The sequence below is a fragment of the Urocitellus parryii genome, chromosome 2, assembly GCF_045843805.1.
Source record: "Urocitellus parryii isolate mUroPar1 chromosome 2, mUroPar1.hap1, whole genome shotgun sequence".
NCBI classification, from domain to species: Eukaryota; Metazoa; Chordata; class Mammalia; order Rodentia; family Sciuridae; genus Urocitellus; species Urocitellus parryii.
The window spans coordinates 186,255,182-186,399,360 of record NC_135532.1 but is presented as its reverse complement, the minus strand read 5'-3'; the positions used below and the strand labels follow the sequence as shown (position 1 = coordinate 186,399,360).

At 41.2% G+C, this 144,179-nt stretch overlaps 1 protein-coding gene and 1 pseudogene across 2 annotated transcripts; one reads left to right on the top strand and one right to left on the bottom strand.

Annotated features, from left to right (window-relative positions):
• Window positions 1-47,981: 47,981 nt before the first annotated feature.
• LOC144253285 (heat shock factor-binding protein 1 pseudogene) lies at window positions 47,982-48,205 on the top strand (annotated as a pseudogene).
• Window positions 48,206-82,655: 34,450 nt separating this feature from the next.
• On the bottom strand, window positions 82,656-142,549 carry Klhl6 (kelch like family member 6). Of its 2 annotated transcripts, none has more exons than XM_026389385.2 (7): window positions 142,257-142,549; window positions 112,382-112,547; window positions 98,891-99,340; window positions 92,459-92,696; window positions 87,549-87,751; window positions 85,996-86,209; window positions 82,656-84,681 (listed from the first exon to the last, which is right to left on the bottom strand). In XM_026389385.2, exons 1-7 carry the CDS (start codon window positions 142,547-142,549, stop codon window positions 84,380-84,382), a joined length of 1,866 nt encoding a protein of 621 aa, XP_026245170.1. In that variant the 3' UTR covers window positions 82,656-84,379. The 2 variants fall into 2 exon arrangements, with proteins under 2 accessions (XP_026245170.1, XP_077651157.1); XM_077795031.1 differs by having other exon boundaries at window positions 87,549-87,672; window positions 92,461-92,696; window positions 142,257-142,543.
• Window positions 142,550-144,179: the final 1,630 nt, after the last annotated feature.

The following is a 144,179-nucleotide window of genomic DNA, read 5'->3' as shown; positions in this document are numbered from 1 at the left end:
GCACTACTGTTTGAGCCACATCCCCAGCCCCTTGATTTGATGTTTTTAAATAGATTTCATGCATAAGGTTTTGTCTCTTTCAAACTAAAATTTTGTCCAAGGAAAGGCCTACTTAGTTACAGAGAGAGTAAATCAAGTACAGTTTTTCCTCAATATTCGTAAATGTATTCTCTGTCATGTGAGTTTTTTCTTGGTAAGATTTATTTCCTTCCCTTTGCCAAGCATTCTAAATTCTAAAGAAAGGTTGCACCTAATTGACCACTATGTTCATTGCTAAGTAGACTTTCTTTAGATTGACAGAACTTGGAGGCCTTACTTTTCCCTTAGACCAGCCTGATTGGTGCCCGCCTTGGGAGCTACTCAGCCTGCTCTCACCATGCTCAGCCCTCTGGGTCAGTTGCTAGGCTTTGGTAATTGGGGACTTTGACTTTGCCAGGAAAAAGAAAGATTTTGTTATGTCGGAAGCCTGAGTTTGAGGACAGCCAGTGGGAGTGGAAATCTCACTAGCTTCATTGACTCACCGACATTGCTGCTACCTTCTCAGAGCTGGCATAGATTTACCTGCTGCACCACTGATAGAGCCAGATGAGATGCCTTTGACTTAGGCAAAGCCATAAGCTGAGTTTGGCTTTTGCAGGGTCCAGTGATGCCAGCAACTGGAATCAGGGTTTATTAGCACCGCACCCAAAAGGAAAGGAGCCTTCTTTTGTCCTTACCACTGCTATTAGTTGCAGCATGGAGAGAAGGGTTCTCTCCACCCTGGGCTGTCCCTTTCTCCATCTATCCTAGGAGTGTTAGTGCAGCCTTTCCCAATCGCCTTTCCTGGCGTTCCCATTCCCTCTCCGACCAGCAGGGCGACCCCTACAGTTTTCCAGTCATAGCACATATTTGTACCAAATCTGGGTGGCAGTAAGGCTCTTTTCTTTGCATGGCCAGATTCTAGGTAACAGCACCATGGTTGGCGCCAAAGTGGAAGTTTGTCGCTGGCAGCAAGGCAAGTTGACATCCTTTGGGGAATCTCAGAGCACAATTCACTCCCTCCCACTTTCTCCTGGTATGGGCTCAGCTAGTTGTGCTGTGCGCGCGTTTTTCGGTGCCACCCCCGACTACACAGGTCTGATGGGTTCTAACTGCAGTTTCTGCTGTTGCCCGGAACAGAGTTCCTTAGTGGCAGCCCGGCTGGCAGGGCCATGGTGCCTATGCCACTGAGCCCTTCAGCTATCTTCCAGGCGCCCTCCTGTCCTTCACCACCAAAGAACCAAGTTTTGTTTTGGTGGTAACCGCGCCTCTGTCTCAGGATCCCTGGCCTCCTGGAGCCTTGCATTTATTGGATTAGCAAGCTTCAATTTAGAGGCGCCTGTGATTTCCCATTCCTTGTCCGCCAAGTACCAGGAGTGTCCTGATTGGAGGCAAAGCTAGAAGCCTAATCGCATCCTGGGGTCCCGCCCTGGGTTTCCTGGTCCTTGGAATCCCCGTTTGTCCATGGCCAGTTAGGACTTAACACCAGAGGCGGATCTCTTCGTCTGAGCAAGTCCGGGATTGGCCATTTCTTAGCGTTTTTTCCAGCCTCAGGTGTTTAGTCCTAAGAACTTGGGTTTAGCAGCAGCGCCTGCCATTTAAGTGGAAGCAAGTTCTGAATTCCTGAGAGCAAACTCCATTTCAGCTTTGTGGGTGATGATTAAGTCGGGTACAAACGTGGGTACAGGCGAATGCCATTTTTCTAAAAGGCCACTTCAACAATTGCCACTCTATCCGCAGTTTCTTTTTCCTAACAAGTTTGGTTTTGCAATGGAGAGTTCCGCTTTGACTATGCATGCAGCCACCTGTGATTTTTTACTCACATAGAACTCAGGGAACACCAGCTATTGGAACTTGTAGGTGTCCCCAATACCGGTGTCTTTTTAATCTTAGGAAATATAGGTTTAGGCAGAAAAGATTTCAGTTACATCCCACAGGGATATCACAGTCCAAGATCATACCGTGCAACAAACCATGGTTTGCAGTTTCCTTGTAGGGCTCTCTCTGTTTTGTTCATTTTGAAGAAAATTTTCTTTTGGTAATTTTGCTGTGCATTTTGTAGTGTTTTTGTGTTGGCTTTTAATAATTTTATTACTTGTTTGTACTTACATAAATATTATGCTTTTCCTAGGGATTCCCTCAGTGTGCCCCAGAGCTTTCTAGTCCTGACTTGTTCCTCCAGGAGCCGGTGTTATGGTTTAGGTGTGGTGTGCCCCAAAAGCTCAGGTGTGAGACAATGCAAGGTTTGGAGGAGAAAGAATTGAGCTTAATTAGCCTGGATTTAATGGGTGAATGGATCCCTGAAAGGATTGCCTGGGTGGTAACTGGAGGCCAGTGGGATGTGGCCTAAGGAAGCCATTCCCTGGGGGCGTGGCTGTGGGTTACACATCCCTATCTGGAGGGTGGAGTTCCCCCCACACACACCAGACAACAAGGTGAGCTGCTTCTGTCTGCTACTGGGAAGTTCTGCCTTCCACTGGACCAAGACCTCTGAAACTGATCAATGAGGCCAGCCTTCCATCGACCAAGACCTCTGAAACTGTGAGGCCTTAAATAAACTCTTCCTTCTCTATAATTTTGCTGGTTGACTTTTTTTAGTAACAGTAGCAAAACAGCAGGGAAATAGAGCTGGGTCTCCACGCACAGCAGGTGCCCACACTACTCCTAGCCCTATAGGGAGAGGTGTTTCTCACCAGCCTTTGGGGCAGAAGCACCCATTGGATTTCCAGGTTGGGGCTTCGCTCTGCTCTAAGCGCCCCCCAAACCATGTCTCCCTCTTGAGACCTGGTGGTTCCCTGTGCAGGTGATTTCTTGTTCCTAGCACTGCTATTTTCCCAGGGCTACTTTTCTTCCAGGAGGTGTTCACTGAGAGGGCTGGGCCTCGGTTTTTCTGTCACAAGTTGTGTTTTCACCGCCTGTGAGTTTTCAAGGCAGAAGGGTAACTGAACCCCAAGAGATGGCCGCAATGGGATTTTAAAAACAATAGCCTCAAATTATCCCCAACAGATTTGGCTACCAAATGAGCTTCACAGTCAAATGTATACCCCAAACATTAGGTTTAAATGTTTTTGGATTATTGTATTGCTAATGAACAATCATTGAACTGTACTCCAAATTCTTTCTTGCAAAAGAGCCTATGGGAGCTGGGCGCCATGGTGCATGCCTGTAATCCCAGTGGCTTAGGAGCTGAGGCAGGAGGATCAAGGGTTTAAAGCCAGCCTCAGCAACTTAGCCAGGCACTAAACAACTCAGTGAGGCCCTGTCTCTAAATAAAATATAAAAAAAATGGTGGAGGGGGGGTGTTGCTGGGGATGTGGCTAAGTGCCCCTGAGTTCAATCCCCTGTACTAAACAAAAAGAGAGTGCCTGTCATTCTCTTGGTGAAAGCAAAGAATATTACATAAGTTCTTCACCTTCCAGTGAGAGGTCTTATTGATCTCAAAACAAAAATAGTTGAGGAGGAAAGGGAGAAATAATTTTGAGGAAATAATTCCTTCCATTGCTTACTGATAGTCTTTCCTATCTGTACCTTCTGAGAAATGAGGTGCAAAAAAGTAAATTAAGGTCTTTAAATAATGGCATTTCAGTGTCCCCAACATATGTCTATTTCATCACTGTGGTCTTTGCACAAATTGCCTCCTGCCTATTTATGAGGTATCGCACCAAGGTTTGCACACGGCTGCTGTGCCTGCTCTGACTCTCTTAGTACCACAAGAGTGCCCAGTTACTGGCACCAGTTTCCTATGGAGCCATGGAATTTCTCCTAGCTGGGTCTATGGATGGAGCTGCTGCACCCTCTCCCCAAGCTCCTTGCTTCTCTGTGACCGCCGACTAAATGACTAAACTAAGCTCAAAGAGGCATTCTTTTGACAACAGCAATGTTCTTCTAAAGCCCTAGAGTCTCCTGCGCTCCTGCGACCTTGTTCCCAGGCCAATAGGTGCAGGGTCTTGGGGCTCAGTGTTTCAAGGGACAGCAAGGCTCATTGCCAGGAGACCTAGGGGCCAGGCAGCGATCACAGCCCTTTGTAGGTTCAGTTCCCCTTCAGCTCCCTTTATTTCGTTTTGTTATTCAACTACGATTTCCTGTTGCCTTTAATCCTTTCTGTTTTATGTAGGAGACTCCACCTGCCAGATAGCGATGTATATCCCACAGCCACGCCCCAGAGAATCCTTCCTCAGGCCACAACCCACCAGCCTCCAGTTACCACTCAGTCAATCCCATCAGGGATCCATTCACCCATTAAATCAAGGCTAATTAAGCCCAATCATTTCTCCGCCAAACTTTGCATGGTCTCACAGGTGAGCTTTTGGGGCACACCAAGTCAAAACCATAACATGTGCTCCTGGAGGAACAAGTCAGGACACAGAAAGCTTTCCAGACTGCAGATGTCCATTGTGGACTATCCAGCTTTTGGTCAAGTAAGCCAATCAAATCAATCGCTTTTTTATAATCATACTTCTTGTTGATTCTGTTCCTCTGGAAAACCCTAATACACCTTCCTGGTCGCTGTTTCTGCTTCATCTCCCAAATTTTGGTACAGTGTGTTTTTCATTGTTATTCACATCTATGTATTTTTCTACTTAGCCTTGTGCTTTTTTTCCTTGATCAGAAAATTGTTTGAAATGCTTTTTGATTTCTACAAATTTCTGAATTTTTACTTCCCCTTTTTATTATTAATTTCTAGCTTCATCCCATTAGGTGTTTAGAAGACACTGATGACTATATTTACAATGTTTTGTTTTTTTTAATCTTCATTATGGACCATGAATACCTTTCATGAGGGAGTATAATCAAACCTACTCCAAAGAGCCCCAAGACCTCCTCATATATTGGTGACTCATTTTTCAAGATATGAGCTGGACAGAATTGGGGTATGAGGTGATAGATCAACCAGATTACAGCACCAGATCTGAAACCCAAAATTCATTTCCCATTTTTAAATTACTGTTTGGAAGTATTCCTACTCACAAGTATTGTAGCATGCAGGCAGAGTTCAGGACGGAAAAGGGTTGCAACCAAACCATGTTGTGTAAATCTAGGAATTGTGCTGACAACCTTGCTAAAGCCAGAAGAAAAATGTCTATTTTTCAGTGACTTGTATGGAGCAAGACTGCCTCCCAATTCCACAAACTAACAGATGCTAGATTTTTGTTGTTGTTGTTAATCTCATTAACTGAGCTTTGTGATGGGATTTTCTTTTAGGATTAAAGTGAGCACCACCCAGGTTCTCAGTTTGTGGTTTAGAACTCCCAAGAGGCCATGGATTATTAGAATGCAAAAGATGCTCCCTGCTAAGTCCCACATACTTGGTGGTACCTGGTGTGAGGCCCAAAGTGCCATGGAGCAGCACTTTCCCTGTTATGTGCCACTGGTCTGGAATTCTGCAGATCAGATGCCTGGGCCCTGACTGCTGCCCTTCTCTACCCACCAGGAGGATAGCTCCTATGACAGCCAAGACTTTGAATGCAACTTGTTTTCCACACTGCAAGGGCATCTTCCCTGGAAACAGTCTGAACAAAGTGACTTTCCAAGCGCACAGGGTACCTTGTTCCAGGACACAGAGCCTCCTGTCCTGGACAGGGCATTCACAACCCAGACCAAGCCCCAGGTGTCCCACCATTGACCACCCACTGGGGTTCTCTTATCTTGTTCAGATGCACCTGTGATGAAAGTCTGGAGCCCAAGACCTCTGGTGGTGGTGATCCTTGTAAGAGTCCTCTTCCTTCTGCCCCTGCAAGCCACCATGGGACTAGCCAAGGCTGCTGGGAGTGGATCCAGGCCCTTCTGCACAGGACTCCTTGAGGCTGCTTGAGGCTGCAACCTATGGGGCCCAGCAGCATTGAGATTTCCTTTGTTTGGAGGAGCATTTTGGAACAGATCCTCTAACAGTAATGCTTGCCATGGAGGCTTCAGAGTTATCATGCATGTTTCTTTTTTTTTTTAATATTTATTTTTTTGTTTTCGGCGGGCACAACATCTTTGTTTGTATGTGGTGCTGAGGATCGAACCCGGGCTGCACGCATGCCAGGCGAGCGTGCTACCGCTTGAGCCACATTCCCAGCCCCTCATGCATGTTTCTTTTCTTTTCTTTTCTTTTTCTCAATAAAATTGTGGTAAAATGTGAAATTCTTGGGTGTTGTGTTCTCCTGCTGGGGATTGGGGAAAGAGGAGGCTCAGAACCCTGGGTAGTGAGAGACCATGTTCAGATCTAAGAGGGCCCATCCTCATTGCTGTTGCATTGCTTATTGGCATGGTGGGTTGGTGGCATCTTCTGGGTACAGGTTGGGCAGGCAGGGCACTTATGTATTGGGTGTTCTACAAGCATTATATCTCCAAGCTGATACAGAGCAGCTTTGAGAACCCATGTGAGAAATGATCTTATGTGCCACCCTGTCATCTGTTTCCCCAAGGCTATTTCAGGGGTGCCTCCAGATCTGGGTCACAGCTGCCACTATACATTTGACTGCACTCGCTATGAGGCCTCTCTACAGACCCCAGCAGCTAGACTTCCAAACTCTGGGCCTAGGTATTCACCCATTGGCATAGATCTTCCAGAAGACTTCACCCAGAATATTTTGCTGCCAGGGCCCTTCCAAGGAACTCTGCTAAAGCTGGTATTCTTGGAACCTTCTTTTCCTTGGGTTTTTAAAAGTTTCAACTTGAAATTATACTCTGGATTTGATAACCTTATCAGATACATCCTCAATACTTTTAGATAACAAGATACATCCCCAATAGTTTTTTATTCTTATTTTGACACATGATGTAGTGCAGTTGCTGAAGCTTGTCTTGAATGTGTAGCCCTTTTGCCTCAGCCTCCTAGGTCACTGAGATTATAAGCCTGTACTACCCTGACACATATTGCAAGATTTATCTTTACAATTAATTTAATATTCAGGGAGCTGGAGTACTGTTTCTCAGTGATATTTTACAAAATATCAAAATGGAGCTAAATTTTTGCTCCAGTGAAATAACTGAAAAAGAACAATCATGTAAAGTAATTTTAATGAATATATGGCAAATGATTCTGCTATGCTAAATGTGCCAAGGCCTTTAGTATCTAACTCTGGTAAGAAAGTGGATTCAATAAGTTATATAATTATAGCATCTATTTGATAAGACTCAAAGCAAGTGATGACTTCAATTTGCATCAGAAACATTATACCCTGTAGTGTATAAGAGAATAAAGTATCTTGGTTTTAAATCAACACATGAGATGGGATTTCATAGGTTTTTAAGTCCAGATATAAAAGTCTAATCCCTTGGATTGACATTTATGTTTGTATTTGCACTTGGTATTGGTCTCCTGGGTTGAATTTTCACCCTGAGCTCTTTTCATATAGTCACAGTTTGGCATTTTTATTTCATCTCAAAGGACTCCCTCTCTCCCTCTTTTTCTCCCTTCCTTCATTCCTCCTTCCTTCTTTCCTTCTATCTTTCTTTCTTTCTTTCTTTCTTTCTTTCTTTCTTTCTTTCTTTCTTTCTTTCTTCTTTTCAGAAACTGCACACAACTTTGATAGAACCCAAGCTCCAGGATTATAATAGTGACTTCTATTGCCAATGCAGTTCCAGACACTGACTTCTTCCTGGACTCAAGGTAGTTTCTTCTTCCTGAATCTTTTCCTCTGCTACATTGTCTTCTGGTACTCTAGAGCTCTATTCAGTGATGTTCTCCCCCCACCAAGGTTTCACCCAATTCTGACTGCTGATATGTTTTTGCTAAAACTACATGAGTGTTTCTCCTAGAGCAGCAAAGTAATGATGTTTGGGGGCAGTGTGAACCTGGAATCTGGAAAGGAGAGTTCAGATTCCACTGGGTATCCAGAGTTCTTGACTGTTATGGTGCTAAGTGAAACCATAAAGAGGTGTTAGTAGGTCAAAGATTTGAAATCATAATTGAAGATTCAGCAAAACAACAGATTGGGATGAGTAATAGTGAAGAAAAAATGTATGTTAATGAGGCAAAGACAAAACAAAGTACATAAGATTGGACACTTAATGCTTTTGAACATACTAATTATTGATAATTAGATAGAATCAATGACATTCACCCAAAATTAATTAGAAAAATGCTGAAAATTACAGAACTCTTTTCAAATTTCCTCAGACAAATATATAATACTACTAAGCTTCTTTAGTAGGAAAGATAAGGCTAGACTCACTAATGTTAGACACAAGAAAAGTAAAAGAAACACACATTTAAATGGCATATTAGAAAGTGTTAAGAATTTTTATTACAGGGTCCAGGGATGTAGGTCAGTGGTGGAGCACTTGTCTAGCTTGTATGAGTCCCTGGATTTGATTCCTAATTTATAAAATAGAAGAAGGAATTGTTATTATAACCCATGTCATTAAAAGGTGGCAAAAATAAATTTCTCAATACAGGTTGTTTGAATGAGTTTGGTAGGATATTTGAATCTGCAACATAGCCATGTATACTATCAATTTTAAATATACTGTTTGACACAGGAATTCCACTTTAAAAATTTTTTTCCATAGATTCATTCCCAGAAAACAAGAAACTCTATGAACAGCAACAACAAAAATAGTGTTCTTTCATTGTACAAGATAAAAAAGATCCACTTAGTTAGAAACAAGGCAATCTTTAGAAATCAAAACAGAATTGATTGTATAGAGGTTCTAGGACATATTAAATGTCCTTATAAATCCAAGAGGTAGAGAGTATTAGGGATTTCTACATCTGTGTACATGTTTATAGTAATGAAAACATGGCTTCCCATTGACATGAAATCATGCAGATTTTAAATCCCTATACAAAAATAATGATGTTACACAATTTTACAGATTTTGTGTAGGACCTTTAATCTTTCACTTTCATTTCTTTCTGTGTCTTCCTGGAAATTATTCTAGTGAAATGAAATTTAAGTAATGGCTTTTTTAGCAAAATATTTGTAGAATCACAAAAACTGCAAAAATATTGAGATTTTAGTCTGCAAAATGGATGCGAATGATATCAAAAGTAATTCAATTAAGAAGCTTATTAAATTATGAAATAGATGCAAAAGATACTGAATATTATTAAAAGACAAACTTTTAAACCATACAAAGATTAGTTAAGGTTAATTAAAGATTAGTTAAGTAAAAGTGTCATAGTACAATTAAATGGAGTTCTAGTCAGGACATACCTTCTTTTCTTCCTGGTACATTCCCTAACTCAGACTAAAGCACTTGGCCTCTCCCTGTGCTACTTGTCAAAAGCTAAGCCTTCCTCAGGCTGAGGAATTGGAACAGAACCTGTAGCCCTCTGCCCCTTGCAGGGACCCACACTGAATCTTGGCCCCAGGCACACTTGAAACTTCAGGGATTCATTCCTGCATTGAAAAGGCTATCAATACATTAAATTAAAAATCCTTTTACTATGATTTTAAGACAAGATGTTAAGATTATATATCAGATGATATATTAGGTCTGTGAGTTAATTGTTTTCTTTTAGTTTTACAAGAAATGAAAACAATTTTGTAGGCCCCTAAAGTATTATAAGGCCTTAGGCACTTTGCCTAGGGGTGGGTGAGTCCTGCCTGGTATCCTAGGGATTTGTGTTAGCAGCAGCTGGGGCTCTATCTCTAGAGAGGCCAATTATAAACCCACTTTAAAGCAGAATTCACTTGGTCCTGCATGGTTAAGATGAAACTTTGTGAAGGAGTCTATGCTTCTGTGTGTGTTCTTAGACTCCCAAGGATAAAAACTCCTCCTCCTTGGATTTTTGTGACAAAAATTGTGACAGTAAAATCCACACTGGCTTCTTTCTCTCAAACATAGAGATTTCTTCATGTATCATATTTCTTCATGTATCATTTTCAATTCAAGATCATGAGACTCTTGCTTGTATTTCAGAAAAACAATACCATAGACAAAATAAATGTGAACATTATCTCCAAGGAGATTCTTGCCCTAAAATTAAAAAAAGGGGGGCGGCTGGGGTTGTGATTCAGTGATAGAGCACTCACCTAGCACATGTAAGGCTCTGGGTTAGATCCTCATCAGCACATAAAAATAAATAAATAAAAATAAAGGTATTGGGGCTGGGGATGTGGCTCAAGTGGTAACACGCTTGTCTGGCATGCGCAAGGTGCTGGGTTCGATCCTCAGCACCACATAAAATAAAGATGTTGTGTCCACTGAAAACTGAAAAGTAAATATTAAAAAAATTCTCTCTCTCCCCTCCCCTCTCTCCTCTCTCTCTTTAAACAAATGAAAATAAAAAATTAAATTAAATTAAAAATCATTTCACTATGATTTTAAGACAAGATGTTAATATTATATATTAGATGTTATATTAGGTATGAGAGTTATTTTTTTTTAGTTTTACAAGAAATGAAAACAATTTTGTATGCCCCTAAAGAATTATAAGGCCTTAGGCACTTTGCCCAGTGGGTGGGTATGTCCAACTACAACTAAAAAATAAATTTTAATTTTTTAAAAAAGCATAATTCCTTTCAATGTAAGATTTTGAAATAGAGTTAGTGATTGTGAAAGTTAGCCAGCTTTGTGTACTACCTCTATGCAATTGACCATTATCAATCCCTAAAATATCTATAATTCCAGCTACTCATTAGGTTGAGACAAGAGAATCACAAGTTCCAGTCTAGCCTCAGTAATTTAATGAGGCCACAAGCAACTTAGTGAGAGTCCCTTAAAAGATAAAAAACAGCAGAGGATGTAACTCAGTGTTAAGGTGCCCCAGGTTCATACCCAAGTACCAAGAAAAAAACTCAGTTTAATGACATTTTTTCTTTTTTTTTCTATTATTTTATTTTGCCAGCATTATTTTTTATCATGTCCTATGCTATGTGTTTCTTTTCATGATTTTCAATACTGAAAGCATAATTTGTATAAAGACTTCTAGATAGTTCTAATTTTGTTTTATGCCAATTTAACCAAAAGAAAGTACATTATGACAATGCTAATTATTTGGCTAGGCAGTGTGTGAGTGTGTGTGTGTGTGTGTGTGTGTGTGTGTAAAACAATGAAAACTTTCTCAAAAATGAAAAGATGTCCTTTTGTACAACTACTTTTGTAACATATAAAATTTCCCAATGTCTGGAAATGTTGGGAAGTGGCATATGTGGTCATGTCTCATCCTCTTTTTTTTTTTTTCTTCCCCGTGGTGGTGCTAGTGATTGAATCAAGGGCTTCACATATGGTCAACAAGGCTTCTTTCCCTCAGCTCCATCTCTAATTTTTTTTTTTTTTTTTTGAGACAGGGACTTCCTTATTTACTGTGGCTGGCCTTGAACTTGTTTCCCTCCTCCCTCAAACTCTAAGTCCTTGGGACTATAGGACTGGACCACTTCACCTAGCCTCCTGCCTTTATTTATTGTGGAGCCTAATACTCTCATTGTCCCCAAGTTTCAAAAAAAAAATCAACAAGGAGAGGGAGAGGAAGAAAAGCTGATTTAGACTTTAAGTCTTTAGAAGTAAGGGTGATCACATGGAATGTTCTCTTTATATCTAACCACAAAAACACTCCAACTCCTCTTTGACCTCTACTCCCATTCCCTGTCATGGACAATTAACACTCAATTAAGCTGATGAGAAAAAAGACAAACAGGTCTGATCCCACTGTTCAGGAAGACTTAGCACCTAAGCCCCTCTAAATCCAAATCCCTTCATCTAAAACCTACTGGATTTCAGGAAACAGGAAAATTTAAAAGTCCATGTCCATGTAATGAAGGCATTTACATCCCTTGAAGCTCAGCCTAGTGTATAGTAATTTATCTTTTTATTTTTTGAGACAGGATATTGCTCTGTTGCTCAAGGTGGCTTCAAGCAGTGCTCCTGTCTGAGCCTCCTGTGTAGCTTGGACTACTGGTACTCATCATGGCACCCTGCTGGTGATAGCTGGCTAAAGCAACCTGAGCAAACTGATGTTTGCCATGGGACTCCACTGTCATGATGGGCAAAAGGTGCAACTTATGCAGTCCAGGGGGAAAAATAAATAATGTCCATGTGCTTCTGTCATTTTCAATGCTTTATTCACTCAAATCATTCAATACAATTTTACTCTATAGGTTCTTAATCAAGGAACTGACAATCCTAAATGTTAGCACTTCAATAAACATAATCAACTCACAGAAAACAACTCTAGATTATTCCTAAGCACTAAAATCACACTTAATCATGACACGCTCATGATAGAAATTTCCTCTGCATGCTAAGCTTAAGTTTCAGATCAAAAGTCTCAAGCCTTGGGCTCTAAGTCCAGCAGACGAACATTTACTTTGACCATTGATGATCAGGTCAGAAACTAAGGCAGGCTTCTCCTAGGGTGGAGCTGATGGCTGGCTGAGGAGTTGGTCATAGGAAAAAGTCCTTTTTTTCACTAGAGTGAAGAGGCTGCTGTAGAATTTGAAAGAGATGAGAACAAGTCAGAGGATCAGGCAGATGAGAAGAGTTGGGATGTCATTCTAGGTCCTCATCAGTCTCTCAGGCTTGTGTGCATCAGTGTCAGCTGGCTGAATGTCTGTTCATTTGCTCCATCATTTAAACTAAATTTGGGGGCTTCTGAACACCTTTCAAGTCCTATCAGCTGCCACCAGATTTCTCAGTGACATCATTTGCTCTGGGGTTAAAGCATCTGGTCTGTTTTTCTCTACCCTGATTTTTTGCTTCTTGCTCTCATCAGAGTGAGTGCAACATAGGAGAGACTCAACTCTGAACTTGACAGGGTAGGGAGAAGTGACTAGTTTGTGTCTGAGGGCCATACTAGAGGGCTCTGTAGGTAGACATGCCTGGTGATAGTGCAGTTTTCAAGCTGGAGTTTTAAAATGGAGTTGCTTAGGCTAAGGCCTTAGGCCATCCTTACACCCACCACTGGACAGAGCCTACGAGGGCAGGATTCTGTAACTGCCTGGACATGCCAAGCTGATGTCTTGGATTCCTTGGTTGTCAACTCAGAAGGCCCAAGACTAGAGAATTCATTTGGTCTTCTTTCCTAAGTAATGTAACTGGAGACCATTTAAAGGACACTTGTTGATACTGGTTCTCTCCAGAGTTCAAGAAGGTCACATTCAGTTTTGAAGAAACACCAGCAAGTGGCCACCCAACTACACACTCTGTTAAAACTCTACCCTCATATCTTCAGAGATGCCCTTGGGTTCAGCCCACAGCTCTGACCTGGGTAATTGTCTCCTTCTTGCCCCAGACCCACCTATACAACTCCCCATCCTGACTCACTCCCTGAAAATCAATAGTCAATGAGTGAATAAAGGAATGGGTTTAATTATCATGAAAAATTCAATCAGATTAGAAACTATTAGAATTCTCAGTCCATCTAAAAGAAGAGTTCCTTATCAAATTAATTACACAAAGATTTTTTTTTCTTATTGAAGAACCTTTAATTCATTCAGGAGAGAAAGAACAAAATAAGAATGATCAGCACAGCCAAAGCTCCTAGGCATACAGGGCACAGTCCCAGTGCATGAGTCCACAAGGACAATATGAGGGTCCCCAATGGAGTCCTTCAGGCTCCTTCCAGGGCATTGGCTGATGGGTATTGTACTGCAAGGCGTCCTCCAAGCTGGGATTCCTTTCTATTCTGGGTTCCTCTGGGATGGAAGCCTCGGTTTTCACAGCTTCGAGGGATGAGCTGGGCTCCAAGAGGCAGCCTGAGTGTGTGTCTCTCCAATAGCCCAGGCACTGGCACCTCCTGGGAGGTTCAGGGTCCACTGGGCTGCACTGATGGTAGGGCTTGCCTCTTCTTGAGGTGATTGGAGCTCCTGAGTGGATTCAGCCATTGGCTCCTGGATGCTCAGGTCTAGACCTCATTTTTTGGCCCCTCTCAACTGTCTGCTCCTGTGTAACAACATATTCCATTAGTACACTACTCTCAGATCCCCAAAGACAGCTCCCTGTTCTGTGTAGGCCCAGTGAGATAGCTTACCAAAAAATTCACATCTCCACAGCTCTGGAGGCACTGGCAGGAGTGGTGGCTCAGAGCAGGAAAATTATCCATTGCCCAGGCCCACTCCTGTTCTGGGTTCAGGCCTGGTGGCATGTTGGTCTCTGGACATGCCCTCCTGGGAGTCAGGGATCCTGAGGTTGACAGAGGGACCCTAATAGTTTCAGCTTCCCTACCAGGCCAAAGTGTGTTTCTGGACTAGGAAAAGGAGCAAATGATTCAGTCTGGTATGGACTGCACCTTTTTATAGTGGTCTGTCTTGTAGCTGACCTCAGAAGACATATCCAATCATTTTCCTGGGACATTCATTTGCATCACAAATTGATTGAATAACCTGATAGGATTAAGGTGCAAATGGACTAATCCTGAAGGCATTGTTGAAATTGCTTGGTTTTGATTGAATTGGATAGTGAAAAGGTGGGTGGGTGTGGGTGGCAAGGCAGGTTCCAGTCCTTGGCAGTTTCAAATCAGTATAAAAATTCTCTCCCTATTTCAGATAAACATAGACAAATGAGCTGGGCATAGGGATGCACTGTTGTAATCCCAGTGTCTTGGGACACTGAGGGAGGAGGACCTTGAGTTCAAAGTCAGCCTCAGTAAGGGTGAAAGTGGTAAGGAACTCAGTGAGACCCTGTCTCTAATAAAATACCAACAAAAAAAAAAAAAAAAAAAAAGAAAGAAAGAAAGAAAGAATAGGGCTGGTGATGTGGACACATTCTCAAGTGCCCCTGAGTTCAATTCCTGGTATCCAAAACAAAAACAAACCAACCACATAAAGTAATGACTGTGTCCAATCCTGCATCCCATTTTATTTTTTCCACTCATGCTGGTGATTGAATGTCAGGCTTTAAACCACTGAGCTTCTTCTTAGCCCTTTTTATTTTCTGTTTTGAGACAAGATCTGGCCATGTTGCCTAGTATGGCCTCAAACATGTGTTTTTCTTCCCTCAGTCTTTTCATTTGCTGGGATTTCCTGAATGGGTTATTGAACCCAGCTAATTCTCCCCATATGTGCAGGGATTGCCTGGTTTTAGAGACCAGACTCAGTGGTGCTGGATCATAGTCTTAAGACCATAAGCTCATTCATCCTGGAACTGGATGGAAAAGCTAAGTTTTAAAGCATTCATGGCTAAGTAGGGAAATGAGTAAGGGGAGCAGGTTGTTTTGAGAAAAGGAGAGTCCTATGGCTATTTTGAATTGTAATTTTTCTTTTTTTAAAAAAAATTATAGATGGACACATTTTCTTTATTTCTTTATTTTTATGTAGTGGTGAGGATCAAACCCAGTGCCTCACACATGCTAGTGAGTGCTCTACCACTGAGACCCAACCCCAGCCCCTAGAATTGTAAATTTTCTATTCTATGCCTAGATTTTCTGCATTAAAGTGCATCTAAATTTCCTATGATTTTCTTGTCTAAAGGACAAATCAATAGAGTTAATCTCACATTATCCATAGTTTGCACCCCCCCCCCAGAATCCTCACCTTTTCTAATGTAAATAGGAGGATTTTATCCTAAATTGTTCCTCTTTATCTACTTTCCTTTTTTTTATAGCAATTCATCCCATTTCTATTTTATTTAAATGTATATTTAGCCAGCTCTGCTGCACATAATTGTAATCTGAGTGACTCTGGAGCCTGCAGCAGGAGGATTTAAAGTTCAAGGCCAGTCTCAGCAATTTAGAAACATCTTCCTTTTTCTTTTTCTTTTTGTTGTTTGTTTGTGTTTCTTTTTTGTGCATGTGTTTGTTTTCATGCGTGTGTGTGCATTTTCTTCTTCTGGTTTAGGAAACAATTCTTTTTCAGTAAGGATCATCTCAATGGGGCAGGGGAATTCATGTATGGGTTAATCTGGCCATGAGCTCTATGAATGTGGCAGTATATCTAGGTTCTTTACTCATTGGATACATTAAATGGCAAAAAAACTCATATCTAAATCCTCAAGTTTAGCATTACTCTTCCACATTTAAAGATGTCTGCCAAAATTTAGTGCTTTTTTTGGTCTATGGACCCTATGTCAGCTCTACTCTTTAGAGACACCAACCAGCTCTACCATTTTAACAGTGGAAAGGCACACATTTTTATTTACTTTTGGGTTTTTGGTTACTGATGACTGAACCCAGGGGTACTTAATTCTTAGTTAATCCCCTAGTCTTTTTAAATTTTCTGTTTTAAGATAGGGTCTCAGTAAGTAGCATAACCCTCACAAGGTTGCTGAGGGTGGCCTTGAACTCTGGAATCTCCTGTCTCAGTCTCTATTGCTCCTGGGAATATAGAATGAACCACTATGCCAACCCATATAGTATCTTTAAAGTGACATCTTTCAGACACTTTGTGGCCCTTTGGATATGCATACCCTTGATGACTTGGCAGTTACCTTGTGTTTTAATAGTGAACACAAAGATTTAAACATCATTATTTTTAAGATTTTGTGGGATTTTATGTATCAAGACAATATTGAACCATTTTCTCAGATCACCTTGGACAAGTTATAGGAAGAGGAATGATTCATTCTATAGGTGATTATATTTTCATTTGATGTAAAAAGTTTCAGAAGACATATCTAATTTTATTAAGAATGAATTTTTAACATTTTGTTTTTATTTATGTATTTATTTATTTATTTATTTATTGTGGTAGCATTGGTAAGTGTACCCAGGGCCTCTTGCATGCCAGGCAAGAACTCTACAACTAATCTGCAATCAAAGCCCTTCTTTGTGAGTTACTAAGATCTTTTTATGTACATTTCACCTGCAGCTTTGAACTCTGACACAGTAGCCTCTGATGTGCCTTAGCACACTCTACCTCTCCATTTTCCTGCAGTGGACATTTGTATTTCTGCTGTCCCCTATCACCACACATAATTGTCCCTATGCACCTGTGGGAGAATTTACCTAAGGCAGGTGCCCATAAACATAACTCTTTCCTCAAAAGGGTATTACCTGAACTTTTCTGAGCATTACCAGATTGTTTTTTAGGGTGAATGCAGCATTTACTTTCCAACAATAGTGTTGTGCAGTACTGCATGCACACATTTCCCACAAACCCTTGAAGTGACCCAGTATTCTGACATTTGCGGGGCCTTTGTGGCTCTGAAGAGGTTTGCTTTGGGCTTGATGCCTCCTGATCCAGTTTTTTCTAATTTCTTTCTTTTTTTAAAATTTATTTATTTATTTATTTTTCTTAGTTCTCGGCAGACACAACATCTTCGTTTGTATGTGGTGCTGAGGATCGAACCCGGGCAGCACACACGCTAGACAAGCGCGCTACCGCTTGAGCCACATCCCCAGCCCCTTCTAATTTCTTAAAGTCTCTTTTTGTGTGTCTGTTGCTGTGTGTTTTTGAAACATTCTTTGATGTTCAGTCTTAAATCTATCTTTGCTTTTTGATCAGATTATGAGTTATTCTCATCCCTTGTGCTTAAACTAAGTGTGTTCAGTTTCTGTTCCTAAAGGCAAAAGGAACACAACTGTGCCTTAGCATTCCTCTTCCTGCCTTTTAGCCTGTTACAATCCATTTTATTTTTAACAACCACAAAAGAATGGACTTAGGTTTCATTCATAAAATATACATTTTCTCCATAAAAAAGTATTAAAATATTTGTTTTCAGGATGTTCTTATCAAGTTAGTTTAACATTTTTATTTCAGCAAAAATAATGCCTTTCAAAATTTTATGGATTTTTACAGTTTTCCTTTCATATAAGCTTTTCAATCAAGAAATAAAGTGTCTAAACAGACATTTTTATATTTTCTCTATATATTAACTGCATTAACACAGAGATCCAGAAACCAGAAGCAGAAGTTTTGCCCTCTAAAACCTCCTCTCCATGGTGGGTATTAAACCATATCTGAGTGACATTAATCTGAATGGGGCTAGGGTCTGGGAGAGGCTGTGCTGGCCAGGGGCAGCTGTGTGAAGGCATTAGAAACTGGAAACTTCTAGGCTCTTCCTTAAGTAGATGCAGAACAAAAGTACTATCCAAGGAGACACACTTCCCACTTAAGGAACTCCTGCCACACATTCTTTTGTATACTTGGATAGATTTGTTTGAGGCCAACAGCTGCGGCTCTTTTGCACTGTTCACCTGGATACCTTCCATACCTCTGCCCACCAAAGCAAGTTAGGATCTCTTCCCTAGGGCTCTGATATCAAGTCCATAGCACAGCTCAGAATCAGAGCTTTGTCCCCAACCCCATGCAGAACTCCTCCATCTCTGTTCTCTCTGTTCTCTCTTCATTCTGTCTACTGTTGAACAAGAGAATCAAATATTTATGAGGGTCTATAAAAATAATATCTCTTGCCTTTTAGTAAGTAAACAAAGAGACATGTGTAAGAGAGAAATCTTACATTTGTCTGAAAGGGAGAATAAATAGAATCCCTCAGAGTGAATACTCAGTACTTGTAGGACTCAGTGATCATGGCCCAGGGTTAAGATCAGCATGTTTCTGGGGAGCCTCTTTCCAGGACTACATGGATATGACCAAGAGAAGCTGCCAGGACAGGTGACTTCATGGTTGCTTTGCAGCATGGCACTCTTCTGAGGCTGAATTTGAGTTCTTCTGTGCCATGGGTGTAAAGGTAAAATTTCTAAGCTGATTCTAAGCTGCAAGAGTCTGAGTTAAAGTGTAAAAGATTGGGCATTGTAAAGTTTCTAAATTGAAAGGCTTGGGCTAAAAATAATAATAATAGGCCAGGTATTGTTAAAATTCCTCTGCTACCCCCGGAACCTGTAACCTCTGTAGCTGTTAGAACAATACCTGAACTGCCCAGTAAATATTTCCATTGATTCCCTGGTTGTTTATTAGCTAAGGGCTCCAAATAGCTCAGACGTAGGCATTGCAGGACCTAAACCAATCAGTTTGAATGTGTACCCCACTTAGGAGCACCAATCACCCCTGTCCAATCTGTTCCCGCCAATGTATGCACTAATCATGGCTCAGGGTTGTTGTTCAATTTTCCCGCGCCTAAAGATGATTTGTTCTGATGTATGCAAAGCCCCCCACCCTCTCCAAAAAGTGTACTTAAGCTCTGCTTGACCTCTGCTCTGGGCTCTGGGCTGCTCTCCCTTCCTGAGTGAGCCTTGAGCCCCAGCATGCTGGTTCAATAAAACTTCCCCCCCTGCAATTGCATGAGGCTGGTCTCTTGTGTGGTCTCTCGCTCCGACGCTCCGCCGGACCCTTACATTGGCATCTGGTTCCAGGCAAGCAGGTAGGAGGAACTAGGCCTGTTTCTTAGTATCTGTGCTGTAGGCAACTGACTGTGTCAAGGACAAGCCCAATATAGCAGCCCCCCATGGCCTAGAGAGCAGTTCCCAGTAGAAATGTAGGGGAGTAGCCATGGCCTAGAATCTTCTGAGCTCAGTATCAAAAGCAACTGGGATCTCAGTGTCATCTCTGCAGAATTCAGAACCTGCTTCACACAGGAGTAAATGGTCCATGATTTTGGCATCTAGATCAGGAGAAACAGTGTTAGGTTTCAGAGAAGTGGCAGAAGAGTGGCTGTTAAGCATTCAGATGCTTATATATGGCTCTCTTGCAGAATCTTTTTTTTTTTAATCTTTTTTGTGTTGTTGGACACAATACATATTTTTTATTAATTTATTTTTACGTGGTGCTGAGGATTGAACCCAGGGCCTCACATGTGCTAGGGGAGCACTCTACCGCTGAGCCACAACCCCAGCCCTTCTTGCCCAATCCTAATGTAGAGTTCATTATGTTGGGTGATGATGGTACTCTTGGAGGCAAATTGCTTCAGAAGGCTGGGTCTGATGAACTTCAGTGGAAAAACAATCATCTTCACTTGACTCTTCTGTATATCTAAGAAGAACAAATCAAAAAAGCAAAACAAAAAGAAAGGAAAGCAATCATCTTGAATGAAATTATAATAAATCAAATGGCATCAGTTATTAATTAGATTTAAGGTTAAAATATTTTACAAAGGGTTACTTATTGTGAAATGCCAGTCTCTCTGTTTCCTTTACATATGTGATGTCCTATGTCACATAGCATTTCTTCAGGGCATGTACCTTCTTCTTCTACAAAGGCTTAATTCACTATTCCAAATCGAACCACAGGCTATGCTCTAGCTGAGAATGAAATTTAGGACCTCTTGGGAAGACTGTTTGAGAGAAGATGGAGATCACTTCTTCAGTCTTCCCTGGAATTATCAACTGCCTGTTTTGTTTCTGTACAGATGAATTTCTACATTAAAAGGACTAAGGGGAAGAGAGAGGTTATGGGAGGGAAGGAAAGGAAGGGAGGGCAAGCTATAGACTTAAATATCAAATAACTAAATACCGCTCAGATTCAAATTCTTGTCTCAACTTATAATAGATTTAAGTGACATTTAAATTTTCTAAGCCACAGGTGGTGGTGATTGATTAACCTGTGAGTGGGAACAAAATTGTTAATTTCAAAAAGTATATTTCAGATATTAAGAAATCATATAGGTCATTCAGGCACAGTTTTCTCATACACCTGTAATCCTAGCTACTAGAGTAGCTGAGGCAGAAAGAGTAAAATTTGAGGCCTGGCTGAGTAACTGAAAGAGATCCTGTCTCAGAATGATAAAAAAAAAAGGCTGGGGATGTATCTCTGTTCTAAAGTGATCCAGCTTCAATTCTCAGTACTGAAGAAGGTAAAAGGAAATGTAAAGAAAGTGACAGTTCCTGAGACATAATACAACTAACAACCCTTTTAAAGTTATATTTATTCTTATGTGTTGGTACTATTATGCTAAAAACATAAGCTCTTTAAACATCTCCCTAATGTAAGGGGATTTTTCACATTCTTATACCAGATCCACTTGATATTTATTTTCTTTTTGAGATAGAGTCTTATTAAATTTCCCAGGTTGTCCTAGAACTTGAAATCCTTCCACCTCAATCTTTTGAGTAGATGGGATTACATGCATGACTCACCGTTGCCTGGCTATCGGATTCACTTTAAAATTGTCAGAAGTACATATATTTAGCATCTTACAGGAACACAGTCTAGTGTGTTTAATGATCCTTTTACCTTCAATGTCATAAACTCTGCATTAGTACTAACTTAAGCATATACAGAGTGCTTACCTTTTGCCACATGTTATGAAAATAGCTATAAGTATGGCATGTTCCCTCTCAAATGTGGAATCTTAAAAAATTTTACTTTAATGTAGAATAGGGATTGTTAGGGTGGGAAGGTGTGAAGAGAAGGTGGAAGAAGAGTGAATGGATGTGAACAATACACTCCATATGTATATATGGAAAGATGACCAAAATTCCTCCTCAATATGTACAGTTTAATATGTGCCCATAAATAAATCAATTTTAAAAGCACTACATAGGCAAAGATGAAAAAATCCATATTTTTTCTGTCCTGTAGGAGCAGGCACAGAATTCTGCAACTCTAGAGTTCCACCTGGAAAGAGAACAGGGTTGGGGGGAAATTCCCCAGCTTGGAAAGCCTTGAGGAGACCAGAACCCAATCTAGTTTACTAGGGCTACTGAGCAGAATTCTTAAAGGCACAGAAATGACTTCCACATAGATAGGTTTGGAGATGTCTGTCTAAGCACCTGTCTGGTCTTGGCAGCCCCACGCTGCTGCAGATGAAGTCCTTGTCCCAGTAGATTAGTAGATGCAAAAGAACAGAAAGAAAGAAGAACCTGTTGGAGCCATATGTGTCCCCAGAGGCATTCCCACAGCATGCTCCTTTTTCTTTGGTCTCTGAAACTCATTTCTGTTTCTGATCCACTGTCCCATACTGTCATCTCTGCACAGGAGCCTGCAGATTCACACCTTCCTCAGTTGGGTTGAAAAGGCACAGGGTGGAGTGGTGCCCAGATCTTGAGCCTGAAATATGCCTTGACACAGGAACACTTTCCTTTCGGTGTCTTTCCTTTTCTAGACATTTAAGAAGTTTTGCGAATTAAATCAACCTTATTTGGTCTATAATAACATAATGATATTTGTCTTAATTGGCTTTATGGATTGTGAGGGAATATTTCTTGATGACATTTTATCCTCACTTCAAATAAAGAAAATAATAAGTAGTCATTTCATGAGTTTATTCAGTTAGTTGTTAAATAGGAGAGCAAAACACTCAGCGAATGGGAAAACATAAGACCCTTTTTTGTCCATTGGCCTTTAGGTTAAGCCTTGACTTTTGCCTTCCCATTCTGAACTTATCTGTTACCAGCACTAGCTTCTGCCTTGGGCCCTGGCTTCAGTCCTATCCCTATCTTTCAGAATCCCTTAAGTGAGTTCATGCCACACCTGTCATTGAAAGTACATAATTTGTTATGGAAAATTGAGATTTCCAATTTATCTTGTTTTATTTAGAGTGAGAAAACTAGAGGGCCATTATGAAAGGCAGAGGGTGGAACATGACAAAGAGCCCCTCTCAAGAATGAAGGAACTTACTTCCATGCAAGGCTACAAGCTGGCTGCATCTCTGCTCTTATGTATGCATGGTACAGTCCCCTGCCATTTGCCACAGTGGGGCTCTGGACTGTTCTGATGCTGAATGTTCTTAACTGTCCACGCCCCACCAAATAGAGAACAAGGACTTTGGGTTACTTCCCCCTTTCAGCAGAAAGTAACTTGGAGATGTCATTGCCCACTTTCCATAGAAATGGAGGCTAGAAATTGACAGTGGGAAAATGTAACAGAGGTTCATTTGATGCTTTGACTATATCCCTTGGGGCTTTGAAATTTACATGTTTTTTTTTCTTTTTCCCAACCTTCTTCTCCCTGATTTTCTCCCTAATCTTTTCCCTTACCTTCTTTTCCCTGATCTTCTCCTTGCTGATCTCTCCTCCCTAATCTCATTTTCTCTGAATCACCTCTTTAAAAGCTCCCTGTTCCTGCTGATGGGCAGGATTACAGCCTTTGGGACAGGAGTCCCCTGTGTTTCTCCTTTGCTAGCACAGCAATAAACCTTCTTTTCCTTTTTTCTCAAAAAAAAAAAAAAAGGGAGGGGAGACAATTTTGATCCTCAATTGAATCATTTGGATAAATGGACTCTACTCTTTTCCTGCCATTAGATGTGAAAAGATAAAGACTTTTGATCTCCCATTGCTAATTACTGTTCTAGATTTATGAAAATGTGTTTTAGAAAATAGAGAAAAAATATCTAAAGCCATAGATAAAGTAGGAGATAGTGATAAATCATAAAGGGTATCTTTTAATCACTAAAGGCCACTGAAATTAAAATGATGTTACTGAGAGATTAAGTTTTCACTGCCTAAAATAATACTTTATTTCCCAAGTATATCTAAGCATTTGAAAGGGCAGATGTTGGAGCACCAGGGTACTGACAACAAGCATTTCTGACTGATCCAAAGCAGAAATCAAGAGTGCAGAGTTTCCTTCATACTTCCCTGCCTAATGGCACAAGAAATCACAGCTCTTCATACCTCACCAAGCAAAGATCTTCTCTTCCCTTTTCTATAGTGGTGGTTGGTGCACTGCAGCTGCCAACAGCAGGGTCTGGTTTGTGAAAAGAAAATAGAAAAAGCTTTGCCCTGTAGGCCCTGGTCATGTTGGCTGTGGTTTTTAGTCTGCCAGTACTCTGTGCTGTGGTCCCTTTCTGTGGGCTTCACCCGAGGGCTGGTTAGAACTGCACTCTCAGGTTCCACCTACTGATTCAGAATCTCTTTGTAAAGAATGGTCTGGTGATTCCTTTTTGCATTAGAGTTTGAGGAGCACTCTGCAAATCGGGTCCTGGGAGTTTGGAAACTATTTTCCCAGGGTGCGAGGTGAGGGGAACCTTGCTCAGTACCTCTGAAACAGAGGGCATCCTCACTGCTCTGCCCAGAAGGATTCCGGGAGCCAGAGTGCAGCTCCCTGCTCAGTAGCTGCCCAACTGCCCTGAAGACTGGGGCCAATTGAAGCCAGTGTCGCTTCCTGGAGACACAGTAATCTCAGGAGACTGTGTGAAAAAGTACAAAGAGGCGACCATGTTCGCAGTTTCTGAGGCTGCTGAAGACCAAGACCACATCTAAGATCCAGGAAAGCTGTGTTCCTCCTGTCCCAGTCCAGTGGCAGTCAGGGAAATCTGTGGTCCCAGATCAACCACCACAACTATGTGGCTTGGGCAGAGCCCTAGGACCACCTCCTGCCACTGCGCTGCCCAGTGCCTGCCTGTGACCTGAGGGCAGGCTTCCTCCAGCCTCTAGGGTGCAGCTAACTGGAGGCAGATAGATCCTTGTGTGAAAATTAAAAAAAAATTAATATGAATGAATGTCAGGTTATTGTTTGTTTGTTTATTTTTTTGTGATACTTGTCCTAATGGGGAATGTGGTGCCCTACCACTGAGCTACACATCTTGCCCCCTCTCCCTTTTAATATTGAGGCAAGGCCTATGTTTCCCAGGCTGACCTAGAACTGGCCATCCTCCTGCTTCACTCCTAGCAGCTGGGATTACAGGCCTGTGTGCCTCTGTGCCCATCTATATGAATTTCTTTTATATAATTCACATCTGTTATTTTCACTTCAGACCAAGGAATTTCTCTAACTCACATCTTTATTTATATCTTAAATTTTGTGGCACAAACAAACCAAAGCCAAAGTGCTCAGCATGGATTGTCTACCATGTGCTTTTCAAATAGCTGAGGGGCAGAGATTAGACACTTGGCTCTCTTATCAGGATTGCCTGTATTCCGCCATTCATACACACTAACAAATCATTTAACAGCACTGTGATAATTACTAAGAAAAAGTGGAACACTCCACACATAGAGTTCTGCCCTCAGGCTGCTTACTCTCTCACCTATCACCATCCCTTGAAATTTTTATTTCCTATAAGGGATAAGGATTCCCTTTCCAAGTCCTTTTTTTCTGGTGGCTGCATTGGCATCAGAGGATGATGTTATATCCACAGGCTCTTGTTATATATTACCCTACCTGGCTCCCCATTCATTATCTCATTTCTATCACAAAAATCAAGGTATGGGAGGAAGCTGGGAATGAAGTGAGGCCCTGGAGTTAAATGAGATCATTAGGGCTGGGTCCTAGTTATGGAACTCAGCTGCAGCAGCTTTTTATTCTTTATTAAAGAGCAGAGAGGGGAGTGAGCTGAGATGCAAGAGCAATTTGGGAGCTGAGATCAGCACCATTCTCCCAGTCCTTGCCATTCTAACAGTGTGTGTGTATTGGAGTGGGGGAAACTTAATTAAGCCTATTGAGGGTGTGTGGGGCTGGGATGGGGGAGGCAGTCAGGGACTGCTGTTGTATTGGCTCCAGGCTTGTCTCCAACCTTGATGGTTTGAGAACATAGGAAGAGAATCTAACCTTGTAGGAGAGTTGTAGGAGCTTCTAGGAAAAGGAACACAGAAGACAATGGTAGAAAAATAGAAAGTTGGGAAAATGATGGGAGTAAAGAGACTCAGAACTCACTACATTTTCCTGGAGCAGTGTTCGCAGCCCTTCCTAACATCAGAATCATTTGGGGAGCTGAAGAAGAACAACAAACAACTCCAAAGCCCCAGAAAGTTTAAAACTTAAGTCATTGGTTGGGGTGAGAGTTGTAATGTTTTGGGTAAATTTTAATTAACTACTGTGAGCACATTTTTCTCATTTGATACACTAGGATTACAGATTTCTTCCCAGTGAGGGTTAAATGACAGCATATGCAAGGAAGTTCCCACATTCAGTTATGATTCAGTGAAAAACTGAATGCTAGCACAGCAGCCTGAATCCAACACTTACTACAGGGTTGTGTTATCATATAGATTTACCACTGGCTCATATACCAGCGACTCGAGCTCTGCCTTATGCCTGCATATGCTGGAGAGAAGCACCCTGGTATCTGCTTCTTGCCCCCAATGGTGATGATGCTGTCACCTTGTTTTTCAGGCAATATCTTCTGTCTGCTTGTTTCCAATAGGTGAATCCAAAGGCTTCCACAGATTCCATGCATTCTAGGTGGGTTCAGCTGAAAGACTGCGATTGGTATCTGGGAACCTGGTGGAGTTCACTCCCTCTGGCCTGCTTACTATGACCAGGTGGGAGAGGCTCCTCCTGGACACGTGGCTGGCAGTACAGGTGGTGTTGGATAATAGGTGGACGGCCCTAGTAAAGGAGTAGAAGGCCTCTGGTGAGTGGGGAGCCAGACCACAGCGACAGGTGTACCATCCCAGAGAAGATGAAACCCGCCTTTCACCTTTTGGATACGGGGCCCCAGGAGAAGAAGGGACTGTTCTCAGGGTGGGCTCCTGTGCTGACAGCTCAGGGCCCTGGGTCTTAGGTGTAAGCCTAGGCAGCAGCACAGGCTTTGCTCCTGCACCTGCCTCCTTCCTAACAGCAGCACTTTAAGCTGTGTTCTCCAGTTTCCTTTGCCTTGGTTTAACTGTCGACCACTCTGATGCCTGGTGCAATGGGTTTTTCTTTCCACAGGGGCCCAAGGAGACTTCAGCAGCGCCCTTCAGTAGCTAAAGGAAAAGAGAAAGGACACTTTTAGGTGAGCTTAGTGCTTTCCCTCCAAAAGCAGTCCGGGATGTGCGACCTTCTGATGCCACCTAGTGGACAGCTAACGTCAAAGCACCGGGAGGCCAGAGGCTGTGTGAAGCAGGTGAAAAGCCCACCGGGAAGGTGGGTTTTGTAAGTGGGGTTATTGTTGCTCAGCCTGATGACAGTTTCCAACTGAAACAAAGTTTTGAGGGACCTTAAAGTAGTTGTCTTCTTCCTCTCCATCATTTCCTTTATCCCCTCAATGCAAGCATGAAGGGCTCTGACCCTGGATGGGAAGTGAACATTCAGGTAGTTCAACAGTTAGAGAATGCAATAGGAGGAAAGTTTCCTATAAAACTAATCAGTCTAATAGTTAGTTAGTTCTCTTATCAGGATTCTGAGAAAGCCCCTAGCCATGTGTTCTTCTAACTTGCATACTTAATGTTTTTAAGTCTTCCTTAAATAGACTTCTCTAACCTCCCCCAATTATATGAGCATCTTCCTCCACAAAATCTGGATATATCCCTATCTGGACTGGTATCACAAGTGTACATGGGAATTTCAAAGGATATGGCTGTTAAAGAGGTGCTAGGTAGAGACGAAAGATAAATAAGGAACTAGAAAGACCTGATGGGGAAGGAGGAGGACTGTGTTGGCTTTGGGCTAAAACTCAGAGCTTAGTAAGACCTGAGAAATTGCCCTGTGCCTCAGGCTGTCCTTTCTCTCTCTTCCTGCTTCTGGATTTGCCACTTGATCTCCTTGTGCCTACCCAGGGCCACTACAATGGCGCCCTCATGGGTAATGTTAAGTTGCAAGAGATTTGGCTGGTGGCCCAGAGTAAGAAATCTGGTGTCTAGGTTATTGTTTTCATTTCTTACTTATTTATTTATTTATTTTTGATACTAGGGATTGAACTCAGGGGCATTCTACCATTGAGCCACATCCTAGTGATATTTTGCAATTTATTTAAACACAAGATTGTCACTGAATTGCTTAGCACCTCATTTTTTGAGGCTGGCTTTGAGCTCATGGCCTCCTGCCTCAGCCTCCTGAGCTGCTGGGATTATAGTCATGCACCACTTTGCCTGGCTCATTTCCTCTTTTTTGACTTAAAATGTTTGTTATAAACATTTAGTGACCTTTAATAAATTAAGCTCAACAAAGTCAAAATCTTTTTTCTTAAATCTGCAAACTTTAGAACTTTAAAAATATATGTATGCTTTATTATATATCCTATATTTGTCTTTTGTTACTATGTTTTCTCCAAGAGTAATGCCAGTTTTAAATTATCTCTTGTATTTGATCAACAGATGTAGACAGTTCAATAAGGTTAAATGCATCATTTCTTCCAATGACATCTTCTTTATAATATCTAATCTCCAAAATTTGTTTAAGAAATTTTATCTGGCTGGGCATGATGGTGCATGCCTGTAATCCCAGCAGCTCAGGAGGCTGAGACATGAAGATAGAGAGTTCAAAGCTAGCCTCAGCAATTTAGCAAGGCCCTATTCAACTTAGTGAGACCCTGTCTCTAAATAAAATACAAAAAATGGCTGGGGATATGGCTCAGTGGTTGAGTGTCCCTGAGTTCACTCCCCAGTATAAAAAAAGAAAGAAAGAAAGAAGAAATTCTGTGTGATTGTAATGTCATAGACATTCTGTGTTTTCTTGTGGTGAAATTTAAATTTTCATATTTAGGTCCTTATTTATGGCTTATATTACTTTTGGGTATGAGGTAGAGATGTTCACAATTTCATCTCTATATGAAAATTACATATCCCAATATTATTTCACTTACTGATATGAAATGTCTCCATTTTACACAAAACTGATATTTATATTTGTATCTGCTTAAGTCCATATAATATTCCTAATTAATTATCTTTCCAAAAAGGATAGAAATACTAATTAAAGTGGATGGATTCCAGGTGGCCATATTTGCCACTCACTCTCTTGGAGTGGGCACATCATAGGTCAGGTGTCATTTCTGATGTCATAGTTTGTCTCCACACCTGCCTCCCTGATCTGACTAAAGGGCAGTGATATCCTTCACCTCCAGATTGCCAGCATCTGGCAAAATGCCTGGACCTTCAGCACTGGGCACAGTTTGCTGAAGAGCAGAGCAGTTGGCACGGTGACAATGGAGATGAATCCTAAGCTGATGTCTACCAATGGAGCTGGACACTGACTACCACTGTGCTCTCCTCCATTGCCTCTCCACTTTGTGATTTTTTAAGTCTGAATCTAAGACCTTCCTTGAGTCAGCTCCAAGTGTAGAGACAAACCCAGCTTAGAAGTCCTGGGGTCTTGACTGTAGCTTTAAGATCTTAGTTCCTGTTTCAGCCCTTCTTTGATGAATTGGCTCAGTATCATTTTCTCAATATCAGTGTCCTGTTTTTTGTAAACAAAATTGGATTTGGCCATTTTCTCTGCATTGACTGCTGTGAGGATTTGTGGGTAACTCTATAACTAATATCTTGAGCCAGGGAAACAAGCATATTGGAAGAGCACTTACATGGGTGAGGACCTGAGTTCAACCCCATCACTGCAAGAAAGAAAAAAAGAGAATGCATTCTCTGATTGGTTTATGGAAGATTGAAAGATTCAGTTTCTGTAAAGTAAAATGGATTCTGGAAGCATGAAAGATTAGGCCAAGTGAAGCCAGAATTAGACAGGCGGTCAGTATAGATAGGTAAATCGAGTTTGGTCAAACCATGGAGACTAATTTTGAGTGAGTCTGGGAAGTTGGACACTGTCCCCTGAGGGACTGAAATGTTAATTCCTTCAGAGCCCTTCCTCCACACTTATCAAGAATCTACCCCTGCTCCATCCTGTTGCCAAGGTAACCTGTCCCAGGAATTGCTCCTCTCTACAGGGAGCTATAAGGTTGTTAATGTGTCCTTAGCTACTCCATCCTGCCCTTCCCCCTTCAGCCCACCTGTTTCCCACTTTTGGGCCATCCCACCAAACATTCCTAGGCCTAGTGCTGAGCCTAGTCACATAGGCAGGAAGGAGAAAGAAAAGGGGGGAAAGGCAGGAGAATAGGGCTGGGGTTGTGGCTAGCATGTGCAGGGGTCTGGGATTGATCCTCAGCACCACATAAAAATAAAGAAAGAAAGTAAAGGTATTGTGTCCAGCTACAACTCAAAAATATATTTAAAAAGGCAGGAGAACAAAGGAAACCTAGGACATACAAAAATGGCAGAACACTTCACTTCTTTGGATACCAGGATCCCAGCTATGGCCCCCTTCTCCCTTGAGGGAGAAATCTGTGTTGCCTCTTTTTAAATAAACCCTTCTTTATATGCTTGTCTTGATGTGAAAGGCAAGTGACTCACCAAAGACAGAGATTAAACCATGAGATTTTATTGGGAGGCTGCCCACAGGGGAAGAAAAGGAGAGGCAGAGAGCAGAAAGAGGAAAGGAGGAGGGCAGAGAGAAAGAGAGCAGAGAACAGAGGAATATAGTGAGAAACTCATGTGACTCTGAAGTAGCACTCGCTTTCTCCACTGAAACATCTTAACTGGGCCTCTCCAGAAATCTTCACGCAGACTAGCATTAGGACTGTCAGCAAAAGAGTCTCTGCAAAAGAGTTCAATGGAGATAAACTTCCTATATTCATGTTGCCCTGTTTTACTTGGCCACTGGCTGAGAAGATACCAGCACTCCAGGTGCTGGACACTCCCTTACTAGTTTTTCACAAACATATCCAGTATAGTACTTTGAAGAAATGTGCAAACAAGGCCTCTGGCCTTGATCTGGGCTTCACAGAGATGTCTACATTTTTAAGACAAGTTACAAATGGGCTCCATGGTAACAGCTGGCAGGGGGAGAGAAGAAAGGGGAGAAGAAGCTCTCCCCTTCTCAGGTGTTGTCCTTGAAGAGTTAACTTGCTCAAAACAGTGAAAGGAAAAGCTGCTTTTATGTGAACTTCTGCAGACTGTGAATTTCTGAGACCCTCCCATTACATGCTGGGTATAAAACTCTGAAACTCCCTGAACTCGGGGTTCAGGAGATTAGTTGATTACAGCAAAAGCTGTGCCCTCTGAACCTGGCTACAGCCAAATAAAACTTGTTACCTGTTATCTTCAGTGCCTTGCCTCCTTTGTCCCTATAACAACTCCATTTTTTAAAAATTTTTTAATTTTTTAAAAATTTTTATTGTTGGTTGTTCAAAACATTACATAGTTCTTGACATATCATATTTCACACATTTGATTCAAGTGTGTTATGAACTCCCATTTTTACCCTGTATACAGATTGCAGAATCAAATCGGTTACACATCCACTGTTTTACATATTGCCATACTAGTGTCTATTGTATTCTGCTGCCTTTCCTACCCTCTACTATCCCCCCTCCCGTCCCTTCCCCTCCCATCTTCTCTCTCTACCCCATCTACTGTAATTCATTTCTCCCCCTTGTTTTTTCCCTTTCCCCTCACTTCCTCTTGTATATAATTTTGTATAACAATGAGGGTCTCCTTCCATTTCCATGCAATTACCCTTCTCTCTCCCTTTCCCTGCCACCTCTCTTCCCTGTCTAGTGTTAATCTTCTTCTCATGCTCTTCCTCCCTGCTCTGTTCTTAGTTGCTCTCCTTATATCAAAGAAGACATTTGGCATTTGTTTTTTAGGGACTGGCTAGCTTCACTTAGCATAATCTGCTCTAATGCCATCCATTTCCCTGCAGATTCCATGATTTTGTCATTTTTTAATGCAGAGTAATACTCCATTGTGTATAAATGCCACATTTTTTTATCCATTCATCTATTGAAGGGCATCTAGGTTGGTTCCACAGTCTAGCTATTGTGAATTGTGCTGCTATGAACATTGATGTAGCAGTGTCCCTGTAGTATGCTCTTTTTAGGTCTTTAGGGAATAGACTGAAAAGGGGAATAGCTGGGTCAAATGGTGGTTCCATTCCCAGCTTTCCAAGAAATCTCCATACTGCTTTCCAAATTGGCCGCACCAATTTGCAGTCCCACCAGCAAAGTACAAGTGTACCCTTTTCCTCACATCCTCGCCAGCACTTGTTGTTTGACTTCATAATGGCTGCCAATCTTACTGAAGTGAGATGGTATCTTAGGGTGGTTTTGATTTGCATTTCTATGACTGCTAAAGATGGTGAGCATTTTTTCATGTACTTGTTGATTGATTGTATGTCCTCCTCTGAGAAGTGTCTGTTCAGGTCCTTGGCCCATTTGTTGATTGGGTTATTTGTTTTCTTATTGTTTAATTTTTTTGAGTTCTTTGTATACTCTGGATATTAGGGCTCTATCTGAAGTATGAGGAGTAAAAATTTGTTCCCAGGATGTAGGCTCCCTATTTACCTTTCTTATTGTTTCTCTTGCTGAGAAAAAACTTTTCAGTTTGAGTGAATCTCATTTGTTGATTCTTGTTTTTTAACTCTTGTGCTATGGGTGTCCTACTAAGGAATTTGGAGCCGACCCCACAGTATGTAGATTGGAGCCAACTTTGTTTTCTATCAGACGCAGAGTCTCTGTTTTGATATCAAGCTCCTTGATCCATTTTGAGTTAACTTTTGTGCATGGTGAGAGAAAGGGATTCAGATTCATTTTGTTGCATATGGATTTCCAGTTTTCCCAGCACCATTTGTTGAAGATGCTATCTTTCCTCCATTGCATGCTTTTAGCCCCTTTGTCAAAAATAAGATAGTTGTAATTTTGTGGATTGGTCTCTGTGTCCTCTATTCTGTATCATTGGTCCACCTGCCTGTTTTGGTACCAGTACCATGCTGTTTTTGTTACTATTTGCTCTGTAGTATAGTTTGAAGTCTGGTAATGCTATACCGCCTGATTCACTCTTCCTGCTTAGAATTGCTTTTGCTATTTTGGGTCTTTTATTTTTCCATATGAATTTCTTGATTGCTTTATCTATTTCTACAAGAAATGCCTTTGGGATTTTTATTGGCATTGCATTAAACCTATAGAGTACTTTTGGTAATATTGCCATTTTAATGATGTTAGTCCTGCCTATCCATGAACAGGGCATATCTTTCCATCTTCTAAGGTCTTCTTCTATTTCTCTCTTTAGGGTTCTGTAGTTTTCATTGTATAGGTCTTCCACCTCTTTTGTTAGGTTGATTCCCAAGTATTTTATTTATTTATTTATTTATTTATTGAGGATAGTGTGAATGGCATGATTGTCCTCATTTCCATTTCAGAGGATTTGTCACAGATATACAGGAATGCCTTTGATTTATTTATGTTGATTTTATATCCTGCCACTTTGCTGAATTCATTTACTAGTTCTAGAAGTTTCTTGGTAGAACCTTTTGGGTATGCTAGGTATAGAATCACGTCAGTAGCAAATACTGCTAATTTAAGTTCTTCTTTTCCTATCTTTATGCCTTTAATTGCTTTCATCTGTCTAATTGCTCTGGCCAGTGTTTCGAGAACTATGTTGAATAGAAGTGGTGAGAGAGGGATCCCTGTCTTGTTCCACACGTTAGAGGGAAGGCCTTCATATTTTTTTTTCCATTTAGAATGATGCTAGCCTGAGGCTTAGCATAGATTTCTTTTACAATGTTGTGGTAAGTTCCTGTTATCCCTAGTTTTTCTAGTGTTTTGAACATAAAGGGATGTTGTACTTTGGTGAATGGTTTTTCTGCATCTATCAAGATGATCATATGGTTCTTATCATTAAGTATATTGATGTGGTGAATAATATTTATTGATTTCCATATACTGAACGAGCCTTGCACCCCAGGGATGAATCCTACTTCATCATGGTGCACAATCTTTTTGATATGTATTTGTATCCAATTTGCTAGAATTTTATTGAGCATTTTTTGCATCTAAGTTCATTAGAGATATTGTTCTATAGTTTTCTTTCTTTGAAGTGTCTTTGTCTGGTTTCAGAATCAGGGTGATGTTGGCCTCGTAGAATGAATTTGGAAGTATTCCCTCTTTTTCTATTTCCTGAAATAACTTAAAACGTATTGGCATTAGTTCTTCTTTAAAGGTTTTGTAAAACTCTGCTGTATACCCATCCAGTCCTGGGCTTTTCTTGGTTGGTAGTTATTTGATGGCTTCTTCTATTTCCTCTATTGATATTGGATCTGGTATGTTTAAGTTGTGTGTATCCTCCTGACTCAATCTGGGCAAATCATATGACTTAAGAAATTTATCAATGTCTTCACTATCTTCTATTTTATTGGAATATAAGTTTTCAAAATAATTTCTAATTATCTTCTGTATTTTTGTAGTGTCTGTTGTGATATTGCCTTTTTCTTTCCATATGCTAGTAATTTGAGTTCTCTCTCTTCTTCTCTTTGTTAGCATGGCTAAGAGTCTGTCAATCTTATTTATTTTTTCAAAGAACCAACTTTTAGTTTTGTCAATTTTTTCAATTGTTTCTTTTGTTTCAATTTCATTTATTTCTGCTCTGATTTTAATTATTTCTTGCCTTCTACATTTGCTGTTGTTTTGCTCTTATTTTTCTACGGTTTTGAGATGGAGTGTGAGATCATTTGTTGGCTTTTTCTTTCTTTGAGGAATGAACTCCAAGCAATGAATTTTCCTCTTAGAACTGCTTTCATTGTGTCCCATAGATTCCAATATGTTGTGTCTGTGTTTTCATTTATCTCTAAGTATTTTTTTATTTCCTCCTGTATGTCTTCTGCAACCCATTGATCATTCAGTAACATATTGTACATTTTCCAAGTGATGTAGGATTTTTCCTTCCTTCTTTTATTGTTGATTTCCGGTTTCATTCCATTATGATCAGATAAGATGCATGGTATTATCTCCACTCCTTTGTAATTTCTAAGAGTTGCCCTATGGCATAATATATGGTCTATTTTTTAGAAGAATCCATGTGCTGCTAAGAAAAAAGTATATCCGCTTAATGATGGTTGATATATTCTATATAAGTTGGTTAAGTCTAGGTTATTAATTGTGTCATTGTATTCTATAGTTTCTTTATTCACCTTTGTTTGGAAGATCTGTCCAATGGTGAGAGAGGTGTGTTGAAGTCACCCATAATTATTGTGTTGTGGTATATTTGACTCTTGAAATTGAGGAGAGTTTGTTTTATGAACGTAGCAGCACCATTGTTAGGTACATAATTTGATAATTGTTATGTCTTGTTGGGGAATGGTTCCCTTTAACAGTACATAGTGTCCTTTTTTATCCCTTTTGATTGACTTAGGCTTGAAGTTGGTTTTATTCCATATGAGAATGGCCACCCCTGCTTGCTTCCGAGGACCATGTGAGTGGTATGATTTTTCTCAACCTTTCAACTGTGTATATCTTTTCCTATCAGATGAGTCTCCTGAAGGCAGCATATTGTTGGATCTGTTTTTTTAATCCAGGTTGCCAGCCCATGTCACTTTTTTATTGAGTTTAAGCCATTAACATTTACCATTACTATTGATATATGGTTTTTACTTCCGATCATGTTTGTTTATTTATTTATTTTTAATTTGCTTTGTTTTTCTCTCTTTGATTAGTTCCCCCCCCCCCGGCTTTACTGATGTATTTCCCACTGTTTTTTTTTTTTTTTTGGTTGTTGTTTTTCATTTCCTCTTCGTGTATTATTTTGCCCAAAATGCTTTGCAGTGCTGTTTTCTGGCTGTGAATTCTTTTACTTTTGTTTATTGTGAACGATATTTATTTCATTGTCAAACTAAACCTTAATTTTGCTGGATACAATATTCCTGGTTGGCACGCATTACATTTTAGTGTTTGAAATACATTGATCCATGATCTTATCGCTTTCAGCGTCTGTGATGAAAAATCACCCATTAACCTAATTGGTTTATCACTAAATGTAATCTGCCTCCTTTCTCTTGTAGCTTTTAATATTCTCTACTTGTTCTGTATGTTGGATATCTTCATAATAATGTATCTGGGATTTGGTCTATTGTAGTTTGTATGCTCCGTGTCCTGTAGGCTTCTAGGATTTGGACATCCATTTCATTGTTCATGTCTGGAAAGTTTTCTAAAATTATTTCATTCAACAGATTGCTCATTCCTTTGGTTTGGACTTCTATACCTTCCTCTATCCCAAGGACTCTTTTTTTTTTTTTAAGTTTGTTTTTCTTCACCATACCACATATCTCTTGGATGTTTTGCTCGTGGTTTCTTGCCAGCCTTTCTGAGTTGACTAGGCTGTGTTCGAGTTGATATATTTTGTCTTCCTTGTCTGATGTTCTGACTTCTACTTTATCTACTCCACTAGTAATACTGTCATTTGAGTTTTTAATTTGGTTTATAGTTTCCTTCATTTCTAGGATTATTGTTTGATTTTTTTTATAACCTCTATCTCCCGGTAGAGTTGTTCTTTTGCTTCTTGAATTTATGTAATTTGTTGTTGAAGTGTACTTTCATTGTTTGCATTTGCTGTCTAATGACCTCTTTAAGATTCCATTCCATCTGAGTCAGGTATGCCTTGAGTTCTATGTCTGACCATTTTTCTGATGCCTCTAGGTTCTCCTGTAGATTTAGGCTGTCCTGCATTATTTGTAATCCTTTTCCCTGTTTTTTCATGATGCTCAAATTACTTTCCACCTCTGTTTGACTGATGTGTTATTTACTTCTATAAATTTGTTTTGCTTTTGTATATCTCCAGGATCTCTTCTTTGTGATGGGAGACTATGTCTAAAGATGTTGGGGTTTATTGTACTTTAAATACTTTAAATTTATTCGTTTCATAAAAGGCATACAGTTTCTGAAGGTGTATAGTGATCTATGGTTTGGTCTTAGGACTTTATGTTTAGATCAGGTTATGTGATGGTATGGGGGTTGGTATATCTTAGCAACCTTGGAAGATTGCTCTACTGATGGGAGATGTTAACAGGAGAATGCACTGGAGTATTTGAAGGTAGCTAGGGACTTGAGAGCAGTATAGACTGCCTCAGAACATTCACAAATAGGCATTTATTAAATTACACATATTAGATGTCATAATGCTTGGGAGAAAAGCTAGTGGAGGGGAAGGAAGAAGTCACAAAAGAGGAAGAGAGAAAGATAGGAAGAATAAAAGAAAAGGGGAAAAAATTGAAAAAAAAAAGATAAATGCAGTCTTAGAGTTTGATCATCTTCTCTTCCAGTAAGTGGAGCTGTGCCCTCTGGGCCAAGCTACTGCCTTCAATATGCAGGAAACAATTCCTATGAGGTGGCCCCTCTTCCCCATTGAGCAACTCTCCAATCCTGGTTGCCCAGTGCCTTTCCTGCTCTCAAGCCCCCCCTCCCCCGCACCCCCCCACACATCTCCTGCCAGTCAGGCCCCCCTCATCAGTGTTGTTCTCCACAGAACTAGCTACTCTCCCAGCCTGCAGCCCCCTGGGTGCCCTGTTCTTTTGAATGACTGGGCACTCTGTTTGCCATTCACCCAGACACCAAGGTTGTCAGCCTATTTTGCCTGATTCCCTCCTGTAGCCACATCCCCGGGAGCTGGCTAAAAAGGCATTCTCAGCTGTCAGTGCTGGTGGGAGAAAGAGTTGGAGATCAGATGCCCCTCCTGTATCCCTTGGCTCCTATAATCATGCTCATGGAGAGCTGGGGAGACATTTTTGAGATTTCCCAGCTACATAGGGAGGGATGGCTGAGGGTCACACACCTGTGGTCACCAATTTCACTGCAGAGGGATCCCATCTGCCAAACTCTGATGTTAGTTCTCTGCCATGGTGGATGCCGGTCTCCTTGCCGGGGTGTCCAATGGTAGGGTGGGTCTGGTCTGCCTCTCTTAAATCCTACCTCAACTCTCAGTCTGCTGGCCCATGGAGGCCTGGTTGGCACCACTTCAAAAGATCCTCAAAAGATACAAAGTTTTTTTTCTCTACTCCACTCGAGGTTCTCCTGTAGTGCTGAGTCGTGGCGGGTCGCCAATCAACCAGCCAGTACCTCCGTGCGGGGTGGCCTGGATTCACCTGTGCCCAAGCACACTGTGGCCTCTGAGAAACTGAAACTGCTCACTTAGGCACCACCTCAGCCTAACTTTGCTGGACGTTCCTGAGCAGGCATCATCCAGTCATTCTGAAGTCTGTCTTTGCCAGCATAGCTGAGGAGGTCACAGGATTGCTCTCTTCCCACCCACTGCCATGTTCTTCCTCCCCAGGATCTCTTTTTTAAATACAGATCAAAATTATGGTATTTGCCAGTAAATGGATGGTAATCAGAATATCATGCCAAGTGAAAAAATCCATGTTAGAGTCTGTAAACAAGTCAGGATGGCGCCTGGCATTTTGCCAGAGGGAGTGGTTAATGTTAGAGTCTGTAAACAAGTCTGGATGGTGCCTGGCAAAATGCCAGAGGGAGTGGTTTGAAAAGTAACAAAAGCGAGCCATTAAGTGTGGAGATTCCTTATTGGTTGACTGCTGTATCGAGTTTATGTTAGATAAGCTGTGTGGAATGTATAAATACCACTTCTGTCCTATAATAAATGCTCCTACTCCTGCTGTATCAATCTACACAAGTTGTTCATCACCCCCCGGGTTATTTTGCCTAGCCAGCCGGGCTGTGGCAGATCCAGACTTAGAAATTCAAAGGTCAAATGATTTCTGTCAAATGCAGAAGATGGAGTGAAATAAAGAAAAAGGGGGAGGAATGGATAGGATAACATAAAGAACCAATCAAATATAAATGAATACATGTTAATGTTTTCAGTGTGTTTATTGCAAACATGTTGTCAGTTTTGTTTACCTTTTAATTTTGTGTAAAATTTTGAATGCAAAATGTTTTTTTATGTAATCAAATCTATTAATCATTTTCTTGACATCATCTAAGTTTACTTGCATTTCCCTCACCTTCAAGCTGATAAATATTAGGTATATTGTTTCTTTTTTCTTTCAGTTCTTTAATCTATCTGAAGTTAATGTTGGGTAAGATGAGATAACAGTGTAATCCATGTGTGTTCTCCATGGTTACAATCAATGTTTCCAGCATCACTGATCAAGTAGATTTCATTTCAGAATTCATGACCAACACTTAAACAGACATGGACTTCTCCATATACACTAAGATCTGTGGAGTAGACACTGGAAGGTGCCTCCCAGATTCCCCTCCAGTATGAAGAACTTACCCACCCAGCAGCTAGAGTGTGGTGGGGAGACAGCCGCAAATCTGGGTCCTGCCTCCCCTCCTTCCAGGGACAGATTGTATCCAAGGAGTGGTTACTACAGGCATACAGGCCCAGCCACTGTACCCCAAAGAAGGACAATTTTGAAGTGTCACATGATTTTTGGGTTTCCTGAGATTTGTTATGCCCCTACCTCAGGTGACTCCCCTCTGCTCAGTCTTGCATCTTCCCATCCCATTCCCTTCCTTCCATGGGTGTTTATCCCCAAATCATTCTTTCTAAACATCCTGCATATTGATCTCTAGTGTCTGTATGTGGATATTTTGTTTCATTAATCTATTGATCTTAGCACCATGTATTTTGAATTTTTTTTGTATTTTTCAAATACAAAAAGCTTTTTGAATTCGTGGTTGTTATCATCTGAATCCATAGAGTTATGATGTTATATAGTAAACAAAACCCCATACAAGGACTGGTGTCATACATAAGTGGTAAAGCACTTGCCTAGCACAAGTGAGGTAGAACCTGGGTTGGGTCTCCAGTACCACATTAACCCCCACCACACACACACACACACACACATGTACAAATCATAACACAAAAATATTCACTTGTGAACACAAACATCTTCTTTCATTTAAAACTTGCATCTTGAGCCAAGCATGGTGGCATAGGCCTGTGATCCCCTCTACTCAGTGGCTCAGACAGGAAGACCACAAATTGGAGGCTAGCCAGAACAGTATAGTAAAACTCTATCTCAAAAATGAAAGCAAGGGGCTGGAGCTGGAGCTCAGTGGCAGAGCACTGCCTAGTGCGTGTAAGGCACTGGGTTTGATCATCAGCACCTCATTTAAAAAATAAATAAAATAAAGGTATTGTGTCCATCTACAATTTCAAAATATATAAAAAATATTTTTGAAAGCAAATGTAAAATAAGCCAATCCCAGAAAACCAAAGGCTGAATGTTCCCTCTGATATACAGATGCTAACACACAATAAGAGGGGTAAGGGAGGGAAGGGAGGGAGAATGGGAATAGGAAATACTGTGAAATGAATTGGACATGACTTTCCAATGTTCATATATAAACACACCACCAGTGAAACTACACATCATGTACAACTACCAGAATAGGGAGTTATACTCCATGTATGTATAATATGTCAAAATATACTGTAGTGTAAATCTAAAAAAAAATACAAAGTATTAATAACAAAGAAACAAGGCAAAATAATAACACACTAGCATCTTCCTTTCCCACCAATCTCAGCTGCAACATAAAACATTTTTGCAATGAACTTATTACAAAGTGAAATTCTTGCAAGAGGAAGTATTTCATAAGGTCAATAGAACTGATACTAGAATTGCACTTAAATTCTTAAAAACCAATAATGAAAAAGAATCTAGTCTAAAACAGCTAAAAGTAGTAAAGGGGAAAATAAACAAGATAGACAAGCTAGTAGGCTCTTCTAAAGAAAAGTATGGATTCACTAGTAAATTCTACCAAAACTTTAAATAGACACAACTCCTTCTCAAACTCTACCAAGAAGTAGAAGAGAAAGGAACAATTCCTAACCTACTTTACAGGACCAATATTACCTTGATACCAAAGCCAAACAAAGACATCACAGGGGAAAACAAAGATTAATACCCTTTATGAGTATTAAATACAAAATTCTTTTTTAAAAATCCTAACAACTGGGGCTGGGACTGTGGCTCAGCTGTAGAGTGCTTGCCTGGCATGTGTGAGGCCCTGGGTTCAATGCTCAGCACCACATAAAAATAAATTAATGAAATAAAGGTAATTGTCCAACTACAACTATAGAATAAATATTTTTAAAAAATTAACAACCTAAATTCAGCAGCATATTAAATATATTTGTATCATTGACTCTGGGATTAATCCCAGAAATGCAAAAATGATTCAACATTCATAAGTATAGAGTATAGCTGGACATGGTGGCACAAGTCGATAATTCCATCAACTCTGGAGGCTGATGCCGCAGTCTTGGCTGGGCACAAGATCACAAGCCACCACACACCTGGTAGATTCAAACAGCAATTCTTTATTCCCGAACTCACACCAGCCCTGTACAAACACGTTCTAGGGAAATCCAAGTTCTGCCCGCCGCAATTCACGTCCCAAATACTTTCTGAATTCCACGAGAACTCAATGGGAACTCAGGCAGCAGGAACGCCCTATACCCAGCAGCAATAACCCTAAACCTGGAACTTCCCTAAACCCAAATTGTCTTAAACCGGGAACACCTGAAACCCAAACTATCTTAAACCCGGATACTTCCTAAAACCTGCAGGATACACCTTAAACCTGGATCCACCCTTATCCTTAAGCAGGGTCACCTTTCTCAAAGACACATGCAATGTCACAGCAAATTTCCATTTAACATGGGGTACGCTGGCAAGGAAATTTCGATGCGTCATTCCTTCTTGGCAATGGCCCTCAGCATCTCCCCCCCTTCTGATTAATTAAACAACAAGCAATATGGCTTAAGGACCGTGCCTGGTAGGTTGTCCAATTCAACATATGGTTCTTACCCGTCATGGGAAAACTGACCTTTAGGCGTCAGCCTCCTGTCTTAGGTTGATACCACTGCAATCAGATCAACCCGTCACTAACTACCGGTCCAGCATTCATCCATACTTGTGGATAGGCCTATGCACCAGTGGGGGGGTGAGGTTCTTGCCTCACCTCTGTTGGCCCCCAAATTTAGCCTTGGTGCCAGTGGGGGGGTGAGGTTCTTTGCCTCACCTCTGTTGGCCCCCAAATTTTAGACCATCACTAGTAGAAGGGAGGAGGATACAGAAATGCCACAACACCAAGCCAATTGACGGCTCCCTTGGAAAAATTGCATCACTGGTGACACCATCAGCAAAGATATGCCAGCACTACCACAATTAACATGGGATGAACTGGCAAGGAAATTGCATCACTGGTGACACCATCAGCAAAGATATGCCAGCACTACCACAATTAACATGGGATGCACTGGCAAGGAAATTGCATCACTGGTGACACCATCAGCAAAGATATGCCAGCACTACCACAATTAACATGGGATGCACTGGCAAGGAAATTGCATCACTGGTGACACCATCAGCAAAGATATGCCAGCACTACCACAATTCGCTGCAACAAACGATTGTTCACAATGCATACAACTGATATATAGTCCAGGCAAGTTCTGCAGGCAGTTTAAAGCAGAAGAGTCTATTAATATGTCCATTTCTTCCCAAAGTAAATCGAGTCCTTGATTGAGCATTACTTGTTGAGTTATATTCATTGATGCATCAGTTTATACAGTTTACTGTGATAGCTATCATAGAAGCTGTAGTTTGGTTTTATCTTAGTCTTCACCAGCACTGGGATGGAGATGGGAATTCTGGCAATGATGCTAAAGAGACATTATCCTGAACAGAATTATTAAATATAATGAAAAGGGAAGGTGAAAGTAAACAAACAGATCTGTTAACCACCTTTAAAAACAATCCTTAACAGCTGTTGACCTAATTAAATTAAACCATTTAAATCACGTGAATAAAAAAAAAATTCGGATCCATTTTTTCATGAGAGCTCCTCATATATGAAATAGGGACATACACACATACAGACATACAACACAAAACAGAAGTGTGCACACATAACATACAACATATAAGACAATAGTAAGTAAAGGCCTTGTAGATACCTAGGTGAAATCTCCATTGCAATGTTTAAAAACTCCACAGTCAAAAAATAAAATTGATCAGAAAAACATTAATCTAGGTTTGTATGAGCTCAAAAAATAAAATAGAACTTTATGATGTGGGAAAAATGCAATAATAAAATAGATATTGAAAAAAGCACCCTGGTTAATCACTGTCGCAGATGTAAGAATAGCCAAGCTGGAACTCTGGATATCAGCTGTTATGGATTTGAGTCAAATTATCTTCTCTTTCTGTAGAAATTGCTTTAGTTAATCTCTCTGGAATCCAAATCAGCTGCTGTTCTCCCTGTGGAAAAACACAAACGGAGCCCCGACTCCACACAATCACTGGGTCGGGACCTTTCCATTGTCCTGTTAGAATATATTTCCAAAGTACCTTAGGCTTATGTGTATTTTTCGGATACATATGTCTTTCCGCAGCACTAAGTCCTGATGAATCCAAATTTAGAAAGTTTAGAGTAAAAAGGGTTATTTTAAGTTTATCTTTGGGGGATATATACCCCTTTCCAATTCCCTCTTTTTGCTTTAATAAGTACATTTTAATAGTTTGATGAGCTCTTTCAACTATACCTTGTCCCTGTGGATTGTATGGGATTCCTGTTATATGAGTAATACCAAATGATGAGCAAAATTGTTTAAAAGAGGTAGAAGTATAACCAGGACCATTATCTGTTTGTAACTGTTTAGGAACGCCCACAGTGGCAAAATTTTGTAAGCAATGAGCTATAATATCTTTAGTTTTTTCTCCAGCATGAAGGGAGCCCATCAAAAATCCGGAAGAAGTATCAACTGTAACATGTAAATATTTTAATTTTCCAAATTCTGGCAAGTGTGTGATGTCCATCTGCCAAGTATGATTAGGTATCAGTCCTCTAGGATTGACTCCAAGAATAACTTGTGGTAAAAAGGTCACACAATTTTGACATTGTTTTATTATATGCCTGGCTTGTTCCTTAGTTATTTTAAAATGCTTTTGTAAAGTATTAGCATTAACATGAAACCTTTTATGAAAATTTGTAGCCTCTTCTAGTGTAGAGAAAATATGTGTGTCATGTGTAGTTTTATCTGCTAAATCATTGCCCAAACTAAGGGCTCCAGGCAATCCTGTATGTGCCCTAATATGTCCTATAAAGAATGGATCTTTTCTGTCCCAGATTAAACTTTGTATAGTGGAAAACAAAGAGAAAACGGTAGAGGAAGGGGAAATCCTACCAGCATCTTCAAGGGATATAATAGCATTAACTATATATTGACTATCAGAAAATAAATTAAATACAGAATCTTTGAACATCACAAAAGCTTATAAAACTGCATTAAGCTCTATCTTTTGAGCTGATTGTTTGGGTACTAAAAATGTAAAAGTTTGATCAGGGGTAACTACTGCTGCTGTACCATTATTAGACCCATCAGTGAATATATTTGGAGCATTCATGATAGGCGTTTTTCTTGTCATTTTAGGAAAAACTACAGGATGCTTAGACCAAAAAGACAACAAAGGATTAGATGGTAAATGATTATCAAATGAAACATTAGATGTACACATGATTATTGCCCAAGTATTTAACTCATTAGCTAATTCATCAATTTGATCCATAGTATATGGAGTAATAATTTTATTGGGAGAAATTCCAAACACTCCCTTTGCTGCTCTTATTCCTTTGAGTATTAATTGTCCTGCAGCCTCAGGATACCTAGTAAGAATAGTGTTAAGAGAATAAGATAAATGTATCCACAATAATGGACCTTCTTGCCAAAATACTCCTGTAGGAATATTTTTTGTTGGTAGTACAATAAATAATAAAGGCAAACTTATATCAATTCTATCTAGATGCATATTTTCCATATATGTTTCAATGATTTTTAATGCCTTTCTAGCTTTAGGAGTTAACATTCGAGGTGAATTTGGATCTGATGGACCTTTTAGAATATCAAATAAAGGTCCCAACTCTCCTGTTGGTATGCCTAGATAAGGCCTTATCCAACTTATATCTCCCAATAACTTTTGAAAGTCATTAAGTGATTTGAGTTGATCTACTCGAATTTGAATTTTAGGTGGATGGACCATGGTTGAGGATAATAGAACTCCTAAATAATTAATTGGAAAATTTAATTGTACTTTACCTATTCCTATCTCTAGATTATAATTTTTTAATAAGTTTGTAAGTGTGGCATAACATTCCAGCAATGTGTTTTTATCTTTATGTGCTAATAATACATCATCCATATAGTGAAATATTTTTAGTTCAGGATTTTGATTTCTAAGTGGCTGGATTGCTTTATTAACATAGATTTGACACATAGTTGGACTGTTAGCCATCCCATGAGGGAATACTTTCCATTCATATCTCTGATCAGGACCTTCATGATTTAATGCAAGGATAGTAAATGCAAAACGTGGACTATCCTCGGGATGAATTGGAATAGAAAAAAAAAACAACCTTTAATATCTATAGCTAAAACATGCCAGGTTTTTGGTAAAGCAGACAATTTAGGAATCCCTGATTGAGCAGGTCCCATAATAACCATCTCATTATTAATAGCTCTTAAATCTTGCAATAATCTCCAATTACCAGATTTCTTTTTGATGACAAAAATGGGAGTATTATGGGGAGGTACGGAAGGTTGTATATGTCCTTCCACTAATTGTTGTTTGACCAGATCATGGGCTACTTGTATCTTTTCTTTGGTCAGGGGCCACTGAGGAACCCATACTGGTCTTTCTGATTTCCAAGTAATTTTGATTGTCTCAGTGGCCCTTTCTGAAAATCCAACCCATGTCTGTCTGTTCCTTGATCTATTTGAATTGGTGCTGCTACACCTTGTTCTTGTTTTCCTAATCTTTTTTCTTTCCTACAACCTTGTCTAGCCCTAGTAGTGGGCGCATTAGGATTGATGTTATTTGTTAACGTCAAACCTAGTTGATCTAGGACATCTCGTCCCCATAAATTTATACAAAGGTGATCCAATACATATGGCTGTATAGTTCCTTCACATCCTTTAGGATCCTTCCAATCTAATATCATTGCACTTCAATGGGGATTAGTCACCACTGCTAGGCCTCGAAGTGTTTGAGTGGCTTGTTGTAATGGCCAATGTTTTGGCCATTCTTGAAGAGATATGATCCTAAGGTCAGCACCTGTGTCCAGTAGCGCATTAAATTCATGACCTTGAATATTTAGTTTTAGCATTGGGTGAGAATCTAAATTTAAAGACAGCATAGCCCAATCTACACCTGTGGAGCCTAATCCCCTGGAACCTCTTTCTACACTATGACTAGAGAATTTATTATGTAGGCTGGGTATTATTAACAACTGTGCTATTCTATCTCCAGGTGAAATTACTGATATACCTCTTGGAGAACTAGCTATAATTTTTATCAATTACCCCAGGACTTATCATAAGTCCTTTTAATGTAGATGAACTATGTCTCAATAATAAGCCTACTGTTCCTTGGGGAAGAGGTCCTTTTACTTCTGTAGGAATGATTTGAACTCCCATCTCTGGAGTTAGTACTGCTCTGGCAGAGGCACAGAAGTCCAACCCTGCGCTCCCTCGGGTTTGTCTGATGAGGGATTTAATGGACAATGTGTCCTGGGCACCACCCTTATGGTGTTGCTGGGTTTCTCCACTGCCCTGTATATTTGTGTTTGTGGGCCCCTGAGAATTGGGCCCCCCAGTCCGTTTTTTGGCAATGAAGCCTGATGCCTTTCTCCATGATATCGTGGGTAAATACCTGATCCTTGTCCGTTTTTTGACCTTCTATGGTGGTTTGAGAATGGCATTCATTAGCCCAATGTCTCCCTCTACGGCATTGTGGACAAATACCCGGTATTCTATTCCTTTGATTTCTAGTTTTGTTAAACCCTCCTCTTATGGGGCAACTCCTTTTTAAATGTCCTGTTTGTTCACAATTATAGCATGTTTCTGGCCTGGCATCTAAAGCCTGTTGTACTGCAGCTGCCAAGACTTGCCCTTGTTCATTAATATCTCTACATAATTTAATATATGTGTTTAAATCTTCATGTCTCCATGGTCTAATAACCTCTCTGCAGCAACAATTTGCTTGGTCATAAGCCAGTTGTTTTATTAATGGCATTGCTTGTTCTGTATCCCCAAAAATTTTTGCAGCTGTTTGAATAAGCCTATCTACAAAGTCAGCTTAAGGTTCATTAGTTCTCTGTATTACCTTAGATAGCTGACCTTGTAAATCTCCATGTCCTTGTAAAGTCTTCCATGCTCTAACTGCGTCTGCAGCAATTTGTGCATATATAGCAGGATCATATTCAATTTGTTGCCGTTGACCCTCATAAGGTCCTTTTCCTAACAACATATCTAGATTTCTTTGAGGGTAACCGGCTGCTGCATTTCGCCTAGCTGTCTCCGTGCAAAATTCCTCATTGGCAACCTTCCATAACAAATATTGTGCTCCATTTAGCACAGATTTACACATGCTAGCCCAATCTGCTGGCGTCATGTCCAAGTTAGTAATGGACTCGACCATGCTTACTGTGAAGGGAGCTTGGGGACCATAGGTTGTTACGGCCTCCTTTAACTGCTTCACTGTTTTAAAATCTAAAGCACGGTGAATTCGCTGCCCTCCTTCCTGTTCAAGTACAGGGCATGCTAATCTTTGAGGTCCTGTCTCAGGATCCCACTTATCAACTACGGGGTTTGAGGGCCACTCAGCTGTCTCCATTGGTGGGGCTGTTGGTTGAATTACGCCCTCTGGTAATAAAACGGAGTTATTAACAGCCTCTTGTTGTGGTCTTTTTCCTAATAACCCTTTTTCCTTTAAATTTTCTTCCTCTGTCTGACTAGCTCGAGAGACCTTCTCTTTTGCTTGATCTAAAATGTCTTTCTCCATGGTCTGAACCTCTAACAATTTACTTAACACCTTTTTGGTTTGTTTTTTACTAATTTCTAATCTACTATAAAGATAACACAACCCAATAAGATAACACAAAACAAAACTGCAACTGTATGAAACAAAAACTGAATAAAAAATCGTTGTATCAAATTTCTCTTCCTCAGGGCGGACAAACTTCAAACCTTGAGCCAACCATTTTTCCCAGTTTGCCTGAGAAATTTCTAGGAACAGGCAACTTGAAATAAAAACAAAATAAATCAAAACAAGAACACATTGTTTTTTGAAATGGTCACCCATTCTCTCACCTTCCCTCAGGGATGAGCAATTTCACTTACCTCCAAGTTTCAGACGTTCTGCGTAGGACCACCAAATGCTGCAGTCTTGGCTGGGCACAAGATCACGAGCCACCACACACCTGGTAGATTCAAACAGCAATTCTTTATTCCGGAACTCACACCGGCCCTGTACAAACACGTTCTGGGGAAATCCAAGTTCTGCCCGCCGCAATTCACGTCCCAAATACTTTCTGAATTCCACGAGAACTCAATGGGAACTCAGGCAGCAGGAACGCCCTATACCCAGCAGCAATAACCCTAAACCTGGAACTTCCCTAAACCCAAATTGTCTTAAACTGGGATACTTCCTAAAACCTGCAAGATACACCTTAAACCTGGATCCACCCTGGTCCTTGAGCAGGGTCACCTTTCTCAAAGACACATGCAATGTCACAGCAAATTTCCATTTAACATGGGGTACACTGGCAAGGAAATTTCGATGCGTCATTCCTACTTGGCAATGGCCCTCAGCAGGCTGAGACAGGAAGATCATAATTTTGAGGCCAGCAACTTAGTCAGGGTCTCATAGGACTGGGGACAAATCTCAGGATAAATCATCCCCTGGTTAAATCCCTAGTACATCCCAACCAAAAATGTCATATAGGAGATAGTCTGAGACATCATCACCAAACTGGGAACTGGGAAGATGGCCAAGACTGACTGCAACATCATGCAGGATCACCTTGGTGGTGCTCTTGCAATGAATGCAAGATACATGTCAGACCTTATCTCATCAGATCATTGTAAGAATTGACAATATTAGTAATCACACTTGTGATTGGGGAAAAAAGCACTCCAGACCTTATAACTCAGGCATGGGTGGAAGAGTTTGAAAGCAGAAATAAGATAGTTGCCACACAAAGGAATTGAAGTTTGCTAGCAGTTTACACTGAAATTTGCAATACAATTTTCCTAAGCTAAAAATGGTTTCTGCAGTTAACTACTATGTGTTGAAAGGTTTTATATTATAATGCCCATTCTTATCATATACTATGTACTTACTTTAAAGAGTAATTTCCCCCCAGTTTCTTTTTTTTAATTTTTTTTAGAGAGAGAGAGTGAGAGAGAAGAGAGAGAGAGAAAATTTTTAATATTTATTCTTTAGTTCTCGGCGGACACAACATCTTCGTTGGTATGTGGTGCTGAGGATCGAACCCGGGCCACACGCATGCCAGGCTTGCGCGCTACCACTTGAGCCACATCCCCAGCCCTTCCCCCCAGTTTCTTAAAGATAGTATCTTTGTTTCTGGGACCTGGTCAGTCAAGCTATTAATTATTAAACAGTAAAACTTGGAGAAAATGTCAATTTGTAGTACACCACATTAATAGTGGAGGAAAAGTATCATACATGATCATTTGGTTCAGAAAAAGCATTTGACAAAATCTAATACCTTTTCAGAATTAAAAAAGATACACCACACACACACACACACACACACACACACACACAGATAAAAGGTAACTTCCTCAACCTTATGAAGGATATTTATGAAAAATCTAATATTTATTAAAAACTATAGCCACAGAAATTAAGCAAAAAAAATTTAATATTCATGGGAGAAAAAAAGAAGGAAAATCTATCTATTTGCAGGTGGCAAGATCTTGCATATAGAAAACCCTAAGATAGTCATGGCAGTTAACTTCTGTAACTTGGGAGGCTATCAGGGAGGCTGAGAAAGGGGACCACAAGTTGGAGTCCAGCCTGGCCAATTTAGTGAGAGCATGTCTGAAAATAAAAATGGGCTGGGGATGTAACTCAGTGGAGAAGCTTTTGCCTACCATGCATAAAGTCCTGGGTTTGATTTGAACCCCAGAACCACACAAAATCAATCTCTCTCTCTCTCTCTCTCTCTCTCTCTCTCTCTCTCTCTCTCTCTCTCTCACACACACACACACACACACACACACACATACTCCTAAATAATACACACATGTGCACACACAATTAGAACTACTAATAAATAAGTTCCATTTCTATATTGTGGAGTAGTTTGAGGTAACATTGGGTATTTTCCAGGTTGATCAATTTTCTCTCCTCTCATCTCCAGCCCTTGCCAGGAAGCCAGACAGGTCAGTCACTGTGATTATTACTGTTGCCATATTTTAAGGATGAGAGAAATTCTAAGTGTCTTCCCATGGTCAAAAAGCCAAACAGTGTTGGTTCCTGAGCTTGGGTCTACAGAGAGAAAGGATCTTCCTTTCCAGGAGGGCTCTGACAAGACACTCATAACCTCCCATAACCCACAGGAAACTTGCTTCTCCCAACATAGAACAAATACAGAGAAGTGATAAAAACCAACAAAAAATATATTTTATAAGGATTAGATAACTGTGGGGGTCATGGCAGCCCCAACAGGGGATTCAGTGAGGGCTCAGGCCTGAGAGACCTTGATGTAGGGCTCACATCCTGGCATCACTGGGTGGGATGTTGCATCCACCCAGTGACATGGGCTCTCCCTAACCTCCACCCCACTGCTCACAGTCAAGTCCCTCATCTTCTGAAGGCAGGAAAAAGGAGAGGGCTGTCACCATAAGTCATTGCAAGGGCCCTTGGGGGGCACTGGGTGTTACCCACCCCACTGCACTCCTAATACTCCACTCCATCTGATCCATGTGGGACTGAGTAAAAATTTCCAATTTAAAAAATTTACTTTAAAACATTAGAAACTACTGGACTAATCTCAGACCTCATTAGTGGCTGAGGAGGGTAAGGGACTGTCCCAGGACAACCAGCTAGTTAGCAGTGCAGTCTTTTCTCTTTGTCTATCCAGGGACAACTGGGTGTGCTCTGAAGCCCTGTGACCTGGACCCTATATCCTCCAGGTCCATAATCCCACTCCTTAGGCTCCAAGGGCTTCAACTTTAGGGCCAGCCTGACATCGGGGGCTTCCCCCAACACATGTGCAACCACAAACTCCCATGTTTCAAAGCTCAACCGATACTCCTTACCTTCTGTAAGGGTGCAGACTTGCCACACCTTGGGAGGGCCTGAGTTGCAGACCCAGACCCAAGGAGGTCTTTAAGATGTTACGTTGGCCCCCAGGTGGTGCCCTGCTCCACCTGAAGGCACACAGCCTCTGACATGTACCTGGGAAGCAACAGGCCAAATGCAAGGCCACCTTGGCCTGATCTCCCTGACCACTCTCACCCCTCGGCTGGGAAAGCACAGAGCCCAGGGCTCTCATCCAGGAGCCTTATCCAGGCTGCCATTCCCCTCTACCATATTTCTTGGGGCAAGAACCTAAAACACCAAGGAAGAGTGAAATTCCCAGAAACTCCCAGAGTGCCCTGGAGAAAACCCCAAAGCAAAGGAACAGGAAGTGTTAAGGCCTGGGAGCTAGAGACAAAAACCAGGGAAATAGATCCAGCTTCATCCCAAACAACCAGCCCCAGGGTTCACCACTTGAGCCCTTGGTTTACCAACTCACTTGGGTCCCAAGGGTGCGCAGAGAATGATGAACCAGTTTCTTCTGCAGCCCTCATCATATGGGTTATCATGCTGGAGGGAGATGAGGAACGGAAGAGGAGCTCAGAATCAGCAGGACTGGGCAAGGCCATCTCCCAGTGACCCTCGCTAAGTTGGTCTGTTAAGCCAGGGCTCAATCTGGGCTCATGGCAAGGCTCCAAGAGTGACCAGGGCCTCCTGCCTTCCCAGGCTCCAAGGAAGAGTGACCTCCCTCAACCCACTTGCGAGCAGCTCTCCCCAGACACTGCTGACCCTGACACCTCTCGTGCCTACTCAGGGCTCCTCATCCCCTTGTGCTTCCCTTTGCAGGATCCTTGCTCTGTCTCCATTGGCCACACCTGTCCCCTCACCTCATCCTTCCAGGTAACTTTTAAGATCTTTCTAGTGCTGTTTTGCTCAACTGATCCATAGATGGTGTCACCACCCTGCTCCCACTTTACTCTTTTATCTCTCAATTTTTTCTAAAAATCTACTTCATTGAATTTAACTATCTGGGAGACTAGTAGCAGCAGGGGATGCCCAGACATATTTCCCTAGTCAAAAATCATATTTTCCAGAAAAATCTGAGCTGAAGACCTTCAGTACACAAAGCAGGAAAGGTCAAGCTCAAAGGTCATGTCCTTCCCTGGACACTGACTGTCTTCTCCTCTCACTTATTCTACTTTCTCTTTTCCCTGAGTTCATCCATCACCCTCAACCCCTCCCTCCTTCCAGACCAGGTGGAGTTTCAACCCAACTTCCTGAGCTTTGGGGGTAGCAAATGCTCTGTTATCCAACTCTATCCAGCACCTCTATCCAACACTCTTCTCCACTGAAGAAAAGACGATTCCACATCAGAACAGCTCTGGAATATGTACAAAAAGAAATATGAATCATTGTCCTCTATGAGGTTCTGCTTCATTTATGGTGTTCATAGCATTTAAGAAATGAATATACCACTAGGTACAGTGATGCACACAGAATCACAGGGACTTGGGATTCTGAGGCTGAAGGATCACAAGTTCAAGGCCAACCTCAACAACTTAGCAAGGCCCTCAACAATTTAGTGACACCCTATCTTAAAACAAAATATAGCAAGCATTAGGGATGCAGCTTTGGTGGTAAAGCACCCCTCGGTTCAATCCCTAGTACCAGAAGAAATAAATTAATGTCAGAGTACTAAAAAGTTGCAGAATTTTTAAATTTAGAGAAAGAATGTTTGATTAGATATATATCATGCATAGGAAATATTGATTGTACATAAGGTATACAAAATGCTTAAGGAATGATAATTTATAAATTTCTAAGAACTGAGCAGTAAATTTGAATACCTTCCTCTCCCCACATGGAACCCTATCACACACAACTAGAATCCAACAGCTCTGAGGCACCCAGACCAGCCTCTCCCACTGGCTCCACTCCTGGGGCTCCTGCTCCAATTGTGTGTCTCAAACACCCTCACACTCCACAGGACCAAAATCCAGTGGCATATTTTTCTTGCCCCATCTTCTGACCAACTTCCTGCTTCCTCTCTTTCTTCCCCTTATCCTGGGGGATCAGGGCACCAGACCTCTCTCTGTTCCTTTCTCTCTTTCCTTCTATCCCCAAATGTTGATTCTTCTCTTTGTGGCTTCACTCATTGATTCAGATGTCTTCTCTTTGTGTGCTGGGGATTGAAGAATTCAGGGCCTTGCACATGCTAAGCACACACTCTACCACTGAGATGCACCCCATCAGAAATATTTCAGGGCCTCAAAAATGCTTCTGTACAACCAGGCATGGTGGCACACACCTGTAATACCAGTGACTTGGGACACTGAGGCAGGTTTGAGACCAGCCTCAGCAAATTAGCGAGACCCTGATTTACACTAAAAAGTAGCAGGGACTGGAGATGTAGCTCAGTGGTAAAGTGCCCCAGGGTTCATTACCAAGTAGCAAAAAAATAAAACCTAGACACTGCACTGGGGATAGAAAGCACCCTGCAAACAGCATGGCCAGCCTACTTTCAGTGGTGAGGGCAGCTGCAACACAAGGCCCTGAACACCATGGGGATTGCCCAGGGTAGAGCAGAGACAGGGCATCATGGGAACCATGTTGGCAACCCAGCTCACAGAACCCAGGTACATAAAGAGGAGAAGCTCAGAGAGTTAAGTGCTGAGACAGCTACTTCTGGTTTCAGAGGCTGTGTCCAGTCCAGAAAGAGTAGTCTAAAGATGTCTGCTGGCTTTGGCAATTAATGAGAGTATCATCCTGACAGCAAGGGCTGGGAGGACCTGGGCAAGGAAGTGAAGGGTTAAATAGTGAACAAGGTCAACTCTTTCAGGAAATAAGGCCCAGAAGGTACAACAGGTCGAGTGGAGGCCTGGGATGTTAAGGGTTGGATTTGTATGGCTTTTGAGAAGAGGCACAAACATGTGGAGATGACCACGGGAAGGAATGGTAATAATAGTAACAGCAGTACCTAGGGCATTCCTTGGTTCCAGCCACTGTTCTATGTGGTTTACATGAATTAACCCACAATTCCCTGTTTTACAGATTGGAAAATTGAGTGACCAGGGGCTAAGTAGCATACCCAAGGTCTCCCTGCTAGTGAGTTCTAGATCTGGGATTTGAAATTATGTGGTCTTTGCCAGAGTCTTTGCCACCAAACAAGTGACTCCAGGGAGAGTTGCAGTCAGGGAATGGAGTATGGTGGGAGTAAAAGTTGGAGCATGGGATCAGTGCCTGAAATGGGTGCTGCAGGTATTGGAAAGGAGCCCTGTCTGAAGAATCCCAGAGTGCAGACCGCATTTAGGTTCCTTGAGACTTGGGGACCCTTGACTTGGAGGGCCTCACTCTGAGCAGATGAGGAAGGCCAATGCCGTATGGCCTGACCTGGGGCTAGAAGAACCACAGGATGGGGGAAGGGTAAAATCTGTCAGGAAAACTCAATGGTGATACTAGAAGATGGAGAGAGGAGAAGACAGGCAGACCACAGGGCTGAGGAATAAGGGCCAAGCACAGGAGTCACAGGTGGGAGAGGGAACCACATATGGCAGTGGTGGGCTGGTGACTAAAAGGATGGGAGGTGATGAGCAGACAGGCTCCTCTGTCTGTTCAGCTGTCTCAGGGTCTGAAACTTCCCCTCCCCCACTGATGCTGCCCACCAGACTTCCTGAAAGAGCCTTTAGTCAAGTGATTGCCATACTAAGGGAATCCCATGGCAGAGATGCCCACTCTTATCATTCCTAATCAAAGCACAAAGAATAAATCAATAAAGACACACAGATGGGGAAGAAAGCAGTGAAACTGTTCCTCACACAGGACATGAGGTTCCATTAAGACTGAACAACAATGAATGCTGGGGAAGAAGCACAGTGGTCCAGCACCTTGTCTCAATCCCCAGTGCTGGAAAAATAGCAACACTAAGGACTCCTGCTCTTTGGAAGATGCTATGAAGAAAACGAAATGACAAGTCATGAATTGCAAGAAAAGATTTGCGAAACATAGATCTGAATCCAGTATACAGAACTCCTGAAACCCAATAAGAAAACAACACTTTTTTTAAAAAATGGGCAAAAGATTGGAGCAGAGAGTTCACCAACAATATACCCATGGTTGAGAAGACATGAAAATATGCTGAACATTACTAGTCATTAGGAAAATACAGACTGGAGCCCTAGTGAGGTACCATTACTAATTTATTAGACAGGCTACTATTTGAAAACAAGAAAGAATAGTAACAAATGACAGTGTCAAAAGCTAGTGAGGTTGTGGAGCAACTGGAATTCTCATTCTTTGCTTGTAGAAAGTAGAAATGGTACAGTTGTTTCCTAAAAAGTCCCACATATGTTTACCTTATGACTCAGCAATGCCACCCTTAACAATTTATCCAAAAGAAATGAAAACTTATGTCCACATGTCTGTGCACCAATGGTTATTGTAGCAGCTTTATTTGCAACTGCCCAAAACTGGCTGGGCACAGTGGCCCGTGCCTGTAGTCTCAGTGGCTTGGGAGGCAAAGGCAAAGGCAAAGGCAAAGGGTGGCAAGTTCAAAGCCTCAGAAACTTAGTAACTTAGTAACTTAGCAAGGCCTTAAGCAACATAGTAAGACCCTTTCTCAAAATTTTAAAGATTTTTTTAAAAAAGAAAACATAAGGGTGCGGGACGTGGGGGTGGGTGAGGCTGGGATTGTTGCTCACTGGTTAAGCACATCTGGGTTCAATCGTTGGTACAAAAACAAAACAAAACAGACCAACAAAAACACTGCCAAAAACTAGATGCAAAGTAAAAATCCTTCAATTGGTGAATGTATAAATAATCTGTAGGGAAATACAATACTACACAGAAACAAAAGACAATAAACTACTGATATGAGCAACTACATAGATGAATCTCAAATGTGTTGTGCTCAGTTAATGAAGCCAGACCAGAAAGCCCAAAACACAATTTATGCATGAATCTGGAAAGAGAAACACCACAAGGACTCAGGGAGAGAACGTGACAACAAGAATGAAAGGATTTTCTGGGGTAATGAAACTGGTTAACCTTGATCTTGGTGGAGAGTACACGATGTCATTTGTCAAAATCCCTAACTATAGATTAAAAAGGGTGAATTTTATTGTTTGTAATTACCCTCAATAATTGACATTTTTACAAAATTTTACCATGGCTCCCAGGTTTCCACTACTTGAAAACTACATTCCACACTTGACGTTCTGGGTCTTTCTAATCTTGACACCCTTGGGGCCAACGTCATGCCACCTTGTGCTTGAACTAGATCAGTTTCTTCATCATTCTGTTAACACCCTACTTTCAGGTTTCTGGGCCTTTCTGCAAAATTGTACCTCTCACAGTCAATGCCCTCCTGTCTCCTCTCCAAAAACACACAGGACACAGAGAGTGACATGTTCTACTCTACAGCGTGGGCTTCACCAAACTCCCAGTCTCTTCCAGTCTCTTTCACCACTCAGGATGGACCACTCTTTTCACAGTGTTCCTGGGTGTCTCCCCGTGTTATTCTGATTGCAGGTTGCTGATCAACACAAATGCATGACATACTTACTCATCTCTACACCCATCCCTCAAATAACTGCCACCTAGCACACAGTAGGCTTTCAATGCAATGCACCCAGGAGGGAGAATGGCCACCAATCTCCAGGGTATAGAGATATCTCAGTTGCATCTTCAGAGGTGGGTCTGGAAGGACTCATGAAGCAACATCAGGGCCAAGGGCAGTGGAGAAAGCACACAAAGTGCCTAATTGCAGAGGTGCAAGACGCCTCCACACAGTCAAGGACACACACACTCAGACCACTTACCTGGTCTCTTAGTGTCGCCTCGCGGCACCCACAGCCACTCCCTTGATGAACAACTGCAGGATGAGGGGTAGCAGGAGGGCCCCAGCAGGTACAGCCACTAGGATGCTTTGCACAGGCTAAGAAGTGAAGCCATGGAGTAGCTCTTCCCTGGCCCCGCTTTTCTACCCAACTCCTCCCTCACTTCCTCCCAGCCCAGCTAGCACTGCCTACCCACTCTCCCTTCCTGGACTGGACAGTTAGTCCAGTACACCCAAGTGAAACCTCACTTCACCACACTGTCCGCCCACATATCCCTTTTCAACGTTTATTACCCTATTCTGTGCCCCCCTAGATTCTTAACTCCACAGGCATCCTACCTGGCCCATGTCACTGACCCCACTGGACTTCCACATCTCCTTCACAAGTCCTCCCCAAGTGACTTCTCCCTCTAGCCCTGACCTGGGTCCCCTCTGTCCCTACTTGGCTGTTTGCCCCTCTCTCCCCACCACAAGCAGCTCTTCTCAGGGTGGGCCCTTGGGACTGTGTGGATACGTCATGGTATAGTCCAGGAATGCCATGTGCCTCCTCTGCATGATGAAAACCACGCACGAGGTCAGCACGGCACCCAGGTAGAGGCAAAGGCACAGGAGGAGTAGCAGGTAGAGCTGGATGTTTCGGTGCCCCACGCAGTTATTCACCCACCTGCAATGGTGGTCGAACTCCTAGGGGAGAGGAGGCAGGACTGAGGATCTGTCTGGATTGGCCTCCATCACCCCCTAATCCTGAGGCATCCCCCAATTCAGCCCTCTAGGCCGCCTGCTCTTGACCATACACACAGGTTCCAATCTCAGGGAGAACCTGGCATTTCCATGGTTAGAGCACAGTTAGCCCCATAGCTCATCAGTTCACCTGTCCCGAGTGAAGTCTTTAGAGACAAGACCTGCCTGGTATCACTTGGAGCAGGATAGAACATCTCTGGGTCTCCGTTTTCTCAGACACTGGATGAGGATGAAAAAACACCCTTGCCCAACCAGCCATCTGCACTTGTGAACCCAAGCTGGGTGTGCACATCAGAGAAAGGCACTCAGAATCCAGGAAACCCTCCAACTGGGACCCCCAGACCAACACCAGCAAAGATCCCCAGGACATGCAGCAGTCAGCCTAAAGGGCTTGGGATCTACTATCATCAAGCCAGGGGAGGGGACAGTCACTGCTTTTCCTCCTCCTTACTCCTCAAGGCTCAGTACAGTTGTGATGGCCTTTGCATATCAACACCTGTGCAAACAAGGCCAGTCTCCCTGGACAGGAGCAGACACAGAGGTGATGACATGTATAAGTGACCAACAGTGGCCTAGAGCCACTTGAAGCACTCTGGGAACATGGTCTGATACCCCCACCTGGCCCACTCATGATGTGAGGTTCCTGGTCCTGGCCAGGTGCCCGGAGGTAGGTTGGTGAGTGGACAGGGAGGAGGAGAACTCACCTCCACACAGATGTCACAGCTTTTGCAGTGGAAGGTTCGGGGCAGTTGGTGAAAATAACAGGTGGGACACCACGGCATTTGGTATAACCTGCCATTCACTCATGCCATGTAGGGAGCCTCAGGGTCCTGCTCGAAGGCACCTGGCAGGGAAAGAGGTTTGGGCAGTGGAGGAGGCCCTTGTATCATTCTGCTGCTCAGGGCAACCCATAGTATGACTGGGCAACAGGAAGGTGAGGAGGAGCTGTTCAGGGGAATCCCAGTCCCTTGAGCAAACTGACCACTCAGATGAACGGGCTTTCATCTCAGAGAGAAGGACTTTCCAGCCACAAGAGATCTACATGGAATCCCCCTTTGGAATAGTGATCAGTGCTTGGAGTCATGTGTGAAATGGGAGGGAGGAAGAATGAAGTGCGTGGTTTTTGAAGAGCCTGTTGGCCTTTTATGCCAGTCTGCCCAGGCCTCTCTTCTAAAGCAACTGGGAAACCTCCAGGATTCTGTTTTTTCACAATTCAGTGGCTTGGGAAATGAAGTCCCAGGGCCCAAGTCATTACTTGACTTGGGTAAGAAGGGATCCTGAGGCCACATGGGGGCTCAGCCCTTTAGAAATGACCCCTTTAGGCACCAGCCTTTGGGGTGCCACCTCCCTCTCCCACGGGTCTGAGGCCTTACCTCTGTGTAAGATGCCTGGCTCTGAAGCATTCATAGAAATGAGGCTGTACATAGTGAGGAGGCAGAGAACCCCGTGGCCACGGGAAAGCCCCACTCTCCATCTTGGGCCAGTGCTCGGCATCTGAAATCAGGGTCAGACTCAGTTCTAGTCTGGGGCAATCCAGAGCCCCCATGCAGCCCGGCTCACCTGAGATCAGACTCACACACCTTAAGGGCAGATCTGAATATCCAGGCTTGAGACAGACACCATACCCTCCACCAAATGTCACCAGGATTACCAGCCTCCCATAGTTCCCCAATAGGCTCCCCACATCTCTGTGCTTCTCACTAAATATCCTCCTTCCCTCCTGGCCTCCCTCCACTTCCCTGCCTCTGCACTCTCACTGTCTATTTCCCATCTGTCTCTTGGTGAGAAACCTGACAGCTGGCATGAAGACTCACAGAAACATGAAGAATACTAGGCTTAGAGAGACCAGTGCTGCCATAGTCAAACAAGCCCAAAGGCTAGAGAAAAGCCAGGATCTGGCTGGGGGTGCAGGTGGGGACCAGAAACCATTTGAGATAGTCATGCTTCGCTGCCTGCTCTCAAACAAATGAGAGCCAACCCCTCCTTCTCCTGGCTTGGCACCCAGAGTACCATGACTACAAGTGTGACATCAGAGAGGTTCTGGAATGGGGGCTCTGGCTGCTTCCAGTGCCCTCTGAGAGCAATCCTCCCCTGCCCTCACATACACACCTGTAGATTGGGACATCCTGCTCTTACAATGGTGGCTTTGTTGGAGCTGGTGAGGATGGGATGTGGTTTGTCCCTCAAAGGTTCATAGGCTGGAGGCTTGGTCCTGGGTGTGGCAGTGTTGAGCTGGTAGCATCTGCAAGAGGTGGGGCCTAGAGGGAAGTAATTGTGCCACTGGGGCTGAGGCCCTTGGAAGGGAGTAATGAAATTCTCATGGGCCCCCATTAGTTCCTGTGAGAGAGGCTTGTTATAAAAAGAACAAGACTCATGTTCCCCAGTTTCTGGCCATGAAGTCTCGACCCCTTGCATCTCCTCTCACCATGATGCCATTCACCATGTTGTGAGCACTCTCACCAAAGGTTAGTCATAGGGGCTGCCAAATGTTGGACTCTGAGCTAAATAAACCTCATCTCTTAATAAAGTACCCATTAGCCAGAGAAAGCAGGCTAATACAGAGACCATATAATATGGTTCCTGGGGAGATGGCATGGGGAGAAGTTTGGTGATGGTTATCCACTCTCAGGCCCAGTGCTAATTGAACCAGGCAGTGCTGGTTGCTCATCCTATCTCTATTTGTTTCTCTTTCTGTTAACAGAGTTCCAGTTTGGGGAAAGAGGTAACAATCTACACAACTAAATAAACTCCAAGTTTCCCTCACTAACGGGGCGGTCTTTATGACACAATTCTCTCTCAAAATAAAAAATAAAATATTTTGGGGACGTGACTTAGTGATTAAACAACCCTGGGATCAATCCCTGATGATGATGACGATGATGATGATGATGATAACTTGTACATGATTATGGCATACAACATATCTTGAAACATATTCACTGAAGAATGGCTGAGTCAAGCTATTGAACATATACACTTTCATTACTTATTTGTGATGATAACCCTTAAAATTGACTCTCTGAGTCATTTTCAAGTGTATATAACATTACCAACTGTAGTCATTCTGTTGTATGTTGTTAACTGTAGTCATTATACTGGATAGAAAACCCTTTAAATTCAATCCTCTCATCTAAGTGTAATTTGGTCTCCTGTGACCAGCACCTTACCAGTCCACAGCCCAACTACCCCTGGGCCCCTGGCAGTCATTATTCTGCTATTTCTTTTTTCTGATTTTTTAAATAAATTACTGTAGAATACATTACAATTATATTTCACATATAGAGCACAATTTTATAACTTTGGTTGTATAGAATGTATGTTCACACCAATTCTTGTCTTCATACCTGTACTTTGGATAATGATGTCCATCACATTCCACCATCATTGCTAACCCCCTGCCTCCTCTCTTCCCATCCCACTACTCTGCCTTATCTAGAGTTGGTCTATTCCTTTCATGCTCCCCCACCCCCATCCCACTATAAATCAGTCACCTTATCTCAGAGAAAACATTTGGCATTTGTTTTTTGGGAATTGGCTTACTTCACCTAGTATTATCTTCTCCAACTCCATTCATTTACTTCAAATGCCAAGATTTTATTCTCTTTTATTGCTGAGTAATATTCAATTGTGTATAAGCCACATTTTTTTCCATTCATTTACTGAAGTTCATCTAGGTTGGTTCCACAGTTTAGCTATTGTGAATTGTGCTGCTAACCTTGATCCCAGTGGAGAGTGCAGGACAGTATCCATGTGTCAAAATCCTTAACCATAGATAAAAAAGGGTGAATTTTACTGTGTGTAAATTATTCCTCAAGAAACAACTTTAAAAAAAAACACAGGGAAGCAGGGTGGAAAGGGAGGACCCTTTGCCCATCTGGGAACATTTTCTAGAGGAAACTGGATCCCCAGGGAAAGCCTTAGAGGATATAAACAGAGTAGTAGGTTTTATGGTTCAGAACAAAGTGTTTCTGTTGGAGGAAAAGTGCACAAAGATTTTGAAATAGATTGGAAATAAACACAGAGCTCAGTGATGATGGAATTTGACTGAAATAAAAATAGCAGTCTCGACAGCAGCTGCTTAAAAGGAAGGAAAATAGGGATTTCATTTACAGAGCAAAAGATAACTCTGGAAACTGGTAGGACAAGAAAACTGTAATATTGAGATGGGCTAGACAATGAGAGTAGCTGCGGTTTGCATGTTAGTATGATTAGGGATAGTGAACAGGGAGAACAGGAGAGAAGTGGACTTTTGGGGAACACACAGTGAGGAGGGTAAGTGTTATTAATCATGGAAAGAGATGACCAAACCCTGAAAGCAAGAGAGCACAGGCATATTCATGAAGCAGGTTTGACAACAGATTTGTTTAATGGCTAACACAAGTGAAACATGTCACCATGGTAGCAGGGTCCACTAGTACAATTTAATTTGCTGCCTGGATACCTGTCAGCTCAGGCCCTGCACAGTACTTGTCCTATGGATTCAGATCACAGGCCTTGGTGTTCTTCAAGGCCAGGCCCATTAGAGACATGCTGGCAGGATCCTGACTTAGCTTCCTACATGGAATCTCAGCAAGTTCCCCAACTTCCGTGTGCTCCAGTCCTGCAGGGCGAGTAAGGGCTGTGTACAATCCCAATGATGTGTGTGGAGTGCTATGCACAGTGACTGGGGCTGTCCTAATGGGCAGGATGCACAGTCAACATCCTCATGCCACCACAGGCTGCAGAAAGTGCCTCTCACCTGGAGAGAAGGAAGAGGAGGCTTCGTTGTTCCAGTAGGTCTTTCAGCATTTCTTCTCTTCTTCCCACTGGCAGACCATACATTTCATACTTCCAGGGGCATGCAGAGTCCTGTGCTAATCCCTGGAGGTTCCCTCTAGGTCACTTCCATCCTACTCAGGAGGGCACGTCCAGCTTGAGTGAACAGTGATTTTTTTTATATACTAGGTATTGAACCCAGGATCACTTTACCACTCAGCTACATCCCCAGTCCTTTTTATTTTTTTTATTTTGAGACAAGATCTCACTAAATAGTTTAGTCTGGTCTCAAACTTGCAATCCTGCTGCCTCAGCCTTAGCCAGTCTCTGGAATTATGATGATAAGTGTGAGCCATCATACCCAGCATAAGTGAGATTGTTTTAGGGTCAATTATGAGTGCTGTTTGATTAACACTAATATTTTTAAAGACAGTTGGCACCCATCCTTGCCATAGCTATCTAAACTGAGCAAAATGATTTGAGTCTTGTGATGAGGTGGAACAAAGGAAAAAAACACAGCCCATGGAGATATTAAGAAAATAGTTATTGATTATGGTATGGGGGCTATGTGGTGGCCCAAAGGCAACCATTTGTACTAGGAATTCTGCATTTAACTTTGCTTGTGCTGATATTTAAAGTGCAACTAAAATATAATTTCCTTTCCATTTCCTTAATAGATAATTATTATAAGTGTTCATTGCCCACTTTATGGATCATCTGGGGTTCTGTTTCCACCCAAACCATTTCCAAAATTATAATTCCAAAGTTATAAAATTGCCCTGAAGGGGAAGGGAAGAATAGAAGTTCAGTAGATTAGACAAAGGGGAATGAAAGGAAGGAAGTGGGGATAAGAAAAGGAAAGCCAGTAGAATGAATATGACAATTTTCCTATGTACATATATGAAAACACCCTAGTGAATCCCACCATCATATACATGCACAAAAATGGGATCATAATTAGAATAAGATATAGTCTATGCTTGTATGACTATATCAAAATGGATTCTACTGCCATGTATAACTAAAAAGAATGAATAAAATAAAATAAAAGTGCCCTGAATATTTTTTAAAGTAAGAGAGGTATAGGTGAAATCTTAGAAATATGTTTGCACATTGAGATATCTCTTATTCTAATATTTGGAAAAGATAACTACCAAAGTTCTTGACAAACACAAGCAACCAGAAACAATACAATTTCTGTAAATCCATCTTGGTTTATCTAATAGTCTAAAGTACAACATCAACACCTTATGGCCCTGCAGATTTAAAACACAGGAATGTTAGAAACTGTGGACAGTATCGTCTTAAGATACAATTTTATTTAATAAATTTATCTTAGAAGTAAAGGGATTAGTAGAATAGCAATATATCTGCTAAATAGGTAAAGATGGACCAAAGATGGCAGAGAAACATGGCAGCAGAGCAAGTTTACATGACTGAACAATTCACATCACTCTTTCTTCCATATATTTCTAGAATGATATATCACTGTATAGCTCTAGGAATTTTTTTGAGAGAGAATTTTAAATTTTTTAATGAACTCTATTTACTTATATATGGTGCTGAGAATCAAACCCAGTGCTTTACACATGCTAGGCAAGTGCTCTACCACTGTGCTATGACTCTAGCGCCTTAATAGAGGATTTTTAAAAACTCAATGTATGTGGTAGTGATATTTGATGAAAGTATGGAATATTTTTTGTGATAATGATAATTAGTCATAAGCAATTTTACTCCTTTTTACATAAAATATGTTGAATTCATTTTTCCTTCCAGGTCTAAGTGTTGCCTTAAAAGAATTTCTAACAATAATTCCATTTGCTATAGGCATTAGCAGAATTGAGTTTTTCCAACTAAAATTATTAAAATGCCAACTGAAGACTGAAATAATTCAAGAAGTTTTGCTTATTTAACATTCCTATGTCTGCTGGTTTGTGTATCAATGTGGTCTATCTGGAAACTACATTTCTAAGACTCCTCTTCCTTATATGTTACCAGGAGCTGGTCCAAAGAGAAACTGCACAGAATGCAGGGGTTGGAAGTGAAGCCACAGCTGTTGCCCAAAGCAGGTGGTTGTATGCTTTGGTGATAGGCATGGAGGTGCCAGCTGGACAATGATCCTTGATCTCCTCTGCTTCACATCTACCTTGTCCTCCCAACTGGTGGCCCCACTGAGCAACAGTGGCCCAACATTGTCACTTGTCTGCAGGCCCTCCAAGTCAGGAACAGCAGCTCCCTGTGGACCTCTCCATCAGCTTCCCTTACAGTCCACGGATGGAAATGCCTTTCCCAGCAAGTTCTGACTGTTCCGTTCACCCCAGGTCCCTAAGAGGATGGAAAGTAACCTTTCTCTCTGCTTCTACACCTTCCTGTAGCCCATCCATTCCCAGATGTTTCCATGCTTGCCAAAGCTCTAATTCCCAACAAGATCCTTAATTCCCATAACATTCAAGGTGACTCTGCTTTCATAGCACAAGTCTGACTGTGCTCTATGTCAATATTCCAAAAACTGTGGGGCAGCCGTGGTTCTTACTACATAAGCAGTGATTGTTTAAAAAATGAAATCAATGAAAATAACTTATGAAATATATATTTTTTTCTTGTTCTCATACTTTGGGTTTTTATGTTTTTATTAGTTATACATGACAGTAGAATATATTTTGACATATTGTATATTTATGGAGTGTAACTTCTCATTCTTCTAGTTGTACATGATGTAGAATTACATTGGTCATATAATCATATATGCATATAGGAAAGTATGTCCAGTTCATTCTACTATCTTTCCTATTCCCATTCTCCCTCCCAAAATTGATATTATTTTAAAAATAAATACAAATGAAAGCCTCTTCTAAACCTTTTTGACTTTTGAATACTGAATGGTCACATTTTTTCCCCTTGAGAATTTTCACGAGACGTGCTTTTGTTTCTATATAATCCAGTGTGTAATCCAGATGAAAAGATATTGATGATTTCAGAATGTTTTTCTTTACTAATATTTATTTAGCTTTTGTTTTGGGTTTTTGTTTGTTTGTTTGTTTTGTTTTGTTTTCTATTTCTGCTGGAATCATTTACCAGCATAATTCTTTCCCATATATTGAAGCAATTATTTATTTATTTGTCTGTTTATTTATTTATTTATTTAGGTACTGGAGATTGAACCAAGAGGCATTTAACTAACCACTGAGCCACATCTCCAGTCCTTTTTATTTTGAGAAAAGATCTCGCTCAGTTACTGAGGATTGCCTTGAACTTGCAATCCTCCTGTCTCAGCCTCCCAAGTTGCTGGGATTACAGGCATAGGCCACCGTGCCCACCTTAATAATTTCTTTCCTATTTCAGGAATCTCTGTGGTGGACCAGAATCTCTCAGGTAGTATCCGGCTGTGTCTGGATTATGGATGTGCTGTCCATGGTGACTCTGAGACTCAAGCCATGTTTCCTGAATCCAAAGTGTAAACCCCTGAGACCTGGATGCAATCTCCTTTCTCCAGCATACTACCCTGTGTCTCTCTACCTACAAGCCCTGTCATATATAAAACTGTGCTGCAGACTCAAAAATTGGCTACTCTTTCATCCTTGACTCATCCAATGCCCGAATAATCTCTGACCACGAACCAGGAGACCTGCACTTGACCTCTTAGCCAGCAGTTCAACCTCAGCCACTTCTCATAACTAGTCTGAATCCTAATTTCGTTGGTATGTTGACAGATGTTTAAAAACTAGCTCTCAGAGGGTGCTGATTTGCAGTGTTTGCCGATTCCTATGGTGCAAATACTCCCACGGTGGCCAATTTCAAATTGCCAAGATGAAGTCCCTTAAAGGGCATGAAGCTAAAAGAAAGATGGGCTCCTGGCTCCCTGAGCAGGTCCTTGTGACTCCAGCACAACACCTTTCTTCCTCATTGAAATGCAAATAATAACTAGCACATATTTTGTTCACAGACTGTTGTTTCTTACTTAAGTTGATCAATCATTCTTTTAACCAATCACTGAGACTCTAACTAGTTTGAAGGTGCTATGCTAGGTGCTGAAAATGAAAGAGTAGTCAGAGGTTTTGTGGCACAAATAAAATAAGACACATTAACAGAATAAAATCCTCTTTAATCTTTAAAACATAATAGAAATGTTATAAGATTGAGTGTAGAAAGGACTTCAAGTCCCCTGTTTAAAAAGAATGTATGTAGGAAGAACTATTCGTCCTTATGTAGCATAGCATGATATTGAAGAACATATATATGGAGAAACTTACTTGAATCACACCCACTTCCAAAAAGCATATCAGATACCTTATTATGTAAAAATGAGAATATATGTTAAGACTAAGTCAAATGACCCCAAACATTAAACTGAGATACAAAAGAAGGGAGGAAAATACATAGGGCATCTGAACAACCGAGCAGAACTCTCCTCCCAGGAGCTAGGGAAGCATTCATATTCATCAGAGCTTTTATTAATGCATTTGATTAAAATAGCATTAGTTTCAGCATGAGCATTGTATGGGTCTACCATGCTTCATGTTGTTGCCATTTTCAGATTTGGGAATTTATTATGAAATTTGAGAACACCAAATCAGAAGGAAAATGTAAAACTAAGAGTGTGTTTCCCTAAGTCTGAGCCCTGAGGACCTTATTCTACATTTAATGAACGGATTCCTGGACACTTATCTGCCCTGCTTGCTGTGGCACAATCAATAGCCTGTACTTTCCCTGGGCCTCCTGGGCTGAGGTCACCCTGTTCCCTGGATGATGAACTTCTCCTCAGTGGGCTCCCCTGTTCCCCATGCTCCTCATCCAAACCCTGCTTCAGCAGCCTGGTTCCCTCACGTGGCATGGACTCCAGTGCCTGTGGTGTCTCTTTCCTGGAAGCCTCTCCCAACTTCCCTGCCAAGCCCAGCACCTCTCACATGAAGCAGTCAGATTTCACCTTCTCCAAGACCTCTGCAGCCCACCTCCCTTCCCCTTCTCCCTGTGGTCCCTATTTACCACCCCCGGTTACACAGTAACTGTTTATTAGTTAATCAAGTTTGTAAATGAATAGAAAGCCTCATGACCTTTGCTTCATTTCTTGGGAGAAAAGAGAAGCAAGAGTCACTAGACCAAATATTACCTAACACATTTCAATAGAAATGATAATATATTTTAAAAATGATTTATGAGAGCCAAGAAGGGTTGTCAAAATTATTTAATCTAGTCTATTGAAGAAACTGAGCCCCTGAGAATCAAAGTGCTTTATTCTGTATGTTTGAAGAAGGAATAGAATTGGAAGCCCAGTTTCCTGAATCCCAGTTTTTTTTGTTGTTGTTGTTTTGTTTGTTTTTGAGTTTTTTTGGTACTGAGGTTGAACTCAAGGCTTTGCACACAAGCACTTTAGCACTGAGTTACACCCCCAGATCTTTTTATTTTATTTTGAGGCAGGGTCTTGCTAAATTACCAAGGCTATCCTCAAATTTGTGATCCTACTGCCTCAGCCTCCCCAGTTGCAGGAATTACAGGTAAGTGCCACTGCACCTGGTTGAAACCCAGCATTCTTGTAATATCATGTTGACTTCACTTTGTGTTTTATTTAATAGCCTGCAAATAGGACTTTAGATATTCACCAAAATACAGGCTCAAAACATCCTAGTGGGAAAAAGAGTATTAAAGTTGATGACAGTTAAGAGATCTCAACTTCCATTCTAGCTTTCCAAAGCCCAGAATTTAGCAAATCATTCCATAGCGCTAAGCCTCTGTGGCTTTTTTATCTATAAAAGGAGGTAATGAACCAAATGGCCTGTAAGGCTATACAGTATCTGTTCTACCCATTTATGACCTCGTCATCCCCACCAAATAACTTAGAAGCAGGTGGTACAGCATACACCTCCTACCTCTGGTCTCTCCTCCCACTTCCCCCTTTAGTCTGAACTACAATTCCATTCCTCTTCCCCAAACTCTGTTCAAGCTTAATTCACTAAATATTGCCAGTGTCTTCCCCCTACCCCTGGCTAAGTTAGATATCACTCCAGTGTATGAAAAAATCTTTCGTAAGTACTACTACCTTATCATTCTGCATTAAAATAATTTTCATAAATAGAATGCAAAATCACAAAAGACTAGGATTACAACCAGTTTATTTTCTATCCTAAGTACCAATTATTATGCATGGGCTTATTGCAGAAAGGCAATAAGCATTCAGTGAATTGATTTAATAATAATTCTAGGCTGGGAAATAAATCAAGGCTATGGTATTGATTTTGGCTGAATCTGTTAAAGATATAACATTTGGAAGAGGATGATTGGAACTGAATTTTCAAGGGTGGGTAGAATTGGAGAGATGTGAAAGACAGTGATATCATACTGACCTTACTCAGGGATCAGAAAATTTTTCTGTAAAGGGCCAGGTCATAAATACATTCTTGTGTGTGTGTGTGTGTGTGTGTGTGTGTGTGTGTGTGTCCAGCAATTAAACTCAGTGGCACTTAACTCCTAAGCCACATCCCCAGCCCTTTTTTTTATCTAGACACAGGGTCTCACAGAGTTGTTCAATACCTTATTAAGTTGCTGAGGCTGGCTCTGAACTGGCAATCCTTCTGCCTCAGTCTCCCAAGCTTCTGGGATTACAGGTGTGCGCCACCTTGCCGACATGGCTCATAAATACTTCAGGCTTATGGATCACATGGTCTCATCACAATTACTCAACTGTGACCTGATAGCACACAATCAGTCATAGACAACAGCGAAACAGTGTCCATGGCTGTTCCCATAAAACTTTGTTTATGATTACTGAAATTTAAATTTCACTTACTTTTCATGTGTCACAAAATAGTATTCATGTTCTGAATTTTTCAACCACTTAAAATGCAAATACCATTTTCTGCTGTGGACCATACAAAACCAGCATTTGATCTGAAAGTTATATTTGTTGAGACATGATGTGAAAAAACAGAAAGAAAGAGGGAGTGATGTGGGCTCCTGCAAAGGGCAGAAAAAATGCTTGGAAAAAGAAAAAGGAAAAGGAAGAAATCAGATGACACTAGAGAGATAAATAATGAGAAATGGGACTATATAAGATTCTATAGGGGGGCTGGGGACGTGGCTCAAGTGGTAGTGTGCTCACCTGGCATGCCTGCGGCCCAGGTTCCATCCTCAGCACCACATACAAACAAAGATGTTGTGTCCGCAGAAAACTAAAAAATAAATATTAAAAAATTCCCTCTCTCTCTCTCTCTCTCTCTCTCTCTCTCTCTCTCTCTCTCTCTCTCTCTTAAAAAAAACATTCTATAGGCTTTTTTTTTCTTGAGAACTTGGCTTTAGCAAAATAGTGAATCATTAAAAAGTTTTGGGTTTGAACAGAGAAATGCCCTGATTTGATTTAAAGTCTGTAGAGGATCATGAAGTACAGGTTTAGCCTGGTTTTGGAATAGGAAGCAGTTAAACTTGAATGGGTGAATTTATGAGTGAAAAACCTAAGGGAGATTCTCTTCTGATACAGAAATCAATTTTCTCCCCATTGTGTGTTCTCAATTGATTCATGATTTGGCTAAATCACAGGGTGGGGATCTGGGGGTCGGGGGCACAGTAAGGAGGTGGCACTTTCAGAGACTGTCCTTATAGCTCTCAACCAGAATGAATTTAATTCCCTCCACATGTGGAAATACTTTTCTCTATTGAATTCAATGCATAACAGGAAGGAATTTGGATCCCATTTAATCCTGACTGATCAGGAATCGGCTCCAAAGTCTGAATACTTATGCTGAACAAACTAGTTTTCTTTTCTGGAACCAGTTTGTGTAAATTCAGCAATGGAAGTTCTTTTTCATCACAAACTCTATAGAGACAAAGCACTAAGGTTTATATTTCTGTGTTAGTCTCCACTTCCCTTAGCAGAACGTTGGTGCAGAGATAAGGCCTGAATAAATAACCTCAGTGACTCAGTGCAATTACCTTGTGCACCCTGCATCAAAGCATGGCTGTCAGGAGTCAGTGAGGATTACATCCAGGTGAGGAACCTGGCACATGCTGATTCAGTGGCCCTCCTGCTACTGTGTTACTTGGAAGCCAGATCACCAAACTGGAAGGAAGGAGATCTTGGCCTCTGGCTATTATGATCACTGGCTCCCACAGCTCTGACTCTTTGTTTCTGGATCAGGCTGTGTGTTAAGTCAGTTATCTGGATGTTATCTGCTTCTTTGCTCAAGAAGTATAGAACTCTTTCACATTAGTCCTCACTGCCAGGAATGAAAAGTTGAGCACCTCCAAAGAAGTCTCTTTCTAGTGTCACTAGATTTACTCTCCCAGGCTGATCCTTCATTTGAGCCTGGTAGTCACATTTGAAATACATATACCTAGAGAATGTCCAGGCAACAAAATGATGGCACTTTTTAATCAAAACAGAAGTGACACTTTAGAGTCTCCATGTGCAGATAAATAAATGAAATTCACACAACAGCACCTGGCTTAGGGTCAATTTTCTCTCATACTGTTCCTTTCTCCAAGATAAGAAACGCCTCAGGTTCAGACCTTCAGACAGGGAAATGGAAAACCTCTGTGTTCTAGAGAGGGTCCTTGGAAAACCGTGCATAATTTTTGACATTTCTTTTCTGGAAGGAAAAGAAAAATCCGAATGGAACCCAATTTCCTCATTTTAAACCTGTGTGAGCAGAGCTGACACTGAACTGGGGGACCTGCTGTGGTCCCATTCCGCCATCTAGCGAACATAAAGAGAAATGCCGAATTTAGAGCAAAATTGGCAATCATGTCATAATTTTTTTTTCAAAATCCATAATTCACCAAATATGTGTTTTCTGACACGGATAATTGAAATCCTATGTTATGTTCGCTCATGAAGTTATTTCACTTGTGAACCTAAATAACAATCAGAGATTCTTTAAAGATTAATAAAGTTTATTGAAGAAAAGCAGACCTATTCCAGGGGAAACTATGGGTATATTCAAGGAGATTGAGGCAAGAGGAAGGTTTTTTTTTTTTTGTTGTTTTTGTTTTTAGTTTTTTAAGGAGTATTACATAAGATGTTTTGAAACAATAATACTTGGCTACAAGGATCAATGAAAGGGTGGTATCAGTCCAAGGTAAACAGAGTTGCTGGGCAGGCATCCTTGCACAAGTATTTTCTGTGTAAGGTTGTGGTGGCCTTTGTGTGAGGTTTGGGTTCTGGCAAAGTCTTTTTTGAATAATAGTTCTTACACATGTATGAGACCCCTCCTTTATAAATTCCTGGCATGGTTGTATTCTTATTGTTAGGGTTTGACAAAAAGACTCCATTTTTATTCTGAAAATTTTCACATATTCAATTATTTAAACAAAAATGACTGCTAGGTTTTAAATGCTGAGCCCCCTCAAATGATTTCCTAAATTATTTTCTGTGTTTGCCTCTGAGGGGAAGAACAGGGCTTCCCATCACTCACATGGATATACCCCACCTTTCCCATTCCTCTTATCCTTCTGTCCCAACATACTGTATTTATTCTGGTGCATGGACTGGGGGTGGCTCAGAGGCCAAGGTTATATCCTCCCAGCATACCAGGGGGCTTTGGCTGGAACCAGAGTCTTTCTGTTCATTTTCCAAGAATGCAGCTATCACTTGTAACCAAAGGAAATGCTTGGTGTGGGCTTGTGTCCTCTGCTTGGTTTTGTGTGTATTTTTCCTCTCCTTTTATTATTCAACCTGTTTACAAACATAATCTGCTTCCTCCCCAAAGTTTTTTGTTTTGTAAGAGAGAGAGAGAGAGAGAGAGAGAGAGAGAGAGAGAGAGAGAGAATTTTAATATTTTTTTTTAGTTTTCGGCAGACACAACATCTTTATTTGTATGTGGTGCTGAGGATCGAACCCAGGCCGCATGCATGCCAGGCGAGCGCGCTACCGCTTGAGCCACATCCCCAGCCCCCCTCCCCAAAGGTTTTATGAAAGTTTTCTTTTTGTTTGGGATGATGCAAACAATGGCAGCTAAATCCCCTCCAAGCTGTCACAGGGCACCTGAGATATACAGAGTTGTTTTGAGACCCACCAGTTACAATCATTGTGATTACTATTAACAATAAACATAGCATGTGCCATTTTTGAGTTCACATCAATTCAAATGAATTGTACATTAGATACATTTCTTTTTGCTATTCCTCACACTACCCTACAAAATAGGCAGTATTATCCCCATTTTAGAAATAAAGAAACATGGACTGGGATTGTGGCTCAGCGGTAGAGCTCTTGCCCAGCACGTGTGAGGCCCTGAGTTCGATCCTCAGCACCACATAAAGATAAATAAATAAAGATATTGTGACTCTCTACAACTGAAAAAAAGAGAAAAGAAAAGAAATAAAGAAAAGTGTGCAGAGTGGCAAAGGAGCATCCCCCAAATCCCAGCTTGTGATGGCAAAGGCAGAAACTCACTCAGGTCTGGCTGGCACCAAAGCCCCTTATTCCACCAGTGGGCAATGGGCAGTGGGCAGTGGGCCTCTCCTCTGTTCACCCACACACATGCTCATGACTAGCCAGACCCTAAGTCTGAGATTCTGTGTTGTCTCTGTGCCAGCTCTTTAGAATCTAAGACTTAATATCAAAAACTCAGGTCTGCAGAGCCCAGGGCCAAGAACCAGGAATGAACTAAATGTGCAGGTGATTTAAACTAGAGCAAAAGGCAGCCCTGGGAGCTGAGACTGGAAGGGTCAGAGTAAGGAAGGAACATAGTCCAGGGGCCAGGACCCACAGCCCCTGACCCCAGTTTGTGCACTGAGAAGTCCCCACAGGTCAATTACCATAGCTGGCTGGATGCATGTGAGCCGAACCTTCCTCCCCATAAACCAGGCTTTGCCCCCAGGATCTTCTCCAAGGTTTGCAGATTCTAAGAATTCCAGGTTTCTTCCAGGAGCCACCAGGATAGAGAGTGAATAGGGCATTGTCTCTGCTGCCCAGAGCCCAGGGCCATAGGAGAAGACACCCAGAGCAGCTGCAGTTTGGGACTCACTCTGGAAGGACACTGGTGACCCCTCACACATGCCCACAGAGCTTCACCTGCTTTCCTCTAGAGTAGAGCAGAACACATGGGGATGGGGTGGGAAGGACAGATGAAGTCATCACACTAAGGGTAAATATCATCCAGGAAGCTGTTGGTTTAATTTCATAAATGTACTTATAAGTATACACTCTGTTAGGGTGTAAAGTTTTGCATCTCCCTCTAAGGAGAAGGAAAATCCAGTTCTACAAAAACTGAGGTTCTTGTGGGTGCCCCAGTTGTCCCCATCCTCACCTGAGGCACTAGGAGCTGAGGGAACCCAGTGCCTCCATTACTATCCAACGTGGATCTTCTTCTTTCTCTCCCCTGTCACAGGCAGCACTGACACTGGGAGGTGGGATCTGGGTCTTGATGGAGCTCAGAGGATCCTTCCTTTTTCCAGGCTCAGGAAAACCCTGGAGTGGGGCAGGGTGGCCTATATGACCCCTTACATGGTTCAGTCAAGTGTCTGAGAGCCTCTTGTGTCCTGACCTGCAGCCCCACCTCTCCCTCTTCCCCGCAGGGCCCAGCAGGAGAGTGGGACAGCAGCCCCAGCTCCAGATGATCACCTCAGCTCAAGGTGCCCACTGCCTGCAGGCCTCTCAGTTCCCATCCTGCCCACCTGGGCTGTGGGGGTTCCAGGCTGAGACAGGCCTCAGAGCCAGGCCAGGGTCACCACCAAAGCCTCCCAGCAGGGAGCTCTGTGGTCCCTGATAGCCCCTGCATTGTCTGGGACACTGAGGCCATTGAACCCTGGAGGCTCAGCACCTCTGGTTCCCACAGGGGGTGATGGAGGACACAGCTCCCTCCATCCCTCCAAGCCTCCCTTGCAGACCTCTCAGGAAGACAATCATTTTCCTGTTCTCACTATTTGCTGCTGGAGTAAGGGACCACTGGCCTGGATGACAGCGCAGAAGGAGTCTCATGGGGTTTCCTGCAGAGTCTTATCTGGAGAATGAAGGTAGGGCACATCCCTGAGCCAGGTCCCAGCTGCCAACTACCCCTCACCCTGAATATGTGTATGTATTTGTTATCCACATCTATAAATATAGTAAGTTCACTAATAAAAATAATTAGTTTCAGTAATAAATTCCCTGAACCTTAGTAGCTTAAAACAGTAAATGCTTATTATCACAGTTTCTCTTACAACTCGATCATAGGAAAACAAAATAGCCCAATTTAAAAAGAGACAAAGCATTTAAACAGACATTTCTTCAAAGATATTTGAATGGCCTATAAGCAAAAAGATACTCATTATTGATCATTAGGGAAATACACATTTAAAATAGTAGTATGAGGAGATACAACTTCAGACTCACTGGAATGGCTATAATAGAAAAGACAGACAACAGCATGTGCTAACAAGAAGACAGAGAAATTGGATTGCTACACTTTGCTGGAGGGAATACAAAATGGTTCTGCTACTTTGAAAAATAGTTTGGCTGTTTCTTGGAATATCAAGCAAGGAGTTACACTTTGGCCCAGGTACATATCTAAGAGAAATAAAAAATATGTCTACACAAAAATTTGTATTTAAATATCTATAGTGGCCTTATTCATAATAGCCCAAAGGTGAAAGTAACCAAAATTTTTATCAATGGATAAATGTGGTATATCCACATAATGGAATACTGTTCAGTCACCAAAAAAATAAAGCATTCAAGAAATATTGTATAGCATTCAACTACAGGAAATATGTTTTATATTATATTGTATGTATTATTGTGTTATATGTATTATATATTATATGTACATACACATTTTGTATCATCCAACTGTATTAAAAGTTAAGAATAGGCAAACCTGTACAGACAGTACAGAAGTGGTTGCCTAGGGATCAGGATGGAAATGTATGATTTCAAATAGGTATCAGTTGTCTTTGCAAATGATGGAAATGTTCTAAAATTAGAATATTAGTGATGTTTGCACAGCTCTGTACCTACACTGAAAACCATTGGATCATTAACTTAAATTAGATTAATTTTATGGAAGGTAAATTATATTTCAATGAGGGCTGTTTTCTTTTTTAATATTTACTTTTTAGGTGTAGTTGGACACAATACCTTTATTTTACTTATTTATTTTTATGTGGTGCTGAGGATCAAACCCAGAGCCTCACATGTAGTAGGTAAGTGCTCCACTGCTGAGCCACAACTCAGACCTGTTTTCTTTTTTTTAAAGAAAAGGAGTTAGTGTGTTGATACACACAATAATACTCAAAATAGTTGCTGAGTGAAAGAAGTTAGAGGAGGAGAAAGGCATATATTTATGATTCCATTTATACTAGAAAATGCAAACTGATCTGTACTGACAAAAAGCAGATCCTTGGCTGCCAGTATACAGGGGTGGAGGAGGGGATGAGTGAGCGGAAGGGGTTGTAAAGAGGCAGGAGGAAACTTTTGGACTGGATCGTTTCATTACCGTGTTTGTGATACTGGTTTCATATATATGAGGACATGTACTTTAAGTGCAGTTTATTGTATGTCAATTATACTTCCATAAAGACTTTCTAAGAAATTATTTAATGGTAATAATGCTCTGATTTAGCATTGAAACCGAGTTATATGCAGAAAAGCATAGAAATAGAGCAATGGACCATATTTTTTTATTAGTGAAACCCATATTTACTAGAGAGGAAAGGACCACAATTGAATATTTTCTTGAAAAGCAATAATATTTTTGGGATACAAAGCAAATGAAGCTTTGTATATTAGCTTTGTTACTGAGAATGTGTGCTAAAGTATTTTTGCCTTAGCTATAAATATTAGAATACAATACTATGCCAAGCAATGCAAGTGAAGGGCAGGGAAAATGGCCAAAGCCCTAATGATAGAGGATAAGACATTTAAGGCCATGAAAAGCTGGTGAGAAAAACTGCATTGTGTAATTCTACCATTAAAACATTTTATCATTTTTCTTTCTTAGAATCATCTAAAATAAAGATGTGACTTACAATTGATGGGGTCTTCTTCAGTGATCCCAAGATAGAGAAAGCCACAGGCACTCTAAGAGCACACTCTCAGAGAGGTGGCCTAAGAGAGCAGAGCTCTAGGGCTAGCAGGAATTTCTTTCTTTTTAAGAAAATACACCAACCCTGGTTGGTCCTTGGCTCTGCTCTTTAATAGGAGCAGAACAGAGGAGCTTGTGAACATCTTTTGCCCCCTGGTGGAAACCTTTAGAAGTGCAGTCTTATCTCCTGCAGGAAAATCTGTTAGAGCTGGAAATATACCTACTAAAAGTCATTTTCAGTCCTTTGTGTTTTTTTGACATGGGTCCCTGGCTTTGCATTGATCACACAGTGAGTTAGTAACAAGAATTCCTAGATTTTTTTTCAAGGTCACCTTAAAATTGTGACATGCGTGATCTAAAATCTTCAAATCGTAGAACCCTGAAGTTAAATGAGACCCGTTCAGTATATCCTCTGCCCTGCAAGCAGCAATTGGCAGAAGAAGATCCCCAGCTTCAGAGAATCACATTCTTGACTTAGGGGAGTTATTCAACCTCTATGAGCCTCAACCCTGAAACATCAATTCACTTCACAGAGTTTGTGCAAGGATCAAACAAGATAGTGTATGTTAGAGTCTGCACACTCAAATACTTTTTGAGCCAAGCAGTGGAGACTGCACTCCAGATAGCACAAGCCCTTATCTAAAAAGAGAATTCCATATTCTTTCTGAGCAGTTTGGTTGCAAATTCTTAAAAATATTGCATAATCCAGAAATTATATCTATGTTGTCATTGTTCAACCTCCAAAGGGTGGAAAGTCTCAACAGGTGATCAATAATGGGGATAATTAACGGGCAGCAGGTCCTCAGGACCAGTCCTCCCAACCTCAACTATTTCTGATAGGCATTGATGCCGCAATATTCTTCAGTGTTCCCTGTGTGCTGCAGGGAACAAAGACTAGCAAGAAAATAGTCCCCAGCCTTGCGGGCTCTTAGTCAAGTGAGGAAAATTACAACAGCTAATGTTATGGAGCATTTACAAAGTCAGGCAATGAGCTAAACTTTTCATGTGAATGATTTAATCTAATCCTCATCCAAACCCTGTGAGATGTTGTCTATTATTACCCTACTTTTGTGAAGAGGCCATCTGAATTGGAGGTTGAGTGACAAATACTTTATCAACCTTACATTTCCAGCCTTGGTTCCAATGGGGATGCCAACCTACCTTCCAGGAAGACATATTCTCTAAAATCACCTAGAAGAAACATTTTTAGTACCACATTTCTACTCTGTATCTGAATTGTCACACATTTTATATACATTTTTATAACAATCTGTTGGTTTGCACTTAGCTACTCTGGTGTTTTATTACACTGTTTTATTACAGTATCTGTGGGGAATAGACCAAACTCCCTGTAGACACCAAAATCCAAAGATGCTCTCAAGTTCCTTATACAAAGTGACATAGTACTTGCACAAAACCTTTGTACATCTTCTCATAGACTTTAAATCATCTCTAGATTTCTTATCATGCTTAACAATGTGAATGCTATTTAAATAGTTTTTATACTGCATTGTTCCAGGAATAATGATAAGGAAAAAGTCTGTACATGTTCAATACAGGCACAATTTTTTCAAATATTTTCAACAGGTGGTTGATTGAATCCATGGATGTAGAGCTGTGCACAGAGAGGGCCAACTGCAGTTTGTTTTTTAATGTGCTGAATCTCGGCCTACACCAATGAGCTGTTTTTAAAAATCAGATAGGCTTCTTAATCTCACTGACTTTAAAAGTTTTGGCTTTTATTCCCTTTTATCCCTCCCAGTGGGTATTGTCCCCATCACTAGGATGAAAAGGCAATGAACAAGATGAACAAGGCATGTGATCTAAGTGCTGCTACTTCCATTTACACAAGGAATTAGCAGCAGGTCTTAGTTATCTGAGAAGCTTCTCCCCAACTCCACCGGGTGGCTAGTCAGCTTGGACAGCCATCCTTGCCCACCATGACAATAGTGCTCAGGATAGGATCCAAAAAATGAAGGATTTGGAGAAAGAGCTCAAAGTTTGTTAGGTTACAAACACTTTGGGTTCAAGGTGGCAATTCCTTCTAATTAACTACCTCCTGTGAATGTAGCTGACTTGAATTTGAAAGCCATATGTATGGGTGTGCAACATTTGTGAATCTTTAGCCTTTCTGAAATTGCCTTGTTTGCTATCATCTTATGCAGTTATACTCAGCATGCTTACAGTCACTTTTGAGACTCCCAGTCATAGGTTTGAATTCACTTCATTCACACAGGCCTTCTTACTGGTCCTTAAACACATTGAGTCTCTTGCCCCAGAGTTTTTGCTATGGTTGTTCCTGCTACCTGGATCAAGCTTCCCCCAGGTACCTTGGGCCTCACACTTTCTCTTCTTGCGAGTTTCTATTTAATGGGCTCCATACCAGACAAGGTACTTATAGTAGCCTGCATAACCTCACCCAGCCTGACTTGTCTTCCAGAACTTATCACTACTTGGTATCATATTATGTTTTGGTTTGGTTATTGCTCTTGCCACTAGAATGTCAGCTCATGAAAGCAAGGTGTGATGTTTACAGATGGAGCCCTAGTGCCTAAAAATCATGCCTGGCACATAGTAGGAGCTCAGAAAATATCTGAAAGAAGTAATCTCACCCAATTACTTCTTTCACAAACGTCTACAAAGGACTTAGAACAAAATCCAATGTATTGCTTTTTTAAAATGTTTTTTGGTAGTTGTAGATGAACAGCATGCCTTTATTTTACTTTGCTTATTTTTATGAGGTGCTGAGGATCAAACCAGTGCCTCACACATGCTATGAAAGCACTCTACCACTGAGCCACAGCCACAGCCCCTAATGTACTGCTTTTTCTCCAGGCTTCTACAGTGACCTTTTCTGGGAATGCTACATTCACCAGGAAGCACTCTGACAATTAAAAATCTTAGCATTTCTGGGGCTGGGGTTATAGATCAGTTGGTAGAGTGCTTGCCTTACATGTGTAAGGCCCTGGGTTCGATCCCCAGCATCAAAAAAAAAAAAATCTTAGCATTTCTGCTTAGATGAGTTTTGTCACTGGCCTAATCTCTTTGACTAGTTATGGTTCAGTCTTGTGTTTTTGGGAAATTACTCAATAGATGCTCCTATTACTACATCTTTATTATGAAAGAATGAATTTCATCCGCAAAAATCCTATCTAAGGTCAGACTCAAAAGATTCCTTTGTGCAGTCAGATTTGCCCCTCAGATTTCTAGGTGGTGTTGAGTTATATGTGAAACCAAAGGTTGGTTCCTCTCCCCTACCCGCTGCCTGCCCTTTCCCTAGTCAATGCCCTTCTTGTCTTTCAGATGTGGTTTGTGATTTGTGACCCATTGGCCAGTGATGAAGTTAATTTGCTGGACTGTGAACAGCACTTCATGAAAAACTAAAATAAGACATACTGAAAGATGTATTTTATTGACACATGATTTTAAAAATTTAAAAGCATTGCTTGTGGCCTATATAGGTTCAAAGAAGTTTCCATACTATTTTTCTCTTTGGTTGTTTTCTGAAGGTTCTAGGAGTGGTTTGGCACTCCTGGCCTCACAGTGGGCCCAAGTTGTGTTGCAGAAATTGGTCAATTCTTTTTCCAAAATACTGCCAACATCGGTGCAAGTGGTCAACACATGATTTTCTTGAACTCTTATCTGCTTCATAAAGCAAATAAGCCTGGACCTTGAAGCTCCCTGCCCCTGCTTCCCATTCAAACCCTGCCCTAGGAAACTCCCATGTCAGCATGGCTTCTAGTATTCCCAGGCTACAACCCTGGGATGACCCCCTCACACACCCTTTTGAAGTACTACCTGAAAAAGTTCAAAATTGTCGAAATAATTTTCAGTTTGTTGTAGCTAACAACTGACCTCAGACATCTGAGCAGGCAAGAAGAAAAGGAAAATCTCAGACTAAAAAAAAAAAAAAACAGAAGTGAAAAACAGTGAATGGTAAACAGGCAGATCAATGCTAAGGCCAGGATGCACTAGACCTTGACAGGTCTCTAGACCAGGGATCTTGAACTACGACAGTGTATACAAACACAAAATGAGGCATGGGCCCACAGGAACAGGAAGAGATCTGAGCATCCAATTATCCCTGAGATCCCATAGGGAAATTGGCTGAGCATAAAGTTAATAAATTGGCTGAGCATAAAGTCATAGCCAGTACACTGTCCATTGGATTTCTAGCCCAGAATCAACTCCAGAACAATTCTCCCCATGAGTTGAATCTGTGCTTCCCAAGGTTTTCCACCAAGACCTCCTAAGGCAGAAGAATAAGAAACCAAGAGGGAATGGTCCAAAGCTATTCATGGAACACCAAATTTCTTTGAAGCCTCAAGTTTCCTTTTCAGTTGTGTAGGACTTTTGCATTACAATCCAAAACAAACCAAAATGATGTCAAGTTCTTCAGTGGGTGAGAACTACAGCCCTCCATCTCATATACTGATGCGAAAAGAGTGGGGTTGGTTGGGGCCTCAGAGACGACAGGGAAGACACTGGTAGAGGGCTTAGAAGTCAGATCTGGAATCAAAACCTAAAAGAGGGCATCCTGTAAGAGGGGGTGAAGCCAGGCAGGATGAAAGTCGCATAAATTGTAAATGAGTTGGGAAAGCTTGTTCAGACAGACAATGTGGATTTAGGGAGGGAAAAACTGTACTGTTAACCATTCTACAAAGCAAACTTGGTGAATGTTGTCTTCTGCATTAATCTAAACTCTCTTGATCTACTGAAACATTTTAAATTCCCACCAACTACATTTAATTTCAATTCAGATAGTATTTATTCATATCAACCAAAAGAAGTAAAAAAAATCACTGATTATATACAACACATTCTTATCCATTCCATACACATTTTATTGAATAAATTAAAACTTCTTTAACCTATAAACAACATCCTTGCTTTGATCACTTAAAAAAACTACAATCTCATGAAACCAAAAATGCTTAAATGGTTTGGTTCACTATTTACGCCTATAAATATAAAAATCTGACCTGTCAGGACTGGCTTTGCAGTACCTATATTTGAGACATATGGGAATTTACATGGAAGTTGACTCTTTGAATCATGAGATCTAACACAAGAAAAAATGACTTTGCAACCTCAAATTAGGACTTGATACAAAAAAAAATCCATTGATGTCTACTCATTTTAAAAATTATGGAGTACTTTTATTTTTCAAAATCAAATAGGACAAGTAAAGAATTAACACTACTACCTCAACTTTTATAAATAGCAAAGCTATGCTTTCACAGCTATAAAAGAATGTTGAGAATGATAATTGTTATTTCCCTGAGAGCATGGTTACTTTGAGTTCAAGGACATCGAGTTTGTACATGTGTGTGTTTCCTGAAACCACTGAGACCAGAATGGCTGAAAGCAAAAAAGAAGACATTTATCTGTCAGTGTTTTGGTGAGCTTAACTCCCTGCCTGTCAGACCAGCCTTGACCAGCCTTAACCTCTTCTACAGATTCTACTCCATCAAAGGCTCTGGATCTTGTTATCTCCATTAGGATGCAAGACCCAACCAGGCAGCTCATAGGCCCCACAGCAAATTGCCCCAACTGTTGGCCCTGCTCTAACTTATGCCTCAGTTCTAGGAAGTAGGTTCCCTCTTTGTTTCCTTGTGTGCAAGTCCCCTGCTCCTTTATTCTTTCTTGCCCTTCTTGGGACTGGAGTCACGCTCACAAACTCCTGGGCCACAATATCATTTTCTAGACCCTCATCTTCAAAACCTGACATCCTCCTCCTCTACCATGTCTATCCATGCAGAGGCCCTGCCTCAACATGCAACTGTTGCAGAACCTCCTTCTATTCCCCCTCTGAGTCCTGGGGTTGTTTCTGGGTTAGCCTCAGCTTGCTCTCCCCATACTGGTGGTACATATCCATTAACTTGGTGCAAACTTGGGGTTTTGTTTTATTAACTTGGAATGGAAAATAGATTTTAAGAGTTTCTAGTGCCTAGAAGCTTAAACTCTGATGACTATACTTACAAAGTTTCTCAAAAATGACTTGAACTTTTTTTCCTTTCCTAAAAGCTACAGGCTGGCAGTTTCAAATGCAGAACAGTAGATCATTTTTTTGGAGGGGGGGTTTCCAAGGATTGAACTCAGGGGCACTCAGCCATTGAGCCACATCCCCAGCCCTATTTTGAATTTTATTTAAAGACAGGGTCTCACTGAGTTGCTTAGCACCTCGCTTTTGCTGAGGCTGGCTTTGAACTCTCAATCCTTCGGCCTCAGCCTCCCGAACTGCTGGGATAACAGGCATGCACCACTCTAGATCTTGTTAATAGGTAAATCTGTCCCCTGACCCACGTTATTATTAAGAACTCCTGGATCTTGAATACCTGTAACTTTACCACAATTCACGTGTTTACAAAAATCATAGAGACTCCTCCCCTTGTGTGCACTTAGACATTCTGAATTACCCCCTGAAACTTCAGAACTGCATTTAAAATCAAGTTTATAACTTAGACCTTCCCAGCACTATCTTAACCCCCCCCACACACACACACACACACACCTCCAAAGAACTGTAAGTTTGCTGATTGATTCTATCAAAGGACAGTCCCTATTGGATCCCTGGCAAGGAACATTCTCTTTCTGAGAGTTGTGTGCCAGTGATGTTGTCATTGGATTTCCTCTTTGGAATCTCTTCCCTGAAATGGCCTTTGGACTAGGACTGATTTTTCCTGTAAGTCACAAATGGCTCAGACAGTGATCTGCAAGAGACAAACATGTAAGCAATCACCACTAGTTGACCTAAGTGCACAGCTCACAGTAGAGACCCCCTTGACAGGCAATTAAGTCTTGGATTCAGCCCCATAAGTATGCATCTCATTTTTGGCTAACTTGAAGAAAAGAAAAATTAGAATATTGATTTGTAGCCCACTTGTCCATTTATTGAGGTCTCTAGGGTAGAGATTTGATGTTCCAAGATTGAGAAACATGCATTGAACTAGATAACATTGCTGAACTAGATTAAATTGTTGCAGTTGAGAGCTTCGTGAAGGTCATTAGAGCTTGTGGTGCATGACAGTGTGTTCTCAATATCCATAAGTATGTGTGCATTGTCCCGTCTTACTTTTCTTCTCAGGGAATAGATCACCTGACCCTAAGGCAGAGCATTTTACACACCAACATGCATTTATATAAATTATTTTCAACAAGCTAGGCATAAATAGAGATATAATTTTCCAAGTTTTAAATATACGTTTACAACATTAGGTTCTTCTGACCATAAGTTTTTTTTTTTCCTTTTGTGGAACTGGGGATTGAATCCAGGTGTGCTCTACCACTGAATACATCCTTACCCTTTTAATTTTATTTTGAAACAGGGGCTCACTAAGTTGCCTAGGCTGACCTGGAAGTTGCAATCCTCCTGCCTCAGCCGCCCAAGTCCCTGGGATTACAGGCTTAGACCACCACACTTGACTTGACCTTGACTTTTTTTCTGTAAATTAAGTTCACTATCAACTCTAATACCTCTGACTTCCCAAACCACTGAGAAGTACAAGCACAGTATGCCCCTTCTGACATGAACTAAAACTCTATAAAGAGAACTAAAATCATACAATAAAAATAAAGTACCTGGGTAATGCAGTTGCTATGTTTTTAACTACAGCGTGTGAAACAGGATCTCTTAACCTGTTTCTCCATCTTGGGGATTAGAATGAATTTCCAGTGAGCTCATTTGAAAGCTGTTTTCTTAGAGTGAAGGGCAGACTCTGTTCTTAGAATCAAAATTGAGCCAAGCTTATTCAAAACTCAAGAAGATAGGCTTTAAAAGATCCTGAAAACTACAGGTGAGTGGGTCCAGTTCACTGTCTTAAAGTAGAAAGTACACTGTCAAGAAGAATCTGACATTCCTGCAGCGGCCAACAGTGTTGAGATGTTTACATATTTAAAAAACAATAGTTTGAGTCTCTGGAAACCTCTTTTCTACATTACAGTACAACTGTTGGACTTTAAGAGTCCAGGCACCAGAATGAGGTGAAGGTAATTCCATCTGGCAATGTCAGTTCAAGTCCAAAATAGGCCATCCAGTGACCATAAAAAAAGAAAAGCTTTGATGCCAGGAGAACAGAACACAAAACTTTTTATCTCTTTCAATACAAACTGGTCTTCCCAGAATTGCCTCCCCTGTCAAGTGGGACAGCCTATGAGAGAGACACTCTTGACAAAAGCCCCCAAAGGCTCCAAAACTAAGGATTTCATAAGGTTTAAATACAGGAGTTAAAAGAAAAAAAGGAAAAAGAAACACTTTTATTTCCCTGCTTTGCTGAGTCAATCTTCTAACAGACTGGCCAGAACAAGACCCGAGTCAGGTTTGGGTTTTGATTTTCCTCCCCTCAGGCGCATGGTGTGGAGGACATTGGCTTTCAACTGGAAAGACTTGGGTTTATACTCCTGGCTTAGCTACTTGCTAAATGAGTACCCTGGGGCAAGCCACTTGACCTTTCTGAAACTCAGTTTCTTCTCAGACTAGAGTGACAATATCCCAGCAGGCAGTCATTCCCATGGTTAAATGAGTTAATATAGAAAAAGACCTGGCATAGGGTAGAAGTGTGGCAAATGTTAAATATTACTCTTCTTCCAGCCTTCCTCCTGAGGTAGGTCATGCCAACATTCCTGACCATTTTCATGTGTTCCAAAGTTGTGACTTGCTCGGTGCCCCAGAGCAAGCCGGGTGCGCTCCCGAATGCATGGCCTTAAACACAAGCCGAGCCCGCGGGTGGACACGGATGAAGGGCGCAAGGTAGAACTAAGTGCTCCCCATGGCGCCCTCCAGGGTCCCTTGTCAGTCACACAGACACAGCTCCAGGCACGATCCTCCGGATGTGGGTGTAGGACTTCCTGATGGTGACGCTGCCGTGGTGCGACACCCCCCGGGGCAGGACGCACTCCTCCGTCAGTTTCTGAGCCTCGGGGTCCCAGCACAGTACCGTGGCGATGACCTCGTTCTTCTCGTCCCGCCCGCCGGTGATGTAGAGCCGGTTGTTGCAGGGCGCGATGCCACAGCTGGCCCGCTCGTGGCTGAGCTGCGTCACCAGGCACCAGCTGTCCTCCAGAGGGCTGTAGGCGTACAGCGCTCTCATGGCCCCTCCTGGAGAGGAAGAACACACAGGGGAAGCATCCTACCATTTTTCTGGGTTTCTATCCCGTTAGCCAGTAAAATTCTGCTTCCGGTTAGGGCAGGACTCCCATCTTGCCAAGAGAAACAGTGGATTGATGGCCCTTTCCCAGAAAGCCAGGATGGATCCTAGGAGGAGCAAGTTGCCACGAGATGACTCACAATGTCCTTCCAATTCTGCAGTCCTGGTTCTAAAGAACAACTGGCTTAACGTAGCTAACAAAATGTACCTTAAGACTGCTCCTGGGAAGAAACATGGTGCCTTTGGAAGACGTGGTCCATAATCCCAGCTCTACACTTTTTATTCTGTTACCATGGGCACCAAGACCATGGTGGTTCTAAGATGCACATAAAGCATCCGGTAGAGCACTGGTTGATAGAAATCATCCATCCCTGGCAGTAGCTGGGTTGGCATCTCTTCAGAGACTCAGCATGATCTGAGACACAAGCCCAAGGTAACCATCTTGAGATTAGACTTTTGGAACAGTCAGGAAACTAACCATGAACACAGGAGAAATCTAAAGCAAGGGAGAAAAGTGTTTTCCCCTTAATCTGTTCCAATGTTTTGCCCCCAAATACCTTCTCTGAATAGCTCTCATTCACTGAAGTTATTTATTTCCTGGCATCTTGGCATCTCCTTCATCAGTAGTTCTCTACCCTGGCTGCTCATTAAAATCACCCGGAGATTAAAAAAAAAAAAAAAGTTGTACATTGTACTGTTCCCCAGCAACCTCCTTCCCTCCTGAATTCTGATTTCATTGGTCTGAGGTAAGAACCAGTTACCCATATTTTTTTCAAAAGCTCCCTGGTTATTCTAACTGGGAGCCACCATCCTTAACAACTACATGCCAACTGTGGTCTGGCTAGCTAGACTTTTCTCTCAGCTAAATGTAACTTTTCAGAGCCCCTAAAAAACAGCAAGAGAGAAATTTCCATGAACACAAACTAGGAAGTAATAATAGCTACCACTGGTTGGGCATTTATTATACCATGCACATTTCAACTTTTATATATTCCTAATGTTTGCAAAACAACTTTCCTCCTGCAATGACTTCAGGGCTCTTCCTCTGGGCCACAGTATCCATCTGTTTTGTTACCCCTAAACAGTTTTTATTCTGCCTCTAGGACTGTAAAGGAAAATCCACCAAGACCTGAACCAACCCCAACTTTTCTTCCTTTTCAGCTCCACCCACTTCATCCAGGAATTCTCAAGAGAATTATATCTGATCTCTGGCATAGCTGCATGAAGGGGGACCTCAGATAAATAAAAAGCCGTCACTCACTCACCAACAACATAGATGCGGTCCCGGAAACTCACTGCATTGATGCATTTAGCCTCCACAGGCATGGCTGCCTTTAAAGTCCATTTATTGGTGGAAGGGTCATAACACTGAGTTTTGTCCGTGGCCAGTTTTCCATTAGGCCCTCCCCCAATCACATAGAGCTTCTTCTTGTGGCTGGTGGCGGCGAAGGAACTGACATGGACAAGGAGGGGTGCAGCCTGCAGAGGCATGGGGCACAAGAAAAAGGTGTCAGCTATGCTGCCTAAATTGCTGGAAGAACTCACAGGACATATGCCCTGGGATGCAAACCTGGGCATCATTCTCCTGAACTGACAAGGCCCCGTGGGCTTGACTCTTCTTAAGATGCGGAGAGAATCAAAGCATGCATTTCCCAGCCTCCATACAGGCAGGCTAGGGCAAGCTGTGTGTTGGGATGTTCCCACCTGTTTTCCCGAGTCTAGTTCTCAAGGAAGGAGAGGGTACAGGCAGAAATTAGTGTTATATAGATGAAGTCAGCCAATGTTGGAGGAAAATGATTTTTCAAACATATATATTCATTTACATGTTCATTCAGAAAATATCTGAGTGCCTACTATGTGACAGCATTGATTGTCTTTAGTGTTTATATCCAGGAATAAAAGCTAGTATATGGGTTTAACCAGCCATTTGAGGGCACATTGCAACTTTGGGGATTAAGACAGACTTGTACTTCTACCTTGTAAATCCCAGGATACTAAAAAGAATTTCAAGAGCCTATTACCTATTTGCATAACCTCTTTGAGTCATGGAGTAACTTTGTGATGGGACTTGATGATTGGGGAACATGTTGGGCACACCCCCAGAGATGTTAAGGGCTCCCTATATAGCACTTTTCAGGTTGACAGGCCTTTGTTGGATGTTGTGGTGATCTGGGGACCTTTGCTTGTACCTACAGTGACTGTGTTTTATACTTCCCAAAGCTGGAATATGCTCTGATGAGAAGAAAGAAAATTTGAACTTGAGAATAATCTGGAACTACGGGAGGCGAAGTCACCTTACTTTTCCTGAGTATGACATACACCTGAGGTCACATTGAGAGTCTTACATGTGGGCATGTAAATGGTTCATCATTAATGGGGAAATAAATAAGGGCTGACTTCTAAACATGACCAAATGACTCTGAGTTCACAAACAGTGCAGTGTGCGGACGCCCGCATGCCTGGTGTGGAGACGAATCTCATGGAATGCATCTGAGGGGACAAGACTCTGGGACAGACATGTGACCATGGGATCTACCATCTCAGGGCAGGGTAAGCCTCCCCTCCACAGCCTCCACATAGAGGGCTCTGGCTGCCCAGAGAAAGCCTCCCCACCTGGAAAGACATTATTGCTTTAACTTGATCAGCAATGCTGAAGCCCTGACTCCTAGGGAAAGGAATGTTCAGAGCCACCAAAAATGTTCTTCATAGGAGCAAGGCAATCAAAATGCTGGCCACCATCATAGGCACGTGCCTTTTTTTTTTTAAGCTCTGAAGTAATAATACAGATAGAGTTAGTCATAGAAATAATCTCCCATACCTCCGACCAGCAGTTGTGGAAGGGGTCGTAGGTCTCCACGTTGTTGATCCTCTGTAAGCCATCAAAACCTCCAATGACATAGACCTTGCCACCCAACACCACCATTTTATGCCTCCAGCGGCCGATGTTTAAATATTCAATCTGAATCCACTTGTTGATTGAAGAATTATATTTCCAAACATCGTGCTGTGTTTCTTTGCCACCTATAAGAAGTAACAAAACATTTAATAAACCACCAGATGAGTCAGAAATGCAGCTTCTCCCATCATTTCTTAGAACTCCTAAAGTGCTAAATCCTCATGCCAGCCTCACTCCAAGGGGAGACAAGAGAAATTCTGAAGGTGAATATGGTCTATGGCAAGACTCGGGGGAGACAACGCAAATACAGGGATCTGGGGGTGGGGTGGGTGGGCTGGGAGGGGAGCCATGGCCTCATGGTGTGCAGTGCCACTGGAGTTCAACCTGGGTGAGTGGGGAGGCAGAGGGAGCCTGGACTCTGTGTTTTTGCCCACAAGGAGCAGGGAGTGAGACCGGGCAGAGATGGCAGGACCTTGACCACCTGGTAAATTAGAAGGCAGCTTAAGTTCTAAGTTTAAACAAAACAGCAAAGACACAAATTTGGAAAAATCAGCAAGAAATCTTATAAAGTTCTCTTGGTTCATAGCTCTGATCTAGTAAAAATACAAGTGGGACTTGCCCTTTTCTAAAATTAATTTTTGTTATAAAGTAAGAGGTTCTCACAATAGTTCATTTAAGAGTGAATCGGTCAATATTGAAGACAACTCTCTTGATAAACAGAAGATACATAATTCAGCAGTTAGAGAGACCAAGACAAAGGAGGGCTGCCTTTTGGGGTGACTTTAATAAAACATTTAAACACCTTTATGTTTCCATTTCTCCACCAGCATGCAGCATCACCAACTGCTTGAAGCAAAAGACTATATTTATCAGACTTATGAATGTGCACTAGTGGGGCAAAGAAAAATATCACTGACAATGTTCTGGGTCACAGGTTTAAGTGTTTCTCGGAACCCTAAAGTGGGATTTCTAGGTTAGAGGCATGAGCACACACCAAGCATCTTTGGGAAGCTGTGACATGACCTTTCCTCATGTCCCACCCACAGCTGGCAGAGGAAAGTCCCCCTGCTCCTCTCTCTGCTATCCCACTTTGGTTTTCCCTGACTCTAAGGGAGGCTGAGCTTCCTTTTCTCTGAATTTCTTATTCATTATACTCTGACCATTTTTCCTTTGGCTCATATACCTTTTAGAAGTCTCTATTCAAAACAGTATGATATTGATCCCATTTAGGTAATGTCAAAGATTATAAAGTAAGTATAAACTTTCAGAGAATATATGCAATCTTTATTTAAAATAGGAAAAAGCTCTATGATTTTATTTCTGGATTTTAAAGAAAATCTGACTAACTGGAAAGCATAGTGTATGCGTGGGTGTGGAGACATGCTATTGCAGGGATACCAACCCTCCCTCAGGGGATCTGCATACTCAGTGCCTGAAGGATTTTTTAAAGGGATAATTTTAAATTTCACTGAGAAAAGAAAATTTAGGATGATTTTTTTTTTTTGGTATTTTTGTTTGTTTTTCGGGGCTCTTATGTGCTCTACTGCTGAGCTGCACACTCATTCCAAATGCACAGTCACTCTGATTGGCTCCCTGAAGGCCAATTTAAAATATACTTTTCCAAAAACTGTTGTTGTTGTTGTTGTTTTTCCAGTGCTGGGGAGGAAAGCCAGGGCCTTCTTGCACATGTTAGGCAAGTGATCCATCACTGGAAAAACTTCTAAGAAATATTTGAAAAAAAAAAAAAGAATGAAGTAGGCTTTCCTCGGCAAATATTAAAATATGCTTAAAAGCTTTTATTAAAATAAAAACACTACAGTATGAGCACAAAAGTAGACAAACTGATTAATTAATAACAAGGATACAAACAGGACTAAAATATATAGAATTATTTAATAAATGTTATTAGAACAATTTCTATTCATTTGGAGAAAAATTAAGTTAGATACCGATTTCACATTACATTTAAAATAAAAGTCAAATGTAACTGCTGTAAAAGTAATTGGGGAATATATAAGAAACCATCTTAATAATCTTGGGGAGGAGGGGAAGATTTCTTTATTTTTTCTTTTTTTTTTTTTTTTTTGGTACTGGAAATTGAACCCAGGGAAACTTAACCACTGAGCCACATCCCCAGCACTGTTTTATATTTTATTTAGAGACAGGATCTTGCTGAGTTGCTTAGGATTTGGCTAAGTTGCTGAAGCTGGCCTCAAACTCACAATCCTCCTGCCTTAGCTTCCCAAACCGCTGGGATTATAGGCATGCACCACCGTCCTGGCAGACAGGGAGAAGATTTCTAAGCATGACATGAAACTCGGAATTATATAGGAAAGAAAATGACTATATAAATATAAATAAAAGTTAAAAAGACAACCATTATCTGTTTGCAACACAAAAGGCAAAGGATACATAATAAGACCTCCCAAATATTAGTAAGAAAAAGACAACAATCAATAGAACATCCCAAGAGTATAAACAGATAATTTTTTATAATAAATGCAATTAGCTAATAACTATGTAAAAATATGTCCAACCTCACCAATGCTCCAAAAGTATAAATTTAAACATTTAGTCTATTAAAAATGTAAATGATTGATAATTAAAATTGTTAGCAAGGATGTTGAAAATGGGCACTGTCATCCAACACTGATTGAACAACAAATTGATACAAACTTTCTGGAGGACAATTAGCAATATATACCAAATTTCTCTATTCACAGATCTTCTGACTGCTTCCAGGAACTTTCCAAAGAGGAACACAAGTATATAAAGTTTAAGTGTTTAAGAATGCCTACTGGAGTGGAGTTTTTTCCCCCCAAGGAGATTTTTTTTTAAAAAGTTGTAAAAAAATGATGTTTTTTTTTTTCATTCAATAGACTGCTTTACAGCTGGCAAAAAGAAGAGCAGTGGTGTCAGGCCTGGTAGCACACTCCTGTAATCCCAGCAACTTAGGAGGCTGAAGCAGGAGGATCACAAGGTAGAGGCCAGTCTCAGCTACTTAGTGAGATGCTATCTCTAAATAAAAAATAAAAAGGCCTGGGGATGTAGTTGAGAGGAAAAGCATCCCTGGGTTCAATCCCCACTACCAAAGAAGGGAAAAGCACTGGTGAAAATGATAGGTCTCATGGAGCTCTCACCATGTAGCTGACACGTAGTATGTCACTTAACATACATACATCCATTGTGCCAACATGTAACGATACCCAGGTTATACTGCTAATGGAAGTACACGTTTCTGTTGATTTAACTGTGTAGACAAGCATGCTTGCATGCATTGCTGGTATCATTTTAAAATGAACAATAAATTCAAGAGGAAAAGGACAGTGGTAGAATAACGTGCTGTATAAATGGCAAAGATGGATTATGACCACCAACCCTGTTCCCCACTCCCTCCCCCCACACAAGGCTAAATGACATTTCCAAGGACACCTGTATGCTGGGAGAGAAGGGCACACAGCTAGTCTTTGCCAATGGAATGTGACCAGAATCGAGGTGCACTTTCCAGGCTGAGAGGCTTTTATGAGGACATGTGCCTTCTCAACCCACTGGGTTTCTCTGTCTTCCCTAAATGAAGGCCACATGTGTGAAATGGAAGCATCACAAGATGGAAGAAGGCTGGGTCCCTGAGGGTCTGAGTGGAAGCAGATGGACCCCTCCCCTCACTCCCACATTCTATCATCTTAATTCACTGAGATTTAGGATTGTTACATCACTAATACTACTTACCCCAAAACAATATCACTATTTTTGTAAAAATATAGAATTATAATGGCACAGAGAAACTACCTATTTTCTATATTTGTACTGTTTGAATTTTCTATAACACTTACAAATATTTCTACAATATAAAATAAAACTAGAATCTAAGCGATGGTATGAATATATACAAAGAAGAGCAGATTTGCCCTTCACTTTGGAGGAAACCAGCTTGGGAAGCTGCTCTTCCCAAACAAGTTCATTTGCAGAAAAGCCTCCAAGGGTGGGAAGGGATGCTCAACTCTTCCCTAGGGTCCCAAGAAGGGTTGAGTTTTTTGATGTGAGGATGAGAGCCTGGGACTCAGGCTCAGCACCTGGGTTGGGATCCTGCCTGACACCTACCAGGGTGTGACCCTAGTTATATTCTAGAACCTCTCTGAGCCTCGGTTTTATCCTATCTACCTTACAGAATCAATGTGAGAGCAAATGATTAAATGTTATTAAAGTAGATTCATTTACTATGCAATAAAAAATGTTGAGACTATGTCATTCAATAAACATTGATTGTTTACTCTGAAGTCAGGCATAATACTAGTGGCTGGGAACATACTGTTGACTTGCATGGCAACTTCAGGTCTAATTGAAGTCAGCCATAAAGTAATTGTGAATAATTGACAATTTAGCAAGAAAAAATGTATGCTTTTCATATTACTTCAAAGTCTCTCAAAATATGACCTAATAAACTTAGGAGGGGGTCAGGTTTGGGAGAAGAGCAGAAGTTTTCATTCCTTACTATATTCCCACACCTGGTTCAGAGTCCTATGCTAGCTTGTAGCAGACCCTGAATAAACCCTGGTATCACTTCTTCCTTTTCCCAGAAGGACTGGACCTGTCTGCCTGCTCCCCTAGATCCCAGTACAATGCTGCTCACATTTTAGAATTTACTAATTAATAATGCACTCTCCAGGTAAGACTACCTGAGCTCCTGGTTCCATGACCTGACCCAGTCAGAGTTACATCATTGCCAACTCACAGTCATTCTCATAGGATAGTTCCCTGGCTTTCACTTGGGAAAATGTGACATGCTATCGCAGAGTATGGGCTTGCTTTGGCTCCACATGGCTCCTGCTTACCTGAGATGTAGACCTCATTTTTTAATGTCACACATGCAAACTCCACCCACTTCTTATTCTCAATCTCCAGCTCATGCTCAGTCAATGGGAGCTTGGCCACCTCCAGGCGACTGCGCCTCAGGGGATCCAGGCAGGTTACCTCTGCCACAAACCGTTCGTCCTTTGTACAGCCACCAATGATCATGAACACCTCAGATTGGAATTCGTGCATCCTGGGCTTGGTGCGCTCCGAAATGATCTGAAAATCAATGGGGGGGGACATATAGGCAGAATAACATGATGAAGCACAGCTCAGGCTGGGAAGCCATATGGAGCAGGTCCCAATTCCAAAATCTGTATGTATGACCATGTGACTTCACCTCAGTGTGCCTCTGTGTCATCTATACAATGGAAATTTTAGTGTTAACTACCTTATGGGTTTGTTGTGAGAATTAAGTAGCTTGATATATAGTGTGCTTACTCTTGAGCCTGGTGTGTAATGTGTACTCAATAAATGTTACCTATTGGGTTTTCTTTTATTCTGTTTTAAGAAGACAGGGTCTATTTGCCATCAAATGTACTTACTGCCCTCTCCCATGCTTCCTACCTCGTCTGAAGCCTTAAATTCTTGAATTTCATTTCGGGCTATTTCCCAGTTCCCCTGATTTCAATTTCTTAATATCTCAGATTTTGCTCTCCACCAACCTCCTTTTGGAAGGAAAGTCCTTTACAGTGACATATAGAGCAGAAACTTAGGAGGAAAAAGAAGCAGAGCCAGAGAGGCTGGGGAACTGGTCCTTACACAGTTTATGACCCTTCAGAGACTTGAATAAGGAACTCCACACTACAGGTATTTGAATCCAGTTGTAAAACCAGGGGTTTGGAAGTCAAGTACACTGGGCTTCCATCCCCTGTGGCCATGTGACTTTGGAGAAGTGATACAGTCTCTGTAAAATGCTTGTTACTGGTTCTGTGTCTTTAGGTCATTGTGGACACTCTTGATGTCATGAGGTAGAGTGGGGCACTTGGCACGTACACAACCCTCATCAGATTGTCCTGTTTGTGGGAGCAGTGGCAGATGTCGATGGCTATCACTAAGAAAGGAAGAGCTGCCTCTTCCTGGTTGCATCCCGTCCTTGCTTCTCAGTGGGGAGGTTCCTTGGGCGTACTGATGAGAGTCAGAGAGGTAGTGCCCCCTTGTCCATCGCCAAAGCAGCCACTGTTTCCTACAAAGTTAGGTTGATCTAACACAGTTATAGAACTTTGATTTTGCTTACTGGTGTTGACAAATTGGTTACATTACCAAAGACTGAGTCCTTACAGGGTGAATTCAATGACCACAGTACACCCAATCTTGACTTTTCCATGAGTCTTTATTTCCTTGTTTTTCTGTGCCAAAGAACCAGCTCCAGTAAATTCTTGAGACTGGACCATGGCCATAGAGTTTGCAGCAGGACAAACCCTAAGCAATGGGCTGAGCCTGAGGGCATCAACAGTAGAAAGTAGGAAGGTCAGGAGGGATGCTCCAGGGAACTTGGAGTCAGTTGAAGGCACCAAAGCAGCAGGACAGGATCTAAGCAATGAGTTGGCACCAAAGACAAACTTTGACATTTTGCAACTTTCCTTGCAGCTACCAACCCTAGTTCCTGTCCCTAAATTTCCCCTACCTACGTCTGAGACACAACATCCAGCACCAATCTGGTCCTCTTTCAGAGGAGATTTACGTGTGGTTGGGTTTTGTGTAAAGGACAGCATCATCCTTCAGAACTGGTTCCTCTGTGACTCTTATTTCAATTCTGACAACCAGGCCTCATCCTTCTCTTGGAAGCTTCCTGTCTTATCCACCAGGCTTACTCTCCTGCCTCAACAACCTTCTGGGCAGTGGAGGCTGATGGGGACCTGGACTGGCAATGGCCTTACTTCCTGGCTCCCAGGGCTGACAGGGTATTCTTTGCTCCTGAATGTCAAATATTGGTGTAAACTAAAATTGTGGGTTTCAACACCAACAACTGGAGCTTATGGGTTTCTATATGCGTAGGGTGAATGAGTGAATGGGGGGATGGATGGATGGATGGATAGGCAAGTTAGGTAACCCAGCCCCTTACATGGATTATTTTTTCCATTCTAAATTATTATGGTAACCATCCTCCACAATGGCCGCAGTGATCCCTGCTTTCCAGTAATCACACCTTATGTAGTTCTCGTCACACTGTTCCAGAATTGATCTCTATGATGAATAGTAGAGCAGCAATGATGGTCCATCAGGCTTCAAGGGGCATGACAGCTTCCATTTTGGTTGCTCTCTCATTCTCAGAGGAAAGTCAGCTGACATGGAGATTCCCACATTGCAAGAAACCAAGGCCTCCAGCCAACAGCCAGTAAAAAAAAACTGATGCCCACCAACAACTCTGTAAGTTAGCTTAAAGTGTGTCCTACAACTCCACTTGAACTTTGAAAGTACTGTAGCCCCAGCAACATGACTACATCCTGGTAAAGGATCTTGCATCAAAAATACCCAGCCTAACCCCAACCAGGACTTGAGAATGTATGCTGTTTGAATTTTTTTTTTTTTTACAGTGCTGGGGGTTGAATACAGAACCTTGCACATACTAGGCAAGTATTCTTCAAGCGGGCTCCACCAGCTGTCTGTTTTGTTTTAAACAGTTGAGTTTTGGGATAGTTTGTTTTTCAATGATTGGTAACTAATACAATTAACTAATACAATCATCTTGGTGATGTGACTGGTTGGATATTGAGAATTGCCTTGTAACTAAGCTTGTAACTTAATAGTGCTGAGTGCGGGCACTATCATCAAATTGCAAATTTGGTAAAATATTAAACCCCAAGGCTTGAAAAATGTCAATTTGAAGTCAGAGATGTAGAAGTTTGTTGTAGACTTACATAAATATTTTCCAATGAATTGCACTCAACGATCAGGTCTAACCAGTTTAACTTCAGATTGTTAAAAACAGAACAGATAGGGCTAGGGATATGGCTCAGTGGTAGAGTACTTGCCTGGGTTCAATTGTCAGTACTACAGACAAACAAACCAAAATGAACAGTTGTACCTGACTAATTGCTCATTGTTCACAGAGTTATACTTGAGGAAAAATAGAAATGACCATATTGGTCAACAAAGCTGTCCTCAAGAGTGAGCCTCTGCCTGCATCTTCCCATATCATACTTGTCAGAAAAACCTTTGTAATAGACCAACTTAGTCTCTGGAAACTTAGAAAGCAAATAAATGAAGAGTCAACTTTTTTCTGTCCTAAAAAAACAAACAAACAAACAAAAAACCTCTTCCAATGAAGGTTCCAGCTACTACTTTTAAACAAAATGTAGATCAACATTTGCTTTTAAGATTCTAAAATTTCTATCATTACCACCAGCCTACAAGATGGAGAAGATTCTAGGGAAGAAGAGATGAAGGTTGAAAATGAAGGTTAAGTGGAGGAGTGTATTCACAAGAGTAACCTCCAAATTCACTCTACTACCATCAGGAATAAACCCAAGATCATTCAAGCAGTGCGTAGATTACAGTTCAAGAGACCAACTGGCAATGAGACCCAATTTGGAGATCTGTGATTGATTCAGTTGTCCAGAATATAAAATGGAAATGAGAAAGTGCCTTGTTCAGGATTTGAAGAAATAAGGCAGCAAAAGACTGAGACCAGTGAAACAAAAGATTTGAGTTCCAGATAAGAAAATTATTGATTGTGAGAGACAGAGCAACCATAAAGGAATTGAGTGAGAATAACACCAGCTTCCATTTGTGGGACACTTATCAGACACTAGACACTGTACTAAGCACTGTACTATGCACATTTCATTTATTATTTTATTCAATTTTTAAAACAGTTCTGTCTCTTGTTAGATATTATTATCCTTGTGTTACAGATTAGGACTGAGCCTTAGAGTAGCAAGGTAGTTTGCCTGAAATTACACTGTCAATAAATTGTACAGTTAATATTAAAACCCATATCTGCTCACCACCCCACCCCACCCTCTGGACCTTGAAAACACAAAAGACAGTGAAGATGTGTAATTATAATAATTTTTGCAGAAAACAGGATAGAGATTTTCTATATGAGAGGAAAACCTTTATTGCCTGTATCTTAAGGTCTTAGAAAATAGCAGGTAGAAGCAAAAGTAACTAGCATGTTCAAGTATAGAATATTGGAAGTACAGTTAGCCAAGACTCTGTACTTTAAATTGACCTAAGAGAAACCTTTCTGCAGTTGTATGATACCCAGTGTGAATTATCTGCCAAGTTCCCACATATCCACCATGGGAAAGGACCTATGTGGGTGGTGATCTGGGCTTCTCCCATAGTCTAATTGTCCCAATGTCTCTGTCAGACCAAAAGGTTAGTGAGGCAGAGACTGTCTCATTAGCCAAATAAACCTCTTTAATTTTTAAATTACCAGCCTCCAGTTATTTTTTATAACAACACAAAATAGACTAAGACATAAGTTGATGTTCAAGATTTATCTGTGAAAAATGAAAGCACAGCATTTTAAAATATATGGTTTGAGTAAAAGTAATTCTTATGGGGAAATTTTCAGCACTGATGCTAATATTAAGGGAAAAAAAAATTCAAGACCAGTGTTCTCAGCTCCTACCTTACTAAACTAGGAGAAGAGTAAATTAAATCCACAATAAGCAGAAGAAAGAAAATAATCAAGATCATAGTAGAAATATATAAATTTTAAAAAATAGAAAAACAATAGTGAAAATAAAACCAAAAGTTAGCTATTTGAGAAAATCAATAAAATTGATAAACCTCTATCCAAACTGTTCAGGGGAACAAAAAAACAAACAAAAAATAGGATATGAAGTTCCATTATCTGGAATGAGAGATTGGATATCCCAACAGATCCTATAAATAATAACAGGGTGATAAGAGAATACTATGAATAATTGTATGCTAAAATACTCAGCAACTTACGTGAAGTGAAACAATTCTTTGAAAGACAAACTACCAAAGCTCATTCTAAAAGAAATGGATAACCTGAATAGAACTGTATCTATGAAAATTATGCTATTTGTAATTTTAAAAAATCTCAGAAAGAAAATTTCAGGTTCTGGTAAATTCTACCAAATATTTAAGGAAACATTTCCAGAATGAATGAATAAAAAGTGGATCTAAGAATGACAGAGAACTAGAAAAAGACACACGGTGGGGTGGGGGGAAGAGCCAGAGGAGCCTCAGACAAATGATTGCTGAGCTACCTTTGGGTAAGGTTTTCCCCAATGGCCTAACAAAGAAGACTTGGTGGCTAATCTCAGAACTCTTGTATAGTGACACATGTATATGGTTCTGCATGTGTACAAATCATTAGCAAGATGTCCCTATAGCATTACTTCCTGCCAGTTTTGTTCTTCTGTAATACACTTGCTCTCACATTTATAAAGTTTTGAATTTAAAAATTTCTTCAGAAATTGTTAAGGAGACCCAGGTAGATCCAGATGCTCTGTGTATTCACCATCCTGGTATTTGTCTAAGCACTCAGTAATCATTGACCACCAACTCACTATGCACCAGAGACTCGCTTCTAAGATCTGGAGATGAAAAGTCCAGTAAGTTACATTTCCTACTATAACAAGCTCTCTACCTAAAGGAATTTACAGATCCTGAACTCAAGGTTTACCACATGACAGCTGGTGCTATAATTAAGGAAGTCACCAAATGCTATAAGAACACACATAGGTCTCTGAAGAACATGCTTGAACTGAGTGTTGAGAAAGTTGACTAGAGGAAGAAAAAGAAAAAGGCATTCGGATATCACCTGCCTTGGCCTGGAGACTGGACTACACTTCCACTTTGGAGAACAAGCAACACATCAAGACTAGAGCAGAACAGGGAGGTGGGAGATGATGCCAGCGAAGCCAAGCTGGGTGGGGGTTAGGCAGGAAGGGTGGTTTTCACCCCAGAAATGACGGGGATCCAGTGAAGAAGGTAAGCCAATGAGCAAGAGGCTCACACTTGAGTTTTAGATAATCCTACTGGTGGAAATGAATCAGTGTGAGACCAGACTGAGAGCAGGGAGGTAAGTTCTGAGGAACTTTCAAGAAGTTTGAGAAGCAAAGGATGAAAGTCTGAACCCAGGTAAAATGACATAAGAATCCCTCCAAGAGATATAAGGTTTCACCAGAGTGGACAAATTAGGAAAGTGGCATGCCTCTGGACAGGGCACGGTCCTGTCTGTACGCATTGCCCCTCACCAACCTCCTGCTCTCACACAATTGAGAAGAGCAAGGATGCATCAGGTGTGGTGCTGGGTGGTTTCCTCTGTCACCCAATCCTCTCAGTAACTGTCTGAAAATGTAGTATCATCCCCATTTTACAGATCAGGCATTCAGGGCTTCTAGAACTTCTTGACTCAAACTTTGAACAGTATAGCATCTTCTAATTAATCTGGTTAAACATAGCATCTCTCATCTCCAACTCACCTCATTGCCAGAAAGGTGGTACATCCTGGCTTCCTGGAGCAGTGGGAAGACCTCTGGGCACTGCCTGATGAGAGGATCTGCTTCGACCGTCTCCACAAAGTACCACGGGTCCAAAAGTGGCAAGCGCACGTTCTCGAGAACACAGGGGAGCAAGCACAGTCGTTCTGACTGTTTGTGGCGGACCCAGCTCATCACAGTCTCAAACACCTGAGCTTCCTCAGTCACATAAAGGTCGTCACTCTTCAAGATGTGGTACAGAGTGTCCACAGGAAGTTCAAGGAACTCCTCGGAGTTCAGAATCTGCACAAAGTTTTGAATGATGTAATTCTGAACTTGCTTCTTTAGACTGTCCAAAGAGTGTGTGTCTGCCAACCTCAGGATTCCAACACAGTTTTCTGGGTTCAAGGCTTCTGTGAGGAAGCTGGCGCAGGCATCCACCATCCGCAGGAACTAATGGAATAGAAGGGAGCGAATCAGGCCAGAAAGTGGACTGCCACAAGGATGTTTATCAGTGAGCTGTGTAGAGTAGCAAAAGCAGAAACAACCAAAACGTCCAACAACAGCCTAGATAAATTAATGATACATTGCTCTAGTCAACAACTCCATAATCATTTTTAAAAAAAAACACACATTATCATAGGATAATAAATGATGTGGAAGATATTTATAGTGTATTGAGGTTTTTTTTAATCTGTCACTGAATCTAATTGAGCCTAGATTTATTTATTTATTTGTTTGTTTGTTTGTTTGTTTGTTTATTTTTGCAGTGCTGGGGATCAAACCCAGGACATCACACATGCAAGGGAAGTACTCTACTACTGAGCTACATCCCTAGCCCAAGTCTCTAGGTTTAATAAACCATTACTGGAAATACAGTGGAAAGAGGAACATGCTAAGTGACACCATAAAAACACAATCAGCAAAATCCAGACTGTGGGAAATTCCCCAGGACAACTGATTCCGTTTCTTCAACAAATATATTTACAAGAGCAAAAAGAGAAGGAGAGGGCAAACCTAAAGATACAGAGATTTAAGAGACATATCAACCAAAGCAAACTAAGTCTCCTGCAAAATTAAATCTCTGATTTAAATAAAGAATAAAATACTGTTGGAGAAATGTTGATAATGACTAATATTTGGTGATATGAAGAAATTATTAATTTTAGTATTATTAATTTTGGTATTATGAGTATTTTAAGAAAAAATACTTATCTTTTAAATCCTTATTTTCTAAGATTATATGTTGAACTTGTTGCAGATGAGAAAAGCATTTCACCAAATAATATGCTCATTTATAAGTCTATTTTTATAGAGAAAAATATATATGATGTAATCACTGAAAAAAATAGACTAAAGTATTAACAGTGTTATTTCCCTGTGCATCAATATAGGTATCTTAGAACAGATTATACTGCAGTAGCAAACAACCTTCACACCTCAGGGGCTCACAAGAGAAACGATTATCTCTCACTGTTACTGTATGTCCTTCACAGGGCTCTTTATTCCAGGACCCAGATGAAGGAAAAGCTCATAACTGAAATATACTGGTCTCATGACAGAAGGGGAAGAGAGATGGCAGAACCACACAAGAGCTCTTAGAGCTTCAGTGGTGGCTCTGTGCTATTTGCATTCACACTTAACTGGCCACAGTAAGTCAAACAGCAAAATTCACCATCAAAGGGACAATAGTCCTCCCACATAAACAGGTCTCACAGAGATAGATAAGGTATTCAGTAAGAACTGTAATCCAAGGAACCACACTCTCTAATTAGACCATGAGAATTTTTTTCCTATCTTTATTTGTAATATATATATATATATATATATATATATATATATATCCTCTAAAGTGAATTAGTATCATTTTAATAGTTAAAAATTAATTGGTAGAATTATTGATTGGCTTCCATATCCCAGTTTAACTTATCATCATCCTCATGAGAATCTTAATCTTTTGTGTTCTGACAGCACTTTACAGATTTTGAAGCAGTGTCATATCCATTATATTATTTAATGCCCATTTTACAGATGAGTTGTCTCGGATGCATCATCAGTCCATTCTTATTTGTTGTTCTATGGAGCTTAGCTTTTATCAAGTCCAGTCTCCTATCTTCCCTCTTTGTCCACTGGGCCCCTTGAAGAGTCGAGTTCTCAGTGTGCTTGGGCAGGTCTATTAATGAAAGGAGAGGAAAGTGAAAGGCTGAGAGGAAGGGCATGGTGGAGAAGGTAGGTTCTGGTGAGAGGATGGGACAGATCTTGCCAGGCAGGGGTGAAGTGTGCAGAGGAGAGATCTGGTGATAGGATATGGGGTGGAAGGGACATAGGACTGTGGAATCTGAGGGAAAGGGTAGGTACAGGAGTGGTCTTAGAGTGGACTGAGTTGACTCAGGTTCAGAGCATCCTGGAGACATGCATCCCTGACTTTCTGAATTGATCTCAACTGCAAAATATAATCTTTCCATATCAGAACACATCTTCCCACTGTCCATTTAGAAAATATTTCCCTGGGATTCAAAGTAAAGTTGGAGAAAGCACAACTTCTGCCTCAGTCCCCTTATCTGTGGCTCTAACCGCTCTGCTCCTCGCTTGAGCAACTGTGTCAACGGTTGAGACCCAGAAGTCTAACACCTGTTCAGTTGTTTGCAAATTTTCAATTCAAAGAACAAAAATACACAACTGAGACCAAGTATCACCGAGCCCTCAGAACTTGCCACTAGAGTCCTTTCTGGCCCTGCTCATGAAGACATCTGAGAGCTAAAAGGAAACTCTCTTAAACCGCGGCCTCCAGCGTAAGACACCGTATCCACCATGCTAGCTTCACATGAGAGGAAGATGATATGAAGTTAAACAGATATTTCTAGAAATTTAGACTCTCCATAGGGCGCCATTTAAGGCCTGGTAGCATTGGTAGTCTCTAGGAAAGGAACCTAATGGCTGGGTTCAGGGTCAAAGGGAGAATTACTTTTCATTGCTTACCCTTTTGTAGCCTCTCTCATTGTGTATAGGAATTACCTTTTTAAAATAGACAAAGTTTCTCAGGAGCAAAGACCATAACAGGAAATACACAAAATGCTAATAATGATTGTAGATAAAATGTTTTATTTGAATTTTTAATATTTTGCTGTATAGACAATGTTTTCCATACCAAACATGACCATTTTAAAATCAAGGAAAACTTATAAAAATATTTTCTTATGGTTTTAAAGTACACAATGAGAAAAAAATCAACTTAAATGTAAAAAACAAAACAAAGACACCTACTGTATGCCAAACTCTTTATACTAAGAGTTATTTAATCATCACAATAACATGATGAAATAGATATTTGGGCTCATTCCTTGTTTACAGATGAAGCTAATAAGAAATAGAGCCAGGGCTGGGGTTGTAGCTCAGTGGTAGAGTGCTCACCTAGCATACATGAGGCACTGGGTTCGATCCTCAGCACCCACATTTAAAAAAAAATAATAAAGATATTGTGTCCATCTAAAATTAAAAAATAAGTACTTTTTTTTAAAAAAAGAAATAGAGTAAAAGGATGAACTAATCTCATCTAATCCCAAAACTGTGTGTTTTTGCATTATTTCAAGGTGCTTCAGGTCAAATAACATGTGGAAGATGGTGGGGGGGGACAGGGACTGGCAGATCATTTGTACATTTCACCGCAGAGCTCAATCTAATCTGCCCCGACACAGGAAGGATGGACCAACAAGATGCCAATTTCCATCCCTGTGTGACACCCATTGATAAACAAAAAAGGAAACAGAGACAAAATCAAATCAAGTACTAAAGCCCATGTTTGTTAGAAACATTGATCCAAGCTTGTCTCTTTCCACTCTGAAACTGTTAATTCAGCCATTAATCTACCTGTTCATAAACCAATATATATTGAGTATCCATTAAGTTGGACATTCTTGACTCATGCTAGATACAGATGGTTCATGGGACATGAGAGCTGATAGACCAGAGGAACAGAAGACACTAATCAATTAATCACACAAAGAATGTACAATTACAACTGTGACCAGTGCTATGTACCCAAGTCCAGGGAGTCCATTGACTGAAACCAAAAATAGTCCTTCTCCAACCCCTCAAAGCCGTCCACAAGCTGGCTCTTGACATCACCAGGACCCTCCCTCACAGTACTGCAGCCACAGCTAGACCCATTGCCTCACCTCCAGACATTCCCTGAGAATCCCTGTTGTGCCTTCTGATGCTCACGCCATCTGCTTGGCCCGCACAATCCTGCTTTTCCAAGACTCTGTTAAAATCCCACATTCCTCAAGAGCTGACTTTTAAGGAATGACTCAGAATAGCTCACCTGATTTTTCAACACAAGTTCCTTTTAAGTTTACCCAAGAAAGATTAAGAGGTGATGATACCTGATGACATTACCATGCTGGGGATCGAAGACCTTCATAGGGATGTTTTCTTCACTCACAGGTATTAAAGCAGAGACCAGTGGTTTGGCTTCAGAAAGTCTGTGAACCCCTACAAGTGTACACAAACCCTTGTTTGTGCATGTAGCATTTTTCTGAGAACTGAGTTTTCAGAGGACATTGAGTTACTCCCTGGTATCCATCCACCTGAGGACAGAGCCAACAAATGAGGGAGAGCCACATCGAGAGAAATGGAGCCCTGTCTGGTCAGGCTGGGCTTGGAACCTTCCCCAACTCTGGACATTTTAAGTTCTGGGTCAAAATTGTGTAAAAAGAAAGGAGGGGGCTGGAGATGTGGCTCAAGCGGTAGCGCGCTGGCCTGGCATGCGCAGGGCGCTGGGTTCGATCCTCAGCACCACATAAAAATAAAATAAAGATGCTGTGTCCACTGAAAACTAAAAAATAAATATTAAAAAAAAGAAAGGAGGGAAATGGAAAATCGGGGGATGGAAAAGAAGTAGACAAATTCTACCTCTCTATGGAGTTTTTTTTCCGCCCTCTTTGATAGCTTCCAATTCCCCAACACAAAGTGAATTCTTCTCTCTGCTCCACTGGGTTATACCTGCCCCTTCTGTGGAGCACCTGTGTTCTGCCTTGCACTCTGGCCAGTTGAGCCTAGCATCTCAAAGGCGGGTTCTAGGTCATATTTGTGTTTTTATTTCCAGCAGCAACAAAAGAAGAGAAAAGGGGAAAGGAGAGATAGAAGGAACCATTTCTCAGACACCTAGCATGTACTAAGATCTGTGCTAGACACTTTTCTATCTGTTATTTCATTCAACAAGTAAACAAAGAGGATATTAGTATTACCATTTGTATAGAATAAAGAGTCAAGAATTCAGAGTTAAGAGTGTTGCCCGAGGGCTGAAGTTTTGGCTCACTGGTAGAGCGCTTGCATGTGAGGCACTGGGTTCAATCCTTAGCATCACATTAAAAAATTAAATAAACAAAATAAAGGTATTGTGTCCATCCACAAATATATATATATATATATATATATATATATACATACATACACACATGTATATATATCATATAGATATAGATAGAGAGAATATTGCCTGAAGTCATTCAACTAGTGGCAGCAAAATGATCCTCACAATCTCTGCTTACAGGCTTAGGAGAGCAATTCTGAGGCCCTGTGTTCAGTCCCCAGAACTACATATAAGTGTTCACACGCAGGTGCATGCACACACATGCACACACACCCATGCACACACATACACAGTTTCTTCTTGCTAACTCTCCTCACTCAACATTACTCTGACAATGTACCATGCACTGTCAAGCTAACAAAATGCCAGAAGAATATCAAACAGCTTTATGAACACAGGGTGGGCAGGGGGCTCCAAGTTATCTATGTCTCCCCAAAATATGTTTTAATAACACTTTTAAGTGTCAGCATCCCATGATCCTGACCAAAAACTAGAAATTGGTTGATGTGATGTGCAGGGCAATCATGAGAACAAGAATTTATTTTTTAATACTTTTTTTTTTTTTTTTGCTTTGCCACAAGATTTTGCAAGACCTTAGGGTAAATGTTCTTTCTCAGAGTATACCCATGACACATGAACTTGTTAGAGCTGAGATGACAGACAATGACAACAAACTGCCAACTTCCTATTTTGGGAGACATGTGAACAAAAGGCTGCATACAGCCAGCACCTGACTCTCTTTTAGAAAGACCAAAAATATGATCAAAGAAACCACTTGAGACATGACTGCAGTTCCCATGAGAAATATCTGTCCCAAAGAGGCAGATATTTTTGTATTTCCAGCAGCAACTAGCAAAAGGTCTGACAAAAGATATATTTGTATTTCATCTTTTGAAAAACATCTTGCTATTCAGATTATATGTCCGCTTTTAATTGGATTACATTTTAAAGTTTTTTGAGTTCCTTTTATATTCTGGATATTCATCCTCTGTCAGATAAGTAATTTGCAAATATTTTCCTCCATCTATAGGTTGTCCCTTCTCTCTATTGATTGTTTCCTGTGATATGCAGAAGCTTCTGAGTTTGATAAAACCCCATCTAGCTAATTTTACTCTTCCTCAAAAAAATAAAAATAGATCCAGCCATCCCACTTCTTTTTATATATCAAAAGGAAATGAAATCAGTTTACCAAAGACATACCTGCGTGCCCATGTTCATTGAGGCACTATTCACAATAGTTAAGACGGAATCAGCTTAGATGCCCATTGACAGGTGAATGGATAAAGAAAATTTGGTATAAATACACAATGGAGTGCTACTCAGTCTTAAATAAGAATGAAATTCCATCGTTTCCAGCAAGATAAATAGAACTTATGCAGAAAGATAAATATTTTGTATTTTCATATGTGGAAACTTTGAAAAATCAACCTGGGATTACTAGATTGAGAAGGGGTAAGGGAAGGGTGAAAAAATTTGGATTTAATCAGTGCATGCTGGATGCCTATATGAAAATATCACACTAAATTCCATTAATATATATAGTTTACACATGTTAATAAAAAATTTAAAAAGAGGATGTACCCTATGTTTCTCATCTCCAATCTCCTCTTCCCTTCCCTTTTACATTCTCCAAAACCTTAAGACCTTAGAGACTTCTCCCACGTGATCCTTCATCTCCCTTGAGGTGCCTACAAATCCTCTCCACAGTAACTGAAGTATTATTTTAGTCCAAATCAGCATTCCATCAACCCTAATGACAAAGTGGCCTTGGAGTTACTGCCCCCAGTCCCTTAGGATGCTCTCATCCCCCTCCTTTCAGTCCTTGCTTTAATCTTATTTGAGAGGTCTGCTTGTTCCTGGAAGCCATAAGGAGAGGGCAGGAAAGAAAGGAGGTAAGACCTGCAAAAGACCCACTCATTAAGGTTGGACAAGTGCAGAGAGACGCTGCCTGGAGTACTTTCCCCTCAACCCTGCCACCACTTGTTGAACTCTTACCCAGTCTGTGAGGTCCAGTCAATGTTCCTCCTTCCTATCTGGAATGTGCTTGGATCAGCCACTGGGTGGGAGCACTTTGGGAATCTTTGTTTAGAGGCTTTGGGGGTAGGGGTTAGAAGCCTAATATGGAGTCAGAAGTTCTAGATTTAAACTCCAGATCATAGCTTCACCACTTGATAAACTGAACTGTCTCTGAGCCACAGTTTCCTGAAAAGTGTTAAGACCTTATCCAGATGACAGTAAAGAAATAGTTGAGCCAGGAGCAGTGACGCACACATGAAATCCCAGCAGCTAGGAGACTAAAACAAGAGGATCACAAATTCAAAGCCAGCTTCAGTCACAGTGAGACGCTAAGCAATTCAGTGAGACCTTGTCTGTAAATAAAATACAGAATAGGGCTGGGGATATGATATATGAGTTCAATCCCTGGTACCAAAAAAGAAAAAAGAAATAGTTGCGCTGATTTTCTTACCTAGGGTGATCAGCTACTCCAGTGTTAAGTGGATATAATCTAATCTGTGGGTCCCCCATCAATGACAACAGAAATCTATTTGCACATGACCTACTTTTTACTATGTGTGTGGCGCTTAGTAGATACTTTAAATTGAAGCACTTTATTGGTATTAGCATGTGGAATTCTTCCTCCTCTACTCAGCCATGACATTTCTAAGAGCCAGACCAAGTAATATTCATTGAATTCTTAAGCAATTTATGAGGAAGTCTTACTACTCTGTAGTAATAAACAAGAATGACACATTCACACATTCATTCACACATTTATAGAGTGTCTACTATGTTCCATGGATTAGAAAGTCAGGAGCCAACCCAGGCAATTAGTTCGGCCACTGGCCACAAGACTGTCTTCCACATAGGTCTCACGAGCATTCATTTGTCACACACAGAAGAACTAACTAGAAAATAAGCAACTTTGGAATCTTCACCAAAGTCTCCTCAAATGGTCACCATGAAAAGAAGTCATGCCGCTGCTCTTAGGGTACCATGGAGGTATCATGTGACTCTTCCCAGGCCAGGCAAGATGACCAGCATCCCCCTTTCTTTCCTCACAGAGAACCACCTGTGTTGATTTTTGGTTTTTGGTTTTTCTTCTTCTAAGCTGCTGCTTCTAACCAACTGCTCTGTATTTTAAAAATCTTTCTCTTCCAAGATTAAATACAGGATATGGCCACCCTGACCTGACATCTTCTTACTGCCTTGTAGATAAGCTCCCAAGCCCTGATTTTTTTTCATGAGTTTTTATAAGAAAATGAAAAAGTGAAAGTAAATGAGTAAAAACAAAAGTAATGAGCATGGTGAAGTTCTCCAAGATTGAGAAATTTTGCCAACTTTATACAATCATTGTCCGGTGTCTATAGCTTCTTACTGGCTGCTTACCTAGAACTCAGAGCCTGGAGGTCCAGTTAAGGCACCCTGCTGGGTGATCTCACAGAAAAGGTCCCCTGGTCCTTTCCTTTTAGATGTCTCTCTTACCTTTATCTTTCCAAAAAGTACTCAGAAAAGAGCTGTTTCTCCTATAACCAACTAATAAATTTTGGTCAGCTTGCTTCAAAAGTTCTCTAGTGGGTAGATGAGTCAGTACTTGTACACAGTTCCTGACAGAAACTGTCCCATGTCTAGCCATATCCGATTGGTTTGAGCCACCAGTCCGCACACTGGCCAGCAGCTAATGAAGTTGCCTGGTAAGAAATGCTCTTCCCAAACAGTGAGTGTTAACTGACTTGGTCATGGATTTGGCCCTTTCTGGACTGGAAAATTCTCGGAAAAACACAATTGATGGGTAACAGAAAGAGACTAAGACAAGACCTAAAGAGACAGGCAGAAAACAAACTTGAGTCACCTCTGTGGTGTGAAGAAACCTTTACTATCAGGTGGGGTGGGGGACATGTGAGAATCTCACAGCCATTGATTTCAGTTCAATGAAGGAGGTGCCGGCTTCTGTGGGTGTTAAAAAATGACCATAAATATCAACTCCAGCACACTTTTCTTTACCTATGACTGAGTTTATTGAAATAAAGCATCTGATAAAAAATAATAAATTTAAACATGGTACTTTATAATCCTAATTTGGGGTGGGGGGGATAACACCAAAAAGATTTAGGGATGTTGTCAGGAATGGTGCAGGCCTGTAATCCCAGTATCTCAGGAGGCTGAGGCAGGAGAATTACAAGTTTGAGGTCAGTCTTGGCAACTTTGTAAGGCTAGGGATGTGACTCAGTGGTTAAACATCCCTGGGTTCAATCTTCAGTACCAAAAAAAAAAAAAAAAGAAAAAAACTTAGGGATTCTTAGGGAAATGTTCTTGTAGCTCAGTGTCAGCCAGTTTATCCAAGGCACAAACTATGCAAAGTAAAGTAAAAAATTAACACACAAATTATGGGAAGAGACTTTTCTTCAGCATCTATTATATGTCCAGTACTTTTCAAACATCATCTCATTGGATCCTCACAATATCACTCCTTGGAAGGAGAGCTAATTTTACAAACAACTTAATTTTTACATCTTAATTTTACAAACAAGAAAGCTGAGGCTCAGAAAAGTAACTTGTCCACAAGCACACAGCAAACAAATGGCTGGCTTGGGGTTTAAACCCAAATCTGCTTGACTCTGAACCCATGGTTTTTCCCCTCTACTCTCTCTGCCTTATTTGAGACCATTATGGAAAACATGTCCCATCTCAGGAGACTTTAATGTTATTATGTGGCTATTGAAAACACAATGCTCTACACACACCGACCTGTAACAATCTCCAAAATATATTATAAAACAAAGCAGGATGTGAAATAGAGTATACCAACATCTGTGTCTGTAAAATGAGAGCAATGAATGGGACTGGTATATGTGTATATCATCTTGTATGCACATAGAACAGAAAGAACAGCAAGACCTCACTAAGAGTGACAATGGCGAACCCTCACTGCCTTTCCCTTCAGCCTTCCTGAAATTGGAACATGGGCATGTTTTACCCATTCCAAAGAATAATTCTTTTAAAACTATGAAGTGATTTCAGTGACCTATTAATTTTTATCCGTCACATATGAAAGGAGTCCCAGTTTGTTTTTTCAAGTTTGACTTTCTTTTTTATTTTTTGTGACCAGTTTTTCATATCTGAGACTTCGTAGCAAGTAGTCCAGAGAAATCAGTAGATTAAATGGAGACCCAGAAGTCCACAGAATGTTTCCCTAGTTTTCTTAAAATAGCCTCAGGGAGAAACTTACTTTTTTTTTTCTTAGAAAGAGATTTGGAAAAATTTTAAGGTTGGATTACCAGAATAGAGGAATCAACAATGAACAGAGCTTGTCCTGTCTCTATCCTATCTTCCTTCTCCCACTTCTCTTGTTAAAATCAACCTCTCTATTGAGGCTCATCACCTGGAGAACATGGGGAAAGAGGAAGAGGAGGAAGCAAAGGAGGAGGTGGAGAAGGGAATTGGAGAAGAAAATATTTGATGCCAAAATAATTCCAGATATTTAAATATCAAAGCTGTAAATACAAAAGATTAAATGAAGTTATAAGTGAATAAGTATAAGAAAAAGCAATGGAAGACCCTTCTAAATAAGCCCTTCTAAAAATGTATACCAAAAGCAAAAAAAATAAGGAAATGATGAATAGATCTGACTAAATACTTTTGTACGTGGAATAAAGCTGTAATTAAAATTATGAGTCAAATGACCAGTGGCAAATATTTTCAAAAGACATTATAAAAGATCATAGTCTTTAATATCGTAAGAGTTTTTAATCTCTTGAAAAATCACCCAAAACTGAAAGGAGAACAAAAAACAGAAACATAAAACACCATCCTCAAGGAAACCAGGCGGCACCAGTAACCCCAAACCACAGAAAACAAGAGACTGGCAAGTGACTCTGCTGAGAGGGAAGGTCAGGCCTAAAGGGGAACAAGCTTGCCCCTCTGAACCCAAAAGAGCAGGACTGTTGAGGTCTTATGGAAGAAGGAAGGCCAGGGTAGGCGCCACTGACAGCAGGGAGACAGATGAAGAAGTTCCTGTGCCTCCTTTCACCCCCTAACTTCTTATGGTCTAATAATTCCTATCCCACTCCCACTAGAAAAGAAGATTTAATTTCTGGAGAAGTCATGCCCAAAGAAGCTCTAGATTCAGGGACACCAGAACCTGAAGAAGACACATGCAGGCATCATATTGAAAATATAGGGATTAAGTGAAGATTTGCACACAACACACACACACACACACAAACTAATAACCCTGGAGCAAGAGAAAAGAGCCTTATCTGGAGAAACTGAGCAATCCTAGGAAAATCCCAATAGGTTCTAACATTTAGGAACCCCCTATAAAAAGAAAACTGGCAGGCTAGCTGAGAGCACTGGAAAAACTCTCCTGTCCACTGGCCTTCCACCCTGGCCTATGTACACTGAGCTTCAGACTAGCATATCAAGGCCTCTATCCAAAACATGACTAGATTGCCAAGAATCAAATCATCAGAGGGTATTTGAAGAAACCCTCTGTGGAGGGTGGAATGTTGGGCCCCCAAAAGTTATGTTCATGCCATAATCCCCAGAACCTATAAATACTACCCTGTGTGGCAAAGGAGTGAATATTACTTATATGACACATGACATGATTAAGACAAGGAGCTTGAGAGGAGGTGTTTCTCCTCAGCATGGTACCTAGATGTACTCAGATATACTTTTATAAAACACAGACACCTTCAGGGGACCTGTGGACAAAGAAGAGGCAATGTGGCCACAACTGCAGAGATTAGCTGTGGTCAAGATGGAAGAAATGCCAGAACCCACCAGAAACTGGAAGGGGCAAAGAAAGATTCATCCCTAGAGCTTCCAGAGGGAATACATCCCTGCGGACACCTTGATATTGAACTTCTGGCCGCCAAAACTCTAAGAGGATACATTTCTGTTGTCCTAAGCCACCTTTGCCTTCAGGTCAAACCCCCCCCCTCCTTTCTCTCACAAAGATACCAGTTATTATAGTCTTATCTCAAGACATTTAATTACATCTTCAAAGACCCTCTTTTCAAATAAGGTCACATTCACAGGTCTAAGGATTAGGACTCAGACATATCTTTCTAGGGAACATAACCCAATTCACTACAGAACCATTTATATGAACTACTTCAAAAATCCATAATTATTCCTTCAGTTTTTCATATCTGTTTCCAAATGACTTCCAAAAAAATTTCTACACACTTCCACCAGCAATGAATGACAGTGTCTATTTTCTCTTGGTTTTGCAAATACTAAAAAGTATGCTGTATATACATATTGTATATGTTTCTGATAAGTCTCAACATCCAAGCAATGAGACAGTCTCTGCCTGAACCCATTAGACTCAATTTCAATGGTGTGACCTTCGACTCAGGTAAAGATGGTGACTTGGGATGGGACCCCTGATATAATTGTGGATGCAACTGACATCATCTCTGGGTCTAATTATTTTATGAAGTTAAATATAATTATTGTAACCACATTGAAGCCAACATAATTGGATGGGAAGAAATACATGTTATATTAAAATTAAACTTAATTCTGAGGGTTTTCAACGATACCCCATATTTTTCAGTCTTGTTCTTTCAGTCACTACACAGTGTAATCACAACAGGCCCTGCTTTCCCCAGAACTTAGACATCACTGCCTGAGAAATTGCACGGTATTGTAGCAAGCATGTGGACCCTGGAATCAGAAAACCCAGGGTTCAAATCACAGCCGTGTCAATCATTCTCTGAATGGCCTTATTTTCCCTGCTCATGAATGGGGAAGTAATCACCTCTCCAGGTTGTGCTGAGAGTCATAGGTTATGCATATGAAGCACTGGTTGCAGGTCTGGCTCCAGTTAGACTGTTGCAAGATGTGTCATTGCGCCTGCAGTCAAGAACCATGTCTACGTTCTAGGCCCACCCAGATCCCCTGACTTCATCTCATGAAGGAGTCAATGTCCCATCTCACCAACTCTCATAAATTTTCTAAATGAACATCTTCTGACTTTCAAGTAAGCACAGGCCCAGCTAAGTGTGTGTGTGGTGGGGTGAGATACAGGCCTGGGAGCCAGTCCAGGTAGGTCTCTGGGGACTACTGCTTTCACCTGCCTAAGAGAAGAGCACCAAGCCCCTTTGTTCACACACCTGGAAGAGGTTGGCAGCTTCCAGGACCCGTTGGACGTTCTGCTTGGTGATGAGCGCCTTGCTGGTGTATGTGTAGTCCAGGAGCGTGTGCATGGTCTCGGCGTCCACCCCTTTAATGATGATCCTCTTCTCATACTTTTCCTTTAAGTCATTGCAGAACATGGCCCTGGAAGAAAGATAAGTGCATATGAATCCTACTAGGACCCTTGATTCCAGATCTCTCCTAAAGAGATCCCTTTTTAGACCTGTCTGTCCTCCTAGAACAGTGGGGGGTCCCCAAGATCAGAACCCTGGCTGTGGCTGTTTTTCCAGCACCCACCACACATCAGACATTTAGTCAGCGCTTCCTGAACTGAAATGTCCTGCTCTGCCAAGGCTAACTGAGGTCCCCAACACCAGTTTCAGATCTATTTTATGGACTCAAAATGCTGGGGATCCTTCTTGGGAAATTTCAAAGCCTCATCTGTTCTTTCCTTCTTATTGTTCAGTACCAAACAGGGGATTTTTTGATGTTTATTTTATTTTTTAGTACTGGGGATTGAACCTAGGGGCACTCTACCACTGAGCTATAAACCCAGCCCTTTATATTTTTTGTTTTAAAACAGGCTCAGGCTGGCCTCAAATTTGTGATCCTCCTGCCTCAGTCTCCTGAGTAGCTGACTCAGTTCTCATACAAGCTCTCCTGTGGCCTGAACTTAGCCTCACCATTCAGAACCCAGCTTCCCTCCAACAGTGCAAATGGCTCTTGCAGCTGCCCCTCAGCCCAGAGGTTGAACACTTGTCCATGGATTCCCAGGACCAGAACTCCTCAAGGTCATTACTCTGTCTCTTTTTTGGCCCTGATCCTCCCTAGGAATGAACTTTGCCTCTATCTTGAAAGCAGGGGAACAGGATTGAAAGAATGTTGATTTTAGCATCAGATGAATGAGGGTTTGAACATCAGCCCTACCAATTCAAAAATGGGACGTGTTTTTCATTTCCATTAGCTCCAGCTTTCTCATCTGTAATGGGGCTTTAAGAGCTATTTTTAAAGTTTGTTAAGGATTAACTCATTAACTAATAGATAAGAAGAAACACGGGCTTTTTTTTTTTTTCACCCAATACCAGGCTCATATGTGAATTGATCCTGCTCTTTAAGTTTTTGTGTGTGTGTGTGTGTGCTGCTAGTCCTCAGGGAATTTGTATGAGCAATTTTGTTTATTTTTAAAATGCATTTAAATCTTACTATGCTTCTGAAAAGATTTCTGAAATTCTGTAACCAAATTCTGTTTAAAGGTGCCAAAAATATGGCAACATTACGTAAATTTAAAATAGGAGGGAAGACAATAGAAAACCATGAATGGGAACATGAAACTAATCTGTGACTGAGGTCAAAATGCCCACCACGTGGCTGGAGCACCATCATCACAGGTGGTTCAGCCTACACATAAGAAATGCAATTCGGTCATATGCACAATTTCATAATCCTTGTGATGGATATTTTTAAAACAAATCCAAATGCTTAGAAGAATTATGATTGTTAGCATTACATTCTAGATGGAATTTCTCTTGGGGATGAATAACAGCCTCACAACATTCTTACCCCATGAGTCTGATCCTTAATAGCTGTAGCTGAGACAATTCCTTCAGCCCATTCCTACAAAAACCTGTTCCCTCTTTGCGGCCCTTCCAGTAGATGTGAGACCTCAGAAATTAGACAAGCTAAGAAAGCACAGCTTATAAAAACCACTCCTTGGAGGTGCTGGAATTCAATTTCTTTCCATTCAACATGCTCTTATAGAACACTCACTCTATATAAGATACTGGGATAGGAATGAGAGGGGTTTAAATATTAAGCAGTGCTCTGAAGTAAATTGTAACCCCCACTCCCTGTTCATACATTGAAACTCTAACCTCCAATGTGACTATATTTGGAGATAGGTCTTTAGGAGGTAATTAAGATTAAAAGAGGTCAAAAGATTGAGATCCTAATCTGATAGTATTATTAACCTTACAAGAAGAAGAAAAAGAGCAGAATCCACTGCCCCCCTCTCTTTCTCCCTCCCCACCATGTGAAGACACAGCAAGAAAGTGACCAGCTGCAAGCCAAGAAGAAAGCCCCCACCAGAACCCAACCACACTGGCACCCTGATCTCACTTCCAGCCTCCAGAACTGTGAGAAAGGACATTTCTGTGGGTTAATCCACCCTTTCTATGGTCTTTTGTTATAGCAACCCAAGGTAAGATGGATTTGGTTGCTAAGAAATGGGTTTTAAAAATATGAAAGCTGGTTTGGGACTGGGTAATGGGTGGAAGCTGGAGGGGTTTTGAGGTGAATGCTATAAAAAGCCTAGATTGCCTTGAATAGAATGTCCATAGAAATACAGGCATTAAAGGTCTTTCTGGTGAGATCTCACATGGAAATTGAGAACATGTTATTGTACATTGGAAGAAAGATGTTGCTCTCATAAAGTGGCCATAAAACAAAAACAAAAACCCTCAACACTACAGTGTTCTAGTATTTTGTAGAAGGTAGAACTCTTATGTGATTAAATAGATATTTAGCTGAGGCAATTTCTGAGCAGGGTTGAGGAACAGCTTTCCTTCCTACTGCTTAGTAAAACAAAAAGGGAGAGCAATTAATTGGAGATGGATTTTTAAGCAAAAAAGGAACAGAAATTAAAGACTAGGGAAATTCTCAGCATACCAACATTATAAAACATGAGAAAGCATGCTCTGAAGGCAGCACCAAGGGCTATCATTTGATAAAATGACCTGGGGTGATAAAATACTTACGGGATTACATGAAACATTGCCAGTTTGAACTGAAGGGATGGAGGCTGGGCAAATGAGGAAAAGCTATTGAACTTGGACTTGATGGTGGGGGACAAGATGATTCAGGTACTCAACTTCCAACATGCACTATTCCTCAAGAGGAAAAAACAATCACTGGAGGGTGATTTAGAGATAGAGAATCAGGGCCACCTGGTTCAATAGGTGGGACAGCCTCTGTCAAAGCTTTGGGGACAGGACTCCCACTTACAGGCATGGGAGTGATACTGCCACCTCCTTGGATCTGGAGGGCACAGCATCAAACCAAAGAGGATTATTCTCAATCCTTAAAATGAAATGTGATTTACCTTTCTAGATTTGGCCCTTCCTTGGGAACCGCCACCTCTTCCATCTTTCCTATTTCTCCCCTTTGGAATGAGAATATCTATCCTGTCCCACTATTGTATTTTGGTTTTACAGGTTCACAACTGCAAAGAAATTTTGTCTTAAGATGAGTTGTTCTTCAAATCTCACCCATATAGGAGTTAGATGATATTTACATGAGACTTTGAAGTTGACAATGAAATAAATTAAGAGTTGGGGAGCTGTTGGGATGTAATCAATGTATTTTGCATATAAGAAGGGCATGACTTTAAAGGACCAAATGTGGAACTCCATAGACTGAATTATGTTCCTCCCAAAAGTCACATGTTTAAATTCTAACTCCCAATGTCACTGCTTTTGGAGATAGGGATTTAGGAGGTAATTAAACAAAGTCATAAAAATGTTATCCAAATCAGACAGGATTGGTGTCCTTATAAGAAGAGAAAAAGATCTCCCCCCACATTCACTTATATACTAAGGAAAGACCATGAAGACACAGGGTGAGGGAGGTCATTTACAAGCCAGGAAGAGAGCCCTCACAAAACCCCAACTATACTAGCAACTTGATCCCAGATTTCCAGACTCCAGAAGTGTAAGAAAAAAATTTTCTACTGTTTAAGCCACCGAGTATATGATATTTTGTTATAACAGCTCAGGTTGACTAATACTGACAGTCTTTATTAACCCCAAACCCTAATAGTTCACAATTTAGCAGGGATATATAGGCACAAACAAAAGGCCATAAAAGACTACAATGTGCTGTGGAAGCCAGGAGTGGCTGCTCATGGAGAAGGAAAATTTTGATATGTGAAGGTTATGGATAGAATTTGCAGGTAAAAAAACACTATGAGTAGAAGGGACATAAAGAAGAAGGGCAGATAAAAGAACCAGCAAATACAGATGATTTCTAACTTATAATGGATTGACAGGATTTTTCAACTTTACAGTGGTGCAAAAGGCATAAACATTGGGCAAAAACCATTCTTCAAATTTAGAATTTTGATCTTCTCCCCAGCTAGTGATATTCAACACAAGACTCTCTGAAAACGCTGGGCATTGGCAGCAAGCCACAGCTCCCAGTCACCCATGTGAGCACAATGGTAAAGGGTCATTATAAGCGTCTACATGTGATTCAGATGGGGTCCATGGACTGAAAGGAGGTAGTAAGAGGAGTCTGGGAAGGTAAACCTGGGTCCTGATTGTGAAGGGTCCTGGAGGCAGGCCAGGGCACTAGGTTTTTATTCAGTGGACAATGGGGAGCCATTGAAGGTCCATAAACAGCAGCAGAGCTCAGAGAGAACATTTTTAACAGGTATATTCTCACCATAATTTGCTGGTGATGGATGCCCCTGGAGTCAAGAATTAACTGCATCCAAACAGAGTTGCAAGGCTTGTGACAATGCCAGGGACATTTCCCAGAAAAATGTATTAACCGAGGCAGTAGGCTGCTAGAGAACTTCTCTAGCTAGTTTTCAATGAACTCTATAAGTCTCAGATACCTGAACAACAGGTACAAATGAATATTGCCTGGAGAACAATTATCTCCCAGTCAAATCACTGAAATAGGAAGGTCCCAGAATGGAGCCCTGGTATTAAAAAATAGGGGTCCCCAAACTGGGACGTCCATCTAGACACAGAGGGGATTATATCCTTAGGTCCTGCTCCCCATTCCTTTCCCACACCTCCTATTTATTACGACTGGAAATAAATTGTCTTAAGATGAATTGTAATCACTCATCTGTTTCCCTTCCCCTTTACCTAATCTGCAAGACAAAGGTAGATTGTGGCTTCCCAGAATCAAACATCCAAAAGTCCAAACACACACACACACACACACACACACACACACACGCACACACACGCACACTCACAAGGGTGGAGGGATCATTTGACTTGCTGACTTCTCAAAGCTTTTGTTTTAGCCAGTGAGATCTTGCCCTCTGGTGTCCCTCTGTCCTCCTTTCTCTGTCCTTGTTGCTTTAACCAATGATGACCCTCCCACCCCTCCTTCCTCCTCCTTCTTCTGTCTTCCCCCAACTGGCGTCTTTCTTCTCACAAGACTATGACAGCATGAAAGGAAGAGCAAATTTGAAATCCAGGCTACCAAGTTAATAAATCCCAGCCTGGGACCAAAGAAGCAATGATTTCACTTGGGCAGGTGACCGATTTACAAGCCACTTTCTTCAGTCATAAATCCTCTTGGTCAGCAGCAGGGACCCGCTGTCTGCAGAACCACAATCATGTGCCTTTAAGAGTGATGTCATGCAGGTCTCGCCTTGCTGCCTCCTGATTTCATTTAAAAAATCCTGCTGGTCAACCATACAATGTCTTCTCAGCTAGTGCCTCTCGCTTGGAGGAACTGGACAAGCTCAGGCTGTGAGCCTCCCTTTGTTGGAGTTTCTAGGGCAGTGCTGCTAAGTAGGTCTGTAATGACATATGTAATTTGACATGTCCCAGTCATCACACTTTTTAAAAATTAAAAAGAGATGAAAACCCATTTTAACAACCTATTTTGCTTAACCCAGTGTAGACCTGATATTACCATTTTGACATGAAAGGAATATTTTCAAATTACTTATAAGATAATTTATATTATTTTGCCACACTAAGTCTGCAAAAATCTCACATTTATATTTTAGACTTAAAATCATCTTGGTTGAGACTGGCCACAGTTCAAATGCTTGACAGTCACAAGTGGTAGTGGTGCCATATTAGGCAGCACAGTTCTAGAGCGTCAATCCTGCACACGGTGTCAGGGTCACCCAGATCTGCAATTATCCTTCGATCATCCACATGAACATCCTATGTTCAAATGCATGGAAAATAGGTCATTTAGTGGGCATGATCATGGGGTTGGATTAAGTTTCACATAACGGATGCAACACTTCTGGAAACCCACCAGCATCAAATTCAGAAATGCTATTTCACTTCAAATGTGATTTTAAGATTAGTGAAAGGTGAATATTTTTGAAACCATATGCAGGTGCTCTTCAACATTCTGTGGGTTCATGTGTCTCTAAACCCATAGTAAATTGAAAATATCATAGAATAAAAATGCATGTAATTAAGCCACTCAATGGTGGCAAATGCCTGTAATTCTAGGGGCTTGGGAGGCAGAAGCAGGAGGATCACAAGTTCAAAACCAGCTTCAGCAACCTATCGAGGCCCCTAAGCAACTTAGCAAGACCCTATCTCGAAATAAAATATAAAAAGGGCTGGGGATGTGGCCCAGAGTTAAACACCCCTGGGTTCAACTCCCGGTACAATCCCCACAAAAAATGCATTTTACACACCTAACCTACTGAACATCATAGTGTAGTAACACGGTGTGCTATTGAGCCTCTGTGGTTTAGTGTTGTGATCAAATGACTTACTGGGAGCTGTGTGACTCAGAGCCACTGCCCAGCACCACAGCAGAGTATGAGACAGCACATGGTGAACAGGGGAAAAAAATAAAACTCAAATGTCGAAGTACAATTTCTCCTGAGTGCACATCACTTTCACACCATCAAAAGATCAAATTGAATTATTGTTAAGTCAAGGACAATTTGTGATCTTCAACATTCAGAAGAAAACTAAAAAACCCTAATGGAGAGATGTTCTAACATTAATGAAGTATGTGTGGAAATGGTCTCCTGTGACACCTGACACACAGGAGGACTCTTAAATAAATAATATGTATTTCAATGTGATATTTTATTGGTCTCTCTGGGGTCACTTGGACTTTTTTTTGGCTTAAAGCATTTCTTTTTTTTTATTGGTTGTTCACAACATTACACAGCTCTTGACATATCATATTTCATACATTAGATTCAAGTGGGTTATGAACTCCAAATTTTTACCCCAAATGCAGATTGCAGAATCACGTCGGTTACACATCCACAATTTTACATGATGCCCTATTAGTAACTGTTGTATTCTGCTACCTTTCCTATCCTCTACTATCCCCCCTCCCCTCCCCTCCCATCTTCTCTCTCTACCCCATCTACTGTAATTTATTACTCTCATTGTTTATTTTCCCATTCCCCTCACAACCTCTTTTTTTTAGGTTAATTTTTTAAATTATTTTTTTATTGTTGGTTGTTCAAAACATTACATAGTTCTTGATATATCATATTTCACACTTTGATTCAAGTGGGTTATGAACTCCCATTTTTACCCCGTACACAGATTGCAGAATCACATCAGTTACACTTCCATTGATTTACATATTGCCATACTCATGTCTGTTGTATTCTGCTGCCTTTCCTATCCTCTACTATCCCCCCCTCCCCTCCCCTCCCCTCTTCTCTCTCTACCCCCTCTACTGTAATTCATTTCTCCCCCTTGTATTATTTTTCCCTTCCCCCTCACTTCCTCTTGTATGTAATTTTGTATAACCCTGAGAGTCTCCTTCCATTTCCATGCAATTTCCCTTCTCTCTCCCTTTCCCTCCCACCTCTCATCCCTGTTTAATGTTAGTCTTCTTCTCATGCTCTTCTTCCCTACTCTGTTCTTAGTTACTCTCCTTATATCAAAGAAGCCATTTGGCATTTGTTTTTTAGGGCTTGGCTAGCTTCACTTAGCATAATCTGCTCTAATGCCATCCATTTCCCTCCAAATTCTATGATTCTGTCATTTTTTAATGCAGAGTAATACTCCATTGTGTATAAATGCCACATTTTTTTTTATCCATTCGTCTATTGAAGGCCATCTAGGTTGCTTCCACAGTCTTGCTATTGTGAATTGTGCTGCTATGAACGTCAATGTAGCAGTGGTCACTTGGACTTTTATTTGGGCTGTCACTGCTAGATTCCCCATCCAAATTCTTTCTTGGATTCACAATCACTGGATAACATCCTGCCCCGGCTCAGCCCATACCAACTGGTGCCTGGATTCTCCAGGAGAAGATCCTCTTATGCTAGGGATGTGTTAAGGGAGGAAGCCAAGTAAGACCAAAGTCATGCAGAAAATCACTTCAACCTGACCCTGCAAGGATCTGGAGACATACCTCAGCGTAGTCCCAAAAGAGGCAAAGGCAATAGGCTATGACAGTGGGTACTGCTGATAGCCTTCAGTTAAGGCCAACCCAGGAGTAGGAAAATGCTCAGGCACTTGTGGCTTTCTTTCTATGTGTGAATTGGATGTGCACAAGGAAAGGAGTTTTGGGGACTCTAGGGGCAAGCAAGGAAGAAGAGCTGCTGGCTAGCTGTTGGAAGGCAGAGAAGGGCTGCAGTCCATAGTAGGCTCCATGCTCAACACAGCACTCACTGCGGGACTCAGTGCAAGTGAATAAACATCAGTTTGCTCCTCTGTTCAATGATACAACAGTCACTGCCTCCGTGAATTGTTTGGAAGAATAAGCAAGGTAATGTGCATCAAGTGGTTAGCACAAAACCTGGCACCTTGTAAGCACTCAATCAAGGAAGGCCTTACAGACCAGATCATAGGACCTTAGCAGGCTGTTGGGAGATACCCAGAGGTATCTGGGCGGACCGTGCATCGCTTCAGCTTGTGACCCTTGACCTGGCAGCATTTGGCCTGATGTGTTTGGATGACTGGTATGACTGATGTCAGAGTTGCTCTATTTCTGTCCACCATCCATCCAGAGCCAGGGAAACACCAACACACAGGTTGCTCTAAAGACATTAATTCAGTAACTGTGCCTGAGAGAAAGGAGGGAAGTATTTTAAAAACAGTGTCCTTCTCTCACATTTGATTCCCAAATCCCAGCATTTCACTGCTCTTTTCCAAGATGTTTTTGCTTATTTTTCTGCCACTTAAATAGACTGCCCTGGGCCATGGCCACCATACTGAATATGAATAAAGTGAAACTGGGGAGAAATCTATTTCTCAAAAATTAAATTTCTAGGCCTCCCACTGCTCCCGCCGGGAGATCCAGAAAAACTGTGGTTAAAGTTTGGTCCTCACAGGTGATCAGCAATGGAATGGTGACCAGAACCTAGCATTTTGGATGTGGTCCATAACTCAACAGTGCAAGAAAATCAGCAAGAGTTCAAGGCCAAATTTTGTATAGGTGGGGTGGAGGGTGTCAGCTCAGCATCAGCCCTAAGTGTACCAGCCCACATTTTGTTCTCTGATCACACAGCTGGATTAATTGGTAACAATTTAACTCATAGCATACATTTAAGATATTGTATAATAAAAACTACTTTCCAAAGACACTGACCAATTCTCATGAGTTTCTTGTAAAACAGAGGTAGCTATTAGGATCCTCATTTTACAGCATAAATGGTCTCATAACAGTGAGCCAGATGCCTACTACAGTGAATCAGTGCTGACCCCAAAAAGCCTGAGCCAGCGAGCCCATCTCCCACATCAGCCATGAGAACATCCACAGCCTGAAGGTGTTCTGGGGTGAAGTCAAGCTCTGCCTGGGCCCTGCATCCTTCTAATGTCTACTGGGCCTACTCCTCACTTCACATCTCTGCCCCAATGTCACCTCCTCAGAGGCTCTCCCTGATGCTGTCCCCAAACCAAAATAGTCATTCCCTAACACCTTCTCTTCCTTCACTTCCTGTATTTTTCTTCATAACCCTGCTATCACCTTCTTGTTAACTGGTTTAACAATTGTCCCCTGACTAGAATGTGAACTGATTGAGGGTTTGAGTTCTGCCATATTTGCTACTGTATCCCCAAGGACTAGACCAGCGCTCCCACCCAGTAGGGACTTGGTCTCCAGAAAAAATGAGGGAATGAGCAAATGAAGGAATGAGTCAACTTGTCCTTCCTAGTTCCTTTGCTTTTGTTTTTGACAGGAATCTGCCACTCCAAGAATGGTTAAGCACCCTGTAGAGGACATGGATGGGGAGTCCTGCCCCACGTGCTCTCCACCCCCATGATGATGAACACATCACAACCCCAGATCCCAGAGCCTGAAATTTGAGGAGGACACACATGCACTCAAGCATTCAACTTATAACTTTGATGAGTTCTAGGGGCTCCTGTAATTCTTAAACTCAGCAGCTCAGAACATTTCACCCAGCTCGACTATTTATAGCTCACTCACTCCCCAACCCACCATAGCTCTGAACTCCAAACACCAATCTAAGCCCTATAAACCCCATCAGCTCCACTATCTTATACTGGCTTCCTCCCTGCCTGCCTCTACTCTATTCTGCCTCCAATCCCATCACTATTCCCATTTATACCAAGAACTGACTCCTCTGCTTCACTGAGATAGATCTTCTGTGTTGGACTGGCTTTAACATTAGTTACAAAGTAAGTGAAGTTCTACTCAAGAATACAAGTGTCCATGTGTATGCAATCAGTTAAAATAATGTTTCAAACTAGTCATCCTGTGCTGCACAATGACCTCTATTGTTAAAAAGGGATTATTGGTTATAAAACCAATGCAGCCAATCATAGGGTTTTCCACTGCAAACAAAGCAGGGAGTCAGCAGATGCAACTGTGACCTGGTATGGCATGACATCACTCTGTATGCTTCCAGCAACTCTAAGCTCAAGGCACTGAAATCTTCCTCCTGCTATTTTCCACATAGTCCTAACCAAGGGAAGCAAATAAACATTTAGTTCAGCCCAATTTCTGACTTCAAGCTGTCCCTCAGTCCTATCATGCGGATCCCATCCCAACACTAGAGTCCTGCTTACATCCTCAGCTTCCAGATACTGCTGAGTCTTTGCACCAAGATGACAGATGAAACTGGAAACCCAGAGCTTCCCATCATGGACTCTAAGCATTACCAAACCTTAAAAGAATTGCTGTCTGCCATGCTCCTTGGCTAAGTTCACCACTCCTCAAGGACACCTGGACCTCCCGGAGATATCAGAACCTGGCCATATTACTATGGAACTAGAGTCCTTCAAGACCCAAGGGACCACTGCTGATGTCTCAACATGCCATGTAACTCACTCCATTCAAATTTATAACAGAAAGAAGAGCTTGTTTTGTCCTGCACAACCAGGCTGGACAGAATATCAATCATAACAATGCTTGTGGCCAGGCTTCAGCAATGACTCAATCTCAGATCTAATGGGCAGTTCTTATTTTGCCTGCCCAGCACCATTCCTATCCTTTTCAGTAGGAGTACCCATATTTTCCATTGGGAGCTACCTCTCATCCTTTGTTAGCCTGGGATGTTTGGATGGGGCTGACCCTACCTCTCAGACCAGACATGAACACAGTCCAAGTCACATGTTATGTCCTCTATGCCACAGTGACTGGTTAGGGACAGACACACAACAAAGCTGATCTAAGCAAAGCCAATTCCAGAACTTTTCTGGAATTACTGAGGAACAGAAGCTCTCCTCCCATGAGATTGCTAAACTGGTAGAAATGAAAGTTCAAAGATACTTGCCTCCCTGTGTGAAGACCCTCCCTGGGAGAGGAAAGCAGTAATGAGAGAGAGAAAAAAAATGCGACTGAGTCCTGATGAGATTAGTTTGAGGACAAGGATCAACTATACATAAAACAATACTCCTAGATATCTTAAAATTACATGAACAAGCCAGGCATGGTGGCACATGCCTTTAATCCCAATGGCTCAGGAAGATGAAGCAAGAGGATTGTGAGTTCAAAGCCAACCTCAGCAACTCGTGAGGCCCTAAGCAACTTAGCAAGACCCTGTCTCAAAATAAAAAATAAAAATGGCTGGAGAGGTGACTCAGTGGTTGAGCACCCCTAGGTTCAATCCCTGGTACCAAAAAAAAAAAAATTACATGAACAAGAGTTGGATGTGTAGCTGGGTGATACAGCACTTGTCCAGGATGCATGAGGTCCTGGATTTAATCTCCAGTTCCACAAAAGAATTGAAAGCATATGAACAAATTCTTTTTTTTCCCTTTATGTTTGAACCAGTATGAACTGACTATCTGTCACTTGCAATGCAGAGTTCCAACTAATACAACCGGACAAGAGAAATCCTGAACAGGAAAGGGCCAATGAAGATTATATTACAGGTGCCCAGAAAAAGTAAACCTTGAGTCCTGTCAACATTGTCATAAAGGTCCTTTACAATGTGGTCTGTGTACTTCCTTTCCAATCCTACGGTGCAGCTATACCCAGTGACTAGCAGTTTCCAAAACGTTCACATCAGCACCCTGGGCTCCAGGCAGGCCTTTCTGATATACTTTGATGGTCTGGTTTTAATATGTCTTCTCTATTAGACTAATAAACAGCTGAGGGAAAGGGATTAGATTTTATTTCTCTCTCAATTCAAATTACTGGCCCAGAGTAGACACTTCTAGTAGTTGTTGGGCAGACGGATGGATGGATGGATAGATGGATGGAAAGTAAGCCACACATACAATGTAGTCCCATACTTCAAGTAAGCCCCATAGATTTGCCTACTTGACCCCAAACTCGAAACCCACATTTCTCCTCTAACTGCTATGATAATAAATAGCAATAAGCTCCTGAGAGACTTTGTCCAAGGCATGTGTCAAGGAAACATAATACCTAACAATTCTCTGAATTAGAATTCCATGTTCATTGCTGTTTATCCCAGGACCTAGAGATTTGTATATTACAGAACACAGTGGTTATTCTCTGCTTTAATTTGCTTTTGGTTTTGTACATCTCCCACATCTCTGCTGGTGATGAAAACCTGGCTTCCCCTAACCAAACACCACTTCCTTCACACTCCTCTTTTGTGAGCTTTGCTTAGATTCTCACTTCCCTATAGGGTCAGGAGCAAAGTCAGCATTTGTGCTTACTGTCCACTGCCACATCCTGACCAGGCTACTGCCCTGGAGGTTCCACATCACCTTCTTTTTCTGAACATTTTCTATCCCACCCCTTCCCCCCAGGATGCCGGCTAGCTTCCCTTTGACCACTGTCACTGACCAGAATTCAAAGACTGGCCCTGTCTAGAGATATTTTGAACATTCCCTGGTTCCAACCACTTAGAAATTTGCAAACTGACAGTGAGTCCAGTCTTCACCCTAAGGTATGTTGAGGCTCCCCTAGTCAAAGCTATGCCTGTTGTGACAGGACAATGGTGTGTGTATTCCAGACTACTCTCTCTGACAGCTATCACAGTGCAATCTGGATAGCCAGGCCTCCTCCTTAGCCTTTAATGATACAGAAGCCAGAGGGAAAGGGGAGAAATGCAGGAGCTTCTGACAGGCAGCAGCTGTGAGGCCAGAGGTGGAGGAGGAGCCCCTGAAGGTTGTGCTAACCAGGGGTACCAGGACCCAGTCTCACTTAGTCCCTGCTACACTTTCCAAGTCTTTCGTCCTAATGTGGACTGCAGAGAAAGGGGCTCCTATTTCTAACTGTTCCTCTGAGATAGAGGGCTTTTGAAATTTTAAAGAAAAGCCTGTAATTCCAACTCCTAAGAGGCTGAGGCAAGGGGATTGCAAGTTCAAAGCTATTCTTGGCAGCTTAGTGAGATCTTGCTCAAAATAAAAACCAAAAAGGACTAGGGTTGTAGTTCAGTGGCAGAGCACCCCTGGTGTCAATTCCCAATACCAAAAATAAAAATTGAAAAATGTTTTAAAGGAGGATACCTTAAAACTAACACTGGTCTGCTCCGGAGGTAAGGGAAAGAGATTTTAGAATAACTGTAGTGTGAATCTCCTTCAAAGTGTTCAAAAATTGCAAGTTCAGAACTTGACTTACTTTTAAATTATTCATTATGTTTTTGGGCATTTCTCTAAAATGGGATGCGTGGGCACATGAAGGATTGCTAGGGTCACACTACCTCCTGTTTCTCTTCCCAATCTTGAAGCTCAGAGTCAACCCTCAAGGAAGTGTGACATCCGTGTAGTTGTCTTCCAATCTTCCCACTCTCCATTCTTCCCCTTTCTCACTAGGCAGTGCAGCCTCTCCCTGGGCTGTGGGAGGTCTGTCTGCCCTACAGGCCCTCGGAGAGGACTCAGCATCTTAAGTCTGCCTCCCCAGGCCACCGCCTCTGCCTTCATTCTGACCCTTATCTCTTCTCACTGTAACTTCTTGAAACCACCTGAGGGTCTCCAAAGACTGATGGGACCTTGACCCTATAGGGAGATCTCAGATCATATTGTTTTTCTGTTTAACTTTTCCTCCTTGGCTTCTCACTGCCTGTGACATGTGTTTCACCCCTCAGCTTCACCCAACAAAACCTGTCATGACCTGACCTGCCGCTCTCCCTGACTACACATCTCCTTTACTGCACCTCTGCTCTTCTCCCTGTGGTTCCTGCGTTGGCCCTGCATGGTACCTCCTCCCCAGATGTATTTTCCTTCTCCCCTTCACTTGGCCCCTTCTGGCCAATGCCTACTCATGCCTCAACTCTCATCTATTCTTGGAAGACTTTTATGACAGCTTTTTCTCTGGCTTATATGCCCTCCTGTAGCTCCCATAGCCCTTTTTCAGGGCTCCATCATGGTGCCTGTCACCCCATACTCTAAACATCGATTTACTCATCTCTCTCCCCTAACTAGATTGTGTCTTCCAGGTTAGAAGGAACCACAACTCATTCACCTTTGCATACCTTATGCCAGGCCTAGAGTATGTAAGCACTTAGTAAATTTGGGTCCATTGGTTGACTATATGAATGGACAGATGAAATTTCCTTAAACCCACTCAACACTACAGTAACAAAAGTTTAGTGTTTTGCATTCCCTCCTCTCCAGGTATTTGTACTCCAGGAGAGGTAATATGATCCAGGATTCTGCAACTGAAGGCTTGCCAATGAACAGTGGTAAGGTGAAGATGTGTGGGAAGAAGGAGGACTTTCATAGAGGTTACTAAGAACTCTCTTCTCCATTTCTAGGTCCACCAGCAAATGAGACAGCCACCTCCCTCCAACCCAACCTACTGTCCTGAGCCTTAAGGATGCTGTGAGACACCTGATACTTTCCTATCTCTTCCTAGTCTCTACTCTCTTCTGTCCATTTGTGTGTGTGTTGTGTCTGCTAACCTCTCTTTCCAGGAATTATTCACTGGGTCTCTGCCCCTCCCACTATTTTCCCAATACCAAAATGTCTTATTCTTCTGCCCTCTTTAAACCCAAGCTTATTCTACATGACACAGGGTCTTTTGAATTCAGTAAGCTCTTACTTGACCCCGGGACCTGAATCACTACATTCAAATCTGCTGAATGTTTTAAATCCTTGATGTATCTTGCTAGTTTTATTTTGATTGTGTTTTAAAGTCAGAGCAGTATCAACACTCCTGTAATTACTGTGACCTTCAAGCTTTCCACAAAATATACATGCAATGAAAGAACACATACCCTTACAGCTGGTGGAGGGCACACAGTTGCCTAAATGATCTTCTTTCATAGCAAGGAAGCATCTTTATATAAAGATGGACTTGCCAAAAAGAATTTAAGATGGCTTATCCTAAAGAAGGAGATGGGTTTTAAAATTCAAAGTAGTGCCAACCAAAATAAGAAGACAAGAATTAAGTGATTAAAGAGGAAACTGTTATTAAAATTCAAGCTAAGGACAGCCAAAGCAAATACAGAAATATGGTAAGTTGGCTAGTGAAAGAAAAAAAAAAACAGGATTTTATTCCTCTTTAGTGAACATTTGCTTCTCCTTTCATCCAGTGTCTTCCTTTTCTGGGAAATTCTCTTCTCCTCAACCAGTCCCACTCAAATTATGTTGTTCATGTGGGAGTTCTCACGTTTTTGCAGATGTCTCTGTCTCTTTTTCTGTCTGTCTTTCCTAATCTGATTCGCTCTCTCTCTCCTTCTTCATACTCTCTCTCCCTGCCTCTCTCTTTCTTTCTCCCTCTCTCCTCCCCTCCACCATACACAAACATCCCTCTTTGACCAATGGTGAACTCCTAAGCTGAGCTGATCATAGTGCCCCCTGATGGCAGCAATTGGTGGAAGAATGGGTAATTGAATGATACTGGACCAATTAGTTCTTTCCCAAGGACTCTTCAGACTCAAGATAAAGAAAGTCCTTCAATTTCCCTCTAGAACCAAAGCTGGGGGAAGTGAGTCTCAAATCTGCCAACAGGCAAGCTGCCAACCATGTGGCAGAACTTAAACTGAAAATTCCACATGAGACAAGTGAGAGGAGGAGAGAGAGCAACCTGATGGTGTTTGAGGACTGGGTTCCTCTTCTCCCTGGGCTCTGCTACATCCCAGCAATTCCTATGATGTATGTTACCTCCTTGTCTGAGCTCATTTGAGTTGAGCTTCCATCCCTTGAAGATAAAAATGCTAACTAGTACGGAAACATTGAGCAACATGATGGATGGTAAGCTCCATGGCAGTTTTACCAAAAACACAACCATTGAGCATGTGGCCAGCCCTTCTCCTATGCCAATGGGTTTACCATATTAGCACTCAGTTCTATAAAAACATTTTAATGGAGGGACAGGTATCCATCGGCTTGATTCAAAGATGTGCTCATGACTTGATATGAATCATGGACATATTTATCTGTTGTGATTTATTTGGGAGTTTACACACAAGATTATTCAAAATTGGAGAAGAATAGATGTTCTGCTCCTGGTTGAAAGGAGTCCCACATGCTTAGACACCATGAGTGGAGGTGACAGAGAAACTTTAATTTAAAAATCAAAGGACCTGCCATAAGTAAAAATGAAATTATGTCATTTGCAGGAAAATTAATGAAACTAGAGACCATTATGTTATGCAAAATAAATCAAATTCCAAAGGTCAAGGAACATGTTTTCTTTCATATGTGAAAGCTAGAGAGGAAAAGGGAAAAGAAAGGTAGGGGTGGATCTCATGAAAATCAGAGGGATATCAATAGAGGAAAGGGATCATGGGTGGGAGATGGGGAGGAAGGATAGATGTGCCAGAGAGTAATACTGGATAAATTATATTGGTATAGTGTGTTCACGAACAAATATGTGATAACAAAGCCCATCATTATGTACAACTACAATGCACCAATTTTTAAAAAGTAGAAAAAAAATCAAAGGACCTGATTGCACTTCTGTTCTGAGAGCACAACTTCCCAGTACTAAAAAAAAAAAAAATTTAAATTCCTACAAGAATCACCTACTCTATAGGCGTAGCACATCCGTATCCAGATGATGATACGAGTAACCTGTTAAATCTTCAATGTTCTGAAACATTTTGGATTTTTTAAATGCTCTTTTCAATTTTTCCTGTGAAGGCAATACTTTATCATTCTTCCCTTTTCTAAAGCATGTGATAGCTTCCAAACTCTGTAAGGACTTCCTGCTCAGGCCAGATGCTACTTCATCAGTAACTAAATCTGCAGGAGGAATAGTGAGGTTTTACTCACTTCTAACATTTACAGGGTGTCTGCTGAATGCCAGCCATTGCAGTAGTGCCAAGAACAATGAGACAAATAATGTAGTCACAGCCTTCACATAGGTCACATTTTTCAATCTGTTTCTAGTCTACCCATGGCTGATGGCACCTTTGTGTCACATTCCCATAAGTGAACACAGGACTGCTCATGGTTTGGGGGAGAATAAGAGTGAAAGTGCTAATAATAACTGTCCTCTTGCTTACTAGGATCTCAGAATCCATATCTCTAATGTGACAAGAGTCACAGAATCCCCTAATGCCTGTATAGTTTTCATGGTACCTTAGTATCTATTCTGCATCCTATGCAAGCCTGGTCCATTTTAGGTACATATTATAGACACTTGTCAGTTTCCAGTTGTCCAACATTTGAAAGCCTCCCTAGGTGTAGTGAATTATCCCTCTGAATGAGACACAGTGACAGCAGAAGCCAGTTCCTACTCCAGTAGCTACAAAAGCCTGGTATTGCCTTTCTCAGTTCCTATTCCATCTAAGGCATTAACATGTAAAACTCAGCCCTGGTCAATCAGATAAATCAACTCCAGGCTCTGAACTGGGAGCTAGTGAGTCTAAGAAGCAGGGACAGAGGAGAGAGCCAGTTTTAGCAGAGGCAGCAGAAGCAGTAGCAACCTCCAGTTTTCAGAGAAAGTGATGCAGCAACAGCAGCAACTGCAGCTGTGCAGCTGTGGCCTCCAGGACAGCAGCAGCTGGCGAGTCTTCCCCACACAGTTCAGGGTGGCCTTGGGCTATGGTCCCGGCTGCTGCCTGACCTCCTTTGCACCTGTCTGTTTTTTCATTTTGGTTCTTCAGATTTGTTTGGGGATTGGGGGGGGATTTCCAAGTCCTACTATCATTTACATAAATTCCTCTCCTCAAATAAGCCAGAGTCGATTCCTGTTCACTGAAACTAAGAAATCTGACTTATTACTGTACATAAAATGTTTGCAGACAAATAAATTCACAAATAAATCCATTTTATTATTTGCATTTCATAGCAACTCACCAAGATAAGTAGACATAAACCACTAGCCTGACTGTATTGTAGGTACCATTGCTGAGTCCCAGACAGGCCAAGCAGTCCCTCCAAGATTTACACGGCCAGTAAATGGCAGCACCTGGACTCAACTTCCAGAGTCATGAATTCTTTCACTAGACCAAGTAGTTTCTGGTGCTGGCCCAGTGATGGCCTACAGGATCTTGAGATCTTGTTCTTTCAGAGCGTGTGTTTACCTCACATACCCTGACCCACCCTCTTACTTCTTATTAAACCCTTTGCCATAGATGGGTGTTCTCAGACATGCTGGGTCTTTGTTGCTTTGGGGTCTATTTGCTGAGACCTCAGACAAAAATTGGGATGAATGCTCTGACAGCATCCTGCCCATGTGTGTGTGTACCTGCACAGGGAGGTACTTTTTACATTTTCTCCTCATTTTCAGCTTATGCAGCCCACACTAGGTGCATGGGGGTTAGGGAGACTTAATGGTCTTACACTGGAAAACACCCTACCAGCCACATTTCTGTCCTCTGGGTTCAGATCTGTTTTCCCCATGGAAAAGTCATTCTTCCTATCCAAGTGAGTTCCACTGAAAGTGAAATGGAGACCATGCTATATACTTGTTATCTAACTGTTGAGATTGTAGTTATCTAACTGTTGAGATTGTTATTGTGAGGGTTCAATGAAATCAAAGCAAAGCAAGGTGCCTGACATGTAGTAAGTATTCAAAAAATGTCATCCTTTCATATTCTAAACTCCAAAAAAATACTTAATACAAAGATTATCATGCCACATCATTTATAAAAACAAAATTTTGGAAGCAACTTAAATGTCCACAGAGAGAGAATGATCTTCATATTATGCATCTGGTAGCAAAATAAATAAATAAATGATAATTACAAAACTATGAAATACCATAGGGGAAAAGATCATAATGACGAGAGGGGGACAAAGCAAGATGCAAAACTGTATGAAAACTACATTTACAAATATGTAAAAACATGCACGTGAATAAAAGGTAGACAACACCACAATGAAACCTGTTAGCTTTATGAGAAAGTCCCATAATCCCTTACCCAAAAATCTTATAGCCACATGTGCTCTGGAATTCAGAATTCTTGTATTCAATATTATATAGCACCTCCAGCACAACTTAATTTAATGTGTTAGCATTACAGGAGAGAATATATCAACAGTTGCCATAAGTAGCCTTACTTCAGTTTAGGGCAGGTATCTCCATCAAATGACTACAGTTCAAGTCAGATTTGGTTGTCAAATAAATTATTTTTAAAAAAAATTTTTTCACCTAGCAGCTCTTTGGAAATTTTGGAATTGCAGGAAAGTGATTATAAAGCTCCAATGCTTAAAATATTAACCACCTTATTGATTCTGGTCCACAATATTGGGAAATATTAAAAGTATAAAATACAGGACATGACACTGGTAATGTACCTACAATGACGGCCATAGTCCTCAACGCTTTCACCATTTGCCAGATTCTTAAATTCAGACTCAGCCTTGACTCATTCCTGTTTTCTTCACTTACTCTATCACCTAGACTTGCTGGCTCCTCTATAGACACCTAACACTATTATGGAGAAAGAGTTAAAGATTACAACATGGAAACATAGCCTACAAGTAGCCTCTTGCCCCACTCTCTGCCTTCCAGTCACTGGTTAATAAGTAATAATGATAACAAATGCATGGACTGTACCCACAATTCCCTTCTCATTCCTGACTTTATGCTTGATTGTTGTAGCTTGTGGGCTAAATCTCCTCAGGATAAGCTCGGGGAATGAGACCCAGAGACTGAGGTACACAGCAGGGGTCAGAATCCAGGCAAAGACTTCAGGCATCAGCAGCAACAAGAGAGTTTGCTGTGGATTCAGTCTCAGCCTGACAGCTTTTATACACCTATAGAAAGGGCCAGTCATCCTATGGGACTGAGGTAAGCCTTGTAACAGCTTCCTTAACACTATTACATCCCATTCTGACACCCACAGACCACTGTCACATATTATGCCATATTCTGTAGTGATATGAGCCCCCCAAGTTGTGAGAAGCCCTGTTTTAGATGGAAGCCCTTCACGAGGTAGGACTCAAAGCGCAGCACACACAACCCCTTCCAGTGACTGATTTGGGATCTGTCCAAAGGCATAACACAAATGGCAGCTTTATTGTGAACTTATAATAGACATTAGTAGTTTCATAAAATAAAGAATATATTAGAGATGTTAAATCTATACTTCCCCAAATTTTCTGCCATAAAAATATTTGGACATCTTGCCATTTGGCTGTTTGACATTTAAATGTATATAGGCTAATTTTTAAGATTTAATCTCTTTCACCCTTTTCTCAATCTCAACCAAACATTTTTCCCCCCAACTTCCTCATTCCTACCAAGACTTTTAAATAGACTTCCAAAAGGAAATACATTGTCTGAGTTACTAATGTACTCCCTATTTGGTTAACATGTTCCCACCCACTAGTCTCCTGGTATCACAAATAAATTCTTGAAATTGCTTCTCTATGTGTTTGTTTGGGTTTAGGGACAGTTTGTGGCAGAAACAATGGGATACTTGGTAGCCAAAAAGGTTTTCTTCCTCATATAAAAAGTATCACAAAGCATTGGTTTCATTATCTCTTTAGCTAACAGAAATCTAACTAGTCACAGAGTAATAAGAGCTATTGCCATATGCATCCTCTGCATTTTGCTTAGTTCTTTACGAGTAGCAGGTCTTTGCAAAAATCACCAATTATCACATGTAAGAGAGCAAGAAGAGCTAGGCATGGTGGCACACACCTGTATCCTAGCTATTCTGGAGCCTAAGGCAGGCCGATCACAAACTTCAGGCCAGCCTGGACGACTTAGAAAGACCTTGTCTTAAGATAAAAAAAAAAAAAAAGTTTTAAGGGACATAGATAGAACATTTGCCCCTGGTTGATTCAATTCCCAGTACAATTGGGGTGGGGGGAGGGGGGACAAAGCAATACTCTGCCTTCCACTAGCTCATGACCTTGGGCAAGTTACTTAACCACTCAGGATCTCAGCTTCTGCTTCTGTAAAGTGGGGATGATAACAACACTTTGAAGTAAATATTGTAAAGATTAAACAAGATACTGTTATAAAGCACTTAGGTGCAATGCCTGATACCAAAAATAAAGCCCAGTGCATTGGGGACAGAATGACAGCTAGTTTTATCAGTACCTCCTCTGAGAGTCACAGAAGACTAGACATAGAGCTGAGCCTGGAATGAATTCTACTTCTTGCCATCTCAGAATTCCTCCTGAGAACTGGGAAGGTAAAAAATTCAGAGAAGATCCATATGGAAGAAGCTGAAACCAAAGTGCCACTAAGACATCCTGAGCTAGTCTTCTCCAGAGAACCCCAGAAAACTCTGGTATGCATGACCACCTTAGAAGATAAAGGTGGGATGTGAGGAGGGTCAGAATAGGACCAAACACAGGCACTGGTTGAGATTCTATATAAAGAAGCAGTTTCATCTCGCTGCGCTCAGATCACCATCCCTACCATTCCTGTCAAAGGAACAATCACTTAAGGACACACAAGGTTTGTTCTGGAGAAATTTAACCAATTCATGGACACCTGGCACAACCTGTGCCCCCAAGCACAGAGGAGGGAGGGGAACTAGCAACAGGAGAATTAAATATACATCTAAAACCCAAAAAGTGATATACCCTGTCTTCTTCTTTTCCCAGAAAGCAAACAACGAATCTTATATCTTCCTAGGTAGGAATATGGAGATTCTTTCCTTAGAAAGTTGGTACAAGGAGCAAAAACCTTTAATACTAATATCTGGAAATTCCCAACAAAAAGTGTGCTCAATACCATGACTCCAGAACAAAGCCTCACCCCACCCCATCCTAGCATCCACTAGCTTTTTAGTGCTTCACTCTTCACTTGTAAGTATGAATTGATATCTAAAGATCACTAGATATTTGAATATATATTTGAATATAGCCTTTGAAATAAAAGACAGAGACTAAAAAGAAAAAACAGAAATGTAGAACCATCACAAGGAACTGAAGAAAAGTATTTATATATATATCAAAGAGATTAAGGAAAATACAATCCACATTAAAACAAGAACAGGATGTTGTCAAAAGCAACACTTCAGGGGCTGGGGATGTGGCTCAAGCGGTAGCGCGCTCGCCTGGTAGCGCAGCCCGGGTTCGATCCTCAGCACCACATACAAACAAAGATGTTGTGTCTGCTGAAAAGTGAAAAATAAATATTAAAATTCTCTCTCTCTCTCTCTCTCTCTCTCTCTCTCTCTCTCTCTCTCTCTCTCTCTCTCTCTTTAAAAAAAAAAGCAACACTTCATAAATAAGAAAGGGCCCTTGGAAATTAAAACTGAAATCCCAGCAGGTGGGAAGATAAATTTGAGAAATATAACTAGAGAAAGTAAAATAAAAAGATAAGATGATGAAAAATAGAAAGTAGAGGAAAAAAAGAGAAGAAAGCTAGAGGATTAGGAATCTATATCAACTGAACAGGTGACCCAAAACTAGAGAATAAAGAAAAAGTGGACAGATAATTACTATAGAAAACCCAAGAAAATTTCTTAGAACTAGATGATATAAGTCTTCAAGTTAAAAGGTGCCATTAAATCCATATCAAAGTGGTTGGAGGAAAATACCTGGAGAGAGAGAGACAAACACATAAAACATAACCATGAAACAAGGAAGCACTGAGGATGGAAATGTATTCCATGTATGTATAATTATGTCAGGATGATATTATGTACAATTATAATAAAAACATTTTTAAGAGAAAATCCTATTTTCTAAATTTTTTAGAATTTTTTTAAAAATTGATTTTTTAAAATCCTAAAAATTTCCTAGAGAGAAAAAAGGATCACAGACAAAAGATCAGAAATCAGAAGAGCATCAAACCTCTTCATAGCAATAAAGGAATCCAGAGACAATGTAGCAATACTTTCAAAATCTGGAAGGACAATTATTTTCAAGAATTCTCAGTGGTACACGTCTCTAATCCCAGGGCCTTGGGAGGCTAAGACAGGAGGATCCAAGTTCAAGGCCAGCCTTAGCAATTTAGTCAGACCCATAGTAGCTTAGTAAGATCCTCAGCAACTTAGTGGGCCCTATCTCAAAATAAAAAATAAACCGGACTGGAGATATAGCTCAGTGGTAAAGCTCCCCTGGGTTCAATCCCCAGCACCAAAAAAAAAAAAAATCTATATCTTAGAATATTAATTTCATATAGCTACTGTAACAAACTACTGAAAAACTGTAAGCATTGTGGCTTTTTTCCCCCCAAGTCCTGGGGATTGAACCCAGGGCCTCACATATGCTAGGATCCTAGGTGAGTGCTCTACCACTGAGTTACATTCCCAGTCCCAATTCTGTTGCTTTTGAAAAAACAAAAATTATGGTTTTGCAGTACAGGCAATCAGAAATGCAAAATGGGTTTCACTGAGCCCAAACCCAGGGATCAGCAGAACCATGTTGCCTGTGGAGGCTAAAGGAGAGAATCTGCTTTCTTGCTCATTTCTTCTTCTAGAAGTTATCAACATTCCTTGAGCCCTTCTTGCATCTTCAAAGCCAATCACTCCAACCTTTGCTCCCACTGCTATGGCCCCTCACTCCGACTCTGATCCTCCTGCCTCCCTCTAGTAAGGATTGGTTATTACATTGAGCCCAGCCAGACAATCGAGGATGATCTTCTCATCTCGAGATCCTTAGGATGATCTTCTCATCTTGAGATCCTTAACTTAATCACATCTGCAAAGTGCCTTTTGCCTTTTAAAGTAGCATATTCACAGTTCCAGGATTAGACATAGATGTCTTTGGAGAACCATTATCAAACTCTGTATCAAGTGAATAGAGATATTTTCAACATGCAAAGCCTGGAAAATTTACCTTCCATACATCCTTTCTTAAGAAGTTATTGGAGGATATGTTTCATCAGAGTAAGAAGGAGAGAAGAGAGGGGGATGAAGAGAGAGAGGCTCTATATGACGAATCAGAGAGTCAGAGAGAGTTTGGGGGATGGTGGGAAGCAGCTGGGCAATAGCTGTGCTGCAAGTCCAGAAAACATGTGTTGGATATGAGAACTTGGGGTGGGGTGAGGTTGGAACTGGTAGGTTCTTAAAGAGCATGATGAGAGACTATGAGAAAAAGACACTTCAAAAACTAAGCAAATGAAAATGAAAAAAAAAACTAAGCAAATGGAAAAAGGAATGGATTTTTTTTTCTTTTTGTGGTACTGGGTATCAAATCCAGGGTCTTGCAAATACTGGGCAAGTACCCTACCACTAAGCTGCATCCCTAGCCCAGGAGTGGACTAGTAACTTCAGACAAAACAAAAATGTTTACAAGGGGCTGGGGCTGGGGCTCAGAGGAAGAGCACTTGCCCAGCATGCACTGGGTTGGATCCTCACCAGCATATGAAAATAAAATAAAGGTATTGTGTCCACCTACAACTAAAAAATAAATGTTTTTTTTAAAAAAAAGTTTACAAAGAAGGAAATATATTGTATTTTTTGGCTCCACAGGAAATACTATATTCACGAACATGATCATGTAAACTCAACAGAGATTCAGCAAAAAGTTTACAATGACATTATGTTAAAAGACAACAGAGAAGACTGGGGTTGTGGCTCCGTGGTAGAGCACTTGCCTAGCACTTGTGAAGTACTGGGTTATTGAAAAAATAAACAAATAAAATAAAGTTTAAAAAAAAGAGAGAGAGATTGGGGAGTGTATGGTAAGGGAGTTAGGTATAAATGCTATGTTCTTATCTGAAATAAACAAATGATATCTAATATTGAGAAATCAAGAAATAGCATAAGTATATTTTAATAGAAATATAGAGATAAGCCAAGCCCAGTGGCCTGTTGACACATGCCCATAATCCAGCGGCTTGAGAGGCTGAGGCAGAATTGCAAGTTCAAAACAAGTCTCAGCAACCTAGCAAGGCCCTAAGCAATTTAGAAGACCCTGTCTCAAAATAAAAAATTAAAAAAGGGCTGGGGATGTGGTTCAGTTGTTAAGCGCCCCTGGGTTCAATCCCTGACACCAGGGGGGAAAAAAAAGAGAAAGAGAAAAAGAGAGAGAGAAGAAAGAAATATAGAGATAAAATAGAAAAAAAAAGAAGTTGAAAATGGTGGCCTCTGGTGAGCAAAACTGAAGGATAGAGGTAGTGAGGAAGAATTTTTGTTTTTCATAATTCTATTTGACTTTTTGTTAACTATTTGCATATCTTTGATAAAAAATGAATTTTAATTTTTTTTTTTTTTTTATAATTCACCATTTTTTTTTTATTGTTGGTCATTCAAAACATTACATAGTTCTTAATACATCATATTTCACAGTTTGATTCAAGTGGGTTATGAACTCCCAATTTTACCCCGTATAAAGATTGCTGTATCACATCAGTTACCCTTCCATTGATTGACATATTGCCTTTCTAGTGTCTGATGTATTCTGCTGTCTGTCTTATTCTCTACTATCCCCCCTCCCCTCCCCTCCCCTCCCCTCCCCTTTTCTCTCTCTACCCCTTCTACTGTAAATCATTTCTTCCATTTGTATTAACTTGTCTTACCCCTCCTTTCCTCTTATATGTCATTTTTGTATAACCCTGAGGATCGCCTTCCATTACCATGCGATTTCCCTTCTCACTCCCTTTCCCTCCCACCTCTCATCCCTGTTTAATGTAAATCTTCTTCTCAAGCTCTTCGTCCCTACCCTGTCCTTGTTTACTCCCCTTATATCAAAGGAGTCATTTGGTATTTGTTTTTTAAAGATTGACTAGCTTCACTTAGCATAATCTGCTCTAATGCCATCCATTTCCCTCCAAATTCTATGATTTTGTCATTTTTTAATGCAGAATAATACTCCATAGTATATAAATGCCACATTTTTTTTATCCATTCATCTATTGAAGGGCATCTAGGCTGGTTCCACAGTCTTGCTATCGTGAATTGAGCTGCTATGAACATCGATGTTGCAGTGTCCCTGTAGCATGCTCTTGTTAGGGCTTTAGGGAATAGACCGAGAAGGGGAATAGCTGGGTCGAATGGTGGTTCCATTCCCAGCTTTCCGAGAAATCTCCATAGTGCTTTCCAAATTGGCTGCACTAATTTGCAGTCCCACCAGCAATGAACAAGAGTGCCCTTTTCCCCGCATCCTCTCCAGCACTTATTGTTGTTTGACTTCCTAATGGCTGCCAGTCTTACTGGAGTGAGATGGTATCTTAGGGTAGTTTTGATTTGCATTTCTCTGACTGCTAGCGATGGTGAGCATTTTTTCATGTACTTGTTGATTGATTGTATGTCCTCCTCTGAGAAGTGTCTGTTCAGGTCCTTGGCCCATTTATTGATTGGGTTATTTGTTATCTTATTGTCTAATTTTTTGAGTTCTTTGTATATTCTGGTTATTAGGGCTCTATCTGAAGTGTGTGGAGAAATTTTAATTTTTAAAAGTAAACATGATAATTTGAAAGATAATATAAAAACACAGTTCACAAAAGAAGAACTTCAGATCACCCTGAAACACATGACCTTATTAAAATAAGAGATATGCAAAAATAAAACTAAATTGAGATATTCATTTTCATCTATCAACTGGCAAAAATTCAACGGTTTAACAGAAAGACAAATACCATGTGATCTCACTTAAATGTGGAACCTAAAACGATTGAACTGATAGAAGCAGAAAATAGAATGATGGATGGCAGAGCTGGGGCTGAAGAACTTGGGGTGATGATAATCAAAAGGTACAAAAGCTCAGTTCAATGTTCTTGTTGCAAAAGATGTTAAATGTTGAGGTGATGATGGGTTGATTGGCTTGACTTGGTCATTCTTTGTTGTATTAAAAAATCATAACATCTCTTATATCCTGTAAATATATACAGCTCTAAGTTGTCAGTGTATAATACAAAAGTTCAACAGTTTGATACTACTCTCTTTTGGTAAAGTCATGGAGAATGTAAAGTGATTCAACCTGTCTCCGACAGAAGTTGGCCAAATCTCTTATGACTGCAGATGCATTTAACTTAGCAACCATCTTCCAGAAGTGCATCCCCAGATACACTTGCGCACATATGAAATGGCACATGCATAAGAGTATTCATTACAACATTGTCCACAGCAGCAAGAGATTCCAAACCAAATATCTGTCAGTGTAGGACTGGTTAAGTAAACTATAGTCAGCCATTTAGAGCAAAGTGTTTATTTTCTCAAAGAAACAAAAGGGGAAAAGCCTATATAATTTTACAGCCAGCTTCCAAACCCTCCCAAAGCACAGAAGGCTGTGTGGGGAGCCTCTTTGGCCTTCTTAAGTCTGAATATAAGAAGAACCCAGCTCCAGATGATTTTCAAAACCTTAGAAACAGCAGGAGAGGCAGGGAGGCAGTGTCAGACTCAATTTCAGTCTTCTTTCCAAAACCTAACTTGGCTACTTTCTTATTAAGCTCCTCCTCTGTAAGATGGGGATGAAATCCCTACCTTGCTGCATTGTTGTTCCCATTAAATGGGTTAGTGTATGAGACACTGGTGGTACAGGGCCGGCCTACACAAAAGTTCAACAAAAAGAAGCCATTACTAATAGTAGTACTGAAAAAAGAATCCTGTCTCCAGATCTGTGTTCATTACAGAAGAAAAGCCACATTGGAAATCCCTAGATCTAAAGTCACTGTTCTGAAGATTAGAAGGCATTTCCCCTCATGACCAGACAGTTTGGGAAAAACTTTGCATACATGGAGAGATAAGTTCATCCCTGTGTGCCTCCAACTTCTCATTGCCACCACCTCCTCTGAGGACTGGCAGAGACTTGCCCTAAGTGTCCTCGATCAACAGGGCTGGAAGGATCTGAGCCCAGTCACCTTCTGTTTAGCAGAATAAAACCCAAGGACTAGAAGAGAGCAGTGATGTGCCGAGGGCACACAGCCAGTGGTCCTGTCCCATAGGCTGACCCATTAACAAAATTACTAATCAGGTATACATTTTATTTTAGCATTTTCCCAGTGACTCAAAACAGAAAGAATGACTCTAAAACAAGTACCCAGGGCATTGAGCAAAATTAGCTTTCATTCACCCCCAGAAGGTCTGTGATCAATTGTGAAAGCAAGTGATTGATACTATTGGATTATCTATGTCAACGCATTTTTATGGTTATGACTGCACTCTACTTTCTAGGCTTCCTGTGAAAAGAAGCCCAAAACTTGCATTAAAAACCAGGACCTCTAGAATGTACAGATTCCCTGCTGCAATAATGACCAGATATAAAATGTTGGGTTTCTATTTCCTCATCTGTAAAAGGGGACATCAGTTATCTCCATCATACCACTACAAAAATAAATTCAGATAAATATGTCTACCGGGTGCATAACAGGCATGAATTTCCACAAACTCAAGATTATCTCCTTACCTTATCAACATACAGGAGCTACTCTATCCCACAACAACCAGCCAATTCTGCTCTTTGAATTCCAGAGAGACATTTTTTTCCCCTAAGTACCTCAAAAAAATAAAAACATAAAACGCCTTCCAGGATACTTGATTTCCTCAGCCAGAGTTAAAAAGAATCTTGATAAGCAAAATGATAAAGGTATTTCTTTTTCACATTCCCAAAATACCTTCTGCATTCACATTGTCTTCCTGGACTGGTTCCCTGCCTGAGTCCCTGTTCACATGGACAATGCTGGATCCAGCTGTGTTCACTGGGTTCTTGATTCTCCCACTTTCCTACTGCAGGGATTTACTCATGGTAAACCCTCAAAAAGTAATTCTTAGCAGAATAAAGCAGAATGGGGTGAAGAATTTCAATGAAGATACATGAGAGTCCACCATATGCCAGGCACTCTGTCAGACTCTTTTCACTCTCGTGTTTAAATATTGCAAGAATCCTGAGAGGTAATCATCATTGTCCTCATCTGACAGGTGACAAATTCAGAACATTAAGAGACTCCCCTCCTTCTAGTCTCATGGTCAAGAGGAGATCAAATGGAATGGAACCCAGGTCTCCTGACACCAGGTCCTCCCACTGTTGAGACCACAGATCTGTTGGAACCAGAACCTTTTGCTCTAAATTTCCCACTACCTCCTGCATACACCCAAAGGCCCTTAACTTTGAGCAAGTCACTCACTCGCTAACTTCAAAAGAGAGGCCACATCCTTTTTCTCTATTTCTGTTGATGAATAAAGACATCATTATTTTTCCAACATGTTAGTCAGAACAAAGACAGGGTAAAAAATCCCCATGACTTAAGTCATATCCCATCCTTTGGAACAAGGACATACATATACACAGAAAGTTCACAATTATATATAAACATGCTTTTAAATGATGCCAGTCTCTCTCAAAATGTGGCCTACATCCTAAAATCTAAAGTTCAATACCTCCTTTTCTGGTACTTTTAAGTAGACACACAAACCTCAATAGATGTATATAAACCATAAATGTGAAAGCAAACTAGCTAGCTTGGGCTTTCACATCAACACTGATTTTCTTTGCAACCTGCACCCAGATTGGCTCTGGTTCCAGGCGCGCTGACCTGAAGTAGTTGCTGGCCGCAGCAAGAACCACGCGGTGGCAGGAGAATTCCTGAATGTCCACACACAAGATGACATCTGTCAGAGCGTTTTCCACTCGGAGGGTCTCCAGGCCACTCTGAAGAATTAAGGACAGTCCTGAGTCGTCAAATTTCACCTTCTCCCCATTTAAGATTTCTACCAATTCTCCACTTTTCTGGGAGGGCTCTTCTGTAGAGGGTGCCAGGGGCCCTTCCAAACTCTTCTCTACCACGTCGCCCATGGTCCAGGATTCCCTTTGTCCCGCCATGGACATCCTGACTGAAGGAGCGCCCAAGTTTCAGGCAGGTCACATTGCAGAAGCTGAGCGGATTTCCTGTGCAGGGCCCTCCACTTATCACCAGCTGTCACACGCACATAACAGGAAGTCTCGCACTTTCTCATCCTGTTACTACAAACGCCAGCAACTCCCTATTCTTCTTCTTTCTGTGAATTATCACAGACTTAGAAATTACTTAGAGTGGGCGTGTAGGAGGGAACTCTAGGGGAGAAGGGGTGGCTTCTCAGAGTCTCCCACTCTCCAGAAGTGGTTATTTTGGTTCATCTCCCACCTCACATCCGTGAGCAGGAAGCTCTGGTTATTTACATTTGTATTCCGTGTGCTTTGAGAAATCCCACCTATCTCTAACTTTCCTGATGCTGCTGGCCCTACGCATCTTGGGTATTCACCTTCCTCCCTGCTCTAGAAAAACGTCATTAATGTCTCCCACCCAAAACACACGTCTGTTGTTTTGAATATAATTCTATGGGAAGAAAAGAAATCATTTCCAGAAACTCCATCCCCAGGGTCTTCTCTTAGAAAACTAGTTAGAGTAGTTTGACACCTGATGACCCTAGCAAGTCTTAAATTGGCCCCATCTCACCCAACAGCAACAGACTATGTCTCTAAAGGTCATAAAGTATGTTTGTTATCTCTGTAGGTCTCTATTACTTAGCAATAGCTATCATTTGAAATATCACTATATCCTAGGGAATTTATAGGACTAAGTATATCTTAACCCATATAGTAATTCAGTGGGGCAGATATGAATTTCCTCATTTTATAACTAAGGAAACTGAAGCTTAGATCAAATGAGTATCAGGGTTCCAACACCCCTGTTTGGCTCCAATGCCTCTGTTTCCTACACCACCATTAGCTACCAGGGCTGAAATATCCTGTTGGCCCTGACTCCTCTGTTTCCCATAGATGGAACTGTAGGGCTTGCCATGGCTGCAACAGTCCACAGCACCTCAACAAAGTTCTACTCCTGCTTTCATCCACCCTCGGGCAGTTGGGAATATTGCCAGTCTTCCTGATGGATAAGAGTCCATCCCTTCCCACAGTCAGAGGTATTCGAAGTCCTCTCCAGGAGATCCAGTCCTGCCTGGCTCTCTTTTATGGATCCCTGCTCCTAACATCAGGGTCTTGATATTCCTCCAAACTTTATTCTTTATCCTATGTTCTCTCAATGAAGATGCTTTGGGCTTCAGTAACAAAATAGCCTATCCAAAGAGGTTTAAATACTAGGAATTTCATAGTAAAAGAAGGCAAAAGCAATGAGTCCCAAGTTTGATTCAGCATCTCAGCGCAAAAGGACACAAGATTTTTCCATCTTTCTACTTCCTTACTCTCATCCTATGAAGATGTCCCCTTAGTGTCACATAATAGTTTCCACAGTGCCAAACATCATGTCTTCACAAAATCCCAATCCAAAATCAGGAAGAAAAATCAGGCAGGCCTTGTCTCCTCCATCTCTTTTTACCAAAGGAAAAGATTTCTTAAGATCTCCATCAGACTTCTGGACTGCTTGGCCACTCCAAATCAATCTAAGAAATACAGAAGGATTATGGCTATTGGAAGGGACTAGATATTATTCATCTCCTGGTACTAGACCACCTTTTCCAAG

Excerpts from the sequence above, each read along its gene's own strand:
- Klhl6 (XM_026389385.2), bottom strand. The coding sequence starts at position 142,549 with ATGTCCATGGCGGGACAAAGGGAATCCTGGACCATGGGCGACGTGGTA. Across the intron at positions 92,697-98,890 it reads ACCACCTTTCTGGCAATGAG|ATCATTTCGGAGCGCACCAA; the intron begins GTGAGTTGGAGA and ends ATTGATTTTCAG. Across the intron at positions 87,752-92,458 it reads AAATGAGGTCTACATCTCAG|GTGGCAAAGAAACACAGCAC; the intron begins GTAAGCAGGAGC and ends TACTTCTTATAG.